Raw genomic sequence first — 144179 nt, 5'->3', positions numbered from 1 at the left:
TAATTAATTAATTGGGCTAACCCAATTAGAAAATTAATTAAATGAACTTGGCCCACTAGGGTTTGGCCCACTAGGGTTTTAACCTTAGGGTTCTCCCTATATATATTCTCTTCTTGGTTGTTTTTCATCTAAGGTTTTTTTTTACTCTTCTTCACCAAAAGAGAGGCTACGAGTTTGAGTCATACCTTGGAAGATCAAGAGAACACTCAAGTTCTGATGCGAAGGAGCCGAAGGATTGTAGGACAGTCGTCATCTCCACCACGAGAAGAAGCTCCCGCCCATCCTCCTCCTACCGCGTCATTCCGTCCGGTAATCCGAAGGAAAAGTAAGTTTCCTAGATTCTAATCAATACGAGGAAAGTTTTTATTTAAAAACACTTCCGTTGCATGCTATGTATCCTCGTGATGATCCTTCACCTATTACATGGGTTTGTTTAAAATTTTGAGACGATAAAGACTTTGGCATATGAGTTAGCTTTACCACCTCAGTTGTCTAATGTTCATAACGTGTTTCATGTTTCGATGTTGAGGAAGTATGTGCCAGATCCTCAGCATGTGATTGATTTTTAGACTCTTGAAATTATAGAAGATGGGTTTTCTGAAGAGATGCCTATCAGTATTTTAAAGCGAAAGGAAAAGATTTGGAGGAATCAATCAATTCCTCTTGTAAAAGTGCAATGACAATAACACTCGTCAGAAGAGACGAAATGAGAATTAGAAGAATAGATGAGGCGTCTTTACCCCTCGTTGTTTGAGTAACCCGGTACGAATTTGGAGGACCAAATTCTTTTAAGGATGAGAGAAATTGTAACGACCCATTAGAGGGCCCAGTGTTTATTCAAGAATTATTTAATTAATTGTTGAAGTATTTGATTAAGAGATTTTGCCAATAAATTATTTAATGTGACAATTTAGAGATTTTGAAGGAAAAGAATAGCATTTATTTCTTTTTAATGTTGGAGTTAAAGGAATTTACCAAGGTGGCAATTTAGATTTTTAATGGAGAGAATAGTATTTAAATAGCATTTAAATGGAATTTATTTTATGGAAATTAAATGCAAGGGCATGAAGGTAATTTTGGAGTTTTATTATTATTTGAGAGTTTTAATAATAATTTTTGTATTATTATTAATTAAGTGAGATTATGTATTTAAAGGAGAATGAGAATCCACGTATGAGATGGATTTGGATTGAGAGTCTCTTAGTTAGATTTGGAGAAGGAATCCAAGTTGTAGAAGAAGTGTCCAGACGAGTTGTTGAGATATCTGGATGTCTCAGTTGTTCTTTGTGAGTGGTATCCGGATAGCTCTTGTTCAAATCCGGATGGCCAGTGATATTCGGATGCTTTGTTTTTGTATCCGGATGTGTCCAGCAGTGATTGTGAGATCCGGATGCTTCGTGTTGTATCCAGATGAGTTTAAGACTTTCTGTGAGTAATATCTGGATAACTTGTATCATATCCGGATGTATCTAAAGTTCTTCGAGTATGATATTCGGATGGTTTGTTTATACATCCTGATAGGTCAAGATAATATCCGGATGTCTCGCCTGATATACAGATGCCTCCCTCAAAAGTTGAAATTCGTATTCGAATAGTCTCTTGTGGCATCCGAATACCTCAATGAGATATCCGAATAGCCAGAATCATATCCGGATGTCCTAGTCCTTATCCGAATAGCCAAAATCGTTCTTTGTGTTTCCAGTGTATCCGGATGATCAGAATCATATCTAGATGTCCTAGTTCATATTCGAATACATCACAACATATCATAATAGCTTCGGTTTTGAATGTCAGTGTATCCGGATGAGCCTTCTTCATATCCAGATGTCTTTCATCATATCCGGATATCCTTCCTGATATCCGGATGGTTTTTTCCAGAAATCTAATTGAACTTCCAGAATCGTCTAATTCAAGTTTTAATTAAGTTAAATTATTCAATATCTTCCAGTAACGAGTTTATATGCCAGAACGTACCAAGTTAATCATACCCATACCTTAATTCATAATTCATTGAATCTTTGTTTTCCAATATATAGATGAAGATCATATCATGTTCAGCATTATTTTTATTATGACATGATCAGCATTATTTTGTGAGATTATGTGCATACATTCTGGTATGAGCATTGAGCATGACTTTATATGGAGCACTACATATCGTGTGTTAGTATTTATGTGAGCATTGCATTGCATTATGCGTGCTAGGCGGCTTATCCGCGGGGATCCCATCAGTTTCAATTTCATCTCAGTTTATGAGTTGCCCGCTTGGGGGCCACCACGGGGCTAGGGGCTTATTGCCCACAGTATGTGCTTACAATTTTTTTTTCTGTTTATAGGATTCAGATCAGTCATGTATGTTTTATCAGATTATGTGGGCCTATGAGCCAAAGTTGCATACCTGCATTTAGTTTACAGTTTATGTGCATTACATTTTGATGAATACAATCAGACAGTGATTATTCAGTACAAGTTCAGTGAGTTATTTATCAGTATCGATATTCTTCGATTCAGCTTCAGTATTCTTTCCATCTTAATACTTGCTGAGCTTTGTAGCTCACATTGTACTCTTCACCCCTCTAGGTTCTAGCAGAGGAGTACCAGAAGTGGGGCCTAGCAGCAGTGTTCAGTAGTGTGTGTACGTGAAGCCTCTCAAGATAAAAGATGTCTGGGAGTCTGTTGAGTTTTATAATATTTTCTCAGTTTAGATCTATTTTATATTTCAGTTAAGGGATTGTCCCTTAGATAGAGTTTATGGTTTTTAGTCTGTATTAACTTAGACTTTTTATTCCAATTGATTGAGATGTTCAGTTATGGTATCAGATTTCAATTTATCAGTTAGTTTTATTATTTTCCCCGTAAGACCTCTTCTCAGGCAGTTCTAAGAGAGGGGGTATTACAATCTAACCTCCATCCACTAGTGTGCATAAGTGTGTGCGCACACACCCATCCACTATTTTACCTTGTACAAGTGCGTTTTCATCATGTGGTCTAAGTAGAGGCTACATCTGTGATTAGTACATGTGAATGCTAGAACATCAGAATACCAGAAAATCAAAGTTTGAGAATGCCAAAAAACCAAGATTTTGTCCAGACAGTTTAGTGCACCTCGCCTACGTTCACAGACATATAGATGGCGCATTAAAAGTGAGAGGTGTTAGGGTTAGTGCCCAAATTCTAGATTTACATTTCATCAAATGTATGTGATCGACACCAATGATGTAATCTTATTTATAAATAAAAGGTCATATATCTTCATTCATACTCTCATGTTTTTCTTATGAATGAGTCCCTAAATTTCCTGGTAGAGATCTTATTCTTAAGTGTTAAGAATATGTGATGAAGATTTTTAGTTCGGGATTTCTTAAAGATATTCCCGATCCTTATATTTATCAAAAAAGGAATTTGATTTATCAATCATGGACTGACACATGGGCTACTACCGTTGATTAACATGAGATGTTAATGATAATGGATAGTGAGTCACATACCATATTTCATGAGATGCAGTTAGTAGACTGAAGGGGAATTCCAACTCTTGGTGTATCAATGCAAGGGTTTTATGGATTTCAAAACTTTTTTCAAAAAACAAACAAAGAATGCAGCAAAAATAAGATCAAGACCACCTTACAAGACCTAGTATCATACAACCATATGCAAAAAAATTGAAACCATTCCATAAGGCATTTAACAATAAACCTTACAGAGATTTATGATTTCGATGTAGAGGTTGAAACTCCTCATGTGGAAACAATAGTTGTTCCCAACAACTCCCTAACAGCTCTATCGGGCACAAGTTGGATGACCAATTTGTCCCCCAAAAACACGAGGGACCTAGTTAGTCCACACTCCAAGTAGAGGATGAAACCTACAAGGAGACCTATGTGCCAACCAAGTCTCTTGTAGGTGATTCAAGCTAGAAATGGGTTCTAATCAAGGGTACCAAATCCAAATAGTCTCACTGTTGGATTGGTGTTTGTGCTACAATAACAACAATAACAATGGAGCAAAGAGGAGCTAGGTAAATGGTATTCAAAAGGCTTTAGTGGAAGAACAAACGAGCTGGGTGATAGAAGAATCACAACAATTGCAAGGCAACAAAAAACTCTGCTCGTTCTTTTTTTCTTACCTTTAAATATATCACACCTAGAAACCCTAAACACCTAAATCGTACAAAATCGATTAGGAGAGAGAGAGGGGACAATAGGAAGACAAGGAGAGGTATACCCCAGGCACATCCCCGTTCGTCCTTGCCCTAGCTCTTGGCTGAAATCGTTTGAGAAAATGATAAAATAATCATGTCGAATTGCGACCTTCGTTGTTGGAAATGGTTGACAATTGGAAGCAAACGGTCAACCGATTCACAATGATTGATCGACTGATTTCTTAATCTATTACCAGTTTTGGCCATGTATCGGTCGACCGCTTCCAAGGTCTATCGACCGGTTCTGTCTCTTTGTAATAAGTTTATCCAAATTGCATCTAGGCCCAACATTAATTCTTAATGACCTTTTCATTATGTCATAATGAAACCAAGACCCCTGTTAACTCTTAACGACATGCCTGTCAACTCTTAACAGTTACTCCATTCAATATGATCATTGAACCCGATTCGTTAACTCTTAATAGTGACATCGTTAACTCTTAATGATGATTACAACTTTCATTGCTTAGTTAACCACTATACTTGAATATGCTTGTGACTTTCTAGGTTCACCCCTAAGTAGCAATCAGGATACATCAAACTTTTTGATGTTGTCCAAACACTTTGGTCTATAACGAGGATCTTTCCATCTCCCCGATGTACCCCGAAAGAACTTGAGTGACAAGTAGCATTATGTTAAGACAATCCTATTAGTAATGAAGTCATACTTCAAAGAGAACCTGTTTGGGCTTTCAATTCCAGTGTATTATAATCCCTCTATCGACTAACATCTCGATTGAGTGAGATTCATGTACTGATCAAACTCACTAGCTCGATAGTTATGTCAAGATTTGGCGAGGTGTGATTGAGATGACACTAGGGAACTCTTTCCAACATTGGAAACACTTCCCAATCAAGTGTACCTGGCCAGGGGTTTCTAAATCATAACCATCACTGATCGCCTAATGTAACACCCCGCTTTTCCCAAGCGTGGCATTAACCTGGGAGTTCGAGAATATTTTTTTCTAACATACACTTAGCATAAATCGTTTTCCAACAATCCCATTCTATCTTCTCAGCATATCAAACTTAATAATTAATAAACTAAGACAGGTAATATCATCACATATGTGGAAGCAAGATCGAAATCTCAAATGGTACATAACCGTAACGCTTTATTCATAACATAGAAACCGTACCATTGTTTAACATGACATTTCAAAAAATATATATATATAAAGAGACTCTTTTCTCAGCAGTAACAACTAAATACCTCAAGCATAGTCAAAAGATATGCTAAACATCACCTATGTAAACAACGACTACATCTCGATAACCTCTTTTCCCTTGGTGCTGCTGCTTTCACCTGGAACGCTTGAATATTCTAGGGACATAGTCCAAATTAGATGTTGAATCATCTAAGTGAAGGTTCAAAAGTATTTTCATGAATATATGCAAGACCATGAGTAAACTGACATATCTCGACATCTCCCAACTCAAGAGAATCCCAAACAACGCTTAACTCATACCATGGAAAAGTGCAATCTCTCTAAAGGCAACATAGCCACATTGACATAACATAGTCCTAGCTTAAGAGGGGCAACATCAACGCATCTCCCCAACACCTCCGGAATAATCGTTATCACTTCTGTCATAGGAGGGTCAACACCAACGTAGTCACCTGACACACCACAATCACTTTAGGGATTATGTTCACACTCAAAAGCAATCTGGAAACACTACCCATTTCCAATACACATGCCAATGCCATAACCACAACAAGTAATGATGCATTATATAAAATGATATTTCAATGCACGTATTTCAATGCACATGTAAATAAACATTTTGGATGAACTATCCACTTGAAATAAACCTATCATAGGTCAAACCATTTGCATGAAGTCAAATCAAGTATAGGGTCGAACCACTCACAATAAACCAAGTTTTAGATATGAACACTCACATTTGAACGTACTCAAAATCCTCGATTCTCGTGCTCAACTTCGATTCTCATGCCATGCCTCAACTAATCGTACCATTACTCAATTTTGAGCCTCAACGATCCCTGAACATCATATTTATTCAAAGAACTATCAATATTTATTTTTCTATAATTTTCTCTTATTTTCTTTCTTTTTTTTTTGAATAATTCCAAAATAAATATCTCCTCAAGGTTTTTTTTCCAAATTTTCAACCATCATAATTCATGAAATAATATTCTAAAAATATTAAAGTGAATTTAGGAAATTACCTATCACTCATGTGTCCTCACGCGACAGCGCATAGCCTGTGAGTGGGATCTGTGCGTGTACTACACGGGCCCCAGATTCTAGTCGTCTTCTACCTTTTTTCGGTCACCAATGATTGCTCTGATCACTGATTTTTTTGCACCAACATGAAGTACTCTTTAAATCGATCTAAGTGGTACCCCTTGATGCTTGAAACACTCACCGAAAGGCTTTCGATCTCCTATTTAAACATCCGACACTAGCAACCGCTGTAACTTCTGACCAAGCTTCAAAACCCCTTAAACCAACATGAAAACTAACCAAATTCTCCAGAATTACTCTCCAAGACACAAAGAAAAAAATCCCTTTAACCAATCTCTCAAAAACACTCTGAAACATGATCAATTTGAGCTTGAAAATGTTTTAAACCCTTAACCCTAGTTATAGCAAAATTCGGTCATCCCTTGGCCGATCACTGGCCAATGCTTGGTTGCTAAGCATCCTAGGTTTTGATGGCCTACCTCTGGCAGAATTTTGGTCATCCCATCGCTGTAATCCTTGACTTTCAACAACGGCCATGTGAAGTTACAGGTTTCACGCTTGAAACTTCTGGAAATTACACTTTGGACCCTTTAGCTTTTCCTAATTGTGTTTCACCCCTTTCCTTGAAGCCTTTGAGTTTTCCAACAATTCCATTAAGACCCATGAGTTCCAAACTCTTCATTTCATCCCTGAAGATTTAGAAAAAATATATTTTTTGACCACCCTCGACCACGATTAATAATTTACCCTTAGGCCTAAATATATGTAAAATCACGTTCTAATCACGAATCCTTTTGTTTTATCTCGAACCCACTTTAGGGTTGTTTCTTATGCAAAACTGGAATCCTCTAAACATTATGTTGACTTTTCAGAAGTTCCTTACCATCATTCGATTTTCAGACTGAATCATAGTTGTACCGAAAACTATCTTTGTTCTGATTGCTTTCAGTGACATAGCTTTTTCCTTAGATGTTTACGTTTTGGGGTACTGCCTTCTATTGATTCGACAACTAATTAACTAAATTCTCAACAGATTTCTAGTTCCTTGAACGTACCTAACACTACGCAATACGGGGTATTACACATAGGATGTTCACTCACATCGGAGGTCAATGGATCCCATTATCAATCACCTACCACCATACATTACTGCACATAGACCACATAGTTCATTTCCCACCCGGTGACCAAGTAATTCTTAGGAAAGGCAAATCTCAGGCACCAACATGCAAGACAACTATGTTACGTCTGGTCTAAGAACCAGTAACACAATCGAAACCAGTAATAGATCATAGATCCTCTTAGCCGTGTTATCTATCACTTGCATTACATTCAGTAGATGTTCCACTAATATCCACCCACATGTCTACTATATCCATCTCATGGATTATGACATATGACTCACCATCATTTATCATTAGTATCTCATACTAATCAAAGGTAGTAACCCATGTGTTAGTTTGTAATCAATTAATCATGGCCCACTTATGAGAAATCTAAGAACTGAGAATACCTTTAAGAAATCCTTAACCTGAAAGTCTTTGTCACATATTCTTAACACTTAAGAATAAGACTATCGTCAGGATATCTAAGAGTTCATTCATATAATTGATTGGAGAGGTATGAATGAAGATATCTGTAACACCTAAGATTTTTCACATTCTAGGAAGTAGAATATCTCCAAAGAATCATAGAGGGTCAGAGGCAAAATCATAATTTTGAAACTCGGGTAAAAGTGAAATTTTTAAAAAGTTCAGGGTAAGAGTGTAATCTTTGAAAGGTTCGAGTTTAGGTGCGATAACCCAAAGGCCAAATTATAATAGTATAAAACTTTGGGTCGCGATGTAATTGTTGAAAACCCGTAATGGAATCATTAAAGAAATGAACTGATGGAATAAGCCGTTGGAAGTCATGATGAGGCATGAAAAATGTAGCATGAGGTGGCCGGGACAAGTGGCGATGTAATGATTACAACGCTAGGTGGTGGGACACTTGGTGAAAAACAGTTAGCTTGAAAAACTATAAATAGGACCCTTGGGAAGAAAGAACAAGAATTCAAGAGAGATTCTGTAAGAACCCATATTTTTGTGAGGTTGCCACGCAATTTAAGTAAGTTTGGAAAACCAAAAAATTGGCTTGATAGCAGTTATAAGTACCGAATCGACTGTAGGGAATGTCCCAAAGTGTAAATGTCTAAAGAAAATGACATGGTCTCGATGAGCATCCTGAGATAGGATTTATGGTATTAAAAAAAATTGAAACTGTGACGGTTTTTGGTACAGCTAAAACACAACTTCGATTTAGGCTGAAAAATCGAATTGTTGTAAGAGGCTTCCTAAAAGACAATGAAACTTTCATAGAAGTCAGATACTATATGTAATACCCTTGGTGAGTTATGGTAAAAATTGTCAATTAAGAGAATAATGATATATGAAAATTTTCATAATTGCCCTTGAATTAAAGAGAAGGCCCATAATATATAGGATGCCTTAGGAAGGGTAAAACGATAATTTGGAGTCCCGTCCGGGAGAATTTAATTCTTGTTTAAATGCATGGAAAAATGAATGGAAAATGTAGAATTAAAAATGGAAACCAAGTAAGGTAGATTGGTGACACTTGGCAAGATCTCATGGAAAGGGATTTAATTAAATATGGGAATAAGAAATTGTTGGATTAAGTGTAAGTGGGACACTTGGCATGATCTTGTGAAGTAAGAGTAAGATTAAAGGAAATTCAAAAAAACAAAAAAAAAGGGAAAGGAAAATAGTCTCTCAAGCATTAAATGAGAGTCATTATGGTGAGAATTAAAGAAATTTCTTATTAAATGGAAATTAGTCATGCATTTATGTGGGAAAATGGTGGATTAAAATAAATTCCAAATTAAAGGGAATTATGTCTTTCAAGAGCAATTTAAATTAAATCAAAAAGAAAAAGATATTAGTCTCCATTAAATGCTTGAAAGTTTATGGGATTTAAATTAAATGAAAAATGGAGAAAATGGTCAATCTTGAAATTAGTCAAAATTTATTAATTTTGAAAATTGGAGAATTGATCCAATGGTTGAGGATTTAGCTTGAAAGGGATTAAGATCTAATGGCTATAATTGAGTCTTGAAAGTGGCATGGATTGCCAAATTGCAAATTAAGTAAATATCTAATAAGCCTAATAAAAGAATGGATGATGGAGATTTAGTCTCTAGTTTATCATCAAGGGTGGAGATTTAAAGATACTAGATGGCAAGGATTGTGTTTCTTTAGAGAGTAGAGATTAGTTCTCTCTAAATCAAAGGCTAGGATTAAGTTATCCAAAAGCACAAGGATTGTGCTAGTTTCAAGGGTAGGGATTTATTCTTCAAAAGATTGATCAAGGGCTAGAACTTAGTCTTGAACTTGTGAGATGTCAAGACTTAATATATAAAGGAAGAGAAATCTCTAAGAGGAGGTTTTGCTTGGTGGAAGAAATTAGAGAACAAAGGAGAATTCTCTTGTGAGCTTCCAAAGGAGAGAAATGTAAGCCTTGATTTAAATCTCTTATAGAAAGTAAGTAAGTCTTCATTATCCTTTCATTTCTCTAGTCTTCAAGATCTTTAATGCTTTAAGAATATTTTTCTTAAGGTGGTTGAAAGCCAAAGATAGAGTCTTGGCAAGTGAGGGCTTGAAGCTTCAAGGAAAAAGAGGTAAGGGATGACCCCAAGTGGTGGGGTTTGCTTGCATTTGTAATTGTTTGTATGAGTTGCATGTAATGGTCATATTTGCATGTTTCTGTTCTAGTGGACCTATGGCCATATGGAGGACTAGTGATGAGGGAGGGGTTGGTTGGTGCCTTAACCTATGTGGTTATGAGGGCATGGAGGACTACCCATTATATGCATTGCATTTGCATTACATGTTTATTTCTCATGTTACATTTACATTTGTATAGCACCCTTACTGAGCATTGGCTCATAAGGTCCTTTGACCTCTATGTAGTTGGAGAATCTTCTAAAGGAAATGGAGTTTTGGAAGGTTGAAGGTAATGAAACAAGAATAATGTATGTGTTAGTGTATGGTTTTGTGTATGATGTATTTATTTTGGTTAAATATGTATGAATGCTTAATGTGGATGAATGGAGGAAAACTTGGATGTTTTGGAAGGCATTTAATGTATTTAAGCATTATGGAAAGTTTGAGTTAAAAAGAAAAAAAAATATTTTTTTAATTAAAAAAAGGTTGGAGGCAATGTGTTGGGTGCTAGGGCACACCTGGGCGCTGTTGCGTGCAGCATGCGCGCGCGCAGCCCGCGGGCTGGGGTGCGGCTGGCTGCCGCTACCCGCCCTCCTTGGTGCTGTTTGAATTTTTTTTTTCTTTTTCTGTTTATTTAATTATTTATGATATTCTGGGAATTTCTGAAATAAAGTATGTTTAAATAATTAAATAAATATAAATTTTGAGGCAATTGTGGGAAAATTCCTATATTTTGGAAAATAAATAAGGGAGTATTTTCCTTAAATTTTGAAAAATGGATGAGGATGCTTGATGTTTGTATTTCAAAATTTATTTCCTAAGGATTGGAAATTTGAGGTATTTTGAAATAATTAAAAAGAAAAATCAATGGAGATTTGGTAAGAAAAATTTTATTAAATTTTTCCAAAGAAATATTAATCCAAATATTTTCTAAAGGGATTTGGAAGTGAGAAAATGGGTTAATAGTTGGGGCAAAGAAAAATTATTTTCTTATAATTAAGGCCTTATGCTATAATTTATATAAAGCAAGTGAGTTAGCTTATTTGTCGAATCCTGGGAAGTCATCATTAGCTCTTCATTAAGAGCTTGAGAAGAAGTGACACTTTGAGAGGTTTTGGATTTTATTTTCCTGGGGTTGTTTCGATATTTCCTGGATCCTTAAATGGAGCGAAGGAAGGGCAAAGTCAAGTTCCCACCTAGGTCGTTTCTCATTGAAACGTAGCCGTCTCTTCATTTTTGCCTTAGCGTGTGAATAGTAAGCTGACTATTCGTGAGTAACACCCATAGGTGGAAGCGGGGCGTTACACTATATAAGGAACAACCTTTCAGTAGTTTTAGGAAGAAACAAAAGGGTTTACCATCAAAAATAAAGATTTGGGCCAAAGTGTAATTTTTAAAAAAATTTGATGGGGGTCAAAATTAGATTTTTCTGAAACTCTGGAGGGTTAAATGAGAAGTTTAGATCATGAGGGTCTTAACAGAATTTTTGTAAAACTCAAGGGCCTTATGGAAAGGGACAAAATGCATTTCAAAGTTTTGGGGGGTGAAAGTGCAATTTTTGGAAAAAGCTTGGCAGCCATGGCCTACCAAGCTTTCGACCATCCACTCCAACACCACTATTGACCAGGGAAAATTTGTGGTAAAGAGCTAAAGGACACTGGAGCTTGGCCTAGAGTGATCTATGGGCGATAAAGATGATTAAAATGGACAAAAATTGATCGAAAATGACCAATAATTTTTCCATTGTAAATCGACTTTTGGGGATACTTTCGGTGCGTTTTGGACCAATCTAGGGTACGAGAGGACCCTAGTGGCCTTGGGTTGTGCGAGGTTAGTCGTTTTATGGTTCGAATTTGTGCATAAATAGAGATCCAAAGTGGCCTAAAATTTCAGAATTTCAAACTTCAAATCAACCAAGTTTTTGCACAAATTGAGGCAGCAAACCATAGGGCTTTTGTTTCCCATGAGGTGAGGGTCATTTTTGAAAATTTTAAGGAATTTTGGAGTTCATTTAAGGGGTAATTGGAGCTTCACCGGAAAAATCGAATCTCGCCGGAGCTGGATTGATTTTTGCCTGGAAGGAGGTCTTCGGGGTGTTATTTCAAGCTCAAATTTGGCCAGGGTGATCGACTCAAGGTGGGTCATCTTTTGGTATTGGCTGTTTGATTTTTTGGTGTGCCGGTGCTGGAGAAGACGACTAGAGGTAATTTTTTTATTATTTTTAAATGATGAAATAAAAAAATAAAAAAAATAGAAATAAGAGGGATAAAATTCTGAAAAAATATCCAAAAATGCAGGAAAAATGAATAGTTTATTTTTTTGAATTTTTATTTGGGAAATTTTATGAGAAAATAAATTATTTTGAATTTTTGAAAGGAAACTTAATTAAAAAAAATAGGAAGAGATTTTGGAAAATTTCCAAAAAAATTTATGAAGATTAGAAATGTTATTTTAGGAATTTTTATGAAGAAAAATTGAAGAAATTACTTGATTAGGTATTTATTTTTAATTTTGGAATAGTTTATGACTGAAAAATAGAGAAAAATAAGAAAAAATCTAGAAAAAAATAGATTATTGATTTCCCTTGGAAATGATTGACCAGAAAGTGATTTGGCCAAAGGATCTTGACGATTTGCATTATTTTTGAGGTTGTCACGAAAATCAAAGTTGTACCATTCAACCGGATTTAGTTTATGAAAATAGCCTGTAAGTGGTTTGACCCCAAAACCTGATTTTAAGTAAATGATTTTATTCATGTTGTCATGTCTTAATGTAAATATATTCATGTAGATTACATTTACATGTATTGTTGATGAAATATGCATATGTACACGATGATATTGTTAATCATGCATTTGCATAAGGGTTTGAGAGTACGGGTCGGGACCATTGCTCTTCCAAGGGTGCATGTATACACCTCGGCCTGGTAAGGAGGCTGTGAAAATGGGGAGTAGCAACAAGGTATGGTCGGCTCAAACCGAAATGAAATGGAAAATGACATTTTGCATCCGTGCACGAAATATGTTTGTTCTCTTACTTAGATGATTCATCATCTAACTTGGGTTTACCCCTGAAATATTCAAACGTTCCAGATGGAGATTGTAGCAGAAACGAGGATGAATGCGGCATGAAATGACACTTAACTAAGTGTATGGTGAATTGAATATATGTTATGTAGCCCATGTATTTAAGTTCTGCTACTTCGAATTCTGAACGTTTTGAGAAATGATGATGTATAACCTTATTTATGGTTAACGAGGATGTAAGAATTGATTTATGATTAATGTTAAGATGTTAGGTTTGATTCTAGCTTCCGCATTTGATGTTTATGATAATTCTCTTTTGAGATAAATATATGAAAATTTTGGGATGGATATGAGGAATGATATAGATTAGTATTAGTTTGAAAGGAAAAAAAAATTGATTATCCCATTATTCTCCCTATTTATAACATGCCCGAGAAAGTTGGGTGTTACAGATTCAGGTGAGATTTTGGGATAATTTTTGGTCACTTGAGAGGGTTTGAGGTGAGGAATAAGATCTTGAGAGTTTGGGAGATATTCTACAAAAAGGAGGAGCAGAATCGGTGGAGAAATGAGAGAGAATTGAGCTTTGTCAGAATCTGGGCAAAAACTGCCCAAAAATAGTGAGGTAAGTTCAGTTTTTTGTTATATTCCCGTAGAGGGGAAAGAAATGGAGCCATAGGTTCAAACGACGGTCGAATTAGAGTTAAAACGAAGGAGATATGGCTAACAAATTAGAAGGGATGCTCGTTATTGCTGGAGAAGAAGGCGACGTGTGCAGTACATGAACCGGGGAAGGGTGCACATGCAGGCGTGTGGGCTCTCTTCTCAAGGAGTGTGAGGGTTCGTCCAAGCTCTTTTTTCCCTCTAATTTTACACATTAATAATTTAGATCATTTAGAACAATCTTATGTAAAAATATTTGATATTTGGTTTACAAGAACTGGTGTTTTCTGCAGAAAAACCATCAGATCTACCATTAAATAGGAAAGCTCCCATTCGTTTATTTCTTTTATGTAAGCTCTTAACTCTCTTGCAGATTCTGAGTTATCCATTCTTTCAATTTCAGTTGTAAGCTCTTTTTGCTCTATCCTCTCGGATATGAATAGTCTGATTCGATTTAGTTATCTATCTTGTAACGTTACATCTGGTTGAGCCTCAACGAGGGTCTCAAACCACCCTCAATTTTCTAAGGAATGATGCTTTATTGTTAAGGTTAGATGATGCAGGGATTTTGGGTCTCCTTGCGAAGGGAATGGTATATGTAGGTTTATGGGTGTTTAGGGGTGTGGGGGTGCAAAGCTACTTGTTGTCGACCATTGAGTCATGACAGTCAATCGTTGGATGTATGGGAGCTAACTATCGGCCGTTGTGACAATCCACAGATGAGTCAGGAAAACTAGTATTTCCAGTAACCCATAGTTATTATTATGCATATTATGATGTGTGACACATGGGGTTGGGTTGCATTCATTTGGGGGACATGCTTTCAGTGTGTGGGGAAGTGTGCGCATTGGCATGACTTGGTTGGCCTGAGTGCCGACTTGGGTAAGATAGGTGAGTATATGCATTTAGAACATTTTGCCTATGTGAGTCCTTATGTGGGTGTAGCATGGCTTGATGCTTGGTTTATGGGGGCCTTGTCATTACGTTTATGCTGCAGAAGCCATTGCATTTCTTATATGTTGCATTGCATAGTAAGCAAGAGTGGTTATGAGAGATGAGAGAGATGCGTACAACTGTGGGGATAAGACCCATGGCAGCGATATGTTATGTATGATGACATGGGATGTTAAATGATGTGATAAAGAGCATGACAAGAATAATGATTCGATAGCCTATGCTTGGCTGCTAGCAGGTTTGTATGTGGGACTTGGGCGCCATTGTGTGCATCTTATGTGGGCTCCAAGAACCGTATGCGTGCAGTTTACTTTATGTTTGTGCATTTAGGGCAAAAGCACATATGCTTGCTTTATTACTGCGTTGGAATGAAACGCATGTGGTATGGGGAAAACTCTATTCTTAACCTATTATCTTTATTCTATTATGCTTGCTGAGACTTGTGGCTCACGTTTTCTTGCGTCATTCCAGGTGAGAGCAGGGTACTGAACGAGGGCAAGCTAGGCGGTACTCGAGGCAGGGGTTTAGATGTGTACAAAGCAGTCCCGACCATAAGGTCTTGGTGGTGTCTTCTTGTTGCAGATATTGTAATAGAATAACATCTTAGCTTCAGTGTTGCCTAATGTAATTAACCCTGATGAATGCTTAAGATTGTGTTAAACGATTAATGAGGCAATAGCAAAGCTTTGTTATCAAGAACGAGTATGCTAGCTTTTGTATTTTCATTAAGAGTCTAGCAGACACCAATCATTCTGATGCTTCCCCTTGAATTTCTCGGTCAGGGTTTCTAAGGAAGAGGTTGCTATGAATTTTTGGTAGTCGTGCTAGCATCACGTCCCTAAAAAAATATATATAAATATTAATTATAAAAAGGGGGCGTTATAATATCACCTTAAAATATGAAAACATATTTTATTATATTTGCAGGATATACATCATTAGTCCCATAATATAATTGCTAGATGCCATCTAAATCTAGCATTATGGTATTAACACTAACATAGACATGTAGGTAAGTGTTAGTTGAACATCTATTGAATGTGACGCTTGTCACAGATCACGTGGTTTTAAAGATTAATGATCTTTTATTGGTTCTTGAATGTTTATCTAGTCCTTAGATCGAAAGCAACAAAGTTATCTTGTGCACTGGTTTAAGGGATTTACCATTGAGTGGAACCATCCCGTGTAAGAGGTGGGAATGCTCTGTGTGTGGTCTTTCTGTAGTGGTGTATAGAGGCAGATGCTTACTGATGGTATCCATTATCCTTCATCAGATGGGGGTGAACATCCTATGTGGTCTTAGTTGGTTGTGGTTGGAAAACCCCTGGCCAAGGTAAGCTTGATTGGAAAGGAGTTTTCAATGTTGGAAAGAGTTCTAAGATGCTATTACAACCACACCATATTGTATCTGGCATAGTTATCGAGTCTTGTGAGTTTAATCAGTCCATGAATCTCACTCAGTCAAGATGTTAGTCAATGAAAGGATTATAGTGTAAGGTAATTGAAGAGCCTTAATAGGTTCATTTGAACTATAGACTTCATTGCTATTAAGATTTCCTTGAGTCTTTCCTAGAGGATACTCAAGATATTTCAAAATGCTTTGAAGATCTAGAGATATCCTCTTAGTAGATCAAAGTGTTCGATCGGCATCAAGGAGTTAACGTGTCCTAATTGTTACATGGCTGTGAACCTAGAAAGTCACACACATACTAAGTAATGTATTGGATTAGTGAACGTTTGTTGTTATTGTGTTTCGCATCATTAAGTGTTAATGATGTTGGTTGTTAAGAGTTAACTAAATTGATTAACATGTTTTGGAGATCATTAAGGGTTAAAGGGGCATACTATTAAAAGTCAATGGGGTCCTGAGTTCCATTAAGAGTTAATGGAAGTGCTATTAAGAGTTAATAATGGGACATAAGTGTAATATATTGGAAGTAATGAAAGCTAACACAAATGGTCGACAGTTGTGCTGGACGGTTGGTAGTTTCTTTATGAGATAAAGAATAGTTGATAGTTCTTTTCAAATGGTTGACAGTTTTGAGAGTGGGATTAATCTCGCATGCTTCTGCTTTTCGTCGCTTATTTCCATCATGCTCTGATGCCCTCCATCATATCTCTAGTATGGCATTTATTATGCCTAATTAATGGAGAGAGAGAGAGAGAAGAAAAGTATAGGAAGAAGCAGATTGGGAGAAGCAACTGAGTAACATGTGAGAGCTTTTGAAGCCTCCATCTTTCATCTTCTTCCCTATTTCTTCTTGTTCTCCTTTGGTTTAGTCTTCTTCTTCTTACTCCAAGAAGTCAATTGAATTTTTCTTCTTGTTCCCTAGTTGATCCTTAGATGTGAGACAACCAAAAGTAACCTGAATGAACCATTTTAGCTTTTGTTCACCTTCATTGAGGCAATCCTAGCTTGGGTCTGGTGAAGGGTTCCAAAAAGGCTCAAGTGTGGACATACTAGGTCCTTCACATTTGAGGAGGTAGGCTGGTCACTCGAGCTTTGCAGAACAAGAGCAGACTTGGATAGCTTGGAGAAACCTGGAAGCTTGCTATTGAGGTGCACTTTACAATTGACAACAACCACCATCCGTTGAGGTATATTTCTCAAACACCCTATGGTTGGTTAGTTTGCATTTATATAGATATGGATGATTAATAGCAAGTCTTGCAAGGGTTTTTTTTTATTTCCACTGTGCATTTATTATGGTTTTAAAAATGTTTTAAAACTAGTATGCCCTTGCATCGATCTACCAAGTGTTGATCTTTCAAAAGGCATACCTCCAAGTGCCTAAAGCTCCATTGCTTGAAGTGTGAAGGCCATCAAGTATCTCTACCTATACTGCAAACTTGTTGGAACACAATAGAAGATTGGACAATGATTTAGGCTGATCAAATGCAAAAGATTCCCTTAACAAGATGAAGGTTGTCCCTTACATATGTGCCGCAGTTGGGATGTCTGGTTGTGACTCATAGATCTCTAGAATGGCATCTCTGAAGCAGTTAACATAATGCCACAATGACTCATTCAGTCTTTTGTGAATCCTAAGTAGATAAGTTGTAATACCTGAAAATTCCTTAAGGACTCGAGTGTAATTATTTTGGGGTGTAAGTATAATTTTCCAAAATTTTGGGGGATAAGTGCAATTTTTCCAAAGTTATGGGAATAAGGAAGAATTCTAGAAAGTTGAGGACATGAGGGCAAGGGGCTAAAAGTGAAAGAGAGTAGAAAAAAGGGCAAAACATTAAAAAGCAGTGTGAACACTATAAGGGGGTTAACGGTTATTATTGGCCGCCGATCATCGGCATCCCATCGCCATTTTAGAGCAGGGCTATATAGGGTCATCATGGCCTAGGGTAGGTCTTGTAGTGCAAGACGAGCCTAGGATTGGCTAGAGGGGTGGTCGAAATCGGCTATAAATAGCCGAGGTTGGGGCAAGGATTTCATCAATTTCTAGTCGAGAAATTCGAGTGTTCTGTGAAAAAAAATATGGAGGTTTGGATAAGGGGCTTTTGTTCTTCAAGGGTTAAGGATTATTTATGGATAATTTAGGGAGTTTTCATGTTGATTTGTGGTGGTTTCGAGCTTCATCGGAAAGTCACAAAGGTTGTCAGAACTGAGGTTTAAATGGCTAAATCGGGGGTGTGTCGGCCGTATTTTCAAGCCAAAAGTTGTACCATCGTGCTCAGAAGGAAAAATAGAGCAAGAGGGAGAAAGAAATCAGGGGAAATTGAGGCAAAACTAGTTGTCGGCAGCAAGGGGGAAGTTGGAGAAGATGATCAGTAACCGGGCTCGTGGGAAGCACACAAGGTGCTTGGGCTGCGAGCGAGTGCAAGCGTGTGAAGTAAGAAAATAGGAAAAAATTGGAAAAGAAAGAAAACAAAAGGGAGAAAAATGGGAAAAAATTCAGAAAAATTGGGAAATTTAGTTTTATTAATTTTTCAAAAAGTTTGGTCAAAAATTATTCGGGCACAAATTTTGAGGCCAGACATATTTTGAGAAGGCTCGGAAAGCTAAATCAAGGTGAGTGATTTTTTCAAAAAAAAATTTGTGATATGAATTGCCTAAATAAATATGAGTTTCATAAAGAATATGCAAATTCAACATGGTTTACATGCATCTTGCCATCCATATGTGTAATACCCCGAGAGCCTAGAGAAGTTAGAATATATCGAGGATAGTGTAAGAAAGGAAACAACACCAGCTGGATACCTTTTGGGCTGAATGTTGGCAAAGAACTCCCAAGTTAAGCGTGCTTAACCTGGGGTAATCCAGGGATGGGTGACCCCCCTGGGAAGTTCGTGTAGGCCTATCAGGGTAAGTTGTTCCGATTCTTCCTATCGCTCGAGCGGGATGTTACAAATGGTATCAGAGCCGACCCACGAGCCTCTGAGCGCGGTGGTGGGGCAAACCTCAGCATGGAGGCTGAGTCCCGAGGGGGGTGTGAGGCCCCTATGGGGGGTGCGTGTAGGCACCTTAGGCGAATCACACATCGGCCATGCACGGGGGGGAGATCTGGGATCGGTTGTAAGGTCGCATGACGAGGACGTCATGTGCTTAAGGGGGGGAGAATGTAATACCCCGAGAGCCCAGAGAAGTTAGAATATATCAAGGATAGTGTAAGAAAGGAAACAACACCAGCTGGATACCTTTTAGGCTGAATGTTGGCAAAGAACTCCCAAGTTAAGCGTGTTTAACCTGGGGTAATCCAGGGATGGGTGACCCCCCTGGGAAGTTCGTGTAGGCCCATCAGGGTAAGTTGTTCCGGTTCTTCCTATCACTCGAGCGGGATGTTACAATATGCTTCTTTACTTATGTTGTACCGGATAATTTAAATACGACATTTGGCATGAGAATCATTAACATATTGATCGAGGTATGCAAGCGGGTTGGGAAGTTGCCTTGGTAGTGTAGCTGCATTTTTCCAAGTTTTACCAGAAAACCATAGGAGTCTCCTGTGTTGGGGATGAATTTTCCCCGAAGTGAGAATTATAAGGATGATTGCCTAGGGTTTCGTGACGAGGCTAGAATACTAGTGAAAGCTACACTAGGGTGTCGATTTATTCATGTCCGTGCATCATTCATTCATGAAATTTATTTTAACCCCCACTTAAAAGATTCATCTTCTAATTTGGACTTTTTTCCCTAGAATATTTCACGTTCCAGATGAATCGAGTAGTAAGAAGGGGAAATGAGTGGCTAAAGCGTAATTTAATTTCAATTCATGATATTCCCTACGTTTGAAGCATAATTTTGTGTGTTATCTCACCTACCGAATATTGTAATTTATTGGCTGTTAAGAACAGTAGTGTACGTTTGTGTTTGTATGGAATTACGATATCTTTTAGGTTTTGATTCTAGATTCTGCAAGTGTTTAAGTTATCATTTCTTAGCTTACCATATGGAATGCTGAATGTATTTATATATGGGGATTTTATATTGAGGAATTTGTGATGATAGAAAAAAAAAAAAAGAAATTCCGAGAATGACGGCACACCAAGGAAGGGCGGGTCGTTACATAAATAGGGTCATTTGCTTTTGAAGCATTTATGGCAAAGGTTATGAGAAACTCTTGTTGTAACTGATCACATGAGGAGACAAACCCAAGAAGCTTGTAAAACTAGTCATAAGCATGGTCTACTAGGGTTCAGGTGAATACATGGTAGGCTATAGCTTCATCCCATCCATGCAAGAGCACCTAGAGACTCAAACCTTTGCACATGCTGAAATAGATCTCCCATTCTAGTGCAGACAAGCAACTGCAGAAGTTTAAATTTTCAAGCTAGTGGTTGCCTAAAATATTAGTTGCAAAAGGTGTTCTCCTCGGATACAAGCTGTCATGGGCAAAAACAATATTTTCCTTGCTCAAGAACTTCCTTTACAATCCTTCTTACTGGTGACTTCAAGGAACTTTGTGATGCGACCCCGATAAGTGCCTTGTTATGAGATATGGCCTTCCTAGCCTTTCTTCACCTCTTAGCATATTCCCTTTTTGGAGTATGTGTATGAGGGTATGGCTATGACAAATCGCTCCCACCTACTGGTGCCACCAGTGAATAATCGATCGAGTTACTCACTCGTCAAGCGAATAATTGAAGAGATGGACTATGTTTCAACAAGAAACACCCTAAGTGGGGACTAGGCTTCATCTTTCTCTTCTCTCCACTCGAGCAATCGGTCCCAAAATAATTAAAGAAAATATAGCAGAATGGGATTAGAAACCTGTAACACCCCACTTTTTTCCAAGCGTGTCACTATGCTGGGGCCCAACATATAAATACATACATGATGAGAATCATCACGAAGAACAAGCTGACTCAAATCATTCAAGTGACCCATTGCATGTTCCAGTAGGGCCAATTACAAGGGCAAGAGCTAAAAGACTTAAAGAAGCTTTGAATGGGCTGGTTCTAGATATGTGGGCCAATCAAAATTATCAAGATTCTGACCTAAAAAGCAAGAAAGACGTCATCAACATTATATGGGCTGAAGAGGGAGTTGTTGAGAGTCTTTTGAGCCAGAATACTATTAAATGAAGAGCTTGGGCCATAATGGACACTTGGGCTGACTCATTGGGGCTTGTACTTTATTATTTTGGGCTGCACATGTTGTTTTAAATCTTAGCCACATGGGTGCACGAAAATTTAATCTTGAAAACCCAATCTGACTTTTCATATTTTCAAGCATCTTTAATACTTTGAGTTTCTAGGCTAATTAAGTTAGAGATTTAATATTTTGTGGGAAATCAGATTTGAATATTTCCTAGGCTAGTAATTATGGTCTTTTGTATTTTCCTAAGTGTTTACTCTCTCTATAAATTGTACTCTCCCAACAATTGAAAATGAATCAATGAATGAGTGATTTACTTTTCTGGAATTCCAGATTTGAGAGGTGCTCTTCTCTTGGGTTCTTTTATGAACTAACCGACTTATCAAGGCTTGATCAACCTTGTGGCGTCTTCAACATCCGGGGTCCTTGTTCTTTCGTGTCCAAGGGTTTCGTGTGGATCATCCAAATCTGTGTTTAGCGTTCTTGGGGTGCGTATATCTTGCATTGGTTGTGGGTTCATAGGATCAAATCCTTTTGGGTTCGCACCAATACATTTTCTTTATACGATACATTTCTTAATACCTCAAGTACCGTATTTCAAAAATCAAACCCCCAACATATCATCACAAATGCGGAAGCAATAATCGAGACCTGATATGGTACATAACCGAATTCACTTTAATCATAACATAAGAATCCGTACCTTTATATCTTCAAATACTTAAATACATGGATACTCATTTCTTAGAGATAGCAACTAAATACCTCAAATAATACATAACATACTTACATTTAACAAGATTAATCCTCAACCGATCATCAATTTCTTAAGTTAGCTAAAGACATATCTAAATCTTCTTGAAGAAGCAAAATATCGGGATCATCCTGCCAAGTCCATCGGACACACCATCACGTGTCGTCGCGTCTCAACCACTACCTTGCCTAAACTGCAAGTCCTATCTGGAAATTTTGAATGTTCCAGGAGCATAACTCAATTACAAGATGAATTTTCTAGTGAGGGTTTAAATATAGATACATGAATGCATGATGCAATAACATGAACAAACATTCATCCTAGTATAACTTCCCTAGCCCTCTTGTCTGGTACGGAACCCTCGATAGTAATCCCGACCCTCTTTCGAGATACTCCTGAACGTTGTTCCATTATTATCCTTGGGGAATTACTGCTGCACTATTAAGGCGACATCCCATCTCGACACAAGTATCGATATGCCAATAATATCATGCCATGTAAAAATCATGACTTTCCATGCAATAGTATATGAACAAATATGACAAAATAATCATAACTTTCATAAATATCATGCATAATATATGTAATCATATCATATATAAGCTTTTGGGGAGAACCACTCATCCGATGCACCGAGTTCAAAACACCTCAAAAAATGTGCATCGCCTCGATTTTCATGCTGAACTTAGAAATTGTTAGATCGGGAGGTGCTATGGCACACACCAAGAGGGGGTGAATTGGTTATTTTAAAAACTATTTTAAACGTGAAAGACTTTTCGATACAAATTGAGGTTTTAGGATTTAAAACGTGAAGCATATAAAATGACAGATGTAAGTTTGCAAAGATAAATATGTGAACCAAGAGGAATAATGAAATGCTTGAAAAAATAAATAGATCAAAGTGCACAAACACAAGAAACTCAAGGATTTATAGTGGTTCGGCTTAACCCAAGCCTAATCTACTATCTTAGCTCCTCACTAAGGATTTTGCGAACAATCCACTAAAACCCCATACTTAAACCAAATAGGTCCTCTAGTCCAAGACTAGGAATTACAACCTTTTGCTTATACAATCAAGCCCTCTAGCACTTAGCTAGGAATTACAACCCCTTGCTTCAATGAGAAAGTCCTCTAGCACAGAGCTAGGAAAAATAAGAGTGATACAAATGTAAACGAGATGCTAAGAGTTGGCACTCTTAGTTACAAGTTCTCTCACAATGAAAACAAGGCTTGAATGAATTAATACAAGTTAAAATCAAAGCCTTGAAGAGAGAAAAAACTGAAGCACAACCACTATAAATACAAATGAGAGTAACAATAAGCTCAAATTCTTTCACTCCCGTTCATTGGCCTTCTCTTGATCTCCTTGATATGTATATATAAGCATCCCAAGAGTCTTGCCAAAAACTAGCCATTGGAGATTGAAAAACTAGCCGTTATTGATTTCTGATAAACAAACAGTCGACAAACAAAATAGGTTAGTCGACTATATTTTCAAATAACACTGGGCATAGTCGACAGTCAAGAAAGTATAGTTAACTATTGCTCAACCAAAACTACTCATAGTCGACAAATCCTTTTACACAGTCAAGTAAATGTCCTCATTTTGTTTAATTTATATTTTACCTTTCATTTACTTTAATACATAAATGTAAATAAAAAAGTACCCCCCATTTGGATTCAATAAAAATATCTAGAAAATCAAAATCCATAAGAATAAGAAAGTAGAATTTGGGTGTTAGTAGAAACTTAGGATTTTGCGATTTTACCACCTCCAAGATATACACTTTCTATTTCTTGAAAAATTCGTTAAAAATCATTTTATTACTAATGAATGTTAGCTATTGAAATACCAGGAGTTAGTTTTCTAAAAGGAAAATATTTTCATATATGTCTCCTTATAAGGTGCTAACCAGACTTAGAAAAATATGACTTTGAAATCTCGATACTTGAAATTCATTTGGTTTTCATTCTCACAAAGTAATACTTGATATTGAAATTGATTTATGTTGAAAACAAAAACCTTGATTCATGACTTAGGGATTAAATAAAATATTATTTTTCATTATCAAAACTAAGTAGACAAAAGTAAAATAACAGAAATGACTTAATCTCGAGCCACAATGATTATAAAAACATGTTTATACAAGGAATACCTCAATTTCTTCATATTTTCCTCTATTTTTCTCCCATTTTTCTCTCTAATATTCCAAATAAATACTTCCTTAACTATTTTCCCAAATATTTTTCCACAACAATTCATAATATTCTAGGAATTTTAAAATAAAATTGCAGAACTTACCCTGATGCTTTGATTGCATGCATATCGAGGTTGGTTTGTGCAAAATCCAAAAGGCAAACACCAAATCTTTTTGCACAAACACCTTCATCTTATTTTTCTGTATTTTTTAGCATTTTTTTTCAAAATTTTCTAGGCCCAGACATGCCCTCATGTGCCTCCACGTGCAGGGGCTGGCTGGTGTGTGCATTACATGCGCTAGTCTTCTTCCTTGTGCACTTCGTCGGTTGTCGCGACTCTCTTTGATTTTTTGGCTTTTTCTCCTTCATTTGAGCTCCATTTTGCCTTCCATTTGAACCTACGCATTCCTTCTTCATTCTCTATAGGATTATAACTTCAAACCGCTCGATTGGTGCCATTTTTCGACTTGTTAAACCCAAATTCCAGCCAAACCCAATTTTCTAATGAAGCTTTGTAGCTCCTTGAAATCTTGACGAAACTCACTCAAATTTTCCAGAACTCACCCTCTGGATATGGGGAACAAAAGCCCTTTATTCGTGATGCTCGATTCAAACCAAAACACAAGCAATTTCTATCGATTTCTCCTTTGAACCCTCGACTGAACCCCACTATTTATAACCAAAATTGAGCGTCGAAACGCCCATGGCTACCTGAACCAAGGTCTTAAATGCCTCAACCTCCCCTTGGATGACCCAAAAGTAGCGACATCTGACCTCGAAAATCAATTTACAAGGCCTCGACATTTGGACCAAGACACGGTTGAAAACTTGAAAATCCGATCACTATCATGCTCGTTGATGGTCTAGCTTTGGTCCTGGAGCTTCCCCAACCATTCCGTCGAGTTCCCCATGGTCAGAAGGTAGTGGTTGATGACCGACAGAGCTGCTGGTTGGCCATGGCAGTGCCTCCTCCTCAACTTTGCAAAATTACACGTTGACTCCAACTTCTTTCCATTTTTCACTTTGGCCATTTCCTTGATACCCCTGAGCTTCCCAATAGTTTCGTTATGACCCTCAAGTCCTAAACCTTCCATTTCTTCCCCAAAGATTCAGGAATAACGTCATTTCGACCACTCTCAAGCAAAATTAAGAAATTACACTAAGACTCGAATGTTCATTTTGATTGTAAACTCTTTTCTTTCCTCCCGAAACCACTTAAGGGTTGTTCCTTATGAAAAACCGTAGCCACCTTAGGGTTCCGTTTACTTCCTAGAAGTGCCCTAGAATCAGTCAATTTTTCAGCCTAAATCATAGCTGTATTTTAGCTGTACCGAAAATCATTTCTGATACAATTTCTTTCAATGCAATAAATCTTGCCTCAAAATGCTCGTCAATGCGATATTAATTTCCTTAGACATCTCGACTCCATGGTACTCCTTGTAGTCAATTCGGTCATTCATAACGATAAGAAATTACCCTATAACCTCAACTTATCTGTAAATTCCATTTTTGCCCCAAGATAATTTACTTTTGAGTCTTTTGAAAATTCACAGGTATTACAAAAACCTAAGTGAGTTTCACCTTTCTTTAGCTAGTCTCAAAACAAGCCAAAGGTGACCCAGGCATACAAACAACATATCACAAATCTATTGAGTACTGGGGATTTATGGGAATTTCTATTTTCAAGCTTAACCTTGGCTCAACCACACAAACGCTAGATAAAACAAGAAATCGGCAAAATCACACATACACCACGCTAATTACAACCAAACTAGATACATATAGTGTCCAACAACATATACATTCAACACACATGTATATATACATGAATAAATACAACATACAAAACTCGGGCAACAATGCTAGTCGCCACTTCCTCCTCCCGACATCATCCATGCTTCCATCTGGACTTGAAATATCTACAACACAAGGTAAAATCACATGAGTCACAATGACTCAGTAAGGGTGCAAATGAATGTAAACAAAATAATATATGAGATGCAATGACAAGTAAGTATGCATGAATGGTGAGGCATCACAGCCTTCCGAACTCACATCTTCGAGGCATTAACCTCTCATCTTAACCCTAGCATGCATCTAGTCTCTCTCTCATGGCCATAGGACTCTGCTAGACCACCTATAGAATATGCATAACACAACATATATTTATCGATTTTATCAAACATTCACAAGGTCGTCACCCTTAGGAGCGTTCCTTACTTGGCTCGAATCCTCTTTTGCCAAGAGTGAGAATGTAATACCCCAAAAATTTAATGTAAAGGTTGGGTGATGCAATAAAGTGTTTTAATGGAAGTTTTGGGCTTAAGTGTAAATGGAAATGGTTTTAGGGACTTAAATGCAAATATCAAAGGATAACTTCTCCAACAAATAAGAATATTTGCAATGATAAATGCTTATTCAAGAAGGCTTGAGTTGGAAAGATGGGATTGGAGGATTATCCCTAAAAGTCCTAAAGCTTATGATGATAATAATTACTTTTACCCTTAAAGTCAAAAGTAAATAAGTCTTGGAATGGCTTAATTTGGAAGACTTGACTTGGAAGATTTGTATTTGGCTTGCAAGAGAAAAGAATGATAGAACTTATCCTAAAGCCACGTGAAGGAGTATTTGGAGATTGGAAGAAAGGAGAAGCTTGCTTTGGAAGATAGAATCAAAATAGGAAATATTCAAAAGTTGTAATTATGATTCTTACCCCAAAAGTCTTCAGTGGCATGAGTTGGTAAACTTTCATTGGAAGACTTATTGTCATAATAAAGGCTTGTTGGAGAAGCCTTGAGATGGAAAGATTGTATTGGGTGATCTTATTCAAAAGTCTTAAAGATAGGAAACCATGATTACCTTTACCCCTTAATTCAAAAGTAAGTGGAATTTGGAAGCATCTTATTGGATTTCTAAAAGGTAAGGATAAGATGGGTTGAATAAGTGGTCACGTAATAGGTAGATGGAAGGATTGGATTGGTAGAGTAAAATCTTCAAAGGAAAGATAGAATCAAGGGTAAGTTTTTCAAAGATAAGCAATCATGGCTAGGAAGAAAATAGCCAACCAAAAGAGATAAGCTTGAAGATAAAAAGGCTATAAAAGGGGTGGAGAATTGGACCACGTAGAAGGAAAAAGGAGAAGAAAAGCAAGGGAAGAAGAAGAAGCCAAAAGAAGAAGGTAAAAGAAGCTAAGTAGGGAGACCAGATTGGAAAACACCAAAAATGGGGAAGAAGCCTAAAAGTTAAGCCACTTTTCCTTCTGTAGGATCGTAGTACATTGAAAGGGGAGTTCGTAGGTTCAAATGGAGAGAAAATCGGAGTTAAAATGAGCAATATATGGCCGTTTTAATTTTGGGTTGCAAAATAGAGAAGGGGCAGCGCGTGGCCACCCTTTCGGGGGCCCGTGAGGGCTCATCCGGCCTCCGATTGGCCTGAAATTTTCACCGTTGTTCTCCTATTTTAATTACCTACAACCCTGTATAAAATATTCAAGGTTTGGTTTACTTAAATCCATGATTTCTGCAGAAACAACCCCTAGTGCAAGAAACAGGGCTGTAAATCATGCTATCGAAGGGAAAACGACCAAGGTGAGTGGTTCTCATGCATGCTTCCTCTAGATCATTCTTGGTTTCATTTGTGAGAGGTTATTATGCATGCTCCTTGATTCCTATTGATCACTCTTGGTTTCCACTTGTGGATGGTTGTTGCTTACATCTCATGTTTCCCTATTTTCGAGCATTTCTTTCCTATGTTGCTTGATCACGGAGTTTGTTGTTGTGATTCGTCGATGGGATTAAACATGACTACTCTTGCTCATAGCTTATGGATTGCATATTATATTTTCCTTGGTTTGTGCACCAGGTGAGGCCGTGCCTACTTGATATTCCTTAGTTGTACATATTCCTTCTGCTTTGTCTTCAACATGTTGTTTGGTGATGGTTGCTATTGGTGGATCGGGAACTTGTTGGCTGCTTGTTGGGAACATCACGAGGATTGGGGTAGTAATCCCGTGCCCAGAGGTGGGGCCGTTCCTAGAGGTGAGGTTGAGGGGTTGGACCACGATCCCGTGCCTACAGGTGGGGCTGAGCTGTTTCACACAAGTGCCGACGGGCATAGTGGTGGCTCGTAATCCCGTGCCTAGAGGTGGGGCTGAGGGATTGGACCACGACCACATGCATAGAGGTGGGGCTTAGCCTGGAGGTGAGGCTGTGAGGTTTGACACAAGTGCTGGAAGGGATGATGGTGACTCGGGGAGGTTTTATTTTGATATGGTCTTGGAAGGTTTATACTTATTTCTGCTTGTTTCCTGGCATAACTGCATATTGCTCTTGCATGCATAGTTTCTTTCCTTGTACCACTCACTTAGATGTAACAATCTAACTTGGGTGTTTCATACCCCTGGGACATTCCTCGTCCCAGCTTTGTCGGAAGTATCAAGCGTTTCAGGCTCTAGGTTCCAGCACGAGCAAGGATTCAGAGGTGGCGCTTGGCTGATTTAGAGTTGGATTTGTTTGTGTACCCGTGTAATCCCAATATTGTAATGTAAATAGCAGTTAAGATACTTGAGGATGTAATTGTGAAGTTGCTATAACTTTTTGATATGTGGGTGCGTGATGGATTTTTATTTAAACTTGTGGAAATCCTAGCTATTTAGCATACTCAGGTTCGATCCTTGCTTCCGTTGATAAAGGATTTCCAATAACGCCCGAGGTCATTATTAGCATATAATGAATATCTTATTGCTTCACTGTGTAATTGAAAAGTGAGGCGTTACAGAGAACGCTCGGCTGAACTTCGAACTCTTATAGGATCATTGCCTCCTTGGTTGAAGCTTAACCAATCTGGATGAGAAATCCAGCCAAACCCCCACAATGGCATCGTCTCCCTAGCTGTCACCTTGCGCCCAGATTCCACCTTCAAGCCTTTGGCATGCTTCTCGAGCCCCAAAATAATTTTTAGAAATTTCTCTAGTTTTTCTGGAATTTTTGGATTTTTTTCCTATTTTTTTGATTTTTCCAGATTTTTTCTTATTTTCTTTTTTTTCTTCTTTTCCTTTCTTTTCTTTTCTCTTTCTTCTTCTTCCTCCTGACGCCTTCTTCGCACAACATCTTTTGTGCATAGCCACTGTTGACCACCGCTGCTACTAGCGTCACCACCGATGGTCTCCTCTCACCGTCGCTCAACCACTGGCCGGCCGCTGCTACCGTGAGCAGCCACCTACGCGTTGTTATTGTTGCATTGCCTCTGTCCATCGGTTGGCCTCCATCGGCCGCCCTTTACCATTGCACGACCACCTCTGCCTCAGCCATTTCGGCCGCTAGCAACTACCTGTGGCCGTTGCCATGGCCGACGCCGCTACAACTGCCTCTCATTCTATCTCTCGACCCCGGCTCTTAATCTTTCTATCTCGATCGCTCTCCATATGCTCTTTGTCTTTCTCTCTGTCACTTCATCTTTCGGCCAAAATGCTCCCAAATGAGAATCAAATTTCAAAATGCTTGGGGCTCACGCACATACATATATATATATTACACAAATTACACATTAATTTCCTTTATTCCACTTAGGAAATTTTTATTTGCACTTGGACCCTCCAAGGCCTTAATTTAATTACCATCGAGCCACAAAATCTTGATTTCTTCGAAAATTAATAACCACCACTTACTCGGAAAGACCGATTTTGTCCATGCAACTACACAGGACCTTTAATCCACTCAAAAACGCTTTAGGGTTGCCTCACACACAAAATCAGACCACCCTTAGGGTCCCCTTGACATCCTGGAGGTCCCTTACGACCATTCGGTATCATCAACAATTCGGGCTTATACAACAACTATTCTGAAAACTATTCCCGATCTAATTGCTTTCAGCATCATTAGCCTTGCCTCAAGATGCTCACCAACCTCATGCCATCTTTCCTAAACATCCAAGCCCCGGGGCATTCTCTGTCGTCGATTCAATAATTTTATTAATTAATTTCTCAAAACTCACTTCTTAGGCTCTTCGGGCCACTCAAGGTCCTTTAAAAAATAACTGGAAATCCTTTCTTTTCCAACACCATGTAATATCGGGTATTACAATGGCCCTTGAGAAACCCAAGGTGGTATATACAACTGTATTGGAGGCGAATGAGGCCTATTTTCTCTTGAAGCTAAATGCCTTTTTGATGAGGTAGTGTGACGACCCGCTCCCACTTACGGGCGTCACCGGTAAATAATCGACCGGATTACTCACCCAACAACCACAATTGAAGGGTTGGACTATGTTTCAACAGGAAACGCCCTAGGTGGGAACTAGGCTTCGTCCTTCCCTTCGCTCCACTCAGGAATCGGTCCCAACTCAAATAAGAAAAATCCAGCGGACTAAGACCCGAAACCCGAGTGAGTTTCACCTCTCTTCAACTCATCCCATAGCAAGCCAGAGGTGACCCAGGCACAAAGCTAGCATACAAACACTTCGCTGAGTATTGGGGATTTATGAGAACATACCTTGCTGATCTTGACTCGGTCCGAAACTTGGCTTTACCGACTATGCCACATTCAACAAGCAATCTCACAATCATCTATCACACTATGATGATTACAACAATTAAATACCTTTAAGCTCAAAAACACAGACATTTACTCACAAGGGTATACATACACCACGCCCCCTGGCTACATACAAGCAATATTAAAAAAATACATAACTCGGGCAACTCAGCTAGTTGCCACAACGGCCTCCCGGCGCCATCCCTGCTTGCATCCGGACTTGCATCATCTACACATGAGGTAAAACCTCATGAGTCATAAAGACTCGGTAAATGTGTAATGCATGTAAATATGAATATAATCATGTTTATGTATGCCAAATGCATACAAATGAGGCTAGGCCCACTTATCCTCACAACCCACTAAGGTTTGAGGCATCAACCTATCAGCCCCTACCACACTAGTCCTCCATATGGCCATAGGTCCACTAGAGCTTGCATCACACAAGATATAACCACTACATGCCAATGCAACATAAAAACATTATCAAACATATTTACCGACTTGCAAAGCCACATGGGGCCGTCCCTTACCTGACTCGAAGCCTCATCTTTGTCTCGGCATGAATTCCAGCCTGAACCTCAAGCTTCTTTAGAGTCACTGCTTTGTCGGTCGAACCTAGATACAAATACACACAAACCCAACTCTATCAACATCCGGCATTAAACCAATGCCTTCAACTTCGCCACACATACCATCAAAACCATCCATCAACAATTTTCCAAACAACCCCGACATAGGGTTTAATCCCACAAATAACTATTTTACATTAAGTAGCTTAATGCAAATAACTGGGGAAGAAATTATTAATTTACCTCGACTCATTTGGAGAGAAATTCGGAAACGCCTACAGCGACGTTGCCTCTCGAGCTGCCATTTGTGCCCAAAATCTCACTTCTGAGCTCCCGACACGCTCCTCCAGCCCCCAATTTAAATTCCAGAACTTTCCCCCATTATTCTAGAATTTTTCGAGATTTTTCTCCATTTTCCCTTTATTTTCCAGAATTTCCATTATTTCTTTTCTTTTATTTTTCTTTTTCTCTTTATTCTTCCTCTTCCCTTACTGTTCATCGTCTTCTTCTTCTCTGGCCTTTCCCGCGTGCGCCTTCTCCTTCCTCTCGGCCAGCAGCTTCCCCGCATGGCCGCGAGCCACCCCCGCTGCCATCATCTCAGCCATCACCGGCCACCTCCAATCGTCGCACAGTCGCCACCCGAACCGGCATCTCCCACCTTGGCCGCTGCCATCGCGAGCAGCCATGGCAGCCTCTCCCAAGCAGCTTGCACGCACTGCTGCTGCAATAATCACTGGCCTCGGCCGGCCACCCCCGCTGCTGGTACCATCAGTGTCGGCCATTACCGACAGCACTGAGACCACCGCCACTGGCCGGACTTCCCAGTGAGCGCACCAGCACGCTGTAACACCTACGTGTCCAGCCGCCATTGCTGCTGCTTCCAGCCGCAGTCGCACTTCTAGCCACCACCACCTCAGATCGACACCGCCTCTGAACATCGCAACCAGCCACCATCACGACCCTCGCTAGTCGCTGCTCTTCCTTGGTCGCGGCTCAATGCGACTGTTTTTGGGTCGCCGCTGCCTGCCGTCGTGGATGGCTTCCATGGCCGCTGCTTCAGGCCGGCCGTCGGCCCTCTTCCCTGATCTCTGTTTCTCTCCCTCTCGGCCAAGGCTCCCTCTCTTCTCGGCAATGCTCTCTCTCGAGCTCATCTCTCTCACTCGGCACTTGCTCCCTGTATTTCAAAATAGAGAGAGTAGGAAGCTTCCTCAGCGCGCCTCTACTAATATATATATATAAATTAATTTACACATAAATCCCCATTAATCACACTTAATTCCACTTAAGCAACTTATTAATTGCACTTTAGGAATTTACTAATTACACTTGGGCCCTCCCAATGCTTAAATTAATTATAATTAAACCACTCAAAATCTCGGTTTATCAAAATTTAATAGCCGACCGCTACTTGGGAATACCGACCTCATCCCTGTGCCTGCACGGGACCTTTATTCGACCCGAAAACACTTAAGGGTTGCCTTACTCTGGAAACCAAACCACCACTAGAGTCCCCTCAGCTTCCAGGAGGTCCCCTCCGACTATTCGGTATTGGCACCCACTCGAGCTTATACAGAATTTATTCCGAAAATTATTCCCGATCAGATTACTTCCAGCGTCATTTATCTCATCTTGAGACGCTCGTCAATCTCTTGCCCTCTTCCCTGGACATCCAAGTCCCGAGGCACTCCCAGCCGTCAATTCGATAATCTTATTAATTAATTTATCGAGATTAACCCTTGGACTTTCCGAACCACCCGAGGTCCTGACAAAATAATCCAAAAAATTACTTATTTTTAATACCATGTAATACCGGGTATTATAGGTAGTTTGGTAATTGGCAGAGCATCCTGCACAAAACTTGTAAGGTCTTTAAGATCCCTAGAGTTCTTTTTGTGGCTTTTCTTCAATTTGTTGTAATTCCTTTTGAGCTATTGGTACTTCATGAGAGAGATAACTTGTGGGGCTATCCCTTTGAAGGTCCCAAAGCTCTTGTTAGGACTTAAGCACTCATTCTCAAGATTATAACATGCCTTAGGAAGAATATATTGTAGGACCAAGTAGAAGTAGAAAGTTGTCTGAGAGGGCATACTCGTTGGCTATGTAATGACCCGTTAGAGGGCCCAATATTTTTTCAAGAGTTATTTAATTAATTATTGAAGTATTGATTAAGAGATTTTGTCAATTAATTATTTAATGTGGCAATTTAGAGATTTTGAAGGAAAAGAATAGCATTTATCTCTTTTTAATGTTGGAGTTAAAGGAATTTGCCAATGTGGCAAACTAGTGATTTTTAATTGAGATAATAGTATTTAAATAGCATTTAAATGGCATTTATTTTGTGGATTAAATGCAAGGGCATGAAGGTAATTTTGGAGTTTTATTATTATTTGAGAGTTTTAATAATAATTTTTGTATTATTATTAATTAAGTGGGACTATGTATTTAAAGAAGAATGAGAATCCATGTATGAGATGGAATTGGATTAAGAGTCTCATAGTCCCAATAGGAGAAGGTTTTGAGAGTCTCCAAGTTCAATTGCGAGAGGGATTCTAAGTTATAAAAGGAAAGGGATCTAGGACTTTATGTCTATATATAGAGCCTATAGCTTAGCTTTACTTCACATCGTGTGAAGAATAGAAAGGCCAAGAGATAGCAGAGGCTTGCTAGAGTCTTCAGGATCGCTCCAGGGTTCGATCAAAGAGTTCTATCAGGCAAGTATTCTTCCTGTAATCCCTTCCATTATAGGTTCATATCAGTTTTTCAGATTATTCCAGTTCTTCATTGAGTTCTCAGATTTTATATCAGTAAGCAGAGACGTATATATATATATATGCATATAACAGTGAAGTTATGAGCAAGTTCTATTAATCCTCATCTATTTTGGATTGCAAGTTCTAGTAATCCTTATCCATTTTGGATTGCAAGTTCCAGTAATCCTTATCCATTTTGGATTACAAGTTCGATTAATCCTTATCCATTTTGGATTGCAAGTTCCAGTAATCCTTATCCATTTTGGATTGCAAGTTCCAGTAATCCTTATCCATTTTGGATTGTAAGTTCTATTAATCCTTATCCATTTTGGATTGCAAGTTCTATTACTCTAAATTCTAATATCCAGATACCTTGTATCGTATCCAGATGTATCTAAAGTTCTTCGAGTATGATATCCGGATGGTTTGTTTATACATCCGGAAAGGTCAAGATAATATCTAGATGTCTCGCCTGATATCCGGATGCCTCCCTCAAAAGTTGAATTTTTTATTCGAATAGTCCCCAGTTATATCCGAACGCATCAGTGAGATATCCGAATGACCAGAATCATATCTGGATGTACTAGTTCATATCCGAATACTTCCCAGCATATCCGAATAGCTTCTTCTTTGAATGTCAGTGTATCCGGATGAGCCTTCTTCATATCTGGATGTCTTTCTTCTTATCCTGATATCCTTTCTGATATCCGGATGACTTTTCCAGAAATCTAATTTAGCTTCCAGTGAGTCCTAATTCAAGTTTAGTTCAATCAATGTATTCAATACCTTCCAACATTGAATTCATAAGCCAGAACATGATAAGTTAATCATACCCATACCATAAATCATAATTCATAGAATCTTTGTATTCCAATATATAGATGAAGATCATATCATGTTCAGCATTATTTTATTTTAACATGATCAGCATTATTTTGTGAGATTATGTGCATACATTTTGGTATGAGCATTGAGCATGACTTTATATGGAGCACTACATATCGTGTGCCAGCATTTATGTGAGCATTGCATTGCATTATGCGCGCTAGGCGGCTTGTCCGCGGGGATCCCATCAGTTTCAGTTTCAACTCAGTTATGAGTTGCTCGCCTGGTGGCAACTAGGGGGCTAGGGGCTTTGCCCACAGTATGTGCTTACAATTTTTATGTATGCAGGTTTCAGATCAGACAGGTATGTATTATCAGATTATGTGGGCCTATGAGCCAAAGTTGCATACCTGCATTTAGTTTACAGTTTATGTGCATTACATTTTTATGAATGCAATCAGACAGTGATTATACAGTACAAGTTTAGTCAGTTATTTATCAGTATCGATATTCTTCGATTCAGCTTCAGTATTCTTTCTAGCTTATTACTTGCTGAGCTTTTGTAGCTCACCTTGTACTCTTCACCCCTCCACGTTCTAGCAGGGGAGTATCAGATGTGGGGCCTAGCAGCAGTGTTCAGTAGTGTGTGTACGTGGAGCCGCTCAAGATAAAAGATGTCTGGGAGTCTGTTGAGTTCTATAGAGTTTTCTTAGATTAGATCTTATTTTATATTTCAGTTGAGGGATTGTCCCTCAGTAAGAGTTTATGCATTTCAGTTTGTATTGACTAAGAGTTTTTATTCCAATTGATTGAGATGTTCAGTCATGGTATCAGATTTCAGATTATCAGTTAGTTTATTTTATATTCCCCGTAGCACCTCTTCTCGGGCAGTTCTAGGAGAGGGGGTGTTACAGGCTAGGCAAGTGAAGTTTATATGGGGAAGTCGCCCAAGAGCACTCGCGAGGAGATCTTTAGCTCCCCAAATATCCCCTCGAGGGGACTTGCTTTGGACTTGATGTCTTTCTCCCCTTGCTACAATGATTTAGCTCGAGCCATTATGATTGCTTGACTCGATTAATGTTACTCTATGCTAAGTCTAAACGGTGCCCTCAAAAGCTAAACAGAATTTCAACAGACCCTGCTCTTGCTTGTAACGACCCTTTATCAAGTCTAAGTTATTTTGTTGTTATTATTATGTGATATATCTTGGCACTGCTTAAGTTATATGTTAGAAATATTTAATGTGTTGTTGAGAAGCCTAAAATAAATGGAATAAATGTGTATGGAATAGTCAAAGGGAAGTGAATTTATATGATAGTTGACAAGTTGAGGCAATGGAAATTTAACTTGTAGAAAAGTTAATGAGAAAGGAAATAAGTAGACAAACTAATTGTTGTGTAAGGAGTTGTTAAAGCAAGAATTAAGTGAGGGTTGAAAAGTTAAATGAGTTAAGTGAGGAAAGTCTAATGAGTTGAATTGAATTGACCAAAATGCAAATACTAAGAAAGAGTCAAAGTCATTTGAAGTTGAAAAAGACAAGTCAAATGAAATGTGTTATGATATGGTTGAAAAATCAAAGCATGGGTGTGTGTATGTGCTTGTGGAAAAGTTAAAGTTTGTGGGCCTAAATTGGAAGAAAGGGTTGTCGGTGTGTGCGCGCGTGTGTGTATGCTTATATGTATTTGTGGGCAAAAATAAAAAGCAAAATAAATGAAAAGAGAGAGGGGGAGCAGGTGGGCTTGGGGTGCAAGCCTGTGATACTTGAAAATTTCTTGAAGACTTAAGTGTAATTTTTATAAGCTAAAGTGTAATTTTTATTGGGGCGTAAGTGGAATTTTCTAAAACTTTGGGACAAAGTGTTATTTCTCAAAGTTATGGGTGACCAAGTATAATTTTCTGGAAACTTGGGCTTGAGGAAGAGGGCCAAAGTGTCAAAGAACAAAAGATGAATAACCAAACAACAAATGGCAGTGTGAAACCTGCCATGGCTATTAATTGCAAAAATCATTGGCAGACTCTGGTTGTATCTCAACTGGTCGAGGCTGCCTAAGGCCATCATGGCCTAGGTCGAGGCCTTACGATGCAAGACATGGCCGTGATTAGCTGAGGGTGTGGTTGGAAGTTGCTATAAATAGCCAAAAAAAGACAAGGGTTTTTAGCAAGTTTTAGTTGTGTGAACGGAGAGATTTGGGAGAAATTATGAGGTGTTGATAGAAGGCTCTTACTCTCGAGGCAACAAGGATCAATTCTAGAAGTTTTGAGAAATTTTGGAGGTGTTTTGAGGAGGTTATGTGTAACATCCCGCATCGAGCTATAGGAAGGACCGGAACAACTTACCCTGATGGGCCTATGCGAACTTCTCAGGGGGGTCACCCATTCTTGGATTACCCCAGGTCAAGCACGCTTAACTTGGGAGTTCTTTGCCAACATTCACTTCAAACGATATCTAGCTGGTATTGTATTCTTCCTTACCTATCCTCAATATATACTATTCTCCTCTGGGCTCCCGGGGTATTACATTCTCTCCCCCTTGAGCACATGACGTCCTCGTCATGCGACCTTATAACTGGTCCCAGATCTCCCCCCTTTGCATGGCCGATGTAGGATTCGCCTAAGGTGCTTACACGCACCCCCCCTAGGGACTCAGCGTCCTCGCTAAGATTTTCCCCACCACCGCGCTCAGAGGCTCGGGGGTCAGCTCTGATATCCCTCAATGTTGAAATTAAAATATATGACAATCTCTAAACTAGTCAACCATGACCCAGAAATCTTATAGGCATCGAGTGGCCTCCATGTACACTCTGCTAGCGTCCCCCATTGCTACTACTAGGACCCGCCTTAAGAGCTACCTCGCTATGACCTGGAATGGTGAAGAGTACAAGATGAGTCACTAGACTCAACAAGTAATAAGCAATGAAAGAAAATTTAAAGCTAAGACAAAGAAAAGTCGAACTCATCGACATTGACTCATCTCACAACTCATAGATAACCGATTATAAACTGAGGGATAACTTATCTCAATTTGAGGGAATTAATATATTGAAATATCTTGTATGGTTGTATAGGTTCTCATATAGATGTGGAATAAATAATCATCACTCATGCAGGTATGTATGCAAAACTGGTCAAGGCCCATATATATAAAGAAGAAGTCTCATACCTGCCTGTTGCTGAACCTGTAACCATAACCAGCAAACAAATACTCACTAGGGTCAAACACCCCTACTCCATATCTAGGAGCGAACATAAAAGAATTATCATCTCAATAGTATTACTAGGGTTGCCGCCCCTCGCTACTGGTAGTGGGTAATCTCAAAAGAACTGAGCTCATGGGATCCCCTCACGGACTATGCCGCATAAATGCCAAATTCTCAAATACGTGTTAACACACAATATGACGTGCTCCGAGTAATCTCATGCTCAATGTGCATACAATATGAATGCACATAAACTCAAATAATCTCAAGTAAATGCATGTGTCATATTTCGCAATTGTCTCAATATTATAATTATCTTAATTGGAGTAATGGATCTAATAGTATTTAATTTAATTGAAACTCAATGATATATAATACATCTCAAGTCTTATGACATTAAGGATAAACTAGATGTATAAAACTTGCTTAAAAATTTATTTATGAACCATCACTGTTCATTAAATCTCTTTAAACTTATTAACCACAATTTTGAATTTAACTTTAAAACTTATTAAGAAGGGATAATCAAATTATATAAAAAAGTAATTAAATTAATTGGAATCAATTTCTGTGCTACAGTAACAGCGCTACAGTGCAATCGCTACAATAATCTAGCTACAGTTCTTCCTACTTATAAGTTGAAATCTTACGCAGAGGCTCTACAATTATATACATATGTATATTACTCCCAAAATCAGACCACTATCTACACCATTAAGAAAGATAATTTAAGAGGACTTATACCCCATTGAAGGGAGCGAATTTTCAATCAATCAACGATAATTTTTCAAAAGAAACGCGATCGAATTCAAAAAATTTATTCTTTGCAACTCATATACATATATATATATATATCCAAGAACGTATATATATTTCAACAACTCAATACATACAAATATATACATAAATATATCCATCAATCTTATAAGCTACACCATTCCAAAGGGAAAATTATGATGAACAAATCATAATAAAGAAGGATCGAATTTCTCAATTTATCAACAATAGGGTCAAACATTGTTGTGATAATGCTATACAAATATATATATATATGTACATGTAGATGGAGGAACTTGAACAGAGAGCCAATGGGAAGGTTATTGGCGTGAAGAACTTCAAGAAAATCATTGATTGAAGAGGTTTAAATCCACATAATGAGAACAGAAGAGAAGAAGGAAGAGAGAACTTGCCTGCCAAAGCAAAACCAAACTCTCTGTTTGCAAAATCAATATGTAGAGCCTCTACTTTTCCTCTCCTTCTTTCTCTCTTCTCAAAAACTCTCTCTGCCTCCTTCAATCTTTCCAGCGGCGTGAAGCCACATTGCAAGCCATGCAATTTATATGTAGAGGCCTTGGAACCCTATACGTCAAAGTCCCAACTCAAAAATAACTCTTAGTTTGTATTAAATTAAATCACTTAATTCTTTTGCTCTCCTCCTTCCATATATGCCCATAATCAATTAATTCAATTCCTCCCAAAAATCTTTATTCTAATAAAAATCCCGAAATTTCAAATAATGATATTTTACCTTCTTAAAAATTTAAATTACTCAAAAATTATTTTCCTTGGTTGAAAATCCTCTTGATTCCCAAAAATTTAAATTCTCAAATTTCCAAATCGTCAAAAATATTTAATTTACTCAAAATTTCCTAGCCCTTCTCACGGGTCACTACAATTACTGCCCCCCTTAAAAAGAATTTGGTCCTCCAAATTCGTATCTGATTACTCGAACAAGGAGGGATAACAACGTCGCATTTCTTCCTCTAGCTCCCAAGTCGTCTCATCCTGAGAGTGTCACTGCCATTGCACTTTAACAAGAGGGATTGATCGATTTCTCGAGATCTTCTCCTTACGCTCCAAAATACTAATAGGCATCTCCTCATAGGTCACATCCTCTCTAACCTCAAGTGTCTGATAGTCAATGACATGTTGTGGATCGGGCATATACTTTCTCAACATCGAAACATGAAACACGCTATGAACATGATTCAACTGAGGTGGTAAAGCTAGCTCGTAAGCTAAGGATCCAACTCATCTCAAAATCTCAAATGGCCCAATGAAACGTGGGCTAAGTTTTCCTGATACTACAAAACGTCGCACGCCCTTCATAGGCATGATTCTCAACCAAATGTGGTCTCCAACCTCGAATGCTAGATCACATCGTCTCTTGTCCGCATAACTCTTTTGTCAGTCTTGGGCTATCTTCATTCTGGCTTTGATAAGCTTGATCTTCTCAGTCGTTTGCTCCACAATATCGGGCCCTAGCAAAGCTCGGTCACCGATCTCTTCCCAACAAATAGGTGAACGACATGGTCGGCCATACAAAGCTTCGTAGGGTGGCATGCCAATACTCGAATGGAAACTGTTGTTATAAGCAAATTCCACCAACGGTAAGTGCTCGTCCCAACTGCCATCGAAGTCTAATACACAGGCTCTCAACATGTCCTCCAAAGTCCTGATAGTCCTCTTTGACTAACCGTCTGTCTGAGGATGAAATATCGTACTGAATCTCAAACGAGTACCCAAAGCGTCCTGCAAAGCCTAGCCATCCTATTCATCGAATACGTTTTCTTGATTGGCAGGAAATGAGCTGACTTGGTCAAATGATCCACGATCACCCATATAGCATCATAGCCTCTAGACGTCCTTGGGCAATCCCATTACAAAATCCATAGCCACACTATCCCATTTCCACTTCGGGATCGACAATGGTAGCAATAACCCTGCAGGTTTCTGATGCTTGGCCTTCACCTGTTAACAGACAGAACATTAGGCCACAAACTTAGCCACGTCTCTCTTCATCCCATTCCACCAAAACTGTCTCTTCAAATCTTGGTACATCTTGGATACATTGGGATGAATGGTGTAATGGCTCCTATGCGCCTCACTCATAATCTCCCGCCTAAGCTCCTCACTATCAGGAATGCAAACACGGCCATGAGAAAGAAGAATACCGTCATCTCGAATAGAATACCCCATGGACGTATGACTCTCAACATCTACAAGTACTCGAGCTAAGTGCTCATCCTCCAACTGTCAGGCTCTTATCCTGTCGAACAACTTGGGCTGAACTCTCATGTAAGCACAACTCACCATAGCTCGATCCTCCATGTCTGAAATAGACAAAGCGCTTAACTGCTCAAGCAATATCCACTCATGCGCCATCAAAGCTGCTATAGAAGCTCCTTGTCTACTCAACGCGTCAGCTACCACATTTACCTTACCCGGATGGTATAAGATCTCGCAGTCGAAGTCCTTGAAGAATTCGATCCACCTCCTCTGCCTCATATTCAGCTCCTTTTGCAATAATAAGTAGTGCAAGCTCTTATGGTCGATGTAGATCTTCACCTTCTCTCCATATAGATAGTGTCGCCAAATCTTTAAGGCAAATACCACTGCTGCTAACTCCAAGTCATGAGTGGGATAGTTCATCTCGTGTCTTTTCAATTGCCTTGAGGCATAAGCATTAAATCGCCCTTCTTGCATCAATGCACATCCTAGACTAGAATGGGAAGCATCGTTGTATACCGAAAACTTTTCTCCACTCTTTGGAATAGCCAAAACTGGCGTAGTAGTCAACCTCCCTTTCAACTCTTGGAAAGATCGCTAACATTCATCATTCCACTCGAACTTCACTCATTTCCTCGTCAGCTTTGTCATTGGGGAAGATAAACGGGAAAAACCTTCAATAAACCTTCTATAATAGCTAGCAAGTCCTAAGAAACTATGAATCTCCGTCACCGTCGTTGGCCTCGACCAATCCATAACTGCCTTAGTCTTCTCAGGATCCACTGAAATACAGTCTCTAGACACAATATGACCCAAGAATCCAATCCGATCTAGCCAAAACTCGCACTTGCTGAACTTGGCATATAACTGCTCCTCCCTAAGCCTCCTCAATACTAAGGTAAGATGCTCCTCATGCTCCTCTACACTGGGTGAGTATACTAGAATATCATCAATAAACACAATAATAAAGCAATCTAAATACTCATGAAGGGCTCGATTCATCAGATCCATGAAAATGGCTGGAGCATTCGTCAGACCAAAAGGCATCACCACAAACTCATAGTGACCATAGCGAGTCTGAAAAGCTGTCTTTTGAATGTCTTCATCTCTAACTCGTACTTGATGATAACCCGATCTCAAATCAATCTTCGAGAATATCTTAGCTCCTCGTAGCTGGTCTAGTAAATCATCCACTCGGGGTAAAGGGTACTTATTCTTGATAAGTCACTTGATTCAACTAGCGATAATCGATACATAGCCTTAGCGATCCATCTTTCTTTCTCACAAATAAAATAGGTGCACCCCAAGGAGATGAACTGGGTCGAATGAAACCCTTCTCTATCAACTCTTCCAATTAGGTCTTCAACTCCTTAAGCTCATTAGGCGCCTTTCGGTACGGAGCCTTAGATACAGGCTGGGTACCAGGTAAGAACTCAATAGAAAACTCCACATCTCGCCGGGGAGGCAATCCCAGTAGGTCATCAGGAAAGACAACGGCAAAATCTCGAACTACTGGCACCTCGGTTAAATCCTTCTTGCCCTAGGACCCATGTAAGATAATATGCCGCATTAGACACCTCTTGGAAGTCAGCCTAAGTCGGCTCTCTCTCTCCAAACCTCTGGCAGGTAGTCTCCCACCATATCTTCGCATCTCCTCGAAGTAGAAAGGTAATGAGTCTAACCCGATGATCATCAACACAACCAATCGATCGATGGTGCTTCTCTATTGCCAACATCCAATTCTCTATCGCTGAAGCATCTGTGCCACCATGGAACTCGGGTTGTCAGAAGGCCATAAAATTTTTCAATAATTAGGTCCTACGATCTGTCACCACTGGAGCTGCTGGGGCAACTGGAACTATTGGAATGACTGGCAGTGCACCTCTACTCTCGCCTGCTTCTTGAGACCCTTGTCTCCCTTGATCAGCAGCTATGGTATTCACTACTTGTATCAGCCTCGTTAGCTTACCTCTCATCTCGTCCATCTCTTGACGATACTCATCTCTAGTAATCTCTTCAGGCGTCTCATGGGTCTGCTCAGGAATCTCATCATGAGTTGTACCAGTCTGATAGCGGGTACGTGGTCATCCTCTTCTACCACTCATCTTCTTGCATCACCACATATGGTCAGAAAATAATATCTACTTGGGTCTAACCTACCCAAATAATGGACTTAGGTCCTAGTTCTACCCAACATCCTATGTGTGTACGGGAGACTTTGACTCGAACCTCTGCTCTGATACCACCTTAGGCGAATCCCACATCAGCCATGCAAAGGGGAGGGGGGGAACTAGGCATATAAGTGCAGAGGGTGTTCTACATAGTGACGCGGGTTTTGGGATTAAATCCCAGAGCGATAAAATCGGGGATTGATTGCGACCTGAACCGGACAATACGTTGCTATGTAGACCCCATTCGTTATAGAATGGTATCAGAGCCGACCCCCGAGCCTTTGAGCGTGATGGTGGGGTAAACCTCAGCGAGGACGCTAAGTCCCTAGGGGGGTGCGTGTAAGCACCTTAGGCGAATCTCACATCGACCATGCAAAAGGGGGGAACTGGGCATATAAGTGCGGAAGGTGTTCTACATAGTGACGCGGGTTTTGGGATTAAATCCCAAAGCGATAAAATCGGGCATTGGTTGCGACCTGAACCGAACAATACGTTGCTATGTAGACCCTGGCTGTTACATTATGAAGCTTGGCCAAAAGGTTGTGAGTCGCTGGATTCGAGCATTAAACGACCAAAACAAGGGTGTTCGACCGGCTGTTTCGAGCCAATGATGGTTCCATGGGGTTTGAAAGGTCGAGTAAGCCAAGAGAAGAGAAGAAACCAAGGAGAATGGAGCATAAACAAATCGTTGGCAGTGAAGGAATGGTCAGAAAAGACGACTGGCCTTCGGCGCATGCAGGCACATGCCAAGTGAGTGGCTACGGGCGCGTGGCAGACGCGTGAAAGGTAAGAAAATAAGAAAAAAGGGGGGAAAATGTGGAAAAAATCTGAAAAAATAGGAAATGATGTTTTATTGATATTCCAAAAATTTTGGCTAGCAAATGTACCTGGGTACACATTTTGAGGTAAGGCATATATACCTAGGTAGCCCAATAAGCTAAGTCAAGGTGAGTGATTTTTCTTTAAAAATTTATACGTGATATATCTTGCCTATACTAAGGATGATTTTCACAAGGGTTGTCAAATTATATGCAATTTATGTTCATTTTGTCATATCTATACATGTTTTATTGCATCGATAATTGGATTCTTTTCATTTGGCATGATATTGTTGGCATATCGATATTTGTGATGGGGTGGGAAGTTACCCTCATAGTGTAGCCACATTTCCCCAATGGGTGTTGCTGGATACTGTAACGCCCTGCTCCCACCTACGGGTGTTACTCACGAATAGCCAGCTTACTATTCACACGCTAGGGCAAAGGTGAAGAGACGGCTACGTTTCAATGAGAAACGACCTAGGTGGGAACTAGGCTTTGCCCTCTCTTCGCTCCACTCAAGGATTCGGGAAATATCGAAACGACCCTGCGAAGATAAACCCGAACCTCGCAAAGTGTCACCCCTTATCAAGCTCTTTAATGAAGAGCTAAGGATGACTTCCCAGGATTGAAAGAAATAAACTAACTCGCTTGCTTCATATAAATTATGGCATAAAGCCTTAATTATAAGAAAATAATTCTTCTTTTCGTTGCCCCAACCTGTAATACCCGGTATTACATGGTATTGAAAAATAAATAAATTTGGATTTATTTTGTCAGGACCTCGGGTGGTCCGGGAAGCCAAGGGTCAATCTCGATAATTAATTAATAAAAATTGCTGAATTGACGGCTGAGAGTGCCTTGAGACTTGGATGTCCAGGGAAGAGGGAAAGAGATTGGTGAGCATCACGAGATGAGGATGATGACGCTGGAAGCAATCCGACCGGGAATAATTTTTGGAATAAATTCTGTATAAGCCTGAGTGGGTGCCAATACTGAATAGTTGGAGGGGACCTCTTGGAAGCTGAGGGGACCCTAGGGGTGGTTCGGTTTTCTGAGTAAGGCAACCCTGAAGCGTTTTCGGGTCGAATAGATGTCCTGTGCAGGCGCATGGACGAAATCGATATTTTCGAGTAAAAGTCGTATATTAATTTCGAATAAATTGAGATTTTGAGTGGCTTAAGAGCAATTAATTTAGGTCTTGGAGGGCCCAAATGATATTATTGAAAGTCTTAAGTGTAATTAGTAGATCCGAAGTGAAATAATTAAGAAATTTAGGGGTTATTGTGTAATTTGTATAAATATATATATGTGTGTGTGTGTGTGTACTGTGGGCGTGAGGGAGCTTCCAGGAAGCTTCCTTTGTCCCCGTAAATTGAAATGGCCGAGAGTGAGAGATCACGAGGGAGAGCTCGCGAGAGAGAGGCAGGGAGTAATGGCGAGCGAGAGGGAGCTGGAGCCGTCGAGGGCCAATGGCCGGCCAGTGTTTGCCGGATTTGCAGCGGCCATTAGTGGCTAAAATGGTCGCGAATGGAGGCAGCGATGGCGGCCATGGAGATCGGGCAGAGCAGCACCGGTAAGTGCAGTGGCGCACGGAGGTGACAGGCAGCGAGGTCACACGAGCAGGAGGCGGCGTCAGCGGCTGGAGGCTTTGGAGCAGTCGGTTGCAGTGGCGGCGTTGGAAGCTGGTTCGGCCATGGTGGTGATGGCTGCGCGCGGAAGGCCGTCTGATGGTGGTTCGCAGTGGAGGCACGACGGCCGAAGGCGCTGCACGTGGTGGTGCTGGGGCGGCGACCGACGTGGCCATGGACGGCGGCTGGAGCAGGCGGCCGTGTGTAAGGAAGAAGAACAAGAAGCGCAGGGGCGAGCGCGGGAAGCCAACGAAGAAGAAGAACAGTGAAGAAGGGAAAAATAAAAAAGAAAAAGAAAAATAGAAAATAAATATGGAAAATTCTCGAAAATAGGAGAAAATCCCGAAAAATTTCAGAAAATGGGGGAAAAGTCTGGAAATTGATTTGGGGCTCGAGGAGTGGGCCAGAGGTTCGATATGGGAACCCGAGGGAATTATGGCGGTCCAATAGGCGATGCCAATGTGGGCGATTAGCCGATTTTCTCTTCCAGATTAACTGAGGTGAGTTATTTAATTCTTTTCAAAATATTTCTTTTATGTGAAATATTAAATTTTGTAGAATAATTAATTGTTGAATTAAACCCTGGGTCGGAGTTGTTTGGAAATTATTGACGGCTGGTGTATGCCGTGGTTAGTGTTGTTTGGAGACATTGTTGATGGATGGTTTTGACGGTGTGTGTGTGTGGCGAAGTTGAGGGCATTGGTTTAATGCCGGATGTTGATAGAATTGGGTTTGTGTGTATTTGTATCTAGGTTCAACTGGGGAGGCAGGTGATCCTAGAAGAACTCGGAATTTGGGCTGGAGTTCGTGCCGAGACAGAGATAAGGCTTCGAGTCAAGTAAGGGATGGCCCCATGTGAAGGTGGCCTTGCAAGTTGGTAAATGTGTTTGATAATGTTTTTATGTTGCATTGGCATGTAGTGGTTATATCTTGTGTGATGCAAGCTCTAGTGGACCTGTGGCCATAAGGAGGACTAGTGGTGGGGACTGATAGGTTGAGGCCTCAAACCTTAGTGGGTTGTGAGGATGTGTGAGCCTAGCATCATTTGCATGCATTTGGCATACATAAACATGATTATATTCATATTTACATGCATTGCACCCTTACTGAGTCTTTATGACTCATGAGGTTTTACCTCATGTGTAGATGTTTCAAGTCCAGATGCAAGCAGGGATGGTGCCGGGAGGCTATTGTGGCAATTAGCTTGTTACCTGAGATGTGTTGTGGTGTAATCTCCTGTAATTTTTTTTTTTTTTTTTTGTATTCATGTAATTGAATGTATGTGTTATTGAGCCTAGATGTATCTAATTGTTGTAATTATCAGTGAGATAGACGATTGTGAGTCTGCGCGATTTATATGTGGCTTGAGTTGTTGAAGCCAAGTTCGGACCGACTAAAGATCAGCGAGGTATCTTCTCATAAATCCCCAATACTCAGCGAAGTGTTTGTATGCTAGCTTTGTGCCTGGGTCATCTCTGGCTTGCTATGGGGCGAGTTGAAGAGAGGTGAAGCTCACTCGGGTTTCGGGGCTTAGTCCGCTGGATTTTTCTTATTTAAGTTGGGACTGATTCCTGAGTGGAGCGAAGGGAAGGACGAAGCCTAGTTCCCACCTAGGGCGTTTCCTGTTGAAACATAGTCCAACCCTTCAGTTGTGGTTTGTCGGGTGAGTCATCCGGTCGATTATTTACCGGTGGCGCCCGTAAGTGGGAGCGGGTCGTTACACAACCATTAACCCATTTATCTCACTTCCAATTCCTTTGGAAAATATTTGGATTAATCTTTCTTTGGAAAAATTTTAATAAAATTTTCCTTATCAAATCTCCATTGATTTTTCTTTTAATTATTTCAAAATACCTCAAATTTCCAACACTTAGGAAATAAATTTTGAAATAGAACATCAAGATTTTTTTCAAAATTTAAGGAAAATACTCCATTATTTATTTGCCAAATTATTGGAATTTTCCCACAATTGCCTCAATTTTACATTAACTTTATAATTAATTTGGAGGCTAAAATACTCATTTATTTATTTATTTAAACATAATTTATTTCAGAAATTTCTAAAATAGTATATTATATTTAAATAAATAGAAAATAAAAAAATAATAAAAAAAATAAAAACCTTAACAAGCAGTAAGGAAGGGCGGGCAACAGCCAGCTGCGCCACCCAGCGCACGGCCGCGCGGGCCGCGGCGCATTCATTACATATTTAACAAAATAAATACAACATTACTCACTAAACCCACAAAATACATATACTTCACATGCATTTCTCCTCTCTTCATTACCTTTAACCTTCCAAAACACTTTTTCCTTTAGATGAGTCTCCACCTACATAGAGGTCAAAGGACCTTATGAGCCAATACTCAATAAGGGTGCTATGCAAATGTAAATGTAACATGAGAATATAAACATGTAATGCAAATGCAATGCATATTATGGGTAGTCCTCCATGCCCTGATAACCACTTAGGTTAAGGCACCAACCAACCCCTCTCTCATCACTAGTCCTCCTTGTGGCCATAGGTCCACTAGAACACAAACATGCAAAAAGACCATTACATGTAACTCATTCAAAACTTGTACAAATGCAAGCAAAACCCCCACCACTTGGGGTTATCCCTTACCTCTTTTCTTCTTGAAGCTTCAAGCTTCCACTGGCCAAGACTCTCTTTTTGGCTTTCAACCACCTTAAGAAAAATATTCTTAAAGCATTTAAGATCTTGAAGACTAAAGAAATGAAAGAGAATGAAACTTACTTATTTTCTAGAAGAGATTTAACTCAAGACTTACCTCTTGCTTGCCTTTCCTCTTCCTTCTCCTAACCTTCTTCTTACTTTCTTTCTCTTAACATGTGGGAAAACCTTGCACTAAAATCTCAACCCCCTATTTATAGAGATTTCTTACTCAATCCATGCCAAAACTCAAGATTACATCTTAGCCATTGGTTTTTCTTTGATTCAAGAGACTCAATCTCAACCCTCAAATTAGAGATGGAAAACGGGCCAAGCCAAATTGGCCCCCTTAAAAATGGGCCAGCAGATTGCTGGCCCTACACGGGCCCGCGGGCCAAGCGGGCCCGCCCAAATTTTTTTTTTTTATACCATTTTTGGCCCAGAGGCAGGCGGCGTGAGCGAGAGAGGGCGAAGGGCGAGACTGAGAGCGAGGGGCGCGGGCGAGGGTGAGGGTGAGGGCGAGGGCGAGGGTGAGGGTGAGATAGAGGGCGAGGGCGAGACAGAGGGCGAAAGAGGGGCGCGGGCGAGGGGGAGGGCGAGGGGCGCGGGTGAGGGCGAGGGTGAGGGCGAGGGCGAGGGGCGTGGGTGAGGGCGAGGGCGAGGGCGAGAGCGAGGGGCGCGGGCGAGGGCGAGGGCAAGGGCGAGAGCGAGGGGCGCGGGTGAGGGCGAGAGCGAGGGCGAGGGCAAGACAGAGGGCGAGCGAGGGCGAGGGCGAGGGCGAGAGCGAGGGGCGCGGGCGCGGGCGAGGGCAAGACAGAGGGCGAGCGAGGGCGAGAGCAAGATAGAGGGCGAGCGAGGGCGAGGGCAAGACAGAGGGCGAGAGCGAGGGGCGCGAGCGAGGGCGAGGGCGAGGGCGAGAGTGAGGGGCGCGGGCGAGGGCGAGGGCGAGGGCGAGACAGAGGGCGAGCGAGGGCGAGAGCGAGGGCGAGGGGCACGGGCGAGGGCGAGAAAGAGGGCGAGCGAGGGCGCGGGCGAGGGCGAGACAAGGGCGACAGCGACGACGAGCGAGGGCAAGAGCTAGGGGCATGGGCGAGGGTGAGACGAGGGCGAGGGCGAGGGCAAGACAGTGGGCGAGGTGAGGGCGAGGGCGAGGGCGACAGAGGGTGAGGGTGAAGGCGAGGGCGAGAGGCGAGGCTGAGGGGGGCGGGGGGGTTTGTGGCCGATTAGCGGGCCCGCCCGGCCTGCCACCATTTGGCCCACCAGGCTAAGCGAGCCGGGCCAAATCGGCCCGGCCTTAAATGGGCCAGCAAAATGCTGGCCCTAGCCCGGTCCCGGGCTAGGCCCATTTTGCCATCTCTACCTCAAATACAAGCACAATCCTTGTGCTTCTCCCAAACTCAATCTTAGCCTTTGATTTTAAGAGAACTCATCTCTAGTCTTTAGAGAAACACAATCCAAGAGACCTAGTCTCTTTAAATCTCAACCCTTGATTTTCTTTGGAGATTAAATCCTCACCCTCCTTTATTTTTCTTCTTGAAATTATCCTACTGTAATGCCCCGCTCCCACTTACGGGGTGTTATTCGTGAACAATTACCCGAATTGTCCACCTGCCCGGTCTTTGATGAAGGGCAGACCATGTTTCAAGAAGAAACACCCTAGGTGGGAACTAGGCTCGTCCTTCCCTTCCCTTAACCCCAAGATTTACTAGCAGAATTGGACTTTAATCACATCGCATTTGGTTAAAAAGAAATCTCGTGAAGACACCCAATCATTATTTTCTCATTTGAATTTAATTCTTTTTCCATCCAAGAATTTTATCGGGCTCCGTAAATCACTATTAAAATCAATTCATTGATTGATTACCAATTTTGAAGGAAAAACTCAAATTTTTAATTTTCCAAAATTTTGGCATTTCTCCAAAAAAAAAACCCGAAATATTCCTTTATTTTGAAAATTCATCCAGGGCCCAAAATCAATTAAGAAATGCCCCCAAAATCCCCAAAAATTCCAAATTCTAAAAAAAATTGGTCGGCGGGGCCCGTTGGCGTGCCTAGGGGCCCGCGCGCCTGTTGCCCATGCCCACTGCTGCCTGAGCCCTGCTGCTGGGCCTGTTACCACTGTTGCCTTCCACACTTCTTTTCTTCCTTCTTTTTTTCTTGGGCATTTAAACCCCAAATTTTTCATAAATTAAAATGAATAAAAATACTTAACATTCCTTCAATTTTTGCCTTTATTTCTCCATAATTAAGGCTTAAACAACACCCTTGATGCTTCCACAACAATTCATACCAAAAGTGAGATTTAACCTAGGCTTCAACATGCCATAAACCTCAATCTCATTTCAATTTAAAATCAACACTTCAAAGAAAATACACTCATAACTTTGGCTTTAAAAAGCCATTATCAATCAAATAAGTTTACATTTCTTAAATCAATACCACAACCTAGGCTTCCATAAGCCATAAATTTACAACAAAAAGTATAATACATCATGAGCTTCAACCACAAGCTTGTAACTTTTCCTTTTCTCCTTTGACATAAGAACAACTACAAGGGGAGGATAAAACCTCATGAGCTCAAAAGCTCAGTAAGGGTGCATATGCAAAGTAAATACAAGCATAACAAGTCTATGTAATGGAAAATGCATGCAAGCATGGTTAGGTTATTCCATCCTCACAACCCAACATGCTTTTGATGTGAATCAAGTTGCTAAAGCCTCACAAGATCTGTTGAGCATTAATGGAGGCCCAATATCTGTTGAGCATTGATGGAGGCCCAATTTAAGCATTAATGGAGGCCCAATATCTGTTGAGCATTTATGGAGGCCCAATAACAAGATTTGGGGTTGATAGATTGAATGATTGAGAAGATTTACAAGATTGCAAGATTTGGGGTTGATTGATTGATTGGTTGATTGATTGACAAGATTGCAAGATTTGGGGTTGATTGATTGATTGACAAGATTGCAAGATTGGGAGTTGATTGATTGATTGGTTGATTGATTGACAAGATTGCAAGATTCGGGGGATGACTGATTGATAAGATCCAGGCACATAAAAAGGAATGGTTGAATATTTGACCAATTCCCTTATTTCCTACTTTGTTTTTAAATCTTTTCTATTTTAGATAATTCTTGTTTCTTTATTATCAGATTATGTTATTTCCTTCTTATAATCAATTCCTACTATGCCTAGGATTTGATTTATTTCCTTCTAGTTTAGGATTGGTGATCGGCTATATAAGCCAATGTAACTCGAGAGGAATTTAGTTTTTGACAATATCATTAGTGAGAGTTTTCTCTTTGGTTCTTTAACGAACTACTTTTGAACTTATCAAGATTTCATCTTGTGGCGTTCATTCTTGACTTATCACTCACAACCCTTCTCATCTATCTTGAGTGTGGCATCAACCCAACCTTCTTATACCTTTGGTTCTTATCTCTTTATAGATAACGGGTCAAGGTCCTTTATTTTCTTTATTACGAATCTATTTTAGAACGATCCTTGGCAAAGGAACCACTATTGAGCGTTGGGTCTCACCTTCCTTCGTGGGGTTCACATCAACTTTGATGCATCAACCTACCACTTATTTTCCACCCCCATGGCCATAGGTCTCATGTACAAGTAAAGCATGCAAAGAGATACATAAAAAATTTATGCAACCTACTTACAATGCAATGTAAGGCCTCCACCACATGGGGCCATCCCTTACCTTAACATTCTTTTCTTTGAAGCTTTAAATCCTCTTCTCAAGAGAGCTCCCCCATCCTCTTCTCCCATCTAGGATGACATTCTAACATGCCACTTACTATACATACTAACATATTAAAGTAAAGAGAAGGAAGAAATAAACTTACTTTGTTTCCTTCATCTTCTTCTCTCTTTTCTTCTCTTTTCTTGGGAAGACAACTCTTTCCTTCCTCTCACTTCCTTTCTCTCTTTGCAATGGAAAAACTTGAGACAAGGGCTTACTTTCCCTTTAAATACTACTCTTGTCTTGAAATTTCCATTTCAAGACTTCATCTTAGCCTTTGATTTTCAATTGCTTTTTGAGAGAAAATCCCAACCATCCATCTCTTTGGATTAAATACATCTCTCTTGGAAGAAACACAATCCATGCCATTTCCTTCCTTTAAATCTCACCCATTGGATTACCTTTGCCTTTACAAGACTTCATCTCCACCATTAAAAGAAAGCACACTTTTAATATGTTGGCAATCCATGCCATTACTTCTCTTTAAATCTCCACCCTTGGATTAATTCTCTTTCTCAAGAATACATCTCATCCATTGGATTCTTGAATTTTTCCATTTATTTCTCATTTACTTAAATGAGACTATTTTCAACCCATCACATTTGAGAGACATAAAACATTTATTTCCCATTTAATAAATCCCACAATTTTCATCATTAATGGGAGACTAATTTCCCATTTTACTTTGGATTTATTTAATTCTCCATAATCATACTCTACATTAAATGCTTGAAAGACAAATTAGAATTTCTTTTAGCATTTAATTTAATCTCTTCATTTAACTTGGACCACAAAATGTCAAGTGTCATTACAAGACACTAACCTTGGCTTCCAAGTTCTAATTTCCTCCATCCATGTGGCATTACCACATTTATTCACCAATTTAGGGAAAAATAATTATTTCCTCCAATAATTTCATATTCTCCATTTTCCCTATTTTTCATAATTAATTTCCTCAATGGAATCACTCCAAATTACCAAAATACCTTTTCATGAATTATTAATCCCATATCTCCACATAAATACAAAATTTGGATTTAATTCACTTATTCACCAAATTCCACATAGGATATATTACCAATTTATCAAAATACCCTTTATTGGACTTTACTATCCAAATTACCAAAATACCCCTCTCATAGGGCAACCTCAATCTCAAGGATTCATCACCTCCTCAAGGGTATTTTTGGAAGTTTTTCTACTTCCTTTCTTATTCTCTTAACACCGGTAAAGCCGGGTGTTACACCTACCCATGTGGCAATCCATGCCATTGGTAGGCTTAAATCTCAACCATTGGATTTCTTCAAATTTCAAGACTCAATCACCACCATTGGATCAATGCTACATCTCCCATAATTCTCTAATTTTCAAAATTAATAAATAATGACTAATTTCAAGATTGACCATTTTCTCCATTTTTCATTTAATTTAAATTCCATAACTTTTCAAGTAATTAATGGAGACTATTATCTTTTTCCTTCTAATTTAATTTAAATTGCTCTTGAAAGACATAATTTATTTTTCTTTGGCATTTAATTTAATCAACCATTTTCTCACGTAAATGCATGACTAATTTTCATTTAATATGGAATTTCTTTTAATTCACTCCATAATGACTCTCATTAATGCTTGAGAGACTAATTTCTTTTTCTTTTTAAATTTTTTAAATCCCACTCTTGCTTCACAAGATCATGCCAAGTGTCACCAATTACACTTAATCAAATAATTTCTTATTCCCAAATTTAATTAAATCTCATTCCATGAGATTTTGCCAAGTGTCACTAATCTAACCATACTTGGCTTCCATTTTAATTTCCTAATTATCCATACACTTAATCAAGAATTAAATTCTTCAAAAATCATTTCTCCAATATAAATAATTTCTCCAAAAATAATTTATCTTTTTATGGGACAGAACTCCAAATTATCGTTTTGCCCCTCTTAAGACGTCTTATATATATGTGCCTTCTCTTTGATTCAAGGGCAATTTTGGAAATTTTCATACACCATTATTCCCTTAATCGATAATTTTATCATGATTCATCAAGGGTATTACATTCCACCCCACTTAAAAGAATTTCGTCCTCGAAATTTAGTTTACCTTCTTTTCTGCCTAGATATCACCTTCTTGGGCTACTCACTAAATTCTCATGCTCGAGAATCTTATAGCCTATCCATTTCTCACCCTTACCTCTGGCAATACCCACCTCAAGGCTTCTCTTAGACTTTTGGTCCTCCAACTCTCGAGGACATTCACCAACCGAATACCACTTTGGCCTCCAGCCAAATTGCACCACTGGTCGCTGGTCATGCTTATTGCAATGATGTCCATCACCAGATGGATTTTCTTTGCTTCGAAGCATCGCTTTGCAGTCCACTTCCCATTTTCCCATCGATCGAACAAGCTTTCACTAACATTGCATCACTGATTAGTCTACCACGATTTTACGCCGATCATACACGGCAACGTTTCCCACTGCCAATCACACATGGCCACGATTTTACGCTGGTCCAACCAACAACGTTTTAGCACTGATCATCCACCGCAATGTCACTTCTAGTGCCTACAAGACACTCTGAGACCCATTCATCATGTCATACCGCCATTTATTACAAGCATGCATAGTTTGAGTCGATCCTCATGGCAACATCTCATTACCGATCAACTAACCATGCTAGCACTACATGGGAAGCAACCATTTGGCCCACCCAGCCAACTTCGACCATTTCATACACGATCTTTTTACATGACCAGCCGACCCTCCTTTATCGATATGATTATGCATAATCGACATACCCAACACCATGTCAGGTTATTCTCATTTCAATCCATACGTGCACTGCCCGAGTTCACCTCGAGCTTGGCGATGCACGCACCATTATAATTTCATCTTGAGCTTAACCATGCTCGGGCTACAACCTTCTCCCAACTAAGAGTTTCTTGCATAAGCACACAGACTACTCTGACCTCCATTTCTGGCCGATGTTGCACGCTAGTAGGGGTCTCATACCCATAACAGGGAACTCTTCACTGAGCAACTACCTTCAATACTTCACCCAATTCAACTTTTACAATCATGCCCTATGCTAGGCCTTACCTTGACTATTAAACCCTACCGCGAGTCAAGGATCCTACCATTGCGCTTAAGATCGCGGAACCATTAATCAGCCCTCGTCATCACCCACGGTGCATGGCACAAGTGATTGGCTTATTACCATCTACACAATCACTTATTGCATTGCACCTGCAGGATGACTCATGCCTTTGGTCCGCACCACAACAAGCTGACATGATTACACCCCCCCCACTCTTGTAGTTGTCTTCTAGCCAAGTTTACTCGCTCAGCTTCAATTTCATTGGGACTTTTCAAATCTCACCATGACAACAACTAATTTCCTTCCACGGTCGTTGCATCTCCACTCTCATAGGTCAACCTGACCCATACAACCTTAATATTGGATTAGCTTTTCCCTATCACTTTGCCATTTCTCGAATGGCTTACTAATCCCCTGAAAAACTTCGGCTTCTCCCGGATTCTCTTTATAACCTTTGCTTCAATCAGCGCACATTATCCGATGAGCGGTCACATTGGCTCCAAAGGCACAACAGCTCCACTAGCCGATTTTCTTCCACAACCATTGACCTTAGATACGAGGTTACATCTCACCAATTGCCCACACTCCAAGGCACCCTTCTAGCTGTATCACTCACAGCCATTAGGTGATTTTATCACCTCATCATCATTCCTAAAAATTGATCTCATCCCATAAGCTCTTCCTTCAAGCTCTCTTTCCCCATTGGCGACATCTTAAAGTCGCCCTCATCTTCAATCTAACCGACTCGATTAGCTCTAGCCGGATTGCCCGGCTCACAACCAACACAACCTTTCCCCAGGCACTACTCTTGCAATCATCGACTATCGCTTCGATATAAACTCCATCCATTGGAAATCACCCCTGCCATTCGTGTGGAGTTCACCTTTAACTCAATGCCTTAGGACTCATCTTCCTACTCAGGCATTCACCACTACGCTGGCTCTTCCCGGGTGATCTCTCCTGATAAAATTGTAGTGCCTTAGGTAGTTCATCCCACACTGCTGCCCCATGCTCAACTTCTCTTGGGAGAATATCTCAAGTTCTACCCTGACTAACCGTCTTTTATCACCTTGGATCTCTTTTGCCAAATTCGCCTGGTCTAACCGCCAAGACCCACTGAACCTTTATATTGCATACACAGCAACCAACAAGGTTTTACACCACAGTCCTCGGGCCTCACGCTCCCGTCATTGCCATCAGGTTCTACCACCTGGCAACTGATCCTGTGTCACCAACTGGAAACCCTCTAGTGACACATGAGGATACTTCCTCATTTCACATCGACACGACCAAGACTAACACCAAACTGTACAATTTCAAGCCTTCGCAGACTATAAACCATGCCCTAGCCACGCTTTCAGTCTACCACACTCACATCACAAGATTTGAGATCCCTTTACTTGAAACCTTCCTACGCTTCAATATTCCCGTCTCATGGTTGGCTTCCAACTCGTAAGTTTTGCCCTCCACGGCACTTACGTAACATTCCAGAGCCATTTACTGACTCCACCAATCAACCCATCTTCCCGCATTATCGCAAGGTCACATTGGGTCCATCATCCCAATTTACCATAACCATTTTGGTCAAATTTAACCACAACTGCGTTAGCATCCTTTAGCAAGGAGCATTGCTACGCATCTTGATATCACACCACAAGATATCACCTACTCAATTCACAAACCTTGTCACTACTATGACAACTAAAGGCACTACCCCGATACTTCAACCCTCACGAAAATTTTTAGGTCTGGCCTAGGCATAACCTACAGCATACCCCAGGTCTTCGATGTCTAATCGTCTCTACTACAGACGGGTTACTTCACATAGAGGGCTGCAGTCCCTCCTGTGAACTAACCGTCCATATCCAGTGGTCCTTAGCATTAGACCCGTCAACGGTAGGCATCAACCGTAGCGTTATTCCCATGCTAGACCCGTTTCTTTTCCTCAGGTTTCTTTCTCAAATATCTCAGGACGCTACAACACCTTAACATTCGATAAACCACCTCAACACTGCTTGTTACTCGTAGTTGAGTTGTGGAATTGACTACAGCTTTCACCACCCCTATCGGGCATCTCACAAATCTTTAACCCCTAACCATCTGCATAATCACTGTGTTGCCCTGTGCTTTAGGCGAGCTAACACCTGGTCATCATTACCGTGTCACCCCCATACACTGGCCCAACACTGGTTCCTCATCGTGTTGCCCTGTGCTTCAGAGAGTCAACACCTGGTCATCATTACCGTGTTGCTCCCTTACACTGGCCCAACAACAGCTTCCAACAGTATGGTTCTGGTCCATCACTTATTTGCTTCGCACCCGTAGCATCACCCTACCAAGCTTCCTACTCGGCTACTAATCTATCAGAACGTTACCGCGTTCCACGATTTCTCCATAGGACTACTCTAAATGTCCTATCCCTTGCAAGAGACTCTCGGTCTCGCATGACAAAATTTTTCCTAAGGTGCTGCTCCAGATCTTCGGCATTTGACCGTCACCTGCAGTGCACTAAATTGCTCAGGCCCATGGGCCACTTGCCCTCAACACGAGCCAACTCATTAGTCCTCTGCCAAACGGTCCATAACATCAGATCCGTCACATCGAGCCTTACACCCATAACATCAAGTTACTTACAACCTCCCAGAGCTACGTTGGTTCCACCACCATCTTACCAAAGCCATCTTACTTGATTATCCTTGCCTTGATAACCTCAAGCTCGTACCATGAGTCCCGCTCCTCAGGACTCTACATCTCTTATCGCTTAAGAGACTCTCAAACCACTTCACATCTTGAGACCTCATGTTCTTACCCCACGAGATCATACCTCATGACTCTCACTCAACATTTAAAAGCTCCAAACTTCCATGACAATGGGTCCAAATCCATTATGATTCATTTTACCACCTAGCTCATCCTAGAGCTTGATTATCAATGATCTCTCAATCCACAACTAACATGCTGAGCCTACCTCAACTCCAGCACCCATAACCATAAAGCACCCACCATTACCCTCCAGGTAAATTGAGACCTGTCGTCTCTTCTTGCACCTCCTGAATGCATCAGTCACTACGCTCGGCCTAGCCTTTCTGCACATCTCACTTAGGCTCCCATGACTTGGAATATAAAATTCGCCCATCATTCCCTTGTCCCCTTGGCATCCAAAGTTGGCATTTCTTGCGCGCGCATAGCCCACGGATGTCCTGTTGCCACAATTCACTATTCTCGGCCCACACACCGCTCACATCCTTCATTGGGTGACCTCCGCGTCTCCCATTAAGGATCTCGTGACCTTAGGCATCATCCCTATCCCAGGCATCATAATGAGGGTCTATTCACCTCTCATCTCCCGACCTTAGGCGTCTCACCTGACCCTAAGTGTCAATAAGGGTTTAGATTGGCCCCTCATCCATCAATCACATGAACGGTCACTTAACCCTTCCTAACCAAGACTTACCATCCCATGGCTCCCACGCGCATATCTATGCATGCCCAACTCCTTTATCCCAAATCTGGATTCCCCTGGATTCCAGCTCGACTCATTTGGGATTTCCATCTCATACAAACACCTGCTATAGTCCATTTGCCACACACCTATCCTTTCTTAGGATAAACCCCATTTCATTATGAAACTAACTAGGCTCCACTCATACCCTAGGCACGTCCCCTCCGGGATTGCCATAGCAATACCATCACTTGGCACCATATGCATCTAGCGTGCATACCTCACACCCGACCCCTTTGGAGTCTTTCTGCAAGTTACCAACGTCATGCCTACCCTGGCGATGAAAGGCATATGCTTCACCTACTCGCCCCACCTAGAGCCTCTCTACAAGCAACTTTAGCTTACTCCATTCCTCGAGCTCGTCACTGAACCTGTTGACGACTCCCTTGTCTGGGCTTCAAGCTAATTTCAGCCTCAGCTCACCCTAATTCAAGTACACAACCCTTAACACACCACCTATACAGGAAAAATTCCATTCCCTTATACATGTTTGACCATGTCCCCCAACATAGGGATACTCAACTAAACCCTTCTCGAATTAGCTATACCTCGAGCCCTCCAGGCCCTTTCATGACTCTTGTCAGGATTCGATTTCATGTCCCCACACGAGCCTCCACACTTCAGTCACAAGGAACTCTCATCCTTAGAATGCCTCATATACTCCCAAATTTTCACATTCGGGTTCTCGATACCAATACCCACACTTGGGCATTTGACTCTTATTTGCTTGACCCGCATTCCCTTTACGGGATATCATCTCGACCCACGATATTTTCCTATCCCTATAATAGGAATGTCCGAGCACACCATTCCCATTGCCACAAGCCTCAATGCCCCGACCCAACTCCTAGAGTCCTCAGTCACCAGTGGTTCTACTTCTGAGGCCTCTTAATCAACCTTCAACCACATTTCTCCAAGCATCCTCCACTTGATGCTCTAACCACGCTCTGATACCAAACTGTAATGCCCCGCTCCCACTTACGGGTGTTACTCACGAATAGTCAGCTTACTATTCACACGCTAGGGCAAAGATGAAGAGACGGCTACGTTTCAATGAGAAACGACCTAGGTGGGAATTAGGCTTTGCCCTCTCTTTGCTCCACTCAAGGATCCGAGAAATATCGAAACGACCCCGCGAAGATAAACCCGAACCTCGCAAAGTGTCACCCCTTATCAAGCTCTTTAATGAAGAGCTAAGGATGACTTCCCAGGATCGAAAGAATAAACTAACTCGCTTGCTTCATATAAATTATGGCATAAAGCCTTAATTATAAGAAAATAATTCTTCTTTTCGTTGCCCCAACCATTAACCCATTTATCTCACTTCCAATTCCTTTGGAAAATATTTGGATTAATCTTTCATTGGAAAAATTTTAATAAAATTTTCCTTATCAAATCTCCATTGATTTTTCTTTTAATTATTTCAAAATACCTCAAATTTTCAACACTTAGGAAATAAATTTTGAAATACAACATCAAGGCATCCTCAACCATTTTTTTTCAAAATTTAAGGAAAATACTCCATTATTTATTTGCCAAATTATTGGAATTTTCCCACAATTGCCTCAATTTTACATTAATTTAATAATTAATTTGGAGGCTAAAATACTCATTTATTTATTTATTTAAACATAATTTATTTCAAAAATTTCCAAAATAGCATATTATATTTAAATAAATAGAAAATAAAAAAATAATAAAAATAATAAAAACCTCAACCAATAGCAGGGGGGGCGGGCAGCAGCCAAATGCGCCCCCAGCACGCGACCGCGTAGGCCGAGGGCATGGCCCCCGCGCGCGCGCGCGCTGTGCACGGCCACGCCCGGCCGCGCCCCTGGCGCCCAGCACACTGTCTCAGCCTTTTTAAATAAAAAAAATATTTTTTTTTCTTTTAAAACCTAAAATTTCCAGAATGCTTTTACACTTCAAATGGCTTCCAAAACATTCAAGTTTGCCAATTTTCACCCACATTAAGCATTCATTACATATTTAACAAAATAAATACAACATTACTCACTAAACCCACAAAATACATATACTTCACATGCATTTCTCCTTTCTTCATTACCTTTAATCTTCCAAAACTCTTTTTCCTTTAGATGATTCTCCACTTACATAGAGGTCAAAGGACCTTATGAGCCAATACTCAGTAAGGGTGCTATGCAAATGTAAATGTAACATGAGAATATAAACATGTAATGCAAATGCAATGCATATTATGGGTAGTCCTCCATGCCCTCATAACCACTTAGGTTAAGACACCAACCAACCCCTCTCTCATCACTAATCCTCCTTATGGCCTATAGGTCCACTAGAACACAAACATGCAAGAAGACCATTACATGTAATTCATTCAAAACATGTACAAATGCAAGCAAAACTCCCACCACTTGGGGTTATCCCTTACCTCTTTTTTTCTTGAAGCTTCAAGCCTCCACTTGCCAAGACTCTCTCTTTGGCTTTCAACCACCTTAAGAAAAATATTCTTAAAGCATTTAAGATCTTGAAGACTAAAGAAATGAAAGAGAATGAAACTTACTTATTTTCTAGAAGAGATTTAACTCAAGACTTACCTCTTGCTTGCCTTTCCTCTTCCTTCTTCTAACCTTCTTCTTACTTTCTTTCTCTTAATATGTGGGAAAACCTTGCACTAAAATCTCAACCCCCTACTTATAGAGATTTCTTACTCAATCCATGCCAAAACTCAAGATTACATTTTAGCCATTGGTTTTTCTTTAATTCAAGAGACTCAATCTCAACCCTCAAATACAAGCACAATCCTTGTGCTTCTCCCAAACTCAATCTTAGCCTTTGATTTTAAGAGAACTCATCTCTAGTCTTTAGAGAAACACAATCCAAGAGACCTAGTCTCTTTAAATCTCAACCCTTGATTTTCTTTGGAGATTAAATCCTCACCCTCCTTTATTTTTTTTCTTGAAATTATCCTACCCATATGGCAATCCATGCCATTGGTAGGCTTAAATCCCAACCATTGGATTTCTTCAAATTTCAAGACTCAATCACCACCATTGGATCAAGGCTACATCTCCCATAATTCTCCAATTTTTAAAATTAATAAATAATGACTAATTTCAAGATTGACCATTTTCTCCTTTTTCCATTTAATTTAAATTCCATAACTTTTCAAGTAATTAATGGAGACTATTATCTTTTTCCTTCTAATTTAATTTAAATTGCTCTTGAAAGACATAATTCATTTTTCTTTGGCATTTAATTTAATCCACCATTTTCTCACATAAATGCATGACTAATTTCCATTTAATATGAAATTTCTTTTAATTCACTCCATAATGACTCTCATTAATGCTTGAGAAACTAATTTCTTTTTCTTTTTGAATTTCTTTAAATCCCACTCTTGCTTCACAAGATCATGCCAAGTGTCACCGATTACACTTAATCAAATAATTTCTTATTCCCAAATTTAATTAAATCCCATTCCATGAGATTTTGCCAAGTGTCACTAATCTAACCATACTTGGCTTCTATTTTAATTTCCTAATTATCCATACACTTAATCAAGAATTGAATTCTCCAAAAATCAATTCTCCAATATAAATAATTTCTCCAAAAATAATTTATCTTTTTATGGGACGGAACTCCAAATTACTATTTTGCCCCTCTTAAGGCGTCCTATATATATGTGCCTTCTCTTTGATTCAAGGGCGATTTTGGAAATTTTCATACACCATTATTCCCTTAATCGATAATTTTATCATGACTCATCAAGGATATTACAGATACCGTAGGAGTCTCCCATGCCGGGATGGATTTTCTCAAGGGTGAATGCCAGGGTGACTACCTAGGGTTCCGTGCTAGGGCTTGAATGCAAGTTAAAGTTACACCAGGGTGTCTGTTTTTCCATGTCCATGTATCATTCATTCGTGAAATTTACTTTAACCCTCACTTAGAAGTTTCATCTTCTAATTTGGACTTTGTCCCTGAAATATTTCATGTTCCAAGTGAATCGAGCTGTGAGAAGGTTACTTAAGAATATAACTTATTTGGGCTTTCAATTCTCATGTACTATAATCCTTCCATCAATTATCATGCTGATTGAGTGAGAATCATGGACTGATCAAATTCACTAACTCAGTGACTATGCTAAAATTAGTATGGTGAGATTGAGATGACACATCGGAACTTCTTCCGGCATTGAAACATTTTCCAATCAAATGTATCCTAACTAGGGGTTTCTTCAATCAGAACCACCACTAATTATATAGAATGTTCACCCCACACCGGAGGTCGACAGTCTCTAATAGTAATCACTTGTCTCCATACGCCATTACATAGGGACCACATAATGCATTTCCCACCTTGTAACCGAATGGTTCTTAGTAACAACAAATCCGTAACATTGACATATAAGATAATTATGTTGCTTTTGGTCTAAGGACTAGTAACACAATCGAAGTTTGTGATAGATCATAGATCATCTTATCCACGTGATTTATCATGTGCGTCACATTCAGTAGATGTTCCACTAACATCTACTCACATGTATACTATATTCATCTCATGGATTATAGCATGCGACTTGACATCCTTTATTATTAGCATTTTATACTAATCAAAGGTAGTATCCCATGTGCTAGTCCATACTGACTAATCATAGTCCCCTTGTGAGAAGTCTAAAGACTATGAATTAACCTTAAGATATGCTTAATACAAAGGTCCTTAGTCACATATTCTTTACACTTAAGAATAAGACCTTTAATAGAAAATCTAGGGACTCATTCACATAAAATGATTAAAGAGTTATGAATGAATATATGATCTTAAAATATGAAAACATATTTTATTATATTTACAAGAATTGCATCATTAGTCATATTATTACAATTGTTAGATGCCATCTAAATCTAGCATTAGGGCACTAACACTAACAATCTCCCACTTGCACTAATGCTGATTTACAAGCTACAAGTCCTCATTACATCATCGCTTGGTATCTGATACCTATCTTTTCAAGATGGCAATCAAGATGACTCTGTGATAGTGCTTTGGTCAATGAGTCTACGACATTCTCTAATAATGTGATCTTCTACAGCTGCAAGTCTGCACGTGTTATGATCTCTCGGATCAAATGGAAGCGTTGCTCGATGTGTTTGGACTTCTGGTGAGACATGGGCTCCCATGCTTGTGCAATGGATCCATTTTTGTCACAATATAGAGATATTGACAACTCAATGGATAGGACCACTTCAAGTTCAGCAATGAACTTTCTCATCCAAACAACCTCCTTTGCAGCATAGCATGTTGTAACATATTCGGCTTCCATAGTGGAGTCCACGGTTATTTTTTGCTTGGAACTCTTCCAGCTAACTACCCCTCCATTACAGACATATACAAACCTAGATGTAGACTCTCTATCATCAGTGTCAGATTAGAAATCTGAATCAGTGAACCTATTAACATGGAGATCACCCTCTCCATACACCAATAACAAATCCTTAGTCATTCTCAAGTACTTAAGGATACACTTTACTACTGTCCAGTGTTTCAAACTTGGATTGGACTAATATCTGCTCGTTATACTCACAACAAACGTGATATCTGGTTTAGTGCATAACATAGCAAACATCAGACTCCCAACAGCTGAGGTTTAAGGAATCTTTTCCATGTTTTCTTTCTCTTCGGGTGTCTCTCTTCGGGTGTCTTGGGAGACATCCCCTTAGAGAGTTGAATTCCATGTCTGAAAAGTACAAAACATTTTTTGGAGTTTTTCATATTAAACCTCTTTAGTATCCTTTTTATGTACAGATTCTGGAAGAGACCTATTAATCTCCTCGCTCTATCTCTATAGATGTAGATTCCCAAGAAATCGGTCACATTTCCTAGATCCTTTATGGAGAATTTATTAGACAACCATAATTTTATTGACATCAACATGCCAATGTCATTCCCCATCAAAATGATGCCATCCACATACAAGATCAGGAAGGCTTGTGCCCTCCCACTAACTTTCTTGTATATACAAGGTTCATCTGGATTTCTAATGAAACCAAACTCTTTGATCTTATTATCAAAATGAATGTTCCAAGACCTTAAGTCTTACTTAAGACAATAGATGAATCTCTTAAACTTGCACACCTGATTGGCATTGGATGACTCAAAACCATGTGGTTGTTCCATGAATATATCTTCCTCAAGATAAGCATTCAGGAATGTCGTTTGAACATTCATTTGCCAAATCTCATAATCGTAGTGTGATGCTATGGCTAGCAGCATTCTAATGGACTTAAGCATCACAATTGACGTAAATGTCTCCTCATAGTCAATACCATATTTTTATCGATATCCTTTCGCCACCAATCGTGCTTTGAAGGTCTGCACTTTTCCATTAGGACCAATCTTTCTCTTATAGATCCATTTTCACCTTATAGGAACTATTCTTTCAAGTGGATCTACTAGAGTCCAGACTTGGTTGGAATACATGGATTTCATTTTCGACTACATAGCCTCTAGCCATTTCTTAGAGTCGATGTCTGACTTCGTCTCTTCGTAGTTACATCTTGACCACTATCTCCATACAAGAACGCTTCTTGTATCTCCTCTATTACGAATCCATATCGTTTTGGAGGACGAGATACTCTACTAGGTCTACATGACTCATCTAGAATGACAGTTACTTCTTCTAGATTGACTTCTTCATTAGGCTCGACTTGTGGCTCAAAAGACACCTCTTTTAGTTTTTCTTTCTTCTCGGTGCTGCTCCCTTGAAAAAACTCTTTCTTCAAGAATGTGGCATCTCTATTGACTAGCATTCTTTGGTCATTGAGAAAATAGAAATAGTACCATTTGCAATACTCAAGGTACCCCCACAAATCTTCCTTTGCTAGAACAAGATTCCAGCTTATCTGTCTTGAGTTTTTTAACATAAGCAAGTCAACCCCATATCCTAACATGTTTAAGAGTAGGTTGTCTTTCAATCCATATCTCATATGGTATACCCTCGACAAATTTACTTAGAGCCCTATTATAGAGATAAATTGTTGTCCATAAAACATAGCCCCACAAAGATAATGGTAGATCGAAAAAAGAGATCATTGATCGTATCATGTCCAATAGGGTATGATTTTTTCTCTCAGAAACATCATTCAATTATGGGGTCGAAGGAGGAGTTAACTGGGATATAATACCATTGTCTTTAAGGTACTCATTGAATTCCGTACTCAAATATTCCCCACCTCAATCAAATCAAAGTATCTTGATACTCTTTTCGGTTTGGTTCTATACTTCAGCCTTAAACTCCTTGAACTTTTAAAAAGGATTCAAAGTTATACTTCATCAAGTACACATAACCATATCATGGCAAGTCATCAATAAATGTTATGAAGTAGTGAAAACCACCTCTTGCCATTATAGAGAACGGTCCACATACATCTGTGTGGATTAACCCTAATACTTCACTGGCTCTCCCACTTTATCCAACAAATTGAGACTTAGCCATTTTCCCGAGGAGACAAGATTCGCAAGTTGGCCCTGATTCAGAACCTACTGGATTAATTAATCCTCTTTTAGCTAATGTACTGATCATTCTCTCGTTAATGTGGCCTAGTCTAAGATGCTATAAATGTTTGAGATCAACACCGTTATTGCGAGAACGCTTCCTGTTGCTAGTGGATGCAACATTTGCATCCCTCTATCTAACTTTCTCATGTAACTCTTATATATAAAGACTATTCACCATAATGCTCATGCCAACTACATCATTACCTTAATGAATATGACATGCATTAGAGGTAAAAGAAAGTTCATAACCGTCTCTTTCAAGCCTTGGAATGGACATTACATTCTAGAAAGCAATAGGTAAATACAAAGAGTCTTTTAATGTTTATACATGCCCAAAATTGAGAGTAACAGAAGTTGTTCCTATAACTAATGGCTCCACAAGAGCTCTATTTCCCACTCTAAGGACAACTTCCCAGTTCCCAAGTGGCCTACTCTTCTCGAGGTACTAAAAGTAAACACAAATATGAGAAGTCGCATTTGAATCAAGAATCCAAGAGATGGGAGAACGACCAATCACATTGACCATCTCAATAACATATAAGGAAGATATACCTGAACCCTAGTTCTTAGACCGCTTGACCTTCAAGTTGGTGAGATATTCTGGGCAGCTCCTCTTCTAATGCCCATATTTCTAGCAGTGGAAACACTTTTCTCTCGACCCCTTCTCTTTGTGCTTGCCCTTGGAGACTTCTCTTTTGGGGCTAAGCTTCTTCTTTTTAGTGGAAAAACTCTTCTTCCTCCTAGAAGATCTTGAAGACAAGGCTATCGCAAGAACTCATTCTTGCCTCTTTCCTTTGATCTGGGCTTGGGCAATTGTCAACATATTTGACAACTCTGGGAGCAGGCACTCAAACTTGTTCATGTTATAGTTGAGAATAAATAGGGTAAAAGATTCTAGAAGCGACTAAAGGATAAGGTCAATTTGTTGCTTGACATCCATGTAGAACTCCAGCACTTCAAGTTAACCAATCAAATTGATCATCTTGAGTATGTGGTCTCCACACTAGTGCTTAATGCCATCTTGGTCTTAAACAGTTGCTTGGATATCTCATATCTCACTGTTTGGCTATGTTCCCCGTAAAGCTTTTGCGGATTCACAATAATACTACGAGCGTCATCCATGTGCTTATGCTGACATTGGAGCTCATTGGACATAGACATCAATTCAGTAAATAATGAGTAGTGGGCAATAATGAAAGTGGGAATTTAAATATACTAGCCTCCAAATTAATTCCCTGTAAATAGGTAGCAAGGGGAGAGTAATTGAGTTACGTGAGATTAGAAGAGGGAGAGAGCAATTGAGCTGTAAGAGAGGAATTGAGAGAATAGAAAGAGATTGGAAGAAACAAATAGCAATGTGAGTTTAAATAACAAGGTAAGTGTGACGCCCCGCTCCCACATACGGGTGTCACTCGTGAACAATTATTCAAACGACTCACATGCCTAGCCATCTGTGAAGGGCGTACTATGTTTCAACACAAAACACCCTAGGTGGGAACTAGGTTTCGTCCTTCCCTTCCCTCAATCCCAGGATCAACTAGCAGATTTGAGCTTTAAATCATACCACACTTGGCTAATTAAATTCCCTTAAGTTTGCCCAATCATCATTTTAATTCTTTTTCTTTCCAAGAATTCCACCGGGCTCCATAAAATTCAAAATTCCAATCAACCCATTGATTTTTTACCAATTTCAAGGAAAAACTCATATAATTTAAATTTTCAAAAATTTTGGCTTCTTCTCTAAAAATACCCAAAATCTCTTTATTTTTGAAAATTCCTCCGAGGCCCAAAATCAACCAAGAAAAGTCCCAAAATCCCTGATTTTTTTGAAATTTTTAAAAAAAATTTTCCGGAGGGGCCTGTAGGCACGCCTGGGGCCCTATGGTGTGCTGGTCACGCGCGCCTGCCGCACGCTGGCCATGCATGCTGTGTGCGGCCGCGCGCCCCGGCGCCCGCACGCCTACTGCCACTATGACCCTGCTGCTGTTGCCTTCCACAACTTTACTTCTTCTTTTTTTTTTTTCTTAGGCTTTCTAACCCAAATTTTTCAGAATTCATACACCCCATACATACATCAAAATACTCATTTTTTTCCACAAAAAGCTTACACACACAAAAAAAAAAAATACTCATTACAATCACTCATGGTGTTTATTACAACACTAACCAAAATAACAAAAATAAACTTCCATAAGCCATACAATGATCTTGAATCTCCATTCTCATGCATCCACATGCTATTCCATCTTTTCCTTGACCTTCTTATACCTTGACAACTTATATGTGAGGGTGAAACCTTATGAGTTATTAAGCTCAATAAGGGTGCAATGACAATAAGCATGAACATGAATATAAAATGTGATGCCAATGCATGCAATGCAACAAAGTTAGGGCTTCCATATCCTCACAACCACCTTGGTTTGAGATTTTAACCTACCTTACCCCACACAACCTCATGGCCATAGGTCCTTGAACACAAACAACATGTCAATGCACACATAAAAATTCATGAACCATACTTACAACCTTGCTAGTCACTATCCCATGGGGCTATCCCTTACCTCTTTTCATTCTTTGAAGCTTCAAGAACTACCTAGCTTCATTTCCAACTCTTCTCCTTAAGAGATCCTTGAAACAAGGTTTATAGAAACTAAGCCACCATTTAAAATAAACTAAAAGAGATTCACACAACAAGGAAATGAAGACTTTCCCTTACCTTTCTATTCTTCCCTTTTCTTTTCTTCCTTTCATCTTCCATTCTTTTCTCTCTACAAGATGGGAGACTTCTTCAATTTCTCTCACTAAACTTTGCCAAAAAGATTAGGGTTTCCATATACTAGCTCATTTATACTAGCACCCAATCCTTCAAAAATAAATCCTAGCCATTGGATTTATTTGGTGAGAATAAATTCTCACCCTCCAAACTAACACAATCCATGGAATTAGGTCTTGCTTAATATCCACCCTTGGATCTCTTTCACTTTCCAAAACAAGATCTTAGCCACACAAGAAAGCACAATCCATGTGCTTTTCTCATCTTAAATCCAAGCCTTTGGATTTTTCAAGAACCATCCACCACCATTGGATCAAGTCTTCCAATCCCATAAATAGATTCTCTTTTCTATTTATTTAATTTGGACTATTTTCAAGCCCATCATCTTGAAAGACATAAATATATATCATTACATATATATTAAATCCCACATTTTCAAAGCATTAATGGGAGATAATTTTTCATTTCATTTGGATTATTTTTTAATCCAACACCATCATTACATAAATGACTATTTCCCATTAACATTTGGATTTATTTAATCCCACCATTTTACTTGAACAAGACTTTACCAAGTGTCATCTTTTAGACACAAGCCTTTGCCTCCAAGCTTCCATCACAACCATTCATGTGTCTCCACCACATTTAATTCATCAAATTAGGGAAAAATCAATTATTTTCTCTCATAATTGAATATTCTCTTTTTTTCCTATTTTTCATAATTTAATTCCTTTATAGAATTTCACTCCAAATTACTAAAATGCCCTTTGTGAATTATTAATCCCATTTATCTCCACATAAATACAAAAATAAGAAATTAATTCACTTACATACTTAATTTCACCTAGGAATTATTTCTAATTTACCAAGATACCCTTCAGTAGACTTTATTATCCAAATTACCAAAATGTCCCTCTCATAGGGCACATTATTCTCAAAGATCCATCACCTTCTCAAGGGCATTTTTTTTTTTGAAATTTCTCACTTCCTTTCTTATTCTCCTAACACCAGTAACACTGGGTGTTACAGTAAGTGCAAAGCATATGAAATTGGAATGAAGTTGATTATAGTAATATTTATTTAAATGATTCTTTTATCTTTTTATGTTTAATTTTTGTTAGAGGAATTTCAAGGCATGACATCAGTGATTTTAATGGATTAGAGAAATCCTACAAGACAGACAGTAAACATTATTTCAATAAGGGTTTAATATATTTTCTGTGCAAATTATTCTGTCATAACTTGCATATGATGATATGGGAGTGCCTAGGCATAAGGCTATGATTTGGGACTAACAGAGCTCGTGTTAGGATTGGGAAAAAATCATATAGGGTCACCAAGAGTCTAAGATGGATGGGTCTGCATGCATGATTCATTCCATGATTTTCTATATTTGTTAGGAGTTATGAATTACTATTTTACATATTGTTTTTACTGAGACTTATGACTCACCCCTTATTACTAACCATACAAATAGTTCGGGTTCTAGAAAAGGGAAAGCAATAATGGAAGAAAGGTTACCGGTGGACGCGGCTATTGAGCCGTGAAAGGACTTCTGATGTTTATGGGTTTTATTATTGAATTATCCTGTTTTGTATTATGTGTGTGTGGAACAAACGAATTTTGTGGTGAAATTGGGATTTTTACTATTTATTCGTAAATTATGAATTTTATGTAAATTTACTCCCATGATCTCATCATTTCTCTTAAATAGATCTGAGATTCAAAGCGTGTAGCCCGACTGAGATTTGAGTGTCATTCGCTACTATTTTTCTTTAGGGCTCAAGTTCTCAACGAGTGAAGGCGACAAAACTTGGATTCCACCCAAGGCACCTTAACTTGTAAAGGCATAATCGACCTTCAAAAACTTGGCAAGTAGTTGTGGCTGTAATCATGGGTTACGATAGCACCTCAGAGGTGGGACCGGAGGCGTCACAGCATGCGACTCACCATCCTTTATCACTAGTATCCCATACTAATCAAATGTAGTATCCCATGTGGTAATCCATACTTGACTACTTATAGTCCCCTTTCGAGAAATCTAAGGACTGAGAATTAAACTTAAAGTTATCCTTAATACAAAGGTTCTTATTCAACTATTCTTAACACTTAAGAATAAGCCATTTAATAGAAAATCTAGATACTCATTCATATATAATGATGGGAGAGTTATAAATGAAGATATGATCTTAAAATACGAAAATATATTTTATTTTGTTTAATTTGCAAGAATTACACCATTAGTCTCATTGTTACAATTGTTAGATGCCATCTAAATCTAGCATTAGAGCATTAACACTAACAACTTTATGGGAGTGTTGGATCTTCAAGTAGTTGGCAAAGTGTTAGACAAAATAGGGTCAATGCTGAAAATGTGTAAAAATTAGAGGGTATGAAAGTGATGGAATGTCACCACTTGGATGAAATGAAGGGTATGAAATAAAATTAACAAAGATTGAAAAATGAGCTTGCTATTATGAGGGTATATTTTTTTTAATCGATATCCTAATTTGAGTGATATAGCATGTTCTGACGAGGTGATAATAAAGTTTGTATAAATATATACTTACTATCTTTTTATAGTTATCAAATTTACGAAAGGTAAGTTGTTTTTTTTTCTATTTACAAAAGGCTCCCATTGCTCATAATACTCATCAAGCGAATTCATAATGCATAGATCCTATTCAGGTAAGAAAGTATTATTATTATTATTATTATTATTATTATTATTTTGTTCTCATCTTTTGGCTACTTAACTATCTTTAGAAATATTTGAAATAAAGGCAAGGAAAGGATTAGGTTTGGTGGATATTGTAAGAGAAGTGACAATGTAAGTCTTCGTCTATATGTTAACCATGCATGTTATTTGCTTGATCTTATCTCCAAGATGTTGTGTAATAGGTTTATCTTTAAGATCAAGATGCGATCAGACGTTCGTGTTCAGCTATTCGATGACATGAATGATATTGAGTATGTATCTATATTTTCTCTATTTTTTCTTATCTTGTTTATTATCCAAGATTGTGCTATTAGAGTGTGAACTTTTTAACAACAGTTTTACTTATAGTTTTGATGTAGTGTACATAGCTTGAATCTATCGCAATAATTGTTGTTTTTCCACTAATACCCTTAATTGACATTTACTCTAGCCTCCAAACCACAAACACTAGTAAATATCCTAGCGACAATTACAAATGTTGCTAAAAAAAACAATTATGTTGTAGTGTTTACATGGTAGGTCTATCTAGTATAGGCCTTTCAAGAGGATGACATATCTCTTGCCAAAGTTTCTCCACCAGAGATGGCGTGTATAGCTTGGAGAGTGGGCTCAATATTAACACAAGTTCTCTGGTGATCTCTTATTCTATCTTCTTATAGTCAGTCGTGTCTTTCTCATCTCTCTAGTCCTTTGTTTTGTCTTTGATCGTGTCGTCTTCTTGCTTCAACATGAATGTACCTTCTAAGCTTGCCTTCTCTAATTAGCATCTCAATTTGGTTCATTAATTCTCGACAATTGTCAGTTAAATGGCCATAGGCTTTATGGAATCTATAGAAGGCATCCTTGTCTTTTTCCATAGGCCGATTAGTTTTTCTAAGAAATCTCACTAGTCCTAAATCCCTCGATGGCTATTAGTGTAGGTGACCAAGTCTTTGTAAAGGGAGTATAGTTATTAAATTGCAATCTAAAGGGCCATTGAATCTCCTAGATTTGTCTTCTCTTTTTCTTCTTTCCTCATTGGAATCCCTTTCCTTTTATTTTTCTTTTTCTTCCTTGTTTCCTTCCATTCTCATGACTTTCACTTGCAGGATATATTTATTTACTTTGACAAATAAATCTACTAGAGATATTGGTTGGTCTTAAGTTAGATATTCTTGTAATGCTACTGATCTCATACCTTGGAGCCTTACAGATATTGCCACTCTACTAGTAAATCGTGAATCTTAAAGAGTACCAATTTGAAATCAATCAATATATCATTTCAAGGTCTCCTTGTTGCTTTGGTATACTGAGTAAGTACGTAGCATCCATTCTTTTTAAAACTATTGATGATAAAAGCCTTGATAAATTCTCTCCATAATTGATCAAAGGAAGATATAGAACCATATGCAAGGGTAGTCAATAAAAGTTAAAAGAAAAAGCTCGACACATGATTACATCTTCTCATCCATAGCTGCTTCATAATTCTAAATATGTCCAGTGGGTCTTCCTTTCCTACATAGGTAAATAACTGAAGCATCTTAAACTTTGGAGGTAGAGACTTCTCCGTAATTTCCTTTGCAAAGGGAATCCTCTTCTTTTGTTCTTCTTCTTGGGCAGGTACTATTGTTGATGTATTGGGCAGGTACTGAATCCTCCTCAGAAAGTTAAATTTATCCACATTGGACGATCCAGAGAGTAGAATAGATAGGCAGATAAATCTAATTGGCTAACACGTCATAATATTAGATGCACCAAAGATTGCCACGCTTTATTTTCTCTTAAACTGAGAACCAAAGAACTAGTCAAAAGAGTCTCACAATACAGTTATTTTCCCTCAACTTGAATCAAGAAAAGAACGCGTGAGATAGTGTCTCCCAATACAGATGTTTTTTTTTTTTTTTTTTTTCCTTTTGTTTAAAAAATAAAGAAGGTACCTTTTTCTCAAATAAGTATGATGACACTACCAGTACCACCCAATAAACGAGGTACTACTACTGTAAGAGTAAGACCCCGTTTTCAAGTTGCATAATCTTTTGTTTCTACACTGCTTGCTTGACAATGTAGTGGAACCATAAACTGCTCCCAAATAGCCCCCCACAAAATTCAACCCTAACCCACTAACAGGCTGGCTTCCTTTGTTAACTCTATTTTGCTCATCACAGAACGTAGAAGGATGGATACAAAATTAAAATGGTGAAGAGAAGCTAAACTGCACGCCTGTCTTCCCGCAGTCATGCTCGAGTTGTTTCAGGATGTAACAGTAGTTAACCTGAAAAGATTGCTCGTCATTGCTCTAAAAAAAAAAAAAAACAATGGTGCAGAAAGAGCAACTTTATGCATGGTCAATTTAACAAACTTCTGAAAAGGATCTCACTCACAGGAGTTCTCCAACGATACACATTGCAACAACATTTGAATCCTAATTCCCTTAAATATAAGTTATAGAGGATTGTTTAAGATAATCTGTCAAGGTGAATTGGATTGTATGATTGAGGATGATGTACTTAGAAAACTTTTAACGAAGATCCACTTCTAACCAAACTTATTGGTCCTTTCTAAATAGAAATTATAGCTCAAGCACGGTCAAATCATCAAATCATGTTGCAGACTAGCAATATTTACATATTTGGTATTTTACTATCAAACTAATTTTGCAAAGAGATCACATCCATCTATTCTGACAGCCAACACCAAATGTAAAATATTAATGCACAGCTTAACCAGCTAACCTTATTTCAAACAACTAACACCTTCAAGTTTTTCTTTTCTCTTTTTAATTTTTATTCACTAAGAAAAACAATAAAAGATAGGTCACCTGTACTGGAAACTCTATTTGGACGTGACCATAATAACCTCAGTCGGCCAGGAACTTTAAGTATAGAGACCTTCAACAAGTTTGACCCCTAACTCCACTAAGTGCAAGTGAATCTATTAGGCTAGAAACACCATAATAGGTAAAAGAGAGAAGGGACAAGAATTGATCCTGATCATTGGGCATGCTAAGTTCTTTCACAAAGCTTTCTCTGCTAGTCATTAGAGCAGCATTATAAAAAGGAAATAAATAGTAAAAAAAGTTAAAAATCCAAACCATTGCCTTAAGAGCCAACAGGATGAGTGATATCATAAACTCTTTTCCAATCCTATAATTATAAGGGTCTGTTTAATTGTTGGGAATATAAAGGCAAAGAAGTTTACAGATAATTTAATGAAATCCTTTTTGTTTATAACTAAAGAGAGGAAAATATAGCAGAGGTTCAAGGTTCCATTATCTGTTTAGTCCATCAGAAAGTTTGCAGAAAAATAGGTCTCTGCTTCTCTCTTTTCTTTTTCTGTTGGTATCTTTCCTATCTGCTAAAAAGATGATTAGATTGAACTCTCCAATAATGAATTATCCTGTGAGTTCTTACTGGAAAGGACTTGGGATACATAAAAGTTAAAATCAAGATTCAAAGTTTTTTGTAAAGATAATGAAATGAAAAACGATAAACAAAGATTCCTGATGCATACGCATATCAATATTTTACCAGCCGCGGGGGGGGGGGGCAGAGAAAAAACTTACTTCCACGCGAAATAGTTTAGTGGGTACAACAATGCCAAATCCTGCAGAGCTTCGGAATGACTTCCGGAATTTCTGGAGAGAAAAATCCTGGTATGCGTTCTCTGTTAATTTCGCAACGTTACCAGCACAAGCAAAAAAATGCCCATGGATACCAGCTTCTTGGAACACCCTCAATGGAAGATCAAAAGAAAGGTCTGCAAAAGCAGTAAGGGCAAGGTCACCTCCTAGAAAATCCCTTCCAGAACAAGTGTCAGAACTTTCATCATTGGACTTCTGTTTAATTTGCCTCCTAGGCTCAGTAGGGCCGAGACCCCTTGACTTAAAACCCAACAGTGCAGTTGGGCCACTCAAGGTGCAAACTGGAGAAAAATTGCCACCCAAGAAGAATCTCTCAGATATGGGTGAGGGCATGTTCATGTACCCACTTCCCCAAGGGAAAATGACACCACAGGAGACCCCAAAGTTCAGTGCAGCATGATAAAAACCCAACGGGAAACCATATCGAAGATCAAACTCCTGTTGATAAAACACAAAGTATGACAACAAAAGAAATTTGTTCAGCGAAGCAAACACTATAAACTTGCATGTATATAACAATATACAATAGATAGTCTACAGGGTAAAGGTATCAATAAATGGGGCAAGATCTTGGTTTTATTTCTTTTTGGTTAACTAAAACTCCAAAATTACAAACTGATCTAGCTAAACAATCAGTTACATCTCCATATTGGATGAACAGAAGGTTATATTGGCATTGCCAATAAGCTTAAGAACCATGACACCAGACCAATTGAGCCAACTATAGTCCAGAGAACAAAATATCAATCATGATAGGGATAAAGATATGAGAATTTTGATATTGTTTCCTATTCTGGTTTTAAAGATTTGACATAGATTAGGATTTATTTTGTTATCTTATTATTTTTTATTTGTTTCCATTTCTATTAGATAATTATAGATATTATAGGATTTCGGATTTGGATTGGAATCATATTGATTATATGATCTCCTTCCACTTTGATTGTCTTGGCCAATAAATAAGGCTCATGATGATGTAACTTTTTATGGAGCTTTGTTATTGAATACATTGGTATTGGATTCTCTCTTGGCTATTCTTCTCTTATCCTCTTGGCCTCAGTTCTTCTTAAACATCTTCTTAATCTCTTCTCTTTCTTCCCTACTTCCAGAACTTTCTCCCTGCTGTCCCACATCAAATCTCAGAAACCTAGGGTGGTAAAACCAACAAGAGTGAACAACTTTTAACTAAAGAAGACCCGAATCAAGATTAAACCGCACTACCAAAAGTGTTTTTGTTACACAACTTTTTATAGAAAGACAACATGTTCACAAAGATTTACTGTATGATGTTGATACTTTTTAGTAATCAGGTAACTCTTATGTTCACAAACTGTAAAAGGCCATCAACCTACTTTCTGTAAAAAAAATAATAGCCACAAATGACCAGTTGTCTGTGTAGGGAAACATATCCTTGTTGCACAGCCTGACTAATCTGTGGCAGTGTATCAGAGTGTTTGGAACAGGGCTGAAATAGTAATTAAATCTGTTCTCTGCAAAACCTGCTATTTTAACCTTTCTCAATACTAAAGAACACGGCCATAATACAAACTGCCATACTCCTTGACGTTGTGATAATAATCATGTTTCCCTGACAAAATCCAACATCAAGACGATACATGGTTAAACCTGTATCCTAATTAGGGTGTGCTGTTCCTTCCCTCCAACTAGACAACTTGAAATATATTTACTAAACACCATAAATCTGACATACGTTCTCAATAACTAGTTTTTTGACCCACCCGATATGCTTGAAACACACTCAATTGCAAATACACTGCTTTCCGGCCATAAGAAGTAAGAACAATTTTCTTATAAGTATGCCCTACTCCAGTTTCTCCCTCTTTTTTTTTTTTTTTTTTTTGGCCATGTTCAAATTATGCTCTACTTCCCGCAACCCCCCCCCCCCCCCCCCCCCCCGCCGCGGCGGGGGGGGGGGGGGGGGGGGAATTGACCTACACACAAGCAGATCTAGCCCCAATCAAGTACAAATTGACCACCCTTAATCAACCCACAGAAGCATTGTGCAATCGAATAACTACATATTCAAACATAACTGACGACAATTCACAAGGATATAAGTTGATAGTCCAACAGTCAAGCTAAAAAGAACAAGATCAATAAACCAGTCTAGATACAATTACACAATTGAATCTTGTGCTTTATTTCTTCGGCAAGAACAACTTCAGGTTTTTTCATAAGCTATCTAAATCTCAAGATACATCAGATATACTTTAAGGGAGATCCATAACAACCCCAGGTATAATTGATCCATCATGCCTGCTTAAATCAGGAAGGGATCCATAATTAGGAAAACATAGCAACAGAAGTTTGTGAACATGAGAATCCACAAAGCTTACTGGAAAATGAATCACTTATAGATTAGCACTTCACAGCTGATAAAACTCCAATGAAGCCTATAATATCTAATAGAATTTTCAAGATGCACAGGTCGACTCCTTGTCACCTTATCTGGGTATACTTCAGGATCAATCTTCAAAAAAGGGGAGCATAGATGGCTATGTAGCCCATTATATTCACTTTCCATTCTTTTCACGCTGCCCTTTTTGACAAAGTTGTATGGAAGTGTATGGAACTCTGGCTTTCCTTGAAGCATATGGAAGCATGTTCCCCTAAAGTTGCTTATGTGGGCAAGTAAGTCTGGATTGGTATAACTTGTAAGAACAATAGTAAGACAGTATACCTTCTGCTTCATTCCCCGATCCCCACATGAGATTTGGGGATGACTCCTCAACTGTGTGAGAGCCTTTTTTTCAACATTCTCTTTTATGCTTTTTGGTGCTTATAGACATAAAGGAATACAAGGGCTTTTGAGAGTTCAGGGAGCCCTGTTTTTGTTTGATGGCTTCATTTTATCCACCTTACTTTTGTGGCTGAGGGAGGACATTCTTTTTTGCTTTGTCCTCCATTGAAGGTTTTGGATGATTTACTTTTACTAGTTTTTAGGTAATGAGAAGCACTGGTTTCCTGCTTATTCTTTTATGTAGGGTCCCCCACCCCCTAAGTAGTTTAATAAAAAGAAGAAAAGAAGACCAATTTTATTGCCTATTTATATTAGGTCAAATTGGGACACAAGACCGCCATTTTAAAAAAGAGAGCACAAGAAATGGAAGGGTTAGTCATGACTATAATGCTGAATAACCATATAGTTTCAAAAAGTATGAATCAAGCAAGCAGAGAGCAGATACTCACACGCTAAGAATCATCATAACCTAGTTAACTGTAGTATATAAGAAATTTCAAAACAAAAAAGTGATAAGAGGATATGTGAAAGGAAACATAGACTCATTTACACTGAAAGTCTCAAGCTAAATAATAATACTAGCAATAACGACACAACTCTTTTTCATAAGTCAAAAAATAAGACAATTCAAGCTGGCACAATCATATAACTTAATGCAACCACAATAAGGGGAAACCAAAAGCAACAGCACTCAAAGGTACTAAACCTGGCGCAAAAATCGTAAGCTCCGATAATCAGGTACAAGACCACCAACTTGAGATGTTGAAACAAATGCATATCCTCGAGTTGGTCTAAAAGGTGAATTTCTCCTGTCGATTTTATATGTGTACTTTAGGGATGACAGTAAACCATGTCCAAGCTGCCTCCTTATTGATCTGGATGCCATTTGGGATGGATCCGTTAAGGTACGCCAAGAAAGGTTATATGCCAAGTCATGATTCCTGGATGATAATAGACCAAGAGACAATCCCAAAACTCGTTCTTTGTAAGATGAAAACTTTAGCCAGTCCTGGGAAAGCAGAGACACTCGAGCTAGCAACGGAGTTGCCAATCCTTTGAATCTTGGCAAGGACACACCAGCACTAACCCCTGATATTTGGTCCCAAGAATAAGCCAAAGAACCATCCCAGAGGTCCCCAAATCCGCACAAATTTTTCAGCTTGAGTGACCCTTCAAGTGACCAAGATCTAGCCTAGACAAACATTTCATAGTATCAGAAAACATTTACATGTTGCACTCATCAATAAATGCAGAAATTGCTAACGCACATTACAAGCATATGCTCTTATGCACCTATCAAGTTGAGAACTATGCTTCTTGCTGACAAGTCTATTCATCATCTAGGAAACAGGAGTTCAAATTTTTTGTCCCATCTACCATCAACAATTACCGTTACAGACCCTAATGTTTTATATGTAATTCACTTTATACCCTTTTCCCATTGCAATTTTCTTTTTTCCCCTTGCATTATATGTTTTAATTACCTTTAGACCATTTTGCCTATTGAAATAAAGAAGTAAGAAACCAAGATGAAGGGTTGTTTATCTCCATCTCTACATCATTTCTTTCTTCATAATATTTATAAAAATAACTAAGATAATGTTTAGTTTGATTTGTGTAATTGATGAAAGTTACGAACATGTCTATTACTATTTTTGTTTCTGTTTGAAAAGAAAAATATAATATAATTTTTCTAAATTGATACTATTGTTTGACAAATATGATTGAGATTGACAAATATAATATGATTGAGTTTAAAAATGAAAGGAAAAAAAAAAAAGACCATATTATCAGTCATGATTTAATCATACAAACTATGTTTATAAAATCTAAAATGGCGTAAGACATGAAAAAAAATGTCTAGTTAAATTAAACTACTAAATTATTAAATTATTATTTGACACATACATTGGTTTAACTTCAAATAAATGAAAATTGATTCAAGAATGTAAACTGCATTTACTACCACCACAACACAAAACTTTAATCCCACATAATCATCATTGATTATGTTGACCATGTCACGAAATCTGATATGGTATAAGATCAACAAAGTATGCGTATTTAAATTAGAAATATTTTTGTATACATGATTCACAAATTCTTTAATGGATATTATTTATAAATTAGTTAAAACTCAGAGTATCCTACTTAATATGATTACAACTTAAAAATAATTAGTCATTTAATTTAAATTGGAGACTGGATCAAAATACTAATTTTAACGAAGTCCGGAGGTGCAATGTACTAGTACTTTAAATTTAATTAGCATTACACATAATAAATATTATCTAAAAGATATCAATCGATTTAAATGATTTATATATGAATATTGCATATATATTGGTAAATTGAATGCCTATGTGATGTTATGTTACGATCTTACTTTATTTACTTCATAAGAATAAAAAAGAAAATATATTAGTCAAAGATTTTTACTTGAAGACATCCAATTGTCAAATCAATTTTAACCATGTCTATACGATGAATAAGATATCTATATTTTACAATTTAATGAACTTTTTACATGATAAAGATAAATCTATAAATAAGCTTAGCAAATAATTGATTTTAAATCATTTCTAGATATATGTAGGATATAATGCCGAAGGAGATGGGCGCTACAATTTGAAATACAGAAAAAGCTATTTTAGGAGAGTCAAAAAGAAAAGCTCCAAACCAAGAGAAGTCATGGGGGAGTAAGAAGGTAAGAGAAAAATTTTAAACCAAGAAAACTCATTACAAGACTTGGTGAACATATCCTGATGAGTAAAATTGGAAGATGTATACTTTAGTGGAAAAAGGCATAGAAGGTTGTCGGTGAAGCAAAAACAAATGGCTATAAAAATTTGTATGACTGACTTCATAGAAAGATGGGGAAAGAGAAATCTAGTTGGCTAAAGCAAGAGAGAGGAACAAATATTTGAGCCAAGTGTATAAAAGTTGAAAACCAAAAGGTAAGTAACTGACAGGGTGATCATGGAGATATGGAAGGAGAAATTCTCAAGTCTATCAATGAATGTTGAGAAACAAATTTACATTGGGACATCTTGATAATTCTGAAAAATAATTATATGTTCTATAAACATATCCCAATAGAAGCATGGAAATGCATGGGAGAAGATGATATTTTGAGGTTAACAAAATTATTCAATGGGATCCTTAAATGGAAGAGGAGGTCTGACAAATGGAGAAGCAGCATTCTACTGCCTCTTCAGAAAAACAAATGAGATTAATCAAAGTTGTAGAAATTACAGAGAAATCAAGTTAATGAACCAACTATGAAACTTTGGAAGAGAGTAGTTGAGGAAAGGTTAAGAAAAGAAACCAAGGTCTATGAAAACCATTTTGGTTTCATGCTTGGCAGGTCAATGATGAAATCTATATACTTGTAGAGGTGCCTAATGGAAACAGTTAGCAATAAACAAATATGTGGTGTTTATAGATTTAGAAAAAACTTATCACAAAGTTCCTAAAAAGGTCTTATGGAGGGTTTAGAGGAGAAATGAGTCTGCATTGCACATGTACAGGCTACTAAAGACATATCATGGAGCAAAAATATGAGTTACAACATGTGGAGGGGATACTAAGACTTTTTCAATTAGAATTGGAATACACCAAAGGTTTGCTTTAAGTCTATCTCTATACCCTAGGTAAAGGATGGACTCAGTACATCCAAACAAAGGTGACTCAATACATCTAAAGGTCTAAAGTAAGGTAGATTGAAAATGGAATATATGAAATATAAGTTTAATAAAGCTATGTAATTGATGTTACGGTGAGACTTAAAATTCAGATCCCCAGAAAAAGATAAATCCCCCAAAAATGATGAAGAGATAGTAAAAGCATAGTTGTCAAAAGACAAAGGCATATTGAGGCACAAATTAATGCTTGGGGCCTAGGCACAAGACGAAGCGCAAGCCTCAAGCATATGAGGTGCACATTTATTCAAAATGCTCCTAAAATACTTATACACTATTCTTTTCAATATATACCTATAAAGATGCATCTAAGAGGTAGATGCAAACTCATAAAATCATAAATAACAAATATCCAATACTATAATAACAACTAATATTATTGAAGAAAAACAATTAATTTTTTTTTGCAATTAGTTTCTTCTAATTGCAAAAGAGATCAGAGGAAATAAAAAATTATAGCAAAATACACTATAAAAAACAATTACAGGAAAACAATTAGTTTTTTCTAATTTCTTTTGCAATTAGAAAAAAGAAAAAAGAAGTTACAGTAAAACACATAGCAAAAATAGTTACAAAAAAAACAATTGGTTTCTTTTAAATAGAAAAAGAAATTAGAAGAGAGGAAAAAAATTAATAGAGCATACAATGAAAACATTCTTATCAATTATTTCTTCTAAATTACAACAGAAATTAGAAGAAAGAAAGAAGAAAGAAGCAGAATGCAAACATGAATAGTTCTCTAACAAGTGAACATCATTGCCGAAGGATCTCAGGGGGTGGGAGATCTGGTAGAGCTCCTTCTTACACCACTAGGTTCGCCTCTCACTGATATACAAGAATATATAATCAAATCAACAAGAAATAAGATATAAAATGACAAATGGACAAGAAATAGGGTTTTAATATATTTATATATACAAGGCATGTGCCTCATGCACCCTTGCATGAGGCGCACACATCGTGCACCTAAGCACCTCAAGCATAGTGTTGCGCCTTGCACCTAGGTGCACCTTTGACAACTATGAATGAAAACATTACCAATAGAATTAAAACAAAATGATTAACATGGAAAAATGCATCCAATGTCTTATGTGATCGTAAAATTCCATTGAAGTTAAAAAAAAAAAATTTATAGAAATGTTATAAGAATAAATGTTAGGTAATAAAACACCAATATGTGCAAAATACGAGCATAATTGAGATCAAGATGTTATAATGGATGTCTAGTCATTCAAGACATGATAGGATTAAACATGAGATTAGTTGTATAGAGTCAAAGTTGCTCCTATTGAAAATAAGATGAATGAGAGATATAATTAAGATGATTTGATCATGTAAGGAGAAGATAATATAAAATTAAAAATAAAGTTATTCATACTAATTAATAAGGTTGGAATGACTCCTGTTGAAGATAAAATGCAAGCGACACAATTAAAATAGTTTGGTCATGTGAGAAAAAGACCAATAAAGACTCCTATGAGGAGAGCAAATGGAACAAAACAAGAAGTTAGTAAAAGAGGTAGAGAAAGATCAAGAAAAACTTGGTAGGAGGCACTTAGGTTTGATATTATATAAATGGGCTTGACAAAAAATAAGCCTATGGATAGAAATGAACGGAGAGCTAGAACTTATATTATTATATAGCCAACCCCCACTTAGTAGGATAAAGGCTTGGCATGTTGCATTTGTTGTTAATGAAGACTAACTATATGAATACAAAATTAAGGAACTTTAGCAAATAGTTAATACGCTAATATATAGTTAAACATCTCTTTGTTTAACCAATAGAGAGTTTATTATTAAAATGCATTATTAACTTATCTCATATAGGATTGTTTTTTTACTCCAAAATTTAAAGTGATTTAATGGATAAGAGAAATCTAATGCATAACCACATGGTTTCAAACACAACATAAATTGATACTAGCAAGAGTTTGTATATGCTATAATTTATTTACATTCATTTGAGAATTTTGAAAATGCTCAGTGTTCTAAAAAGCACTAGGCGCTAGTCGGGCGCCAAGCTGGGGCCTAGCGCTTAGGGCGCCTAGGCGGGGGCCTAGGCGGAGCCTAGAAAACTGCTATTTTTTTTTATTTTTTAAATTTTGTAATGTAATTTGATGTTATTTTTAATTAAATCAAAGTTGAAAAGCATTAATAATGCAACATAAACCAATAATAAAAACATTAATATACTATAAGCAAGTAGCAGATTTTTTGCAAATATTATAGAATATATATAATTAATAATAAAAATTAAATATAAATCTAATAATTATATATAAATAGAAAAGAAAATGAAATAAAATAAAAAACATAAAAAACAAACCAGAAACGCAGCAAAAACGCACAACCCACAGAGAGAGAGGGGGAGAGAGAGGTTACGAGTCGTCGGAGATGGAGCTTGCCGCGGCGGAGATGGAGCTCGACAGCGAGGACGGGGGCGGGGGCGACGACGCTGAGGCAACGAGGACGAGGAGGACGCGACAAATAAGAGGGGGTGACGATGAAGCTTGGCGGTGAGGATGGAGCTTGCCGCGGCGGAGATGGAGCTCGACGGCGAAGACGGGGGCGGGGGCGACGACGCTGAGGCAACGAGGACGAGGAGGACGCGACAGATAAGAGGCGGTGACGATGAAGCTTGGCGGCGAGGATGGAGTTGGACGCAACAACGACGGTGAGCTACTGGCGGGCCGATGAAGCTTGGCGACGTTGAGGCAGCAACGTTGAGGTGAGAAGAGAGTGAAGAGGGGGAGACGCTAACAGGTTCGATTTATGATTTAGCAAAAAAAGCCCTAAAAAGCCCTAGGCGCGCTGGCCGACTAGGCGCCGCCTGGGCACCCAAGCCGGACGTTTACTCGGGCCGGCGCCTAGGAGGCCCGACTAGGGCAATTTCGGGGCGGCCAGCAGTCGCCTAGCGGCTAGGCGGCGCCTAGGCGGGCGCCTAGCCTGATTTTTAGAACACTGAAAATGCTAAAGAGCTAAACAAGAATTAAACAACAATTCTATATGATGCAAGATGTTGATATATAAGTGAAGAAGAAGAAGAAGGAAAAAAAAAGGTTGCACCTACATTTGATGCTTGGCCATTCTCTCGGCCAGTGTTTCTTCTCTTCCTTCTTCCAGAGCCTACAACCCTTCCCCTATTGCTCTCCTTCTTGCTCCACTCATCTCTTAATTGCTAGAGTAGCAATCCCATCCAAATAGATTATCTATTGGATTGGGTATTCTTTCTTTGAACCCGTTTCCAGCTTGAATCACCAACAAGAAGCCTAGCGAGCCAATAGGCATTCTTGTTGATTTCACCTACTACTAGAAGTGTGGATCGACTAGGGCCCTTGTAGTTTCAAGGGTCGGGATTAGTCATCCAAATGAGTGTTCGAGAGCAAGCTATTGCTACCACAAGGAGGATTCCAGCCTCTACATCAGATTTGAAACCACTGTGAGATATACCATCTTACCCCCTATGGTGTGGTTTCAATTGTAATGCATATGATCATTTAATACCAAGTCTTGCAAAGTGATTATCGCTTTTATTTCCATTGCGTTTGTATGATTTTTTCGAAAAAGTTTTGAAAACTAGTAAAACCCTTGCATTGATACACTAAGAGTTGGTGTTCCCCTTTAACTGTATTATGTAATCAAGGCCCAACAATTTGGACACCCCCTTCCTCTATAGTTGGGTATGTAATCCTTGTCGAAGTACGTACCTTAGACTCTCGTGATTAGTTTTAATAATGAATTGAGTTCTCTCCAAATAATGCCTCCATTTACTTATAGCCACTATCATGGCCAGAAGCTCCTTATGATATACACTTATCCCCAAATGCTTAGTAGCAAGTGCCTGACTGATATAGGCTATTGACCTTCCTTCTTGCACCAATATCACTCCCGCCCCATTGTCACAAGCATCTGTTTCAACCACAAAGGGTTTAGAGAAATCAAGTAGGGCCAAGACTAGGGCTTGTGTCATAGCCCTCTTAAGTGTAAGGAATGTTGCCTCTGCTTGGGGGGGGGGTTCCACTTGAAGTTATCCTACTTGAGTAACTTAGTTAAGGGCTTATTATCCCATAATGTTGTATGAACCTTCTGTAGTACCCGGTTAGCCCTAGGAATCCACTTAATTCCCTGATAGACGAGGGTCTTGGCCATTCCAACATAGCTGATATTTTTTTTTAAGTCTGTGCTAACTCCTTTTCTCGAAAGTATATGCCCTAAGTATTCCACCTCTTTCTTTGCAAAGGTACACTTAGAGAGATTTACATATAACTGATTGGATTTAAGGATTTCAAAGGTAGTTTTAAGGTGGGATAGGTGTTATTCCAGATCAAGGCTATAGACCAAAATATCATCAAAGAAAACAAGTAGGAATTTCCTTAGGTAAGGGGAAAACAAGTGGTTTATCAGGGCCTGGAAAATGGCTAGGGCATTGGTAAGCCCAAAGGGCATTACCTTAAATTCATATAGGCCCTAGTGGGTTCTGAAAGCTGTCTTTGGGATATTGACAAGGTTCATTTTGATTTGGTGATACCCTGCACATAGATCTAATTTGGAGAAGATGGCATCCCCTTTAAGTTCATCTAATATGTCCTCAATTAAGGGTATAGGGAATTTGTTTTTCACAGTAAGGGCATTAAGCTGTCAATAGTCTATGTAGAAACACCAAGAGTCATATTTTTTCTTAACAAGAAGAACAGGAGATGCAAAGGGGCTCTAGCTAGGTTGAATTATTGAAGAATTAAGCATGTTTTTAACTTGCTTTTCAATTTTAGCCTTTTGGATAGATGGGTACCAGTAGGAACGGATATTTACTAGTTCTGAGTTGGGTTTAAGTGGGATAGATTGATCAAAGGGTCTACTTGGTGGTAGAGATAAGGGTTCAACAAACAAATCTTTAAATTCCAATAGTAATGACTGTAAAGCTTTAGGGTGTGTTACCTCCGCAAAGAAGTCATTGGCAATAGGGCTTCCCTATTTATCTGCACCCATCTCCACAGCCCGAATGGAGAACATTTGGGATATCTTCCCATTCCCTTTAGATATTAGATTCTGTAGCCTTTTGCCAGTGATCACCTTACATTCCCCTACTTCCAAACTGCCACTCAATGTTAGTTTCTTCCCTTCAATATCTAATGTGAAGTCAAAGGTCAGGAGACTCACTGTCCTCATCCAATCCACCCCGAGGACTACATCACAACCCCCTAATTCCAAAATTCTTAGATCAACAATGAACTCCTGTTCTTGCATCACCCATTTAAAAGCTGACACACTTATAGTGGCTATACATCTTATTCCCATTAGCCACTGTCACTGATAAGGGAGTGGTGTCCATGAGTTTGCACCCCAATTTAGTGGCAGTTGCTTCATTCAAGAAGCTGTGAGTGTTGTCACTGTCTATCAATACCATAATCTTCCTCTTCCCTACTTGTCCCCTCACCTTGATGATTTTTCTCGTAGGTCCCCCCTTGAGTGCATGAAATGAGATTTCTCCCCCTTCATATCCTTGGTCCTCCTTAGGGGTATCCTCCACAACAACCCCACTATCCACTTCTTCTTCTCATCCATCCCTTCCATGTTCAACAATTGCCTTCGGCATTGGTGGCCAGGACTATAACGATCCCACATTTATAGCACAACCCAAGTTGTCTCCTCTGTTCCATAATAGGGTTCCTAATTGCCAGGGCATGATGATTCCCTTTCTATAAGCCCAAAGCCACTCCTATCCCCAATGTCTTAGAATTCCCTCTTGCAGGTAGGCTAATCAAAGGAATAGTCTGAGATTGGACCTTGTTCCACTTGTAGATAGCTTCTAAGGTTAGCTCCTGTAATTTGGCCTTCTCGGCTGCTTGTCTAACAATAGAGTGCATCATCATTTTCACCATAGATCTCAATTCATCCTTAAGGCCATTGATAAAGCTTGACACAAAGTATTACTCAGTGAGGGATGGTTGAGCATTCCACATCAAGGCCCCTAACTCCTCAAACTTCTCCAAATACTCTATAATTGTTCCCTCCTGTTTGAGTTTATTAAACTCTTCAATTACGTCCGTCGTGTTCTTCTCTCCAAATCTTTTATACCTTTCCTTAGCAAAGTCAATCCAACATGTCTCAACCCCCTCCAAATCGAAACCATCCTTGAAACCATGAATCAGCCGTATCATTAAGATAGGTTGTTGCCAAGGTAATTATCTGGGGTTCAACCACATTATAGAATTGGAAAAAACGTTCAAACCGACGGATCCACCACCTCGGCCTGGATCCATCAAACAAAAGTATTTCTAACCTTGGCAATGATGTGTGATTACTAGTATGTTGGTTTAGTTCCCTTACTTGGACACCGGGCCTCGTGTCCTGTAACTCCTCCGCCTCTGTTGCTCCTTGAGGCCTTGGAAGTATGCCTTGACCGGTCAGATTTGGATTAGCTCTAATCTGGGAGGAAATTCCAGAGGCAACCAGAATTGTGGTAGAGACAACAACTTGTTGAACATGCTGTTAATCCTCTAGCAATACTGATCCATAGCCTCCCTATGCCTTTCCAATTCACGTTGCATGCATGTTCCCCTGAGAGGTCGTCAACTCCTCCCGCATCCCACCTCTAATCCCAGCCACATCTTCTCTACTTTGGGTAACTGCTTCATGTGTCTGAGTCATCCCAAACTTCAGTGCTTCCATTCTAGACTCCAATTGCTTAAGTCTCGTTCCTTCCACCATCTCCAGATCCGATCACTCACTTATTGCACCAACTGATCGCAATTCACTTCGCCTCAAGCAGGGATATGCTACCGAGGACCGCCAGCTCTGATACCAAAATGTCACACCTTGGATCTGAGGCTTGGCCAATTCTAGAATATAGAGGGAAAGAACCAGTCTCTTCATTAATGATTCCCATCATCCTCCGTATATGGCCTTTCATAGGCTATTACCCTCGATTTCTTAAGGCATAACTAAATGGTACAAGTAACTAAAGCGGTAACTGCTTAGTACAATTACTTATGCATCTATAGATTTTATTACAAAAATACCCTCAGGGTCATGAGATAAAGTAAGGTGGTTGAAAGTCTTTAACTTTCAACAATTCAACTATAATTGACCAAAAATATTGAGGCTTGAACTATAGGACAATAACATAATTAGCTTGAGATTGAGCCCTCTTTGTTAATTTTGTAGCCGAAACATGTGATCACTGTGACAATCCAATAAGGGGTCCAATAATAATTTAATACTCAAGTTCCCTTAGCATGATGAATATATGTTCTATATATATATAATATATATATATATATGAGTGCTTGGGAGTGAGGGCACATGTGGCAAAAGAAAAGTAAAAACAAAGTCTTGAGTGTAATTTTATAATTGCTTGAGGGGCTTATGTGAATAAGTGCAAGAAAATAAAAGAAATTTGTATTATATGGTAGAAAATTGGAATTTACAAAAGTTAGTGGGTCCTTGCAATATATAATAGAAACTTTTATTATACATTGACAAGTATATCTGCTTGAGCAACTGTAGGAATTCTCAAAATTCTTGTATATTCACAATATAGATTTACAGTTATATTTAAGATGAATTTTGACATGTTAAAGATTGTCGAGAGTTAGTGATAGGTTAATATACATATTTGTATGCGATTATGGGATTAGTTGATAGGTGGGTGGCTCTCTTGTAATATTAGTTATTAGTAGAGGGCAAAACCGAAAATTTCATAACCGACCCTAGGAAATATCACCCTATTTTCTATAAATACGGGGGTGAGGGGCTGAAGGTCTAAAAGCCGCATGTTCTCTTTTGATTTCGCGAGAGCCTAGAGTGTGAGAAAGTTGTAATCTTGTACACTTTTGGGAAGGCTTGTATCGTGAGAAAGTGAAGAGGGAAGTCTTGTATTGTTTTCATCAATAAAGAAGGCTGCTTAGTGGTGGTTTTAAGGCTGGATGTAGTGCCAATTCAATTGGCATGAACCAAGAGAAAATTTTGTCTTCTTATGTGGTTTGCGTGTTTCATTTCCTGTTATGTTCTTTGATTAATTTATATTCTTTATTATCTGTTTGCTTTGTGGTTTATTGGCCGATGTGTTGAGAGTGTGATCGGGAGGTGTTTGATTGGTTTCTTGAGAGGAACAAAGGCTGCAAGTGCTCCCAATTATAACATGACACCTTCGTAAAGAAACTATCAATTTATCTTCTAAGGAAACTAGCTATTAAGGAAACCTATACAATTAGGAAACTAACTAATTAGGCAGCTAATTAATACAAAGAAAAACTAATTGTACATTCCATATCTACACTAGAAAACATAATCTTCTTTATTCAATGGTGAGCTCATTAGCCGAGTAAGTCTTCCATTTCTATTATTCCAACACTCTCCCTAAAGCTGGTGAATGGATATCTTTCATTCCCAACTTGCCAGCAATTTCTTGAAACCTAGAAGTGGGCAACTCTTTGGTTAAAACATCAAACAATTGGTTTTCTGATGTCACGTGAGGGATAGTAATGAGTCCACTATCAATTTTCTCCTTGATGAAATGTTTGTTCACTTCTACATGCTTCATTCGATCATGTTGTACTGGGTTGTGTGCTATACTGATAGTTGATTTGTTATCATAATATAGTTTCATTGATCCACTTTCAAACATCAAATCCTTTAGAATTATTTTGATCCACAGAAGTTCACAAACACCTAGAGCCATAACATGAAATTCTGCTTCTACAATTGATCTAGTTTCCACATTTTGCTTCTTGCTCCTCCAAGTAACCAAATTTCCTCTTATGAAAGTGCAATAGCCGATAGTTGACCTCTAGTCTGTGAGAGATCCTACATAGTCAACATTGGTGTATGCCTCTATTGTCAGGTTACTTCCCTTTTTGAACAAAATTCCTTTTCCTAGAGTAACTTTTAAGTACTTGAGAATTCTCTAAACTACTTGTAGATGTGCTTCCTTAGGATCATGCATGAACTAGCTAACTACTCCCACAGTATAAGCGATGTCAGGTCTGGTGTGTGAGAGATAAATTAATCTTCCTATTAGCCTCTAATAGTGCCCTTTATCAATGATTGTTCCCTCCCTACTTTCTTGGCTCATTCTATGGTTTGGATCAGTAGGTGTACTCACTGGGGTTTGCATCCAAGGGTACCTGTTTCCTTGAGTAGGTCAAGAATATACTTCATTGTGATATAAATATCTCTTGTTTGGAATATGCCACTTCAATTCCAAGGAAGTATTTCAATTTCCCTAGCTTTTTCATTTCAAATTCTCGAGCCAATTGTGTTTTTAGCCTCAATTTTTCTTCCTCGTCACTTCCAATAACTATACATATACCAATAGGACTATAATTTTTCCCTTACCTGAGCGTTTCATAAATGAAGTATGGTCACCATGACTCTGCTTATACCCAAACTACATCATAGCCTTAGTGAATCTCCCAAACCAAGCTTGCAAAGATTGTTTTAGTCCATACAAGGCTTTCTTTAGTCTGTAAACTTTATTAAGACCGTACTTGTTATCAAAACCTAATGGTGGCTCTATGTACACCTCTTCTTCTAAGTCTCTGTGAAGAAATGCATTTTTTTATATCATATTGTTGGATTTCCTAGCCAAAAAGGGATAGTAGAATTTTCACTGTGTTCATTTTTGCCACTAGTGCAAAAGTTTCTTGGTAATCCACCCCATAGGTTTATGTGTAGCTTTTTGCAACTAACATTGCCTTGTAAAGTTCAATAGTTCCATCAGCCTTAAATTTAACAATGTAAACCCATTTGCAGCCAACTACTTTCTTTTCCTTAGGACACACCACAATCTCCCATGTTTCATTCTTCTCCAAAGCTCTCATTTCCTCCTTCATGTCATATGTCCAGTTCCTATCCCTTAAAGCATCATATACTATTTTGGATATTTAGATTGAGTTCAAGGTGGAGAGAGAACTTTTGTGTCGGGAGGATAGTCTATGCGAGGAGATGAAATTAGCTATAAGATGTTGGGTAGACTTTCATGTTCCTTTTCTCCAGGCAATAGGAAGATAGATATCACAATTTGAATTAGTATCACAAACAATAGTACTGTCAGTTTCAGAGTTGAACAAGTTCAAAGTGTTTACATTACCAAGGGTTGGAGTTGATTCTTGGACTTGCTTGAGAGGCTATGAGAGTTGTACTTTTCTTGAATACTACTTCAATGTCTTTAAAGGAGTATGGATTTGAACATATTCACAGACATTGGCAAGTTCAAGAATATTTGCAGTGTCATTGGCAGGTTCACAGACATTGGTTGTGTCATTAGCAGGTTCACGAACATTGGCAGTGTCATTGGCAAGTTCAATGGTATTGGTAGCTTCAATGTTGACAGTACCAATTGCTGCAATGTCTTTTGTAGCAGTGATATCTGCAACTTGTTCAATTGTCTCTAGGATGATATCATTGGGAAAGTGTTACGACCCCAAGGGCATTAGAAGTAATTGTTCTTTTGCATGTAATTTTCTTTGTTGTACCTTAGGTTGTTAAAGGATTGTACTTTCAATTTGTTACAATAAAAGGAATGCAACAACCTATAAATAGGCTAATGAGTAAAGACTAGAGCTTATGACTGAATGAATGAATTTGAATTTTGTTCTCTCTCTTGATTCTTCTTAAATTCTCCCTCCATTCTCTCAATTTTCCCTCCTTTTGGTTTCTCCCTCCCTTCCCATTTCTCATTATCGATCTATTCCCTAATTCCATTCTCAATCCTAGGAAAACCCTAGAAACATAACAATTGGTATCAGAGCCACTGATTCTTGGAAGCTCAAATTCTCTCAGGCGAATTACGTAAGCCTGCCATTTCCTAGAAGTTGATCGAAGTTATTCAAATTAGTTATTTTCGAAAATTTAATAGGCCAACGATTTCTAGATGTTTTGGTTTTAGAATTGCACAGCAGAAGTAATTGTGAAATGAAAGTGTTCGTTACAAAAATTGTGCAGCAGGTTTCCAAAATCGACAACGAGCAAAAAATCCAATCTAAGTTGTTCAGAGCTAGGCGACCCTCATCCAATGCAAGTTCGAGCAATCAAGTCGACAGTGAGTAGCAAATCCGAGAGGCGATGCCTACAGGTTGATTCTCAGCAATGATTTTTGACGCTCCCTGATTGTTAACTTCTGACAATACTCGATCGTTGCTTCCTGACGCTTCTTGGTGGTTAATGTTCAACCAGTCCTCGATTGAGAGTTAGGAGGTCCGCAAGCAACCTTCAGGAGCTCTTCATAGTGGTCAGTCAAATGTTGTGGTGACATCGAAGATGGAAGAAGGTGGACGAATGAGGCAAGCACTAGTTATGGAAGAAGAAAATCGAATGAAACGATTGGAACCAGGACGAACAATCTGGTAATCAACTTAGGACAGCTCTAAGTGGAGGCAAGTTGCTATCAAGCAGAATGCGCCACAACAAGAAAAGCAATCAAGGAAGAATGCATCACGACAAGAAAAGAAATCAAGGAAGCACGCAATCAACTCATTAACCTCACCTAGAAGCTGGAAAACCTACTAATTTTGATGTTAAAGAAATACCAGATCAGCCTACCAGTGGAACCTATTTCAAAATCCATAGGTGAACCAATCCTAGCTGAACCTGTTACCTCAGGTGTGTAGCAAGAATTAAATCAGTCAATTCCGGATGTTAAGGCAGTTGCTAGAAAAATCAGCATGACACCATTGGAAGAGGTAACTGTTGAAGATGAAACAAAGATGTACGCCAGCAATCTGGAAGCCAAAGATATTGGAATGGAAATGACCACAACGGCCTTAAATTTTGAAGATCTTAAATCTGTTGTTCTTGAAGGAAAAGACAATCTATCATCAGGACTGAAAGAAGTTGCGGAATTACCTACACGGGATCAGGTAACTCCGACTGAAAAATCAATCAATTGTGAACAAACCTGTGCCTTAATCACAGTGAATAACCAATGGAGAATTCAAGCTTGGTTAGAGGTTTGTAAAAACCGAGACTATAATCACTCAAGAAACTCACCGATTCAATAACAAAGAATACTGAAAGTAGAACATAAAAACAGAATGTAAAAAGGAGGAATCAAACCAGATTGCAGCACACACAATTTACCCTGGTTCATGCCATTTACATGGCACTACATCCAGCAATCCAAGAAGCAAACAATCCACTAGAAACAAGTCTGAAACCAGTACAAGAATTCCCCTCTTCCCTCTTCCTTTACTCTCGGATACAATACTCAACCGAAGCTAACAAGAACTTGAAACAATCAGCTCTATCTCACGCCTCTCACTGTACCCGAACCCAAGGAATAAAGAATATGACTGATTGATAATGAAAACCGGCCTCCACACCCTTCTATATATAGACTAAAGGAGGCAGAAATATCTAAGGGAGATAACTAACTTTACATAAAGTCTAAACTACCCTTACTAAAACAATTAGATACATTTATGTCCTATTATCTAATTGCTGCCACATCATCTTCAATTCTTTCTAGTTTCTTCAATAAATCCAGTTTTACTTTAGGCAAAACAGTAACAATTCTCCACCATTTTGCTTTAAGTAATCCTGGAATTTCAGCCTTCTAGCCCTGCTTACTTCTTGAATATCCTGAAAACACATCAATCAAAACACATCAAACTGTAACAACATTAAGCAATGAAGTAATTTGGACAATGGGACTGCCTTAGTGAAAATATCTGCAGCATTTTCACTTCCAGCAACTTTTATAAGCTCTACCTCCTTCTTCTCAAGGACTTCTCTTATAAAATGATATCTAATATCAATATGTTTTGTTCTTTCATGATGACTCTGATTTTTGGCCAAATGTATGGCACTTTGACTATCACACTTTAAAATAATCCTCACATTATATCCTAGGAGTTCACTAATCAAGCCTTTCAGCCACAAAGACTCTTTAACAGCCTCTGTTACAGCTATATATTCTGATTCGGTTGTTGATAGAGCTACAACTGATTGAAGGTTAGATTTCCAACTAATTGTAGACTTCCACAATTTAAATACATAGTCGGTTGTAGATCTTCTCCTATCTAAATCTGAAGCATAATCAGCATCAGAGTATCCTATAATGTCTGGAATTTTAAAATCATCAGCTCCACCATAAATCAGAGCTTTATCTATTGATCCTTTTAGATATCTAAACACCCATTTAACTGCTGTCCAGTGTTCTTTTCCTGGGTTGGCCATAAATCTACTTATTACACTCATGGCATGGGCTAAATCAGGCCTAGAACACACCATTGCATACATAATGCTGCCAACAGCATTAGAGTAGGGAATTCTCTTCATTTCTGATAAATCCTTTTCATTTGTTGGGGACTGATCATGAGAAAGTTTAAAATGTTGAGCAAATGGTATATTTACTACCTTTGCATCTAACATATGAAATTTTCTCATAATTTTCTGTATGTAGTTTTTCTGGGATAGCTGAAGAGTTTTGTTCTTCCTATCTCTACATATTTCCATTCCTAAAATCTTCTTGGCTTCACCAAGCTCTTTCATCTCAAAAACAGATTTGAGTTTAAGTTTTAAACTTTGGATTTCAGCTGTTGATTGGCTTGCTATGAGCATGTCATCAACATAAAGCAAAAGATAAATGGCTATTTTAGTGGAAATATGTTTAAGGTAGACACAGCAATCAAAAGAACTTCTTGTAAACCCTTGGCTTATCATAAAAGAATCGAATTTCTTGTACCACTGCCTAGGGGACTGCTTTAGTCCATATAAGGACTTCTTCAACAAGCAGACCTTGTCTTCTTTTCCCCTAACTTTAAACCCTCTAGGCTAATCCATTAGAATTTCTTCCTCTAATTCACCATGAAGGAATGCTGTGGTGACATCCAACTGCTCTAGATATAGGTCAAGATGGGCTGTTATTGCAAGCAGTATTCTTATGGAAGTGTGTCTAACAACTGGTGAGAACACTTCATTAAAGTCAATTCCTGCTACTTGGGTAAAGCCTCTAGCTACTAACCTAGCTTTATACCTAGGTTTAAGACTATTTTGAGCTCCTTCTTTTACCTTAAACAGCCACCTGCAGCCTACAATTCTTTTTCCCAAAGGTCTATCCACTAACACCCATGTTTCATTCTTTCTTAAGGATTCCATCTCAGCTTCCATGGCTTCCTGCCATTTCTGAGCTTCCTTAGAACTTACAGCTTCTTCATAGGTTTGTGGTTCTTCTCCTACAATCTCTTCTGCACTTAGAAGTGCATATGCTACCAAATCTGAGTATCCATATCTCACTGGTGGCCTACTTATTCTCCTTTGTCTATCCCTGCCTACATTATATCTATCTCCAATAGGCTCTCCTATTGTACTAGAGGAACCAGCACTGTCCATGTGCTGTTCTTCATCATAGCTTGATGAATCCCTAACTTCTATAGATCTATCAAGACTGTTTTGGCTTGAGGATTCTTCACCAGCACTTTGCTGATCCTGGAAGGATTCTAGGGAGGCATTTTGAGTAGCAATATCATTTTGTTGTTGCTGTTCAAAATTTACAGCTTTATCTTTTCCTTCCCTATCCTCATTTTCACTTCTTAGATCAATAATGAATTTTCTTTAAAGGTTACATCTCTACTTATCATGGTTCTAGGCATATCTTTTTCTAAATTCCACAACTTATACCCCTTAACTCCTAAAGGATATCCAATGAACACACACTTCTTAGCCCTAGGCTCTAGTTTTCCTTGTTTTATATGTGCATAAGCTATACACCCAAAAACCCTAAGGTGATCTAGGTTTGGCTTATGATTATACCACATTTCATAAGGAGTTTTAAAATCTAAAGCTGAAGAAGGTGATCTGTTTATTAAATAGGCTGCTGAAACAACAGCCTCTCCCCAAAATGCTTTTGAAAGCCTAGCATGAAATAGCATACATCTTACCCTCTCAAGGAGAGTCCTATTCATGCGCTCGGCCAGGCCATTTTGCTTAGGATTTCCAGGGGCAGTGAGATGTCTTATAATGCCACTTTCATTACACAATTGGGTGAAGTCCTTATTACAAAATTCTAAGCCATTATCAGTTCTAATGACTTTTAATTTCCCACCCTTTTGATTTTCAATCATGATTTTCCAAATTTTAAAAGCATCAAAAGTGTTATCTTTTGTTTTTAAAACAGAAACCCAAACCATTCTTGAAAAATCATCTATAATTGAAAGAAAATACCTAGCTCCACCATGAGTTGGAGTTTGACTAGGGCCCCATAAATCCGAATGGACATATTCTAAAGGACCTTTAGTGATATGCAATGCTTTCTTAGGGGATTTAGTTTTCACAGATTTTCCATAGATGCAAGTTTCACAAGTATCTAAATCTGTCAGTTTTTTAGAACCTAAGATCCCTTGATTAGCTAATTCCTTAAGCCCTTGGAAACTTATATGAGCCATCCTAAAATGCCACAATTTTGATAGTTCATAGGTCTTTTCTTCCCCTATGGCTGCATCTCCACATACTGTGGAGGCTATCATAACAAATATCCCATTTTTAAGGACTGCCTTCATACATATAAGAGATCCTTTGGCTACTTTAAGAATATCCCCACAGCCACTGCAACTGTAGCCATTCTTAGCTAATTCTCCTAAGGAAATCAGATTTCTTTTAAGTTCTGGGACATACCTAACAGCTTCCAAAATTCTGATAGATCCATCAAACATTTTTAGCTTAATATCCCCAATCCCCTTTATTCCACATTCTTGATCATTACCAAGAAGAACCTTCCCTCCACTCATGTCTCTATAATTCAGAAACCATTCTATGTGAGGTGACATATGGAAAGAGCATCCGGAATCTAAAACCCATACCACTTCATCCGAATGTTTTGAAACTACAAGGACATCCGAACTGTCATAGCCTAATTCACAAGTTGAGTTAGAAAACTCAGATTTACCTTTATCAGAAAATTCTTGCTTCCTTTTAGGACAATTTTTCTTTATATGTCCTTCCTCATGACAATGAAAACATCTAAATGTTTTCTTGCCATTTCTGGATTTTGATCTTGATTTTCCTTTAGCCTTAGAGTCTTTCTTTTCAGATCTATACCTAGATGACAGGGCATCAGCAACTATTTTCTTGGATTCTACTTTCTGTTGTAAATCTTTAGAGTTTAGGGCACCTATAACATCTTCTAAAGATATGGTATCTCTTCCATGTTTTAGAATGTCTACAAAATGCTCATATGACTTAGGCAGTGAATGCAACAAAATTAGGGCTTTATCTTCTTCTTCATATGATATACTTAAGTTTTCCAAATCAAGACACAATTTGTTAAATTCATCAATATGATTTTGAAGTTTCTGCCCTTCTTACATTTTGAAAGTAAAGAATTTTGCTTTCAGATACAGCCTACTTGAAAGGGATTTAGTCATATATAGACTTTCTAACTTAGCCCACAAATCCTCGGCAGTTTCCATTTTAGACACTTCTCTTAGGACTTTATCTCCTAAACTCAAGATTAGGGTGTTGAAAGCTCTTTCACTGATTTCTTGCCTATGATTATTAGCTTCTAATCTTTGTTCGGCAGTAACAGTTTCTGGAAAAGGCTTTTGGGGTACTAAAGCTTCCTTTAACCCTAAGTTTCCCATCAAAGCTTTCATCTTAATCCTCCAAAGTCCAAAATCATTTGTGCCATCAAATTTTTCAATATCATACCGAGCGGCTGGGGTTGCGGAAGCCATGGAAGACAACTCTCCTATAGGTTTCTAAGGATTTTAAAGGTTTCTTGATGTTTCTTGATTTAAAAGACCTAAAGCTCTGATACCAAATAGTAAAAACCGAGACTATAATCACTCAAGAATCACTCAAGAAACTCACCGATTCAATAACAACAAAGAATACTGAAAGTAGAACATAAAAACAGAATGTAAAAAGGAGAAATCAAACCAGATTGCAGCACACACAATTTACCCTGGTTCATGCCATTTACATGGCACTACATCCAGCAATCCAAGAAGCAAACAATCCACTAGAAACAAGTCTGAAACCAGTACAAGAATTCCCCTCTTCCCTCTTCCTTTACTCTCGGATACAATACTCAACCGAAGCTAACAAGAACTTGAAACAATCAGCTCTATCTCACGCCTCTCACTGTACCCGAACCCAAGGAATAAAGAATATGACTGATTGATAATGAAAACCGGCCTCCACACCCTTCTATATATAGACTAAAGGAGGCGGAAATATCTAAGGGAGATAACTAACTTTACATAAAGTCTAAACTACCCTTACTAAAACAATTAGATACATTTATGTCCTATTATCTAATTGCTGCCACATCATCTTCAATTCTTTCTGGTTTCTTCAATAAATCCAGTTTTACTTTAGGCAAAACAGTAACAAGGTTGGTGGAGGATGCTTGCGTTTGGACAAATTTGATCACATTGAAATTCTCCAAGAGTGCATTCATGATCTAGAATAGAGGAGGATGCAAAAGGAAAACTTGAAACAAGATGAATGAATGATGGTGGAAGGAAGGGTCTTTTGCTGATGGGAACAAGGCTCTTGCTGTTTCTTTTATTCTTATTTCCGTTGGTGAGATGAAGCGTCAAATCCAGTCTTGGCTTGATAATATGGTTGAACAAAAAGAGAAGGAAAAACAAAGGAAAAGGAAAGTAAGAGAAAAGAATAAGAAGAGGTGAAGGATAAACTAGATAGCAAAAACGGGAATTGGATAAAGAAACAGCGACTCAAGGGCGAGAAATTGTAATGACCCCAAGGGCATTAGGAGTAATTGTTCTTTTGCATGTAATTTTCTTTGTTACCTTAGGTTGTTAAAGGATTGTACCTCCAGTTTGTTACAACTGAAAGCGATGCAACGGCCTATAAATAGGCTAACGAGTAGAGACTAGAGCTTATGACTGAATGAATGAATTTAAATTTTGTTCTTTCTCTTGATTCTTCTGAAATTCTCCCTCCATTCTCTTAATTTTCCCTCCTAGTTTCTCCCTCCTTTCCCATTCTCTAACTCCCGGTCTATTCCCTATGTTAGAGTTTTGTCTAGAGTATTGAGGCAGCGACAACAATGTTGTTTATATAGGTTATAATGCGATTTAGAGAGTAGGGATAGGTAGTGGACTCACTTGTAAATAATTGTCAAGTTGGGGAGTAAAAATGGTAATATCCAGTTGTGCAATAGCCTAGGAACTGTTGTCCAAGTATTCTCTAAATAGTGAAGGAGGTCTAGGCATAAAAGGCGCATAATTCAGTTGTTTCTCAAGAAAGCTTTGAGAGAGGAAAGACTGTGATTTAGAATAGCTTTTGTAATCTTGAGAAAAGGCTTGTAATTGAGGGGTGCAACTGGTGTACTGATATCATTCTTTCTTAATCAAATAAGGCTTCTCTTGGAGGGTTCTTAAGGCTAGATGTAAGATTGCATATTGTAATCTAAACCAGGATAATCTCGGTGTTCTTGTGGATGTATGGTTTGTGTATTCTTATATCTTAAATTTTGTTTCTGTTCATTATATCTATTGAATTCATTAAATCTATTCCTAAGATCAAATCCATGAGTGTGTGTGATTGAGTGTGGCAGAATTCCCGTCCAAGAAATCAATTCCAGTGACCCTAGGTATAAAACCCTAATTCCATTCTCAGTCCTAGGAACGTGACACAAAAGGTTTGAGATGATGATGATGATGCTAGTGGTTTATCAAGAAGGTTTGCATGTAGTTCTAGAAAGAAAAATGGAACCTGAACGCGCATCTTCGTCTCTAGACTGCTCCCCCTGAATATGGGTGTGAGGAGATCTATAGAAAGGTTGAGACTCATGGAATGTGACATCAAGAGAAACATAGGTGTGTCAACGAAAAGGATCATAACATTTGTAACCCTATTGGGTAGAAGAGAGTAACCAACAAAGATACACTTATTTCCCTGAGGTTCCAAGTTAGATAGTTGAGTTTTGTGAATATGCAAGAAAGCAAAACAGCCAAATACTTTTGGGGACAGATTTCTAGTAGACACAATGTCTAGAAAAAGGTTGGACATGTATGTATAGGACTATGATTGGCTAGGACTTTAGAAGGAAGATGATTTACGAGATAAGTAGCTGTTTAAACTGCTTCCTCCCATAGGATTTTAGAGCATTGGACTAAAAAAGAAGTGCACAAGTGACTTCTAGGAGATGACGGTTTTTCCATTCTACCACTCCATTTTGCTATGGGGTTTCAACATATAAAGATTCGTGAAAAATACCTTTCTTGATAAAAAAAAGAAAGAGACATTCTGATTGAAATAATCTCTAACATTATTAGAGTGAAATTGTTTTGTTTTTGCTCCAAACTGAGTAAAAATCATTTTGGGGAATTGAGGAGCAGTGAACTAACTTCAAATTTGTCTTTCAATAAAAAACAACCTGATCCCCAAATATCAAAATGTATTTGTTGGGTTTTTGCATGGAGAATTATTTCTAGAAGATGAAGAATAGAACCTGTTAGAATGAAAAGGAAGTGCGACTGAATTTTTTCTAAGTTAGATTAGTTAACTTAGATGTTATATTATGAGGGATATTTTAGTCTTTTGCATAGGCTAAATTGTTAGTCTTGTAATTGTCGCCACTATGGTCTATAAATAGGAGGCAAGGGGGCTGAAAGTCGGACATAACAATCATTCTAATTGTTTTCTCTAAATGCAAGTGATATTGCCAAGAGAGAGAGAAAGGCTTAGAGGGAAAGTTTGTCTTTGTATTCTCTTGTGCGAGGGCAGTGAACTTGTGTGAGAGATAAAAGAATGTTCTTGTAATCTTGTTCATCGATTTCTAGTGGATTTGGCTCTTGGGATCAAGACTGGATGTAGGATTGCATATTGCAATTCGAACCAGGATAAATTAGCGCCTACTGTTTGGTTTGATTTTTCTCTTACTTTATTTTCTTTGTTGTTTTACATTTCTAGTTTTATAAAATCTGTTGTGGGTTTGATTTCCGAGTGAGGAGTGGAGAGAGATTGGCAAACTAGAGTGTTGAATTGGGTTTCTAAGAGCTCCTAATCCTAACAGTATCAAAGTAAGAGGTTGGCGGCATTTCATTGAATTTGTTGGGAATGAAGTACAACAATGTTTAGCAAATTGACACACCTCACATTGAAAATCTAACACAACCATATCTTTAAATAACAATGGAAACAAATGTTTTAAGAGAGAAAAAGGCAGATGACCAAAACGAAGATGATGTGCCCAGATCAAAAGAGATTGGTTTCCCTTTATTCAACCATTGCCAAGATCCTCAAGGTAGTACAACCCTTCACAGACTCTAGCAAATTCAATCATCTTCTTTGAGACTTGATCCTGAAACACAATGAAAGTCAAAGAATGTTATTTTGCAATGGAGTTCTTTAGTAATTTTTTGGATAGAGATAAGATTAGTTGAAAGGTTAGGAATATGAAGGACATTCATAAGAGATATGAAAGGGTTAAGATGAAGTCTAGATTCGTCAATGGGAGAACCATCAGCTACAGTAATTTTTTGGTCCCCTAGGGTTGGTTATATGAATCAAAGATAGAGATATCAAGAGTGATATGTTTAGTTGCCCCTGAATCTACAACCCATCTACACGTTTTAGTATGTGATGCTTTAAAAGACACATACCATTTTCGGCAAGAAAACAAGAACCTGAAGTTTTATCTAGGGATTCAAGAAGATGTCTCAATCTTCCTATATCTTCTTTGTTGAATTCTGTAAACTCCTCCTTGTCTAGCTATGTAGTGTCAATTAGTGACTACTCTTTACTGGCCACATTAGCTTGGTTGTTTACTTGGCCCTTGAATCCTCTTGATCGTGCCAAAACTTGAGCCTTACCGTGTAGTTTAAAATAGTTCTCATGTGTTGCAAGATTTGTTGTAGTAGCTGCACCACAGTCCATCTTTGCTAGACTGTTTCCTTGATTTACCCAACCGCAAATTATTGTTTCCTTCATTCCCTCCTTCTCCAAGTCTATGAAAGATCATTGTTGCAACCTCTTGCATATGAGGTTCAAGCATAACACCTCATCAACTCTCTTCAGCATGAACAATTGAGAAACATTCACGAAGAGTTGGTATAGGAACCTTACCAAGGATTTGAACTCTGATCTAATCATACTCAGAATTCAATCCTGCAAGAAATTCAAATACTCAGTCATTTTCAATTAATTCTTGAACCACTTGAATGCCATGGCTACATTCCAGTTTCAGATCATGGTTATGACATATTTTTAGCCAAAATCTAGTCATCTAGTTGTAAAACTCGATGACAAACATTCCCCCTTGTTTAGTATTACTTACTTGATTCTTCAACTCATAGATCAATGTTGCATCTTTCTTCCTAGAGTAAGTTTGCTGCAAATTTTCCCATATTTCCTTTGTAATGGTAAAAAACATCAGAATTTTACTGATCTCTGGTTTCATGGAATTCCATAACCAGGACATAATCATTGAATCTTCTTCATCCCATGCACTGACTCTTGGATCTTTTTCTTTCGGGTTGGGATTAGTAAGCTATCCTATCTTCCCTCCTCCTTTGAGAAAAGTGCGAACTACTTGACTCCACTGCAGGTAGTTAGTTTCATCAAGCCAGTATAGAGGGTTTATACTCTAGAAACAACTTCCAATTCTTGTTGTGATGATAGTTGTAGGTGAAGCTGACAATTCACCCATACCAATTGAGATAGAATCCCGAGAAACAGTTGACATATTGTGACGAAGAAGGGAGAATGATTAAGAAAGGCCGCAATTAAGGCAAAACTACAAGTATGTGATGGTGGCAATGAAGGCTAAAGAACGTTAATGAAGGCCGGAGAGATAAAGAAGACTAGAAAAGAGAAAGGCAATGAAGGCCAGATAAAAAATGCCCTAGGAAGATGACTCTGATACTATGTAGAAATTCTCAGAATTCTTGTATATTCACAGCATAAATTTACAGTCATATTTAAGGTGAATCTTGACACCTTCATAAGGAAACTATCAATCTATCTTCTAAGGAAACTAGCTATTAAGGAAACTTATACAATTAGGAAACTAACTAATTAGGCAGCTAATTAATACAAAGAAAAACTAACTATACATTCCATATCTACATTAGGAAACATAATCTTCTTTATTCAATTGTGAGCCCATTAGGCGAGTAAGTCTTCCATTTCCATTATTCCAACAGTAACACATTTTGGTAAATTTTTTATTCACTTTTCTCTCATTGGAATACTAGATTGTGAGGGAGAATTATGGAGATCCTGTTTTTTCAACTTAAAATTCCTCCGTGGTCCACGCATGTTGTGACGCCCCGGCCCCACCACCGGGTGCCACCGTAACTTGCGGTTACAATTCCGTCCTATCTCGAAGGACGGCTATGCCCTGCCAACATAAATTATTAAAATAATATGGGCGCCCTAGGTGGGGTCCAGACTTTGTCGCCTTCGACTGTCGAGATCTCGGGTGTAAAATGCATAGGCAGCAAAAACTCACCCAAGTCTCGAACCCGATTAGGCCCTTGAAATATAAACACAATTTCCATGAACAAACAAAATAAATACCAACACACTCAACAAAGTACTCCAATAGACAAGCATATCTAAACATATTTCATATTCCGACCGCAACTGGCCGGTTCAAGTTCCCAACGCACACTGGGTCTACTCATAGCGGAAACCTTAACTTGTTTTGAGTTGACTTCTAGTCAAACCATAACCATCACCCGTAGTTAATACACAACAAATACATTACATAATTAACACATGAGATTGACCCACATTCTCACAGTCCACGATCACTGCCAACTGGCGTCTCGTCCACCAACACCGCTTTTCCCTTCTTCACCCCCGAGTCGTCTATACGATTAGTAGGAAAAATATAGGGGTGAGTCCAGAAACTCAGTAAGGGTAATATGAGATGCGGTAAATTAAAATGCATGACAATTATAGAATTATGTGAAGTGTATTATGCATGTAGGCCTGTCCACCGCACCCTAGTCCGGATTTTGGTGGCCCCATCGATTTCATCTAAGACCCCATCTCGAGACTCACACGGCCCAAATCTATAGCCCCATGCCTAGGCACTTCCCCCATCGTCTAATACAAGCCGTGCTAAAATAAATTTACACGCAAATTATATTAAACCTTACCGCATATTAGTTGCTCGCTTCGTGTTGGTTTCGCATCCCAATTCTCTATATAATTACAAATTAAAATAATCAGACGCACGATTAATTTTAATTATCGCTGCCATACTACAGGATAATATAGCTAAACACATGATTAATTTTAATTAACACTATTAAATAAATTTAAAATATTTTTATACCTCGCGTATACACACGGGGCAGAGTTTTAGCACGTCCAAGTTTACAACCTTTCACAACGGAAAACACTGCTATTTATAGGCATAACAGGCTTGGGGGTGTAAGATTTGGCCTAAGGGAGCACCCCAAAAGCTGCCATGTGGCAACAAAAGAGAGAGGGAGAGTGGCTAGTGGAGGACACGGTCGCACCATGTGGCGCGGCTGGCACGCATGGGTGCCTCAAAACGGCACCGTTTTGGGGCGCCTTGGCTGATTAAAAATCAACCTTTCCTCCCAGCGCGCACGCACGGCCGCAAGTCGATCCCGTGACCTCTTTTTTTGCACACGCGCACATAATCACCTACGCTAGCCATCGCCCTCAACCAATATACCTCCCCAATTAATTTTAAGGTGATCCAGGGCCATTTCCAAAAATCGCACCATAGCCCCCCAATCTTCCAGAATTCACACACACACACCCCCACACGTCATTTTCCTCATTTCACTTACACCCAAATTTACCAAATATTTTTCCTATTTCCCCAAGGCAATATAAATTAATATTTTCTCTTAAACTCCCAAATATTCAATAGCTACCTCCAGTACCGAAATTAATAATTATTATTTATTTCCAAAATTCTAGGGTATTACACATGTTCAACCTTCCTAATATGTGGTGATTTCTTGCTTGGTTGAGTGAAGATAAGAAAAGGGAATTTTGTTCTTTGGCCTTGTTTAAACTTCAAAACAGTGAGTTGGGTAAGTTTCTATAGTCTAGCTGAACCATGCATGCGTAATCTTTGTGAAACTACTTGAGGTTTTGAGGAAATCAATCAAATGAGTCCAAGAACTTGGACTGAAAGAGCTAGCCAACCACTTTAGCAAGAACTAGTTGGCCATTTCATTTGTTGAGGGTGAGAATTCCATGTTTCATGCTTTATTTTCTTTATGTATGTGCTGTCTTGGTGTCTGTGATGTTTATATGGTAATATGGATGTTATAGTTGATTATGTGTCGTTAATTGAGTTAAGCCATTTTGCTTGTTGAGGCTCAAAATTCATGCTTGAGGCTTTATTTGCTTCATGCATGTGTTGTCTTGGTGTCTATCTAATGTTTATATGGTGATATGCAGGTTGTAGTTGATTATGAGCCATTACTTGAGTTGAGCCATTTCACTTATTGAGAGTGAGAATTCCATGCTTGATGCTTTAATTGCTTCATCTATGTGGGTTGTCTTGGTGTCTATGTGATATTTATAGGATGATATGCATTTTGTGGTTAATTATGAGCAATTACTTGAGTTAAATGGCAAGCCTATGTTTATGTATTTTCTGATGATATGCATAGCCATTCTTTCTATAGAAATGTTTGCAGTGTATTCTGATAACTGCATAAGAGCTAATGTGTGCTTATAAATGCCTGCATGTGAGATGGTTATTGGCAAGCTTATCTTTCTGTATTTTCTGATGATGCATAGCCATTCTTTTTACAGAAATGTTCACAAAATATTTTCATTGACTGCATATGAGTTTGTATTGCATGAAACATGGCATACCATGGACACATGATAATGGCATGTGAATGTTAAGCATTGCGTGAAAATTTTCACTGCTCGAAGAAGCTCACCCCTAATTTTCAATATGACCATCAGATTGAAAGGAGTTGGGCAGGCTTGGAAGAGAATAATTTGAAGAAATGTATTAATTGGGAACTTTTTTTGTATTTTGGATAAAAATTGTATTTAGTAATACTTTTTGTGGACAGTTATGTATAGAATATAATGATTGTAGGCAAGATTAGTGAAAGTGGTTTTGTGTATGAAATTTTGTAGCCACATACAAACATAGTAGACAAGAAACTTGTATGTGTTGAAAATGTATGTGAATATAGTTACATACGTTGAACGACTATTTTGGAGGAAGTGCTTTGAAGCTTTATAAGATTAGCTTATGGATGTTGGATATATTTTGTTGTACTAAATGCCTTGTGTTTTGTAGAAGATGTGCAGCCACCAGTTAGTAAAGATTGTAGCCAAATTTTTGACAGGTTTTGTATAAAAGAATGGTTGTATATTATGCTTACAGGTTCTGTAAAAGTTTTAATTTGGTGACTTGGCTAGTTGGGGCTTATGGTATAAGCTAGTATTGTGTACATAATTATCTACATAAAATGTGTTGTAAAGCTACCAACTATATCTCAGTTTTTAAAGAAAACAGAAAGTTTCAGGTTGTTACTGAATTCCAGCAATGAAGTAATTTCAAGTGGTGCGCCTAATGATTCAGGTAATAACTGTGTGTAGGTCCATTGCCAATTAAGTAATCGTCACGAAGCATCACCGTAATTTCTTTGTCAATCAGCAGCATTGGATCATCAAAGTTAATTCTTAGAAGCTCATTTCACTTTGCCCCAGTTTTCTCACATCATCGTATTGATTCCATCTAATCATCTGTCCAGACCTCTAACAACCTTGGCAGTAGAATTGCCAAGTCAAGATTTACAGTTATCTCGCAAATGCACACTCAAATTGTTCACTCCATGGTAACACATCAATCACCAGCTAGTGTTCATCTTGGACCAATAAATTATAAGTCAAAAAGGCTTAATTTGAGTTAGTAAAAAAGGGCAAGTACCTCAGGCTTAGAGAATAAGCCAATCTCGCCAGTGAGAGGGTTTTTAGTCTCGACAACCTCAACAATGACATTGGCAGTGCCCGGCAACTCAGGGGGTCCGGCATCGAGGGTAATGTTGACGGAATCGAAGATATCGAGGCGGTGAAGGCGAGCATTGGCGACGGTGGCAGCCTGAAGAAGCTCCTGAACGGAGGAGGCGTTCTTGATGGCTTCGACCTCGGCTTCGATGAGGGAGTCCTTGGTCTTGGTGTTGCCCTTGATCAACACGTCGTGGACGCGCAGAGGCACTCTCTCCGTTGACATTTTGTGGAAGAGGTTCTCCATTTTCACCCTCTCCGACCGCCTTCTCGATTCCAGGCTCCCTGGTTCTTCTTCTTCGTCTTCCTCTTCTTGGAAGCCATCGCCCTGGTCTTCTTCATCACTCGAGGGATCTTCGTCTTCATCATCGTCCACAAATGGTGGTTGATCCTTTCGCGGTTCCTCAACCGAGACGGCCATTGATAATCAATCAATCTGACAAATATATATATATATATATATAGAGAGAGAGAGAGAGAGAGAGAGAGAGAGACGGTGGAGGGGAAAGGAAGAGTAGACGGCGGGAGCGGCGCCGATATCACATCACCCAACCTAGTAGTTGTTGCAGGATATTTTTACGGTCCACTATCCTTTTATTTTCTTATATACTTACATTTGTACCCCGTTTTTCAAGAAATAGGGCCCCTGCTATTTTCTACTAATTATTCTTTGCGCCTTGCTTAACAAAGACGTCCCCTTATTTTGCTTAACAATGACATCCCCTTATTTCAACACAAAACGCTTTCATTCTACATTTCATTTCTGCTTATGTATTAGCTTCACACATTGGCCCGTTTATTGTAGCTTAATTAAAGAAATTATAGTTTATAACTTCTTAGATTATATCTTCTAAAATTTAGAATAAATTGTGAATCTGTTTACTGCAACTTCTTAGAAGTTATAGTTAACTAGTTGTGGTGTTTGATACCATAAGCTGTAAAATAATTTATTTTTGTATAACTGTCCATAATACCCTTAGTAGTTATAGAATGATAATTTAAAAATTAATTAGTGTATATGTATAAGTTTTAAGTATTATAAAAAAATTAATTAAAGTATAAAAAGAGAGGAAAATGACGAGAGAGATGAAGAGATTTGAAAATGGAGATGACGGTGGAGAAGAAAAACCTATGATTGCGTAAACAATAGGGTAATTCTTTGCTAAAAATAAGGGTAAAATTGTCATAAAATGTAATTATTTAAGCAAAAGTTGTAAAAGCTGGGGTACCGCAACTTTGAAAAAGCCAACTTTTACCATTTCTAAAAGCTAGTAGAAGCTATAAGTTAAAATTTTATAAGCTAAAACAAACACTACATCCCAACTTTTTTGAAGCTAGAAGCTAGAAGTTGCAGCTTTTAAGCTGCAACAAACAGGGCCATTGTGTACTACGTTTAATTTAAACTACGAGTTAATAGAAACAAGCGTAAATTGTAAAAACATTTTAAGAGTTACTAAAGTTGCGTTCTCTTTGCTGTTTTTAAGTCATTTTTAATTTTCAGCTTTCTAAAATAACGAAAACGTGTTCTCTTTGCTGTTTTTAAAAATGCATTTTTGAAAACAAAAAAAAAAAATTGTAAAGAAAACTCAAAACAACGAAAAATTGTTTTGAGTGTTTTCATCCAAAACAAACTCTAAACTCAAAATACATCTATTTATTTATTTATTCATATTTTATTATTGTAATGGAAAAAAATATTACAAAATTCATTAACTTTAAAATGTATATATTTTTTAATAATATATTAAGATTAAATATTTATAATTTACTTAATAATCAAATTTATTGAATAAAATATTTTCAAAATTTCAGACAGAACGCGTTTTCTAATTTTCTGTTTTGAAAAATAGTTTTTCAAAATGACAAAGAGAACGCGTTTTCAATTTTCTAAAAACAGATTATCAAAACAGAAAACTGAAAATGAATTCAAAATTCAAAACTGAAAATTGAAAAGCAAAGAGAACGTAGCCTAAAATTTTTAAAAGTTTATTGATGTTTGAAAAATAATAATAAATACCCTTGTAATTAAACAAAAGATAAAATGATTAATTTATCTTTTATTCTCACTTTATTTTCTCATATTAAAAAATTAAAAAAATAAAAATATCTCATATCAGAACCCATTTTTGTCTTGTCATTGACAAGAAACCAGTAAATTTTGTATAGGTACAAGCAATAAACCTATCTAAGTTCAAGACTTTATCTAGCATTAAGGATGACCCTATTTAAGTTCTAGACCCCTTGGCGACTTGCAAACCCAAATCTAATATCAACAAACCCAAATCTAGGTTTGAATAAGAAAAAAAAAAATAAGAGAGAAAAAGAAATCAAAAAGTAAGAGAGAGATGGAGGGAGAGATAATGAGTAAAACTTTATCTCGAACCTAGATCTAGGTTCAAATAAGAGGGAGAAAAAAAGAAAAAAGAATAAGAAAAATCAAATAAATGAAGCAAAACTTTTCATGAGATTTTGGTTCAATATAAAGAATAAATCCAAATTTGGCCTTGAATAGACAAAGAAAGAGAATAAGAAGAAGAAAAAAATCAAAGAGAGAAAAGTAAAGAAAAAAAAAACTATTTATCTGATCTAGAACCAATTTTGGGTTCAAATAAAAGTGAGGGAAAATAAGAAATAAAAAAAATAATAAAGATGGAGATAAATAAGAAAGAGATAAAGTGAAACTATTCATCTCAAACTAAGACCTGAGTTCAAGATAAAGAACAAACCCAATTTTGGGTTCAAATAAAAGATAAAGAGAAAAAAAGAAAGAAAATAAAAGGAAAGAGATAGAGAAAGAGAGAGCAAATGTCTACTTGTTAGTGTTAATATCATAATACTAGATTTAGATAACTTCCAACATATGTAATTTGGGACTAATGATGTAAATTTTGTAAATTAATAAAATGTATTTTAAGCTCATATTTTTGTTGTTGCTAGACTACAACAATTTAGGTGGTGTTCTTTTTGTTTTTAATTTTTTAGTTTTGAATTTATTTTGAATTTTGTGTTTTGAGTGCTTGTTTTGAAATTTTTGAAAACGCATTCTCTTTGTAATTCTAAGAAACTGTTTTTCAAAACTAAAAATTAAAAACGCGTTTACTTTAAAATATTGAGAAAAATTATTTTACTCATAAAATTTAATTATTATTTAAATTAAATTAGTTTAATGCTAGTATATTATTAAATACATTTTGAAATTAGTGAAATATTGCAATATTTTTTTCCCCATTACAAAAAAAATACAACCAAGAAATAAAACAACTTTGGTAAAAAATAGTAAATGGAGAAATAAAAATTAAAAATTAACTCAATGAAAACGAGAAAATATGATTGTTCATGATAAATAATATTACATAAAACAATTCAACAGCGAGTGGACTACAATTACAAGTTTAAATAGTCATGACATAAGTCAAAACAATTCGGACACTAAACATTAAAATGAGTCTACATAATCATGTACGACTCCTTGAAAAGTCATTCTACATTTGTGTAGCAATTTGATCCCTGACTTGTCCCATTTGAGCTGTTTGACTAGCATCAAATTGTATGGCTTCTTGATTTTGACTTGACTCCGACATATCTTGAAATACCATATTCTCTGATGAAAACTCAGCGAACAAACTATCTAAAACGCGCTCTTGGCGAATATAGTTATGTATTACACAACATGCAATAGGGATTTGTCTTTGCCTACTAAGTGGATAATTGGTAATTAATTTTAAAATAGGAAATCTTGCCTTTAAAACTCCAATGCAACGTTCAATAATGTTACGACACGAGAAGTATCTATAGTTGAACAGTTTTTCCTTTCCACGCAGTCTTGGTCGTCCAACATAATCACGTAAATGATATCTTCGTCCTCGATAAGGGGCAAAAAACCAGGCATGTTTGGATAACCAGAATCAACAAGGTAAAATTGATCTGCAAAAAAAAAAAAAAAAAAAAGACATAGAGACTATAATATTATAAAAATATTTGATAAATTATTTGAAATATTAGAATATACCTTCACATGGCATTGGAAAGTTGTTTGAGGTTCTTGTGACTGGATTAATGAATACTTGCGAATCATTAGCAGTACATTCTCATCCAAAATACACAAATGTGAATTTCATATCAAAATCACACGTCAACATCATGTTTTGTGTTATATTGGTTTTTCTTCCACGAAAAGATGTTTCTCTCGATGCTAGTGCCCAAACTGCAACATGTGTTCCATCTATTGTGCCTATGCAATCCTTAAAGTAAGAAAATTTGTGTAAAATCAGCTCATGTGGCACATTTTGATGTGTTAGACATATTATCTCTATGCCAAGTGAATAAATAACCCGTAATACTCGTTTAAACCATTTATGTATGGTATTATTGGAATGTTGAAACCTATTACTAATAATACTGTATCGTGTAGTATGCCTTACAATCATCAAAAACATAGCAACGCTCTCCTCGACGCTCATTTTTTTTTCCATCTTTCAACAACTGCTTCTGTTTCAAAGTATCACAAAAATTCATAAACATATATTTCTGTATACGAAAATTACGATAACACACATCTGGATGTCCATTTAGAATCTCTAGCATATACATTTTCCCCGTAAGTAATGACGTTCTACAAGGTACCCTGCTGATGACACTACTTTTGCTGGTAACAAAGCAATTAAGCATTATTACATCCCCAAAATTCGAAACAATATCATCCATAAATAAAAAATCATCATCACTCAAATCTTCGTCAATTGAATCATTGGTACGCATATTACCAACCACATTTGATTCAGTTGACATTCTATACATAAATATATTCATAATCATCATTAGTAATCATATCATTCATCATTTATTATAATCAATGTAAAGAAATAATTCAACATCAACTAAGATGGCAACAAAGCAATTACGCATTATTAAATCCCCAAAATAAAACAAGCATTCAATTATAAATAAATTCAACATCAAACAGTTCCAGTTGGAACACAGTTCTACAACCATCAACATCAAACTATGAAGATAAAATAGTACTTGAAGCTAATGTAAGAAAACATAGTACTTCGAGCTACATCACCAATGAAAATAACACGATATTAGAAAATATGCAATCAACCAACCAAATCAAAGAAATTCCAAGATAGGTCTTCTTTTAATTTCTGGCATCTTCACAAATGACACTCTAAAATCTGGATTCTTAAAAGCCTTTATCACTTTCATATAAACCTCATTACCGAATTCATGTACGATATAACCTCATATTGAGACACTCACCAATCTCATGCCCTCATCCCTGGACATCCAAGTCCCGGGGCATTTCCTGTTATTAATTCGATAATTTTATTAATTAATTTCTTGAAACTCACTTTTTGGGCTCTCCGGACCACTCAAGGTCCTTTAAAAAATACTAAAATCTTATATTTTCTAACACCATGTAATACCTGGTATTACATCCAATCCCTCTTAAATGAATTTTATCCTCGAAATTTCCTTTACCTTACTCCTCTGCCCAAGATGTAATACCCAAGAACTTTGGGGTGTTATTTTAAAGGAAAAATGGAAATTAAAGGAAAATAGGTATCTGAAAAGCCCGAAAAATTTATCAAATCAACTAAAGGGAGAACCCTGAAGCATAAATGTCTAAGAAAAAAGGAACGCCTTTAACAAGCATATCGAGACAGAATTTTTAAGACCAAAAGAAATCGAATTGGGAACGATTTTCGGTACAACAAAAATGCAACTGCCATTTAGGTTGCAAGAACCGAATCTTTAAAGGAGACTTCCGGGAAGTCAATAGAAGCTTGAGAAGGCTTTGATTTTTCATAAAGAACAACCCTTCAGTAGTTTTAGGAAGAGACGAATAGGGTTAGGGTCAAAACGAAGAAATGAGCCTAAGTATAATTTTCCAAAGTTGTTCGAGGGGGTCAAAATGTCATTTTTTCCAAAAATTTCAAAAGGGAAATTGAAAGATTTGAACTTGAGGGACTCAATAGCAATTAAGGAAAGTCCAGGGGTTGTGAGAAAAAATGAGCAAATTGAGAAAACCAAAATAGTTTGGGCCAAAGTGCAAAAGAATGAAAACCTTGGCCATGGAATCCGACCAAGCCATGAGGAGTCGCCAAAATCTTCTGGGGTTGCATGGGAAATGGTCAGGGAGGGCCAAGGGGTGATGATGAGCCGACAATGGCCACCCGAGTGGCCGGATTTTCAAAAAATTTGGCCAAAAAAGCTGGCCGAAAATGGCAAACCTGTAACTCACTTTTGCAGTCGATTATTGATGCTTTTAGGTCGATCTAGGGCCGGTGAAGACGCTTAAGGCAATGGGTAAGGCGGCCAAGGCCATTTGGAGCTTCAACATTGCCTATAAAGAGGGCTCTTTGATGGCCGAAAATTTCAAAAATGGGAGACTCAAATCGAAGGTGTTTTTGAACGAATTGGCCGACAAAAATAAGGGGCTTTTGTTGCCCATAAGGTAAGGACTATTTTTGCGCATTTTGAAGCATTTTGGTTGAGAAATGAAGGGGTTTCAAAGCTCACTGGAGGTGGGTGGCGAACTGCCTGGCCGAGAGTTTGGTTGATCCGTTGAGGGCCTTTCGGTGCTTCTTTCGGGCTGAAACCTATGCCATTAGGATCGACTTGGCATAGGCTTCCTGGTGGTGCAAAAATCCCATTTTTCTGGCAAGCCGTGGTCGAAGAAGACAACCGGCACGTGGGCCCCACGCGCTAGTCTCACATGCCCTACCACGTGTCGACGTCTGCAGGCGCGGAATTTTTTGTAATTTTTTTTAAAAATCTTGGAAAATTATTTTATGATTTTTCATGAAAAAATATTTACAAACTAAGTTATGTAGGTATTTATTTTGGGTTATTAGTAAGGAAAAATTGAAGAAAAATAGAGAAAAAGGCAAGAAAATTGAGGAAAAATAGTGTTTATTGATTATGTAAATAAATATCTTACCTAGAGTGCTTTTGGACTTGGGGTGAAATATTTGGTGTGAATTTCAAAATTGGCACGCAAATCGAGGCAGTTTGCACTTTTTTTGAGGTATCCTGATAATTGTGAAAGGTGAGTGGTTTTAACCCTATAACTCATATTCGATATGATTACCTTTCTATGCATGATATTTACATATGTTATGATCAATTTCGTCATATTTGTTCATATACTGTTGCATGGAAATTTGTATACTCACATGACATGATATTATTGTCATATTGAAACTCGTGCATGGGATTGGGATGTCACCCTAAGAGTGTAGCCGTAATTTCCCGAGGGCAATTGATGGAACGACGTTAGGGTTATCTTGCAGAGGTTCGGGATTTTGCCTAGGATTCCGTGCCGAGCTATAGGCCAGGGAAGTTACACTAAGGGTATCTGCTTATAAATGTCCATGCATCATTCATTCATTCATGCTTATCTAACCCTCACTTAAATATTCTAATATTGGACTGTGTCCCTGGAATATTCCACATTCTAGGCGGGGCAAGCGGCTGGAAGGGCAAGGAGGTGATCGAGGCCTGATCGCAACAAAAATTTTATGGATCCCATGTAGGGTTATGACCATATATTTCATTCGACTGTATTATTTAGATTTTTAATAAATGTGTTGGGTAAATGATGTTATGAACCCATGTTATGTTTTCAAAGTTTCTTACAAGTTCTGATCTTGCTTCCGCTTATATTTAAAGTGTATCATTCCTTTACTATGTTTGGGAGTGTTATTAAATAAAGGTTATGTTGAGAATTTATTATCGATTTATGTTTAATGTATATAAAAAGAAAAAAAAAATCCTAGCATATATTTTAATACCCTAGAAGGCGGGGTGTTACACAAGACAACCACATTCTTGAGCTATTTCTCGAAATCTCATACTCGAGAATCTTATAGCTCAGCCATTGCTTACCTTTCCCTTGGATTATCCCCACTTTGAGATTTTGCTTAGGCTACTGGTTCTTTGACTCTCAAGGATATTCCTCAACTGATGCCATTTTGATCTCCTGCCAAATCCCACAACTACTTGCTAGTCATGACACATGACTACCCTAATAATGTCCATCCTCTTGATGAATTTCAACTGTCTCTAAGCATCACTTTACATTCAACTTCCCATTTCCCACATCAAACTAAGACCAAAACACGACAATGCCAATCATACTCGACAACATTGCATCACTGATCAGTTAACAATGATTTTACGCCAATCACACACAACAACGTTTCCTTTGTTGATCACACACGACCACAATTTTTACTCAGATCAAACATGGCAACGTCTTAGCACTGATTAACTGTAGCAGTGTCACTTCCAATGACCATTAGACACGCTGACACTCATTCAATCGTGAAATTTTGTCATTAATCATATACATCCATAGCTTGAGTCGATCCTCGCGGCAACATCTCATTACTGATCAACTATAACCATGCTACCACTATATGAGAAGCAACCATCTACCTCATTTACCCATAATTAACCATTCATCACATAGTTTGCTAACTTGACCAGGTAAGCTTCACTATCGCTAAGACTTAAGCATAACCCACATACCCATACATCATAGTGGGTAATTTCATGCTTCAGCCAATAACATACACGACCCGAGTCCATAACCTTCTCCCAACTAAGGATTCTTTCCACATTCAATAGAGGTACTGAGGCTTTTCTTATTGGCCAATACTACTCGCCAACAAGAGGCATCTACCCACAGTTGGGAACTCTTCTTGGGCAATTGTAACACCCTGCTCCCATTTAAGGGTGTTACTCGAGAGTAATCAACTAACTATTCACTCGTTAAGGTAATAATGAAGAGATGGGCTATGTTTTAATGAGAAACGCCCTAAGTGGGAACTAGGCTTCGCCCTTCCCTTCGCTCTACTCAAGGATTCAGGGACATATCGAAAAGGCTTCGCAGAAATAAAACCCAAAACTTTGGTGAAGCGTCACCCTTCTCTAGCTCTTAATGAAGAGTCAAGGATGACCTTTCTCAGGATTCGACAAAAATAAGCAAACCACACTCGCTTTATTTAATTATGGCACAAGGACTTAATTATTAGAAAATAAATTTTGGCCTAATTATTAACCCATTTTCTCATTCTCAAAAGTCTTAGAAAAATACTTGGGTTAATCTTCCTTTGAAAAATTTAATAAATTTTTCCTTGGCAAATCTCCATTCATTTTCCTTTCATTTATTTCAAAAATACCTTAAATTTCCAACCTTTAGGAAGCTAATTTTTGAATTTCAAAACATCAAGTTTCCTCATCCATTTTCCAAAATTCAAGGAAAATACTCATTTATTTTATTTTCTAAAATATAGAAATTTTTTCAAAAATGCCTTAACATTTACATTAATTTAATAAATATTTTGGAGGCTCAAATCCACATCTATTTATTTACCTTTTTTTTTAAACATGCTTTATTTCCAGAAATTCCAAAGTAGCATAAATAAAATTAAAATAATAGCAGGGGGCAGCGACAACACCAGGCGCGCCCCAGGCGTGCCCACTCGCCCAGCCCGACAGCCACCCCAAAAAAAAATTATTATTATTTTTTTCTTTTTTAAACCAAAATTTCCAGAATAACCATTCAACCCAAAACACTTCCAAAATCTCAAAGTTTTCCTCCATACATACATATTAACCAAAATAAATACATCAACTTACACTACACAAACCAAAAACATACAACTTCCTTGCTCCATATCCTTCAACCCTCCAAAAAACTATTTCCTTTAGAAGATTCCCCACCTACAAAGAGGTTAAAGGACCTTATGAGCCATTGCTTAGTAAGGGTGCCATGCATAAGTAAATGTAACAAGAGAAAAACATGTAATGCAAAATGCAATGCAATAAATGGATAGTCTTCCATGCCCTCATAATCTCCATAGGTTATGGCACCAACCAACCCTTCCCACAACACCAGTCCTCCATATGGCCATAGGTACACTAGAACACAACAATAACAACAACAACAACATATCCAGCCTTTATCCCACTATGTGGGGTCGGCTACATGAATTCTAGACTTTCATATATTTCTGTCTTTTGTCATATCCTCATTTAGATCCATATATTTCATATCAAATTTTAATGTCTCTCCCAAAGTCTTCTTGGGTCTACCTCTACCTCTTTTTGTGACTAATTGTTCAATTTCATCAACTCTCCTCACAGGAGCGTCTCTTAGTCTCCTTCTCACATGACCAAACCATCTTAGTCTAGTCTCTCTCATCTTCTCCTCGATTGGCACTACTCTTACCTTATTACGAATAACTTCATTTATAATTTTATCCTTTCTTGTATGTCCACACATCCATCTTAACATCCTCATCTCCGCTACATTCGTCTTTTGCTCATGCTGGTATTTGACTGCCCAACATTCTGAGCCATACAGCAAGATTGGTCTTATAGCTGTCCTATAAAATTTTCCTTTCAATTTTAATGGGATTTTACTATCACATAACACCCCCGATGCATTTCTCCATTTTAGCCAACCTGCCTTAATTCTATGTGCGACATCCTCGTGGATTTCTCCATCTTTTTGAATCACTGATCCCAAATATCGAAAATAGTCTTTTCTTTGTAAGATTTGGTCTTCTAATTTTATTATAACATCATCCACTCTTGCATTTTTACTAAATTTACATTCCATATATTCTGTTTTCTTTCTACTTAATTTAAATCCCTTAGATTCTAAATTGTTTCTCCACAACTCAAGCTTAGTGTTCACTCATTCTTTTGTTTCATCCACCAACACTATGTCGTTTGCAAATAGCATACACCATGGCACATTTGTCTGAATATCTTTAGTGAGTTCATCCATTACTAGGGCAAATAAGTATGGGCTTAGTGCAGAACCTTGATGCAGTCCTATTGTAGTTGTAAATGGTTTAGTATCCCCTCCGCATGTTCTGACCCTTGTCTCTACACCATGATACATGTCCTTAAGGGCTTGTATATAGGCTATTTTGACTCCTTTCTTCTCTAAAACCCTCCATAATACTTCTCTAGGGACCCTATCATAGGCCTTTTCTAGATCTATAAACACCATACGTAGGTCCTTCTGATGATCTCGATACCTTTCCATTAGACGCCTCAGTAAATATATAGCTTCCATTGTTGACCTACCAGGTATAAAACTAAACTGATTTTCTGACACATTTGTTTCCTTTCTGAGCCTCTGCTCTATTACTCTCTCCTAGAGTTTTATGGTATGACTCATTAACTTAATTCCTCTATAATTTTCACAGTTTTGAACATCTCATTTGTTCTTGTATATAGGAACCAAAGTACTCTTCCTCCACTCATCTGGCATCTTTTTTGATTTAAGGATGGCGTTAAATAGTTGCGTTAGCTAGGAGATGCCCTCTTCTCCCATGCATTTCCATGCTTCTATTGGTATATTATCTGGTCCCACTGCCTTATGATTTTTCATCTTTTTTAATGCTTGCCTTATTTCATTTGAACTTATGCGTCGATAGAATGTGTAGCTCACATTCCCTTCGGAGTTACTAAGATGTCCCAACCTAACTCTTGTGTCACCACCATCATTGAATAATTTTGTGAAATACTCCTTCCATCTCTCTTTAATCGCTCCCTCATTTACTAAAACATTTTGATTCTCATCTTTTATGCATTTCACTTGATTTAAATCCTGTGTTTTTCTTTCTCTTGCTTCAGCTAATTTATATATATCCCTTTCTCCATCTTTTGTATCAAATCGTTTATATAGATTCTCATATGCTTTTGACCTTGCTTCACTAACAGCTTTTTTTGCTGCATTTTTTGCTTCTTTATAATTTTTTTGATTTTTTTCATTGTTGCATTGATATACCGCCTTATAGCAAGTTTTCTTATTTTTAATTTTCAATTGTACCTCTTCATTCCACCACCAAGACTCCTTAAGGTTAGGGGCTCTACCATTTGTCTCTCCAAGGACTACCTTTGCCGTGCTTCTCAGAGCATTAGCCATTTCTTTCCACATTTGGTTTGTTTGTCTTTCTCCATTTCATTCCCTTCTACCCCTTAATTTTTCTTTGAAGATTAGTTGTTTCTCCCCTTTTAAATTCCATCACCTGATTCTTGGATTTTATTTTATGTGATTTTTTCTCTTCCAATTTCTTACTTGGATGTCAAGTACTAGAAGTCTATGTTGAGTAGTCAAACACTCTCCCAGTATCACTTTACAATTCCTACAACATAACCGATCCTCTTGTCTCATGAGGAAGTAATCTATTTGGGTGCTTGAGGTGATATTTTTATATGTGATTAAGTGTTCATCCCATTTTTTGAACCTATTATTGGTTATAATGAGCCCATATGCCATAGCAAAATCTAGGATAGATTTACTCTCATTATTAATTTCCCCGAATCCATACCCTCCATGTACCTCTCTATATCCGTTTCCGTCTTTACCCACGTGCCCATTTAAGTCACCTCCTATAATCACTTTCTCTTCTCTTGGTATCATTTGTATGAGTCCCTCTAGGTCCTCCCAGAATTTTACTTTTATCTCATCATCTAACCCTGCTTGTGGTGCATATGTACTAAAGATATTCATAGTCATTCTTCCTAGACTAATCTTCACCATAATAATCCTATCCCCTATTCTCTTTACATCCACTACCTCATCTATTAAGCTTTTATCCATTCCCAGAATTTTGCTTTTATCTCATCACCTAACCCCGCTTGTGGTGCATATGTACTAAAGATATTCATAGTCATTCTTCCTAGACTAATCTTCACCATAATAATCCTATCCCCTATTCTCTTTACATCCACTACCTCATCTATTAAGCTTTTATCCATAATAATCCCTACTCTATTTTTCGCTCGATCAGTTCCTGTGTACCATATTTTATATCCAGCTTCTGATAAAGTTTTTGCTTTTTTCCCTACCCATCTCGTCTCTTGAAGGCACATAATATTAATTTTTCTCCTAATCATCACATCCACCACTTCCATAGCTTTGCCTGTTAATGTTCCTATGTTCCATGACCCAATCCTTAATCTATGATTTTGTTTTTGGCCTTGACTTTGGATTTGATTTTGTTTTTGGCCTTGACTTTGAATTTGATTTTGGTTTTGGTTTTGATTTTGATTTTGGTTTTGATTTTGATTTTGATTTTGATTTTGGTTTTGATTTTGATTTTGGACTAGCTTCTTTACCCACATCCGTCCAAGCAAATGCGGGAACCCTTGCTCATTTATCACTACATCTGGGCGCCGATGCAGCGGCCCTAGCTCACTTGTCACTACACGGGGGCAGTGTAGCGCGTCGCTATGAAGGGTTACGCCCACGCCCAAACGATTTTTCATAATTTGTCTAGAGTTCATGTTTTGACCAAACCATGCAAATTTGACCACTACATGCAACTCATACATAAACACAAACAAATGCAAGCAAACCCCACCACTTAGGGTCATCCCTTACCTTAGGCTTCTTGAAAGCTTCTAACCTTTGTTTCAAGAGACTTTCTCACTTCCAAACCTATGAGAAAAGCATAACTATATTAAGATCTAGCTAATACAAGACTTAAAATAAGAAGACCCTCCTACTTTCTTTCCAAAATACAAACACTTACCTTGGCTTCTCATTTTTCCTCTTTCAACTTCGTCACATGTGGGAAACTTTGAACTAAATTCTTATCTCCCTATTTATAGCAATTCCTTTACAATCCATGCCAAAACTCAATACTTCATCTTGGCCTTTGATTTTCTTTAATTTGAGAGACTTAATCTCAACCCTCAAATACAAGCACAATCCTTGTGCTTTGGATAAATTCAATCTTAGCCTTTGATTTAAAAGGAACCAATCTCCGCTCTCTAGAAAAACACAATCCAAGAGACTTAGGATCTTTAAATCTCATCCCTTGATTTCATTTGGAGGTTAAATCCTCACCCTCTATTATCTTTCTTCTTGAAATTATCCTACCCATTTGGCAATCCATGCCATTGGTAGGCTTAAATCCCAACCATTGGATTTCTTCAAATTTCAAGATTTAATCTCCACCATTGACTAATTTCAAGATTGACTATTTTCCAACATTTCTCATTTAATTTAAATTCTCTAGATTTTCAAGCATTTAATAGTGACTAATTTCTATTTATTTTTTATTTAATTTAAATCACTCTTGAAAGACATAATCCTTTTTATTTGCATTTACTTTATTCCCACTATTTTCCCACATAAATGCGTGACTAATATCCAATTTAATAAAAAATTTCTTTAATCCACACCATGATGATTCTCATTTAATGCTTGAGGGACTATTTTCCTTTTTCTTTTTGAATTTCTTCTTAATCTCACATCTTGCTTCTTAAGATTTTGCTAAGTGTCCCATTTACACATAATCAAGCTAATTTTTTATTTTCATATTTTGATTGAAGCCCTTTCATGAGATCTTGCCAAGTGTCACCAATCTACCCTACTTGGCTTCCATTTTAAATTCCTAATTATCCATGAATTTTCCTATACTCTTAATCAAGAATTACATTATCTCAAAAAATCCAATTCCCCAATATATAAATATTTTCTCCACAAAAATAATTTACCTTTATGGGACGGGACTCCAAATTATCGTTTCACCCTTCTTAAGGCATCCTATATATTATATGCCTTCCCTTTGATTCAATGGTAGTTACGAAAATTTTCGTATACCATTATTCTCTTAATTGACAATTTTATCATAAACTCATTAAGGGTATTACAACAACCCCTCTTAAATATTTTGCACCCAGACCTCAGTTTTCCACAATCATGTCCCATGCTAGGCCTTGCTCTAGTTGTCAAACCCTACAACAAGTGAGTGATCCTACCATTTTTCTTTAAGGTCGTGGAACCTTTAACCACAACCCTCGCCATCCCTCATTGTGCATGCCACAGATTTCGGCCCCTAACCACCTACACAATTATTGTGTTGCCCTGTGCCTTAGGCGAGCTAACACCCAGTCCTCACAATTGTGTTGCTCACATACAGTCACATCGGAGCTCAACACTAGTTCCCAGCAGCATGGCTCAAGTCTGTCACTAATTGCATTGCACCCGTAGTATGATTCCGGCCTTCGAGTCCTACCTTCACTACCTCAAGCCATCATGGTTAGACCACCACCCTTGTAACAATCTTCTAGCCAAGTTTACCAGCCTAGTTTCAATTCCATCAGAATATTTTTAAATTCCACAATTCCTCGCCACAGCCTCACCCTCACAGGGTATGAGCCTTCATGGCCATCCCAAATCAACTTCCTTCTCAATTCTCAATTGACACCTGACTTTGAGATTCTATCATACGCAATGGTTCTCTTTGACAATGTCATCGCCATGATAGCAACGAGTCTCTGTCTAAGGTCATTGCATCTTAAATCTCATAGATCATCTTAACCAGCACGATCTCAATCTTAGATTAGCCTTTCCCCCATTACTTTTCCATTCATTGAATAGCTTACTAATCCCTGAGAAACTTCGACTTCTTCTGGATTCTTCTTATATCTTTCACTTTAATTGGGCTCACAACATTTGGTTAGCAACGACATTAGCTCTAATGCCACCGTAGCCCCTACAAGTTATTTTCTTTCACACCCATTAACCTTTAGCCACAAGGTTAATTCTCATCAATTGCCCACACACCAGGGTATTCCTTTAACTGTATCACTCACAGTTATTGGGTGATCTAATTAACATCGAAACCCCATTCATAAGGACCAATCTTGTCCCATAAAATACTCATTTGAGCTCTCATTACCCGTTGGTGAAATCTCAAATTCGCCCTCAACATCCATTTAATCCACTCGATTAGATCTAGTTAAATTGTCAAGCTCGCAACCAACACAACATTCTTCTAGGCACTACACTAGCAATCATCGACTATCCCTTTAATTAATCTCCACTCATTGGAAATCACCCTAGCCACAATTTTGAAACTCACGCTTCCACTTGATGCCTTAGGACTCATCCTCTTACTCAGGAATTTTCCACCATGTTGGTTATCCCTGGGTGATACATCATGTTGTAGTTGTAGTCCTTTAGGAAGTTCATCTAATGTTGTTACCTCATGCTCAGCTTTAATTGGGAGAACATCTCAAGTTCTACCCCAGGCCACACTTGAAACTACCATCTTTGACCTCTCGATTTGGAGCAACACTCATTCAGGTTGTACATCTCTACTCCAACCAACCATCTTCCAAACTTTGGATCTTTTTTCTTGGCCACCAGATCTCGTTGAATCCTTATATTAGCGATATACACGACAATTAACAAGGTTTTGCATTCACAGTCGTATATATTACTATATGTATTCATGTGTGTTGAATGTATATGATGTTGGGCACTAGATGGTATCTAGTTGGCTGTAATCAACATAGTGTATATGTGATTACGCAGATTTATTGTTGCCTGTTGCTTTGTTTGGTTGAGCCAAGATTGAGATTCAGTCAGGATTGAAAATGAATTTCCCATAAGTCCCCAATACTCAACAAAATTGTAATATGTTATTTTGTGATTGGGTCACCTTTGACTTGTTGTGAGGCGAGATAAAGAAAAGTGAAGCTCACTCGGGTTTTCGGGTCTCGTTCCGCTGTAATTTCTTTATTTGTTTTGGGACTGATTCCTCAAGTGGAGAGAAGAGAAGGAAGAAGCCTAGTCCCTACCTAGGGCGTTTCTTGTTGAAACATAATCCATCTCTTCACTTATTGGCTTGATATGTGAGTAATTCGGTCGATTATTCACTGGTGGCAAATGTATAGGTGGAAGCGGGTCATCACACCAAGGCCTAAGCAAACTCAGCCTGTGACTTGGGCAAGATTTAAGGAAGATTTTTGACGCGAAGTATTTTCCTCGTAGTTGGAGGGAAGAAAAGACTTGGGAGTTCATGAAAGTAAGGTAGATAGAGAAGATGTCAGTGTCTCAATACAATGCTAAGTTTACACAATTGATTAGGTATGTGCCTATGTATGAAGCCAACGAGTGGCAGAGGGAAAAAAGTTTATGGGTGGACTACGAGTAGAGTTGCAGCAAGCTCTTAACGAATGTGGTGTTGACTCTTACAACGAGGCACTGGATAGGGCTCTGACTGTCGAGACAAATCTTTTATATGTACGATTGATCAGGTTTGACGATAGGAAAAGAGATGCAAAAGGCGTGGAGCATAAGTCGGGAGGAAAGAATTTTAAAGATAGCAACCCATGTCCTCGATGCGACAAAATGCACCTAGGCAAGAATTGTTTTCAAGGGAGTATCACGTGTTTTGCATGTGGTGAGAATGGGCACAAAGAAAGAGATTGTCCCAAAAACAAAAAGACACCTCCAACTAGGGATTGAAATAAGGTTACATGTTTTGTGTGCAAACAACCTAGTCATTATGCGAATTAATGTCCAAAAAGGCAAAATGTGGAGCAACCAGGAAAAGTAAATGGAACACGAGGACCTCACACTGGACGAGTTTATTACTTTTCGAAAGAGGACGATGAGACCTACCCGACAATGGAAAAAGGTACGCTGATCTTGTTCAAAAAGATTTTAATGCATTCATGATCATAGCATATGCATTAGCTTAAAAGTAAACTAGGAAAGTTGGATGGTATCGAATGATGTAGATCATTTTGAGATATGTGTGACCCTTGTGAAAAGCTACAATGGGAAACTCTATGACAGACGCGGCATGCCTCGTAAGAATTAGTGAATTAAAATATTTTCTAAAGATTAGAAATAATATGTGATTGATGTATTTAGGACATTTCAATTGAGAGTTGTTGTCAATATCAGTAATTTGGTCTGTCAATTGCAAAAGTTTCGAGGACAAAATTTCTTAAGGGGGGGAGGATGTAACACTCGAGAATTTAGTAAGGTTTTAAGTATAATTTTAATTGGGGTGTAAGTGAATTTTTCCCAAAAGTTTGGGACTATAGTACAAATTTCTCACAGTGATGAGTGACTGAATCAACTGCAGGGAGTGCCCCAAAATTTGGATGTCAAAGGAAAATGATATAGTATTGACGGGCATCTCGAGACGTGATTTATGGCATCAAAAGAAATCAGACCAGGAATAGTTTTCGGTACAATTGTGATTTAGGATAAAAAAATTGAATCGTCGTAGGAGACTTTTGAAAAGTCAACAGAACCTTAAGAGACTTTGATTTTGTAATTAGAACAACTCTAAAGTGGTTTCAAGTTGAAACAAAAGGATTTACGGTCAAATCGTTCATTCAAGCGTAAGTGTAATTTCTTAATTTTGCTCGAGGGAGGTCGAAATGATGTCATTTCAGAATTTTTGGGGATGAAATAGAGAGTCTAGATCTTATGGGTCTTAGTGGCATTATTGGAAAACTCAAGAGTTTCAAGGAAAAGGCCAAAATGCAAAAGAAATTTAAGGAGGGGTGAAAGTGTAATTTTTCAAAGCCTGGTTGTGTGAACACTGCCATGGCTGACCGGCTGCACTGCCACCATTAATGGTCGACTTTTCTGACAATGGAACGACCAAGGTTGGCCTGTAGGAGGTCTCTTATGGCCTAGGGAAGCTTGGAGGCCAAGCTTTAGCCTTTGATTGACTGAGAGATATCAATTTTTGGCTATAAAAGGGGTCGAGTGTTTCAAGGTTTTGGAATGCAAATTTCTTAAGTTTTTGGAGAAATTAGAAGGATTGGATAGAGGGCTTTTGTTCTTGGAGTGTGGATCATTTCTGGAGTTTTTGGAGGGTTTTTGTGAGGGTTTAAATGTGTTTTGAGAGTTTGGCAACGGTCGTCGGAGCCGAACCTATAATCGACCATTTGGGGCATTTTCCTGTGATGTTTCAGGCCAAGAAAGGTGCCTTTGGGATTGACTTAAGAAGGGCTTCAAGGGGGTGTACTTAGATTGGGTATCGGAGAAATCAACGACGGTCAGAGCTGAAGAAGACAATCGGCTCATGCATTACACGCGCTAGTTTTCACGCACAAAACGTGTGTGTGGCACGTGGCTAGGTATTTTTTTGGAATTTTTTTAATATTTTTCTAAAATTATTTTATGAATTATGGTGGAAAAAAATTTGAAAAAATATTTGAGGAGATATTTATTTTGGAATTATAAAGGAAAAAATATGAAGAAAATAAGAGAAAATTATGGAAAAATTGGGAAAAATGGATGTTTATGTTTCTTTGAATAAATGTGATGCCTAGGGATTATTGAGGGTCAAGGTTGAGTAAAATTACGATTGTTTGAGGCTTGGCATGAGAATTGAGGCTGTGCACAAAAATCGAGACGTTCTGTGTATGTTTGAGGTGAGTAGTCCTACCCTAAATACTTAGTTTTGATTTTACCTAAACTTGATTTGATTACATACAAAGAGTTTTTTTGCATGTAAACGGTTTTAACTTGTGATGGTTGTTTTCATGTGGGAGGTTGTCCCAAAATGTTTTATACATGTGCATTGAATTTTGTGAGATAAATTATGTACATGAAATGTTGTTTTATATGATGCATCGAAGCATGGTATGTGGCATTGCCATGTTTTTGTGTTGTATATGGAGGATGTTAACCTATGATATTGCTCGGATAGTGTAGCCGTAATTCCCCAAAGGTGTTTTCCAGAATAATGTATAGGGGTATCCCGTCCTGGTTGTGCTTGCCAGGATGACTACTTGGGGTTCCGTGCTTGGCATGTTTGCTAGGGAAGTTACACTAGGGTGACTAGTTGTTCATATGGGATGTGGCACTTGGATGATAGCACTAGGGAAATGTGTCAAGGGAAAATGCCCACTTGTGACGAGGGCTGAGAATGAACACCATTCTTGTAACACCCCATTTTTTCTTACCGAGCGTGTCACTATGCTGGGGCCCAAAATATACATAAATTCTTCTTTTTTTTTGGTATATATCTCAAACCTCAAGTACCGAATTCCAAACAAAACCTCCAGCACATCATTCACAATGCGGAAGCTAAAATCGAAACTTAATATGGTACATAACTGAATTCACTTTAAATATAGCACAATAATTCATACCATTACATCTTTCAATACTTAAATACATGGATATTCATCATCAAGAGATAATAACTAAATATCTCAATTACATGATCATTAATATGATATAAAATTCTAAACATGACTAAAAACATATCCTGGGTCCTCATGAAGAAGTAAATACCAAAACAACTCACCAAACCCATCAGCCACGTCATCACGTGCCAGTACGTCTCAATCATCTCCTTGCCATATCTGTAAGTCCTAACTGGAACGTTTGAATGTTCCAGGGGCATAACCCAATTAGAAGATGAACCTTCTAGTGAGTGTTTTAAAAACAGTTACATGAATGCATGATGCAAATACATGAACAAACATTTTTCCTAGTGTAACTTCCTAGGCCCACCCTAGTACGGAACCCTAGGTAGAATCCTGACACCTTCGACAGAATAATCATAACGTTGTTCCATCAATTGCCTTGGGGAATTACAGCTACACTATCGGGGTGACATCCCATCTCATACACAAGTATCAATATGCCAATAATATCATGCCATATGAAAATCATGTCTTTCTATGCAATAATATATGAACGAATATGACAAAATGCTCATAAATTTCATGAATAGCATGCATAACATAAACAATCATATCATATATAAGCTTTTGGGAAAAATCACTCACCTAATGCCCAAAATCTAGAACACCTCGAAAAGCATGTATCACCTCAATTTGCGTGCCAAATCTCAAAATTTGCACGAATCACTTTACCTCAATCCTCAAAGCACTATATCCATCATTTTATCCCAATAAACGTTAAAATCTATTTTTTCATAATTTTCTTGCATTATTCTCTATTTTTCTCCCATTTTCCTTACTAATAAATATCTCTATGAATATTCCACCAAATATTTATCCATAGAAATTCATAAAATACTTTTCTAAGAATATTAAATATTCCAAAACTTACCTAGGCTTAGCTTTTAAAGCCTCCTTGATGATCGTGCATTGACATCGAAATGCGTGCAAATCCTCGATTCTCGTGCACCATCTCGATTCTTGTACACCACCTTAATTCTCGCGCATAATCTTGATTTTTGCGCATTACCTCAATTTTCGTGCACTACCTCTATTTTTGTGCATCGACCTCAAAACCCGTACCCGAACCATTTTTCTTACTAAAATCTCCAAAATAATAACACATCTCTATTTTCTATTTTTTAGAATTTTTGTAGCATTTTTTCTATTTTTTTTTTCTTATTTTCTTTCCTTTTCCTTTTTCTTCTTTTCTTTTCTTTTCTCTCATTCTTCTTCTTCATTCTTCTTCCTCTATTTCTTCCTTCTACAGAGCATAGCGCGCAACCAGCCACCCCACCGCCTGGCCTGGCTCCTCTCTTGCCATTCGCCGCCTCCGCCGAACTTCGCGCAACCGTGAGACACCACCGCGCCCACCTCCTCATCACGCGTCGCCTCTCTACTGGCTGCTCGCGGCTCCTGCGTGTTGCAGCGTCGTGCCATCAAGCTACTGCAATGGCAGCTTGGTTGCTGCCATGGCTTTTTTTTAGCCGGCCCTCCACCAACCTCCAAAGCCTCGCCGGACCACCGCCGACGCCCTCTTGGCCATTTGTAGCTGCTTCCGGCCGCCCCTGCCTGTTCCAACTTGTTGGAAGCTCACTGACGAGCTTCCATGGCTGCAACTTGCAGCCATGGTTGCTGCCCCCTTGTCGCGGCCCATCCTGGCCACCCTCACGGCTGCTTCCTTGGTCACCATTTCGGCTCCCGATTCTCTCGATCTCTCGGCCATGCTCGGCCACTGCAACAATAGCTCGAAGCTGCTACACCATGGCCGAATTTAGCCATCACTTTCTCTCCTCATTTGCTTCCATTTATAGCCAATCCACCCCTATGCCTTGGCCGACCAACCCCTCAATCTCTCTGCAATCTCTCTGCTCAAAGCCCTCTAATGAAGAACCCATTTTCACAATATTGCAGCCTGCCTTCCACGCTTATGCGCGCATGCATGTATATATATATAATATGTATATTACACACATTAGACCCCCATATTACATCTTAATTTCACTTGGGGTTTTATTAATTGCAATTGAAGAATTAATTATTGCACTTGGACCCTCCAAAACTTTCATTTAATTACCCTTGAGCCAATCAAAACTTTGATTTCTCCAAAATTAATAATCGGCATTTACTTGATAAAGACCAATTTCGCCCCAGTGTCTTCATTGGGCTCTTGATTCATCCCGAAACCATTGAAGAGTTGATCACTACGAAAAATCGGAGCCCCCTTAGGGTTCCGTTGACTTCCTGGAAGTCCCATACGACAATTCGATTTTACAGCCTAAATCGCAGCTATATTTTAGTTGTATTGAAAATCGTTCCCGATCTAATTTCTTTCGGTCCCATAAATCATGCCTCGAGATGCTCATCAATACCATATTGATTCCTGAGACATCTCGGCTCTAGGGCACTCCCTATAGTTGATTTGGTCATTTCTTCGGGCTATTCGAATACCAATCTTCCCCGAAATTCTATTTTTCTAATAAAATATTTATTCTCATTTAATCCGAATTTCTTGGGTATTACAACCCTGACGGTTGACAAGTGGTAGGGTTGAGAGTGGACACCACCCCAGATTGACTTAAATGGCGGGGCTTCATGTAACACCCCCTCTCCTAGAACTGCCTGAGAAGTGGTGTTACGGGGGAAAAAGAATAAAAAAAAACTCACCACAAACAAAAATCTAAAATCATAAATAACTCAATTGACTAATCATAACTAAAATATCTGAATCAACTGCAATAAAATTTCTGAGTTTATGTAAACTGAAAGCAATAATCACTGTCTAAGGAAAATCCCTCAACTGAAAAATAAATACTCCTAATTGACAAGACTCAACAAAACTCCCAGACATCTTTTGTTTTGGAGCGGTTTCATGTACACACACTATTAACCAATGTTGCTAGGCCCCACATCTGATACTCCTCCGTTGGGACCTGAAATGGTGAAGAATATAAGGTGAGCTATAAATCTCAACAAGTAATTGATATGAAAGAATAACTGAAGTTGAATCGAAGAATATCTATACTCATAAAAAACTAATTGTCCTTATACGGAGGGAATGTTAATCACTGTAGGATTGCATTTACAATATGTTAATGCACATAATCTGTAAAATAAATGTAGGTATGCTACTTTGCCTCATAGGCCCACATAATCTGTAATACATACCTGACTAATTTGAATCCTGCAAATATAAAAACTGTAAGCATGTATTGTGGGAAATATGCCCCTAGCCCTTTGGTCGTTACCAGGCGAGCAACACATAAATTTAACTAAAATTGATATGATCCCCGCGGACTAGTCGCTTGGCGTGCATATTGCAATGATCACATACATGCTAGCACACGATATGAAATGCTCCATATAAGTCATGCTCTATGCTCATACCAAGATGTATGCACATAATGTCACGTAATGATACTAAACATGCCATATAATCATCATTAAATATATTGGAATACCAGTATTTAAGAGTTATAGGCATGCTAAATTTATCATAAATGTCATGAGATTCAAATATTTGAGGGCATCTAAACTTTTATTTAAATAATAACTTGGATTAAGCTCACTAGAAGGCATATTTAAAATTTTGGAAAAACCATCCAGATATGAAGGAAAGGTATTCGAATATGGAAGAGACATTCAGATATGCTGAAGGCTCATCCGGATACACTAGGATGAAATCACACAGGTTATTCGGATATGCTGGGAGCTATTCGGATATAGCACAGGACATTCTAATATGATTCAGGTCATCCAGATATCTCACTAAATCATTCGCATGCTAAAGGAGGTTCATTCGAATGGGGATTCAATTTTTATAAGAGGACATCCGGATATGGAAACAAGGCATCCGGATATGCTGAACCTATCCGGATAGAAGAAAATGGCATCCGGATATGAGCTTTGACCTATTCGGATGCATCAGGAACCATTCGGATATCACACTGAATATATATTGGACACATCCGAATACGATACAAGGTATTCGGATATCACTCGTAGAACTGGATAGACACATCTGGATATGACTCAAGGTATCCATATGTCACTCACAAACACCATTGGACACATCCAGATATTATAAGACGATCCAGATGTGAAAAAAAGTCATCCGGATGTTACTCATAGAAAACAAATAAGCTATCTGGATATGAAAAGATCTATCTGGATGCTGTTCACAAATCTTGACAGTACCATCCGGATATGAGGGGATTCATCTGAATGTCTGCAACTATATAACCCAAAAACGAATGTTACAGAGACTCTGATTTTTTATTCAAAACTTAACGAGTCTACACCATTTTGAAAGAAATCTTGGGAAAACAATCCCAATCAACATGAAACAACTTTAGGGATGATTCAATGATCATATCTAAAGGAATTGCTATAAGGAAATCATGCATATCTTGCTCGTAACTCATTGCATGCTGATATATAATACACATATATATATGCATACTAACTATAAAAAATCTGAGAAGAAGACTAAAGAACCTTGAATAAATTGAGAATAATATTGAAATATGATCCCATAAAAAGGTTTTACAGGGATAGATACTTGCCTTAGGCTTTTTGATCGACTCTAATGATTGCAACAGAATCTCCTATGCAAGGCTTGAACCCACTATTACTATTTCTTGGCTTCTCTATTTTTCACGGCGTGAAGAGAACCAAACACTATGAATATATATATATATATATAATGGAGCAACCCTAAAAGCCCATCTCATTCTCTTACTACAATATGGAGACTTCCGATTCTCCTAATCCTCACGCACGGATACTCTTATATACATAATATCATTTAATTAATAATAATAAGAAACTATTATTAAAACCCTTAAATTACCCTCATGCCCTTGCAGTTATTTTCAAATAATTAAATGTCATTAAATGTTGTCCTTCTCTTTTAAATATCTCTAAATTGCCACATTAAATATTTAATTGATAAAAATACTTTTAAATAATTCTAAATAAATTCTAAACCCTCTAACGGGTCGTTGCAATTTCTCCCATTCTTAAAAGAATTTGGTCCCCCAAATTCATATCTGGTTACTCGAAAAGAGAGGGATAAAGACGCCTCACCTCTTCTTCTAATTCCCATATCGCCTTTTCTGATGAGTGTCGCTGCCATTGCACATTTACAAGAGGAATTGATCAATTCCTGAAGGTTTTTTCCTTTCTCTCTAAAATATCAATAGGCATTTCTTCATAAGACACATATTCTCCAACTTTAAGAGTCTGAAAATCAATTACATGTTGAGGATCAGGTACATACTTCCTCAACATCGAAACATGAAATACATTATAAACATGTGACAACTGTGGTGGTAAAGCTATCTCATATGCCAACGTCCCTATCTACTTCAAAATCTCAAACGGATCAATGTAACGGGGACGAAGCTTCCCTATTACGTCAAATCTTCACACACATTTAATAGGCATGACTCTCAACCAAATATGGTCACCTACCTCAAATTCGAGGTTTCGTCGTCGCTTATTTGCATAATTTTTTTGCCTGTCTTGTGCTATTTTCATTCTTGTTTTGATAACTTGAATCTTTTCCACGTTTGCTCAACAATTTCAGGACCTAATAAAGCCCTATCACCAATTTCTTCCCAACATATTGGCGATTGACACGGTCGCCAATACAAAGTCTCATACGGTGACAATTCAATACTAAACTATTATTGTAGGAAACTTCCACCAAAGGTAGGCGCTCATCCCAACTACCTTGAAAATCTAGAGTACAAGCTCTCAACATATCCTCAAGAGTCTTGATAGTCCTTTCTAGCTAACCATATGTCTGCAGATGAAACGCCGTACTAAACTTTTACAGGGATCCTAGTGCATCATGCATAGCTCCCCAAAAAAGAGAAGAAAAACGAGGATCTCGATCTGATACAATGCTGGATGGAACATTGTGTAATTTCACGATCTCTTCAATATAAATTCTTGCAAATCTATTCAATGGATAAGTCTTCTTAATAGGCAAAAAATTGGCTGATTTAGTTAAATGGTCAACAATCACCCATATAGCATCATAGCCTCTCGTCGTCCTAGGTAAACCCATCACAAAATCCATAGCAACATTATCCCATTTTCACTCCGGAATAAGTAATGGAAGTAATAAACCTACGGGTTTCTGATGTTCCTCTTTAACTTGCTGGCATACTGAACACTACGAAACATATTTAGCTACATCTTTCTTCATACCACTCCACAAATACTGTTGCTTAATGTTGTGGTACATTTTTGCAACACTTGGATGAATAGTATAACGACTCTTGTGCACTTCATTCAAAATCTCTTACTTAAGATTTCCATCATCGGGCATACAAATACGTCCCTGAAATAAGAGTATATCATCACTCCGTAGAGTGTATCCCAAAGGAGAAAATTTCTCAATATCAACTAAGATCTGGGCCAACTTCTCATCTTTCAATTGATGGGTCTTGAGTCGGTCAAATAACTTGAGTTGCACTCTCATGTAGGCACAACTCACTACCAACTTATCCTCTGGGGCTAAAATTGATAAAGCACTTAATTGCTCCAATAACCTTCATTTTTTAACCATCATCATAGCCATAGAAGCTCCTCGCCTACTCAAAGCATCAACTACTATGTTAGCCTTACCTGGATGGTATAAAATATCGCAATCGAAATCTTTAAATAGCTCGACCCAACGTCTCTGCCTCATATTCAATTCTTTTTGGGATAAAAGGTATTGTAAACTCTTGTGATATGTATAAATTTCAACTTTCTCTCCATATAAGTAGTGTCTCCATATCTTTAATGCAAATACTACCGTTGCCAACTCCAAATCATGAGTAGGGTAGTTCACCTCGTATTTCTTCAATTGCCTGGAAGTATAAGCATTAATTCGACCCTCTTTCATCAATACGCAACCTAAACTTGAATGAGAGGCATCACTGTATACGAAATATTTCTTTCCATTTCTTGGTATAACTAAGACTGGTGTAATAGTCAACTTTTGCTTCAATTCTTGGAAAGCATGTTCACATGAGTCATTCCATTCAAACTTCTCTCATTTGTTAGCTTAGTCATCGGAGAAGATAAACGAGCAAATCCCTCAACGAATCGCCTATAATAGCCTGCAAGACCCAAGAAACTACGTATCTTTATCACTATCGTCGGCCTCGCCCAATCCACGACTGCTTTAGTCTTGTCTGGATCTACTGAAATACCGTCTCCAGACACTCACATGGCCTATAAATCCAATCTGAGTGAGCCAGAACTCGTATTTACTAAACTTGACATACAATTGCTCTTCCCTAAGTCTTTACAATACCAAGATAAGATGCTCCGTATGCTCCTCCATATTAGGTGAATAGACTATGATATCATCTATGAAGAAAATAATGAAGCAATTTAAATACACTCACAGAACTCGATTAATCAAATCCATGAAAATAGCTGGGACATTTGTCAACCCAAATGACATTATCACAAACTCGTAGTGTCCATAACGAGTCCTGAAAGCGGTATTCTGTATATCATCATCTCTGATCTATACCTGATGGTAACCTGATCTTAGTCTATCTTTGAGAACACTTTAGTTCCTCATAACTGATCCAACAAGTCATCCAGGGGTACTTATTCTTCACTGTCACCTGATTCAATTGACGATAATTAATACATAATCTCAAGAATCCATATTTCTTCCTCACAAACAATATTGGCGTGCCCCATGGGGATGAACTGGTTTGGATAAAACCCTTTTCTATTAATTCTTCTAAGTGGCCTTCAACTCCTTTAGCTTATTAGGTGCCATTTGGTACAGAGCCTTGGAAATAGGTTGTGTACTAGGTAATAATTCAATAGTAAAATCTACTCCTCTTCGGGGAGATAATTCTGGTAACTCATCAGGGAAAATATTTGGGAAATCACGTACTACTGGCACCTCAGATAACTTCATCTTGCTTCCCTTATCAGTGGTCACAAAAGCTAGATAAGTTTCACATCCTTCACGCATTAGCTTTTCAATTTTCATCACCGAGATCATGGGAATCGTAGACATAAGCTTGACACCTCTATATATAAAGACTGGTTGTTGAGGTAGTTTAAAGTCAATAATCTTCCGTCGACAATCAACTCTTGCATAATGTTGCGACAACCAATACATGCCCATGATCAAATCAAAATCCCTAACATCAAGAATTACCAAGTCTCCCAATAGCTTCTTATCATGTACCTCGATCTCGTAATTCTCAAATATTTCTCTTGCTACCATAATCTTATCTCTCTGTGTAGACACAATCAAATGGTATGGAAAAGAAATCCGGGAATGGAGAACATAACATACGGCATGCAATGCAATAAAAGAATTGGTAGAACCAATATGAAATAGTGCATGTTCATCATGACCATATAAGGATAAAATACCTTGGATAGTATCGTCACTTTGCTCTGCATCCCCTGTGGTGAGGGCATAAACTCTACCTTGCACTGATGGTCTCTTTGTGAGAGGTGGGTACTAAGCTATTGGTTACGCCGGTAAAGGTGCCGCTCTTGGCCCTTTAACTGCTGGTGGCCTCTAATTCGCCTGTTAGCCCTGACCACTTACCCTCTGACCTCGATTCTAGGGCTGTTGTGTACACACGTTAACTTTACGTCCTTTTTGTCTACACTTAAAACAAGTCACCTCCAAACCTGGGAGTGCTGCTTGATTCCTTGGACAATCTTTCTTCCTATGCCCCTCTTGGCCATATTAGTACCATACGTTTTGCCCTGCTAGGCACGGTCTCCCGTGCTTCCTTCTACACTGATTACATTGTGGATTACTTGTTACATTGTTTCCTGGTCCGGCCGTCCACTTTCTTTTCTGATTACTAGACTAGATGAACCTTGAGATGTACTTGCTCCCTTCTTCGCTGCTTGTGCCATCCTCCACTCATTGTGATCTTTCTCAATAGCATATGCTCGCTGAACTATCGTAGCATAATCCACACTTTGAACTCCTCCAAAAACATAGCGAATATCAGCACACATTCCTTTATGAAACTTAATAGCCTTCTTTGCTTTAGTGGACACCAATTCTGGGGTGTAATGAGTCAAGGCAGTAAACTCTACCTCATATTGGGCCACTGTCATGGTACCTTGCACCAACTTGATGAACTCATAAACTTTTTGCCCCTTGACCCATATTGGACAATAAACATCATTGAACACTTGCTAAAACTCGATACATGTGGGTTCTCGATTACCAAACCTCTGGCGGGCAGTCTCCCATCATCTCTCAGCATCGCCTCTAAACAAGAACATGCTAAGTCGCACCCGACGATCTTCTGTACAACTAATAGGACGAAGATGCTTTTCTATCGATAGCATACAATTCTCAGTCACTATTGTATCTGTGCCTCCATGGAATGCTGGTGGTCAGAAGGCCATAAAATGCTTTGATAGCTGACTCCCGATATTTGCCTCCGCAACTAGAGCTGTTGGGACGACTGACTGATCACCTTCACTGCCTCCTACCTCATGTGGTACTTGTGGTTGTCTCACTTGATTAGTAACTAGGGTATCTACCACCCTCATCAAACCTGCTAACATACTTGGCATTTAGGCCATTCTTTATTGTAGATCACTACCAGACTCACCTGGTGTGCCAGACGTGGACATTGGAACTTCGTATGGAATGGAAGCAGCCTCACTGCGAGTCCTGGGTAGTCCACGTCTATTACTCATCTTCATGCATCACTACTTAGGGTTAGAATACTGTTAATTGGGTCAACTTATCTAACTGAAAGACACAAGTCCTAACTCTACTCAACATCCTATGTGTGTATGAGAGACACCTTAAAAACACCGCTCTGATATCAATACTATAACACCTCCTCTCCTAGAATTGCCCAAGAAGAGGTGTTATAGGGAAAAAGAATAACTAAGACTCTACACAAACTAAAATCTGAAACACAAATAACTCAACTGACTAATCATAACTGAAACATCTCAATCAACTACATTAAAATTTCTGAGTCAATATAAACTGAAAACCATGATCACTGTCTAAGGAAAATCCCTCAACTGAAAAATAAATACTCCTAACTGATAAGACTCAACACATAAACTGAATTGAAATTGATGGGATCCCCGTGGACTAGCTGCCTGACGCGCATATTGCAATGCTCACATATATGCTAGCAGATGATATGAAGTGCTCCATGTAAAGTCATGCTCCATGCTCATACCAAGATATATGCACATAATGTCACGCAATGATGCTAAACATGCCATGTAATCATTATTAAATATATTGGAATACCAGGATTTAAGAGTTATAGGCATGCTAAATTTATCATAAATGTCATAAGATTCCACTATGTGAGGACATCTAATCTTTTATTTAAATAATAACTTGGATTAAGCTCACTAGAAGGCATATTTAAAATTTTGGAAAAACCATCCGAATATGAAGGAAATATATCTGGATATGGGAGAGACATCCGGATATGCTGAAGGCTCATCCAGATACACTGGGACAAAATCACACAGGTTATTTGGATATGCTGGGAGCTATTCGAAAATAGAATAGGACATCCAGATATGATTCAAGTCATCCGAATATCTCACTAAATCATTTGCATGCTAAAGGAGGTTCATTCGAATGGGGATTCAATTTTTACGAGAGAACATTCGGATATGGAAACAAGGCATTCGGATATGCTGAACCTATCTGGATAGAAGAAAAGGGCATCCAGATATGAGCTTTGACCTATCCAGATGCATGAGGAACCATTCAGATGTCACACTGAATATATATTAGACACATCCGGATACGATACAAGGTATCCAGATATCACTCGTAGAACTAGATAAACACATCTAAATACAACTCAAGGTATCCAGATATCACTCACAAACACCATTGGACATATCCAGATATGAAAAACAAGCATTCGAATATTATAAGAGCATTCGGATGTGAAAAAGGGTCATCCGGATGTTACTCACAGAAAACAAATAAGCCATCCAGATATGAAAGGACCTATTCGGATGCTACTCACTGGCTGCACTTAACTTTGTGCATTTATTTCAAACAAACACATACAAAATAAACAAAGAAGAAACAAGTATGCAAGCACAAGGCGTTTATAAATTGGGTTGTCAGGCCAATTCATCTGATTTTAAGTGAGCAAGAATGAAGTTAATTGTACTATAAGAAGTCTTGAGTCAAGGCAATTTTAGTGCCAAACCCATAACTTCCCAACAGATAGATAGGTACCAGAAACATATGTCTGAATTAATTTGAGGCTTTGCTATTAAAATGCATCTCAAGATGATGATAGTTCTTGGTCTAGCAATCTCCATACATGGCATGAGAGATTCTAAGTTAAACAACTACCATAAATTAAAATACAGTTAATATGCAGTAATCAAATAACTCTTTTGGATTTGGGTATGATAGTATCTCCAATTTAAGTAACCTCCATACATGGCATGGAGACTCTAAGTTAGACGTATGCTCCACTCCAAATTCAAAGATTCAATGCACGCGGAATACTCAAATTAAATTAGGTTTCTGGTAATGCATTTGAAGTTCGACTATCTTGGAAAATCTATGGCATTGGACACTATCCTCGCCTTGCCCCAAGTTTAAGCTTAGCCACACATCTCCAAAGAAAAATTAAAGAGACAGGAATTAAAGTTCTGGAATGTAAATACTAAAATTGAAATTAGAAAAATATAGATGAACAGTGAATTAAAGTTGTAGAATGTAAAGAATGAAAATGAAAATTACAGAATGTAACTAACTGAAATCAAGAATGCTGAAACAACATAAAGAAACGAAAACTACTAGAGTTTAAGAACAAAAAGAAAGGAACAAAACAATATTCCCCCCCTTATTCTGGTTAAAATGGTGGATGGGGACTTGGGGCTTCTTTACTGTGTGGCCGTGTATATATATGTATAACACACCTCTAGATTGCCCTTACAATTTGAGTAAAATTACAACCTAAGGACCGCGTCTAACAAGTTGCTGCGAGACTCCTTGCGTGGGCTGGGCTGCTGTCCATTCCGTGGGCTGTTCAATTTGGTTTCACATAGGCCCACCTCCTCTCATCCAATTCATGTGGCTGGGCTTCTTCCTTACTGTTCCATGAGTATCTCCAATTTAATACAGTGGCCATCTCCAATCTTTCAATTGATTTCACCAACAATGGGCCTCAATTCAATTTCTTCTCCAAATTAATTGCATGGGCCCACTTTCAATAGGGCTTCAGGGGTCTTCAAATTCCACTGCTTCATGCTGCATATATATGTTATATATGTATTGAATATATATGTGTATCATATTATAATATAATATATTTATTATTGTTATTATATATTATTATTTTTTTAATTAATTTTAATTTTACTTTAAAACTTCATTTCTTTCATTTTTTCATTTAAACTTGCATATAATCACAAAATATGTGTTAATATCTAAGTTAAGCCAATTTTAAGATCAAAATAAGGGTAAAATTACAACAAAATTTTTACAAAATTAACCATTAATCACTCACAAATCTTTACTGCACTATCCGGATATGAGGGGACTCATCTGGTCGTCTACAACTATATAACCCAGAAATGAACGTTATAGAGACTTTGATTTCTGATTCAAAACTAAACGAATCTATACCATTTTCAAAGAAATCTTGGGAAAACAATCCCAATTAACATGAAACAACTTTAGGGATGATTCAACGATCATATATGAAGGAATTGCTATAAAGAAATCATGTATAGCTTGCTCGTAACTCATTGCATGCTGATATATAATACATACATATATATATGCATACTGATTGTAAAAAATATGAGAAGAAGACTAAAGAACCTTGAATAAACTGAGAATAATACTGAAACATGATCCCGTAAGAAGGGTTTATAGGGATAGATACTTGCCTTAGGCTTCTTGATTGACTCTAATGATTGCAACATAATCTCCTATGCAAGGCTTGAACCCACTGTTGCTGCTTCTTGGCTTCTTTGTTCTTCACAGCATGAAGAGAACCAAACATTATGAATATATATATATATATATATAATAGAGCAACCTTAGAAGCCCATCTCATTCTCCTACTACAACTTGGAGACTTCCAATTCTCCTGATCCTCATGCACAGATACTCTTATATACATAATATTGTTAGGGTTTGAATAGCAATGGCACCAACACCAAGAGGGGGGTAAATTGGGTTGTTTTTAAAAATTGATTGAACTTGAAAATCCTTTTGATGAAAAATGAGATTTTAGTGTAAGTGAGTATTAATGAAATGCTTGGAACAATAAATGAAATAAAGAGCACAAGCAAATAAGAGACACAATGATATATAGTGGTTAGGCTTAAACCAAGCCTAATCCACTACCTTAACTCATCACTAAGGATTTTTCAATTAATTCATTAAAAATCTCCTATCTCTCCAAATAGGCTCTCTAGCAACAAGCTAGGAAATTACAACATCTTGCTTAGACAAGCAAGCTTTCTAGCGATATGCTAGGTATTTCAACCCATTATTTCAATAAGCTGGTCCTCTAGAACAACAAGCTAGGAATCAAAATCCTCCTACAATCAATGTAGGCCCTTTAGCAAAACAAGGTAGCAAAAATACAAAGAGATACAAGATAAGAGAGGATCTGAGAAACAATATTCTTAGTTACAAATTCTCTCAAAAATAAAGATAAGTCTTGATAATGAATTTACAAAATAAATACAACACCTTGAAAAGAGAACGAATTTACCAATGAAGCACAACAATGATCTTAGCACTTGAAAGCTTGTAATGTAATCTCTTGGTTAATTTAAATCACCCATTTGACTTGTATTTATAGTTTCTTGAGAGCCCATTCACGAATCTTGCCGTTGGTAGTGGAAAAACCACTTTGGGTAAGTGAAAAAACTAGTTGTTGGGGGTTTCTGTGATACAAATAGTCGACATATGTAAGACACCGGTCGACAGATGAGCAAAAATTTAAAATTCGGTCGACAGATCATTTGAGACTATCGACAGTTCCTTGTACAAACATTTTGTCGGTCTACAGATGCATAGACATCGGTCGACAGATGCCTTGCTCACCATAGAGGCATCAAGGATTGACATTCTGCTGGTCGACAGATGATGAGGTATCTGTTGATAGATAAAGCCAACCTTCAGGACATGCATACATTACAACTTATTTACATTTGTTGACAGATAATGAAGTAAATGTCCTTATTTTATTTATATTTTACCTTCCATTTACTTTAATACATAAATGTAAATAAGAAAGTACCCCCTATTTGGATTCAATAAAAATATCTAGAAAATCAAAATCCATAACAATAAGAAAATAGAATTTGGATTTTAGTATAAACTCAAGATTTAACAATGTTACCACCTCCAAAATACATACTTTCTATTTCTTGAAAAAATCATTAAAAATTATTTTATCACCAATGAATGTTACCTATTGAAATATCGGGAGATAGTTTTCCAAAATGAAAATATTTTCTTATATGTCTCCTTATAAGGTGTTAACCTTCCAGACTTAGAAAAATATTGAAACCTGATCAAAAGGAGTTTCGAAACATGATGCATGAACTAAAGGATTTTTCAAACATTTGAATTTCGAGCCAAAACCTTTCATGCATGTTTCAAAATATGAAAAGCTTATTTTTAAATATAAGATTAACATAAATGATTTTTCATACTTAAGATTAGATTTTACCTTAGAACAATTTTAGCTCTATGTTGACCAATGACTTCAAAGCTTATTTTGAAAATCTTTTTAGGAGATTTTTTTAAATCTTAATACTTGTTTGAGCAAATCTCCATCTATAAAAAACTATAGATCATTTGGTTTTCATTTTCACAAAGGTACTTGAAATTGATTTTTGTTGAAAACCATAAACTTGACTGATGACTTGGGGATAAAATAAAGTATTATTTTTCATCATCAAAACTAAACACAAGTGTAAAACATCAATTATCACTTAATTAATAATAATAAGAAATTATTATTAAAGCTCTTAAATTACCCTCATGCCCTTGCGTTTATTTTCCAAATAATTAAATTCCATTAAATGCTTTCCTTCTCTTTTAAAAATCTCTAAATTGCCATATTTAATTGGTAAAAATAATTTTAAATAATTCTAAATAAATTCTAGACCCTCTAACGGGTCGTTACACTACGAGTGGACAACATCCTAGGTTCCTTTGAGCGATAGCATTATTTCTGAGGTAGACGTGGATTTCCAGGGTTAGTGTTAATCATCTTGTGGCCAAGGTTTGTGTTGACGGGATTTGTTATGCTTTTGAGTGAAAACATAATCCCTGACACGATTATGGGGTGATTCCCCAGGTTCCTAAATTGATGTTGACCATTCCGTGTCGGAAGTGGTAACGATGGTTTTCTGTTGTGTCAGGGAGAGGTGTTGATGTTACCCTCTTAAGCTAGGATTGTGTTGTGCCAATGTGTCAGTGTGGCTGTGTTGTCTTTAGAGAGATTACATTTTCCCTGGTTAGGGTTAAATTATGTGTGAAATTCTCTTAAGCGGGGACATGTCAGGGATATGTCAGTTTCATGTCTTACATACATTCATGAAAATGTTTTAAACTCTCACTTAAATGATTCAACATCTTATTTGGACTTTGTTCCTGGAATATTCAAACCTTCTAGGTGAAGGTAATGACGCTAAAGGAAAAAGAATTTTCGAGGAGCAACGACTATTTGTAAATGGTTCGTAACATGTCTTTTGGTTTATGATGATATTACCTGTCTTAACTTACTAATTTTAAGTTTGATATGCTGATAAGGTAGAATGGGATCGCCAAGGAATGATTTATGTTATGTGTTTGTGAAAAAAAAATATATTCCCGAAATCCTAAGTTATAACACTCCTGGAAAAAATGGGGTGTTACACAGTCTCTGTATAGTAATGCATGGAGGTAGGTGATTACTGATCGATTCCATTGATCTTCGTCAGGAAGGAAATATCCTATGCAATCAGTTATGGTTTGTGATTGTTTAAACCCCTATCCAAGGTACACGTGATCGGAAATGAGTTTCCAATGTCGAAAAGAGTTTCAAAGTGTTATCTCAATCACATCATGCTAGATCTTAGCATAGCTATTGAGTCATGTGAGTTTGATCAATCCATGGCTCTTACTCGATCGAGATGTTATTCAATGGAATGATTAGAGTACATGAGAATCGAATGCCCTAATAGGCTAACTTGAAGTTATGACTTCATTACTGATAGGATTGTCCTAACATAGTGCTAGTTGTCACTTAGGACCTCTCGGGATGCATCAAGGAGATGGAGAGG

At 38.0% G+C, this 144179-nt stretch overlaps 1 protein-coding gene across 2 annotated transcripts; it reads right to left on the bottom strand.

Annotated features, from left to right (window-relative positions):
* Positions 1–26042: 26042 nt before the first annotated feature.
* Positions 26043–108451, bottom strand: LOC127806193 (uncharacterized). 2 transcript variants are annotated; one of them, XM_052343322.1, is made up of 4 exons: positions 107788–108451; positions 78926–79411; positions 75381–75896; positions 26043–26201 (listed from the first exon to the last, which is right to left on the bottom strand). In XM_052343322.1, exons 1-4 carry the CDS (start codon positions 108283–108285, stop codon positions 26145–26147), a joined length of 1557 nt encoding a protein of 518 aa, XP_052199282.1. In that variant the 5' UTR covers positions 108286–108451; the 3' UTR covers positions 26043–26144. The 2 variants fall into 2 exon arrangements, with proteins under 2 accessions (XP_052199282.1, XP_052199281.1); XM_052343321.1 differs by lacking the exon at positions 26043–26201 and adding an exon at positions 73564–74090.
* Between the last annotated feature and the right edge of the window lie 35728 nt (positions 108452–144179).

Source organism: Diospyros lotus, chromosome 7 (assembly GCF_014633365.1).
Source record: "Diospyros lotus cultivar Yz01 chromosome 7, ASM1463336v1, whole genome shotgun sequence".
Lineage (NCBI taxonomy): Eukaryota > Viridiplantae > Streptophyta > Magnoliopsida > Ericales > Ebenaceae > Diospyros > Diospyros lotus.
The sequence above is the reverse complement of the archived record's forward strand: the minus strand, read 5'-3'. Positions and strand labels throughout refer to the sequence as shown.

Coding starts and splice junctions, on each gene's coding strand:
- LOC127806193 (XM_052343321.1), bottom strand. CDS start 108,285: ATGGCCGTCTCGGTTGAGGAACCGCGAAAGGATCAACCACCATTTGTG. Junction 79,412..107,787: donor GCTTATTCTCTAAGCCTGAG/GTACTTGCCCTT, acceptor ATGTTTGTCTAG/GCTAGATCTTGGTCACTTGA. Junction 74,091..75,380: donor CTAAACTATTTCGCGTGGAA/GTAAGTTTTTTC, acceptor CAATCTTTTCAG/GTTAACTACTGTTACATCCT.